The following is a 121,148-nucleotide window of genomic DNA, read 5'->3' as shown; positions in this document are numbered from 1 at the left end:
CTAGATATTTCCGAGTCAGCCTTTCAATTAATTCAAACAAAATTGTAAAAACCATTGCTTTTCACAAACTAACTGAACTGTCGGCCAATTTTTTTTTTTTTTTTTTTTCATTAAAATTCTAGTACGATATGTGGTCATTAGAAAAATTGGGCTAAAATTGAATTTGCTTATTTTCATAAAATAATAGCCCCCTCTACAATGAATAAATTAAATAATAAATATTATTTAAAAAGTAATGATTGCCAACTAATAAGTTCACATTTTTTTTTCATTTTTATAAAGCAAATAAAATGGTCAAATTACATATTCTTTTTGCTGACAAAGAAAAATTGAATTATATTTTAATTTTTGTTCAGTTTTGATTTAAATTAAAAACATATTTTTTAAGAAGGGGAGATTGAGGACTGTTGTAACACTTTTTTCAATTATTTGTATTAAGTTTGACTCAGAGACATCAAAATTTGGGAAAACATACCAACATATGTCTGCTATAGTTTAAATATATGTAGAGATTATACCAGTCAGTCACAGTTCCCACCCCTCTTCAAAGCTCAGCCCTAGCCATATAGTACTAATAATATTATATAAAAATATAATAAAATGTCTTTTAAACTTATGAGTTATATTTAGGGGTGGTATTTTTGTAGATGAAAAACTTAATATTAATATATATTAAAAGCGTGGTGGAAGTCAAACATCAGTCGTACACGCGTTATGGTAACCTTGTATTTCTACTTAAAAAGGTTGAAGACATAATCGTCAGGGTAATATCGTTGCCTAGTAAAATCGTGGTAACATTGTTGTGGGTAATATCATTGAGAAGCAACAGTATTGTACAATGTGTAAGGTATAACCTTGTCAAGGTTAATAGAAATACAAAGTTATACCATATCGCGTGTAGGACTGATATTTGGCTTCCATCACGCTTTTAATATTGGCGTCATAGACTATGAGTGGTTGCGTGATCTGTCAAAATCTGCCTGTCTTGCCCAGCAGTCTGTACAATACATTACATTGAAAATTCTAGCAAGCCCGATTACATGATGGTCTAACCTTGTATTTCTATTACCCTTCATAAATACTAAGATTAATTCGCTCATCTTCTTCCTAATTCCCTTTTTAATTCGTAATTAATATAAGTTCTCCTTTTCTCTGCTAGTGTAATAATTCGATTTTTGGTATTTCTAATTTTTTTGGTTATTTACGAATCGACAACCCATACCTTAAAAAAACTTTGACACACAGGGAATCGATATTTCTTTATGAAAAAAATCAACTTATTTGCGATATTGCAATATTTTATTGTTTTTATAGATTTAATGCTTATAATGTTAAGTAAATCTTGTGATCTTAAATCTCATGTAGAATTTATTCTCAAAATGGTAATTTTGAGAATTTATCTCTCAACCAAAAGGAATTGTTTAGTTAAAACATTGGTTGTAAATCAGTAAATAATGGAACTAAGCTACTACTGAATAACACCATTATATATGAAAAAAAACTGTAAACAAATTAAACTTCTCATATTGGCTATAAAGCATCTTCAACCATTAAATTATTATGTATAAACCTTTTTAAATTTAATATTTGTTGTCATAAATAAAAATAAGCAGAATTTATCCTTTACCAAAACCAATGGTTCAACAAAAACATTGGTTACATTATTAATAATAATAATCAAAAAAACTCAAACACAATAAAATTATGTTACCTTTCAGTAATTAGTGAATTTAGACTAAACAATTGGAAGACTTATATGAATATAGGAATATAACAATAGAAACTATTAAATGTTAAATTTTATCATATAATTATTCAATGAATACTTAACTTAAAGGAAGAGAAAGCGTGAGAGAGGAGATACAGTATGGGGTATGCTGATGTTTTTATTTTATTGATAGGTATATTATTGTAAATAAGAGTAGATTGTAGTGAATTTATTCAATATTAATAACAATATTGTACAATAAAATTAGAAAAGTAAACTTTTTATAAAGGTTGAAGAACATAGTCAATATTCCTAATATGTAGAATAATTCACCATTATATTCCTCATTAAGACAATAAGCAAATATAAACTTAAATCAATGAGGGATATAAGTAAATACAAATTTGCATTAAACTATTATTTACAATTGATATATAAGAAAATAATTTTAATTGTTAATGTCATATTAATATGCTTTATAAATGTCAATCAACAGAATCTATTATTTAGGGTCTATGAATACTGAAATGATCGTTAATGTATACAGTTTTATTACATCGTAAGCATTTAATGTAATCAGTAATTTATTTTTTGAATATTGATGTGGAGATCCTAAATCCTCACAATCGAGGGAAACTTAAACATAATGACAAGTAATTCATAAAATGACTTCCGACCCACTAACTTTTAAAATTTGTTTAAAGAAATTCATATTTTCCGATATAACTCTATTAAAGTTAAAAGATCACCGATAATTTAGTAGCATATTTATCACGTAAGAGTTCCCATGAACTATTTATGCACCACATGTGCATAAATGTGATGCCACATGTGATATGTGGGGTCATAAATTAGGGTGTACTGTTAATGTATTTTTTAGAGCTATAGTTATATATTACAAGAGGCATCAAAATCTGCGTATTTTTACACAAATTATGAAAATTAAAAAAAAAAAAAAAAAAAATTGTGCATCATTTGGAGGTCTCTACCGCTCTTCAAAGTTTTGTAAAAATTACGTCTTCACAGATTTAAACCGTATATCTCAAACAATACAAAAATAAATTTTGAGAGTTATTTTATGATTAAAACAAGAATGGGCACTCTATGGGAACAATCTTAGGTATGTCGTGGACCCTGTTATTGAAAGAAATGTTTTTTTTTGCACACCCAGAAAACCTACTTGTCAGTATGTTGTTTGATGAGCTGGACCACATTCGGGAGCTGGTATTGCGAAGAATAATAAAAGCTGAAATTAGCACTAAAAAAAGAATATTTAAACCACCAAAAGTAAACTTTTATGCAAGAGACTACACTGAGATTATTGTGTGGCACGAATGTCAAGTTACAACACCATCGGTTCTTCGACATTTTTCTAATGAGGACCTTTGATGGCCAAAAATAAGAAATTGTTGATTTCCCTTGTCACACGCAATCAGTAGAAAGATGTATTATACTGGTAACAGATGCTTCACAATGTGTAACTAGAGATTGCTTTATAAGAAATAAATTGCAATTTCGAACAGAAATCCCAAATTTTGGACACAAAAATAAGTTTAAATTCTGGGTTTTGTCATGGATAATAATCTCGAATTTAGTTACTTTTGGGGTTTTAGTAGTTTACTAAACCAGTTAGAACGTCGCTCTCTCTAGAACTAGGTACTGGGAAAGGATAATCATTATTAATATGGGATTGACCATGACATTGTATATTTAGTGTATTGATTATTAGAGTGTTATAATATAATATAATTTTGTAAATTAGATAACAATCAGCTGTCATCATTATTGGATCGTTCTAAACATAACACATATATTATTTTTCTATATTTTGGATCATTGATTTTTATATAAAATACCTTTCAATATTCAATAATTTTAGGCAATCAGTTTAATTATGGAAAAATGTAAATTTTTACAAACATTGGAAGACCGATAGAGTCCTCCAAATGATGCAAAATTTTAGTATCATTGATTTTAATTATAAAAGTTATGGATCGATTTTGATCAAACTTGTTACTAAGATTATATATGGTCACAGTAAGAGGCCATTACATTGTGAGAGGTAAATGTTAAAGTCCAAAGTCACACTAAAAAAGGACCATAGGCGGCGGTTTAGCGCTCTACCAAGTGCCCATTCTTGTTTTAATCATAAAATAACTCTCCAAATTCATTTTTGCATTATTTTAGACATACTGTTTAAATCTGTGAAAACGTATTTTTTATAAAACTTTGAAGAGAGGTAGAGCCCTCCAAATGATGGACATTTTTTTTATATTACTATTTTCATAATTTGAGTAAAATTACGCAAATTAGGGTGTCCTGTAATATACATATGTAGGGAATAGGAGAGTTGAATATGTTTTGCGGCTTTGCTAATAAATATATCAAGAAAAGAGGAATACATTAAATTCATGCTCCAGGATGAAGTGTCTAGAATTACAGAAATAATATAGCCTTATAAATGCACTCAGTGCCATAGATATGAGTTGTTTGTTTGTCATGTACATTAATGACATTTAAGGATTCAAATCAATGAAAGAGTTTTCTTAGAATATTAGGAGACAAAATGGAGTAGACTTTGGAAGGAGCATCAAAAGAAGAGATGTCGTTGAAGGATGATAAGTCTCTTTTTCCCCACTTTACCTTTCATTCCAGTATTACTACTCTTGATTAAACATATCCTCAGATATTAGAGAAGTATACAGCCATTCCATACAAGATATAGAGGGACGGATGGGCATTTGAACCAGGCAATGTATGATGAAATAACAGATTTGGACGTTAAAGGACATTTGCACAATGAATGACACTTCCATTAAATGAGACGATATTCATCAAGTAAGGCGCAAGAACCTTTTCTAAAGGGATAAGATCTCTGAATATGATGGATATCCCAATGTCATGAACACATAGAAGTTGCATGGAACTATGAGTTGACTCATATCCATATATTCGGATGTTCCGAGAAAAAGATCCATCCAAAATATCCTTATTGCCTTATAACTTATAATAATTAATTCGATGACTAGAGTTTATCACAATAAATGTTTTTTTTAAAAAAGAGCTAAGCCTAAATCATTTAATTTCTTCCTCCTTCACCCCGATGAAGTAGTTTGTTTGGAGGAGGTTTCTAATTCTTCCTACCACTTTCATAAAAAGTTTAATAGCATCTGAGAAAGGTTTTAAATTAAAAATAAATAAATATTTAGACCCTTACAGACTTGTGAATACCTAATAATTTATCGTTCTAGTAATGTTACAGAAGCTATATTTACCAATACAGAATTGAGGATCGACGACGGAGTCATTCTTTCTTATAACCTTGTTTGTTTGTTTCTCCCCCTTATCATAGCTGCTCTTCTTCCAAACTAAAGCTTTATACCAAAACATTCTTCCGACTCTCAGGGTTGCCAAGTTAATTTTTTTAAACATTCCTTCTTATTCCATTTTGAATCGAAGATAATGAATAAGAAAAAAACTTGTATACATATATTTTAAAGATAATTTACGCATGTTAGAAAAGTTTTTGAATAAAAAATATATTTTCTGGCTTCGTATGAAGATAATGGAAGAAAAGGACACACTTTTCCAAGCCTGTTCGGCGGGTTGAAATACTTTTTCAAAATTATTCAGCAATCCTGTTAATCCAAATTGAAATTTTAGGTTAATGAAAGATCAAAATTTCAAAAAAAAAGTTAGAAATGGACCAGTCTAATCTATACCTATTTATAAATTGCCCCTGAAAGCTTAAAACTAATGTTTTTAATTATTTCATGATTAACTACAAGTTTAGATATCGTGATTCTTGGGTCTTAATATATTTGTTAAATGGGAAAGGGTATTTATGACTATCGATCACTTATATTTCAAATTCAATCTATTGAAAAAAGATTACAGTCAAATTTATCTATAAAAATAATATTTTTTAGATCCATATAATAAAATTAGCTTAATTATTTCAAAGATATTATTAATAATAATGTAGGTTTGTACTTTAATTTGACATACAAAGATAGAATCACATAAAATAAATCTTATTAAATAATTTAAAATTATATAAATATGCATAATATAACATATATAGAATTGAGAATCTACATACAATAAATTATTCAGTCGTTAAAGAGTCTTTAATGAGGATCTTCGACAAAATCCAAGAGAGGCTCATTTAATGAAGCTCCTGAATTTACCTTGACGAAAATGATGAGGATGATAATAGATTCAAAAGATGATCAGGTGTACAATAGCCCCATAATGAACTTTTACGGCACCAATAAAAGGCATAGCCTCTTTTTTCACACGCGTCAATACATTGCTCAGTATAAGGAGTCACACTGGAATCATTTGTACAGTAATCAGCCCATGACCATGTACCAATATTTGAAGTCTTCATCTTTGTACACCATGTATAAGAATATCCTCCATGTGGTTTACACTCATCAATACAGGCTTCTCCAAATACGGTAAAGGCCTTAGCTTGACGACTTCCAGAATTACTTTCATCCAATACGTTGGTATCAGGTCGGGGGCCTAACACTATTGTTCCGTTTGGATAAAATGACACTTTAGGAGAGCAGTAACCGTATGAACCTTTACTGTCTCGACACCAATAGTAATCATAACCTCTCTTATCACATTCATCAATACATTTTGTGTTCTTGGTAGTTAGATCTGTAAAATTTAACAAAAGAATACAAATGAATGGGCGATAATGCAATAATTGTTAGTCAAAACTTGACTCCTAATATTTTCATAATTGATATACAAGTTTCAGTCTTATTTGTTATCAACATGTGTAAATCAAATCTTTAAATTGAAAAAGGTGTGAATAGATAAATATGCATATATTATTTAAAAAAAAGTAAGTCTGATTTGAAGGCATTCATGTGATAAAAAATCCTATTACTTTCAAAACCCCAAAAAACGTTAATTTTGTTACAGATTAACTATGTTTGAAGTATAAATATACAGATGAAGGAAAAATAAACGTAGATAACTAATATTTGTGTAAAACTTTACTCACCACTCTTAACTGAACAATAATCGGAATCACTCCAAGTACCAATTGATGAAGGCTTCTTCTTTTTACACCAATTGTACGAATATCCATATTTTGCACACTTATTAGAGCATTCTTCCCCATAAGCAGTGTACGTCTAACAATAAATAATTATAATTAATAACGATTAACTTTTAGAAGATAAAATAAATTATGTAGCTGAAACATGGTGTTTTATTGCCGAAATTTCAACACGTCACAGAGCAAGTTCAGTCCACCAGTGCATTTCATATGGCCCGCAAAAAAGATTTTATAACAAAAACATTGCGAAAAACATTTCAAAAATTCATAGCTATTTTCAAAAAAATAAAAATTTATGAAAAAATTTAAAATCCACAACCATACACAAGAAATAAAAATTTTTTGGAAAAAAATTTCAAAAATTAAATTTTTTGGAAAAAAAATAAAAACTATTATTAACAAAAAATTGAATCTTTTGGAAAAAAGTTTAAAAATCATGAGCAATTCATAAAAAATTTAATTTTTTGGAAAAAAATTGAATTTCAAGTATTTAATTTTTTGAAAAAAAAATTCAAAATCCACAGTTACACAACTTTTTTTTTTTTTTGAGAAATCAATTTATCTACATGTGCTAGGTAATGTTCTCCTTTCTTCGCAAAGTTTCCTTTCTTCAAGATGGATGGATGAAAAATAAATATCATACTAAGTTCATTCAAATCACTAAGATCAGATAATGAGGATTGCTAAAAATCAGTCTGGATGCCACTTTTAACAATATGTTTCAAAATTCAAATCAAATTACAGTCATTTGAGATATTGTAATTTGTATGAATAACAATATTCCAGAGTCAATGACTTTTATCATGTTTATGTTATTTAGAGTACAATTAAAATTAAAGCCCACTTTTCATTAACTCATTAACAATGAAACATTGGCTGTAAGTTTTATTATTAGTGTGCCCCGCGATATGATCTCTTCATTCCGTTTCAGCAAACACCCAAAAACTGTTGATAACCCCTGCTGTATGTTGGAGTATTCTACTCAAATTCTACCACTTCAACTTACCACTCCTTCTTTCCAAATTTTTGACCTTTGTATGAGACTTTCAGGAGTACAAAATCCAAAACTGGTATCACTTTTACGACACCAATTAAACTGATAACCTCGTTTTTCACATTTTTCAGCACACTTTTCTCCATTATGGGTTACTCCCAAGTCTCTTGTACAATAACCTTTTAAGCTGAATGGGCCCGTTTGACTCGGGATTTCCTTTGTACACCATGTATAGTTATGTCCTCTAGTTTCACATCTATCACTGCAAGGCTCTCCATAAACTGTATAAGCAGGAGCAGTGGAAGGTAAGTCTTGATAATCTAAATCACGATCGAAAGGAGATGCTAAAGGCTCATCCTCCTAATAATATTGTTTAATTAATTATCATCTCTTTATATATTATAAAAATATAATTTTACTTTATTAATGAAGTTCCATTCAATTGTTTTCGATATAAGAAATTCTGGTGTGCAGTGACCATTTACATTAGATTCTGCCGTAGGGCAAGAATAGTAGGATTGCACTCTCTTTTCACATGGACCTTTACATAATCTTCCTAAGTGTGTTACTTTTGAATTCGATGAGCAAGGTTTCCACAGAGATGAGTTCATTATCTTACAAGACGTGAAGTCATCATTCTTATACTTTTTACAGGGATTGAAACATGGGTCTCCATATGATGTGTACGCTGGAGCATAAATAATATCCTGTAAATCTTTTTCGTCTTCTGCTTGGAAAAACGTTGAAGAATCATTTACTTTCACACGTTTTACACCACTAATTGGTTTCTTAATACGATTAAACATGTTTAACTAAATATATAATGGAAATAATTAATTTAAAAAATATTAGCTTACAAAGTCGCTACCCGCCCATAATATGTCATACCTTAGTTCTATCTATCAAAAAATTAGGGGTACAATATCCAAAAGATAAATCTTCGAGAGAGCAAGAATAAAATGCATTGTTCCTCATTGCACATTCGTCTTGACATTTTTTTCCATTATAAGCCAAGCTTATATCAGAAGAGCAATATCCCTTATTGAGCCAAGGACCAGTTAAACTAGGAAATCGCTTAGAACATGAGGTATAATTATCTCCTCTATATTCACATGAATTTTGACAAGGCTCACCAAAAGCAGTAAAAGACGGAGCTATAAGATAAGATACTCCATTCTGAAATAAAGGATAAACAGTTCTATTACATCACAATAGAAAAATTAATCAAAATTACGTTTAATCCATTAGCATAAGCCCATTCATTGGCTCTCAAAACAAGGAATCCAGGAGTACAGTATCCATTTTCTTCTGAAGTTGGACATGAAAAGAAATCATTTCCTCGTTTTTCACAAGGTCCTTCACAAGTTTGTCCATCAAAAGTAATTCCAGAGCTAATTGTACATGGCATTCGCTCGTTAGAATTCATCTTAGTACACATGGTTGATAACTCATTTGACTTCTGACTACATGCATCTTGGCAAGGTTCTCCATATGCAGTGTAAGCCATAGCGCTTGGAATATCAGTATATGATCTGGCTTCATCTATATTAAAAGGAAAGTAGGAAACAGGGCTTTCCGGATTTTTCTATTTGAAAATATATCAAATATAAAGTGTTATTGTTTAAATAATACTTATTTAAATAACTAACTTTATTGTTCTTATTGACAAAGTCCCATTCATTGACTTTCAAAATCATGAATCCAGGCGTACAATAGCCAATTCCATTACGTTCCTTTGTGTCACACGTGAAGAAAGAGTTTCCTTTTTTCTCACAAGGACCTTCACAAATCTGACCATTATGAGTTATTCCTGAACTAATTGAACAAGGGCCTCGTTGATTAGAATCTAATTTAGTACATGAAGTTGTACTCTCTCCATCACTTTTACTGCATGCATCTTGACAAGGTTCTCCAAAAGCAGTGTATGCTGGAGCTAGAGAAACATTCTCATAATCTTTTGCGTCATCGATATTGAATGGATGGAACGAAATGGAAGAGAAATTTGGCCATGAAATAGGTGAATCAATACCTGATGTTGTATTCTCCTAAATAATATTTAAAAAAGTTATTTGAAAAGTTGAAATTGGTTAAACATAACAAAATATAATTACATTTAATCTATTAGCATAAGCCCATTCATTGGCTCTCAAAACAAGGAATCCAGGAGTACAGTATCCATTTTCTTCTGAAGTTGGACATGAAAAAAAAATCATTTTCTCGTTTTTCACAAGGTCCTTTACAAATTTGCCCATTAGAAGTAATCCTAGAGCTAATGGTACATGGCTTTCGCTCGTTAGAATTCATTTTGGTACACATTGCTGATAGTTCATTTGACCGTTGTCTGCAGGCATCTTGACATGGTTCTCCGTATGCAGTGTAAGCCATAGCACTTGGAATATTGTTATAGGATCTGGCTTCATCGATATTAAAAGGGAAGTAGGGAACAGGGCTCTCTGGATTATTCTATAGGAAGATATATAATTAGTATATTATTAATTGTTGAAATGTTGTTAACTTAAATAACTTACATTATTGTTTTTATTAGCAAAGTCCCATTGATTGGCTTTCAAAACAAGGAATCCAGGTGTACAATACCCAATTCCATTACCTTCCTTTGTGTCACATGTGAAGAAAGAGTTTCCTTTTTTCTCACAAGTACCTTCACAAGTCTGACCATTATGAGTTATTCCGGAACTAATTGTACAAGGACCTCGTTGATCAGAATCTAATTTAGTACATGAAGTTGTATTCTCTCCATCTTTTTTACTGCATGTATCTTGACAAGATTCTCCAAAAGCAGTGTATCCAGGAGCAAGTGGTACGTTTTTATAATCTTCGGCCTCATCCAAATTGAAGGGATGAAACGAAATGGAAGATAAATTTGGCCATGAAATTGGTGAATCAGTACCTGATGTTTTATTCTCCTAAATAATAGTTAAAAAAAGTTATTTGAAAAGTTGAAATTGATTAAACATAACAAAATATAATTACATTTAATCCATTAGCATAAGCCCATTCATTGGCTCTCAAAACAAGGAATCCAGGAGTACAGTATCCATTTTCTTCTGAAGTTGGACATGAAAAGAAATCATTTTCTCGTTTTTCACAAGGTCCTTTACAAATTTGCCCATTAGAAGTAATCCTAGAGCTAATGGTACATGGCTTTCGCTCGTTAGAATTCATTTTGGTACACATTGCCGATAGTTCATTTGACCGTTGTCTGCAGGCATCTTGACATGGTTCTCCGTATGCAGTGTAAGCCATAGCACTTGGAATATTGTTATAGGATCTGGCTTCATCGATATTAAAAGGAAAGTAGGAAACGGGGCTCTCCAAATCAATCTAAAGGAAAATATATAATTAGTATATTATTACTGTTTGAAATGGTATAATTTATTCTATGATTTATGACTATGGATGAATAATTTTTTTTCTTATTTTTAGAATATACTTAGTGAGTAATACCTCTTTATAAAAAGCATGGTCTAAGAGACATCATAGTTTTCCTTTTAATTATAAATATATATTTACTATTATTTTTATTGTAATAATGTTATTACATCAAAAAACAACAACAGCATAAGTTTGCAAGTTATACCAAACTTAATATTCTATACCGTATGATCCATTGAAATCTGAACACTTACTAATTCAATAATTAATGAAGATTGAATTATTGAAATTAATTCATATTTCGATATATTAAAGCAAAAACAATTAGTCACAAAAAAAAAAAATAACCCCGAGCTCTTGACTTGCTACAAGTCAAGAGAATAACACTTGAATATGATGTTCGAATTTCCTTTCGCATGTCCCTGAGCATTTGGACGTCTCAAGGACCACTGTCTACGTCATCAGCCATTCTGAAACATTGGAGACTAAGAAATACTCTGTCAAAAAGACCAAACGGGACCCAGATGAGTTAAAGAAAACAGCCCAGCCAATCTACTCAAGTCCATGTAGGCCCATGCAATAAATCTCACTTTTTCACACCAGACTATCCAGAGCTATCAAAAAGTGGATGGAAAGAGACTTGTGAGGGTGTAGAGACCACTTTTGACACCAGCAATAAAAGAACCCCATCTTCCGATGCAAGAATCTATTGAATGAGTCTTTTGAACTCTTTTTAGACACTTTTGGCCACTTACAGCCCTGATACCAGCCCTCTCGACTAAACCTTTTGGGTGAATATTGAGGGGAAGGTCTTCAGTGCCTTTCATCCAAATATCAAGGCCCTCAAAGCCAACTCTCAGCAATTGATAGTATCATTTTGGTTGAAATTATATGATTAATTAATAAATTATATCTTGTTGAATTTTAAAATTCAAAGTGTTCAGATTCTAATGTACCACTAGGTACATAAATACCTGCAATACTTATTTTGCAGTGTATTGTAGCATTCTTTTTGTAAAAGCATTTTTTTCTTTGTTTCCTTAGTCTTGTACTTTCTACCATCTCTCCGTTGCTACACAATCTTACATTAACTGGAACAAGTAAATTTAGTGTTGGGCAAAATAATCAATGACCACAATATTTTTGATTCATACTGTGGTTGCATTTCTAAATACAACAAGGAATTCTTCTTTGAATATTAAGAAGTTGAATTTCCCATTGAACGGCATTATAAAATATCTGTTGTTAATATATTATTGGATTGACCAGTTGTGATAAAATAATTCTTTTAAGCCGAAGAAATTACAAACTGTAAAATTTGCTTATACAAGTTGCAATTTGTTGTACAACTTGTACATAACATATATAAGAATGTATGAGAATCATTCACTGGGTGCACTGTATATAGCGCTCCCTGATGTATATTATAAACATATTTTGATCTAAAAAATGACAATGTAGTCGTATTTATGGAATATTGTAGGGCTGTTTAAGTAGCAAAGAACGTGTGTACAGAGTGCACTATATATATTGCCCCCTGATGTATATTATGTGCATACAATTTTATCTAAGAAATAATAGTGTAGTCCTATTAATTTAATATTGCAGGGCTGTGTATGTAGCATCGAAATGTAGCTCTGTCTTTTTTGTTAGTTAGCGCTCAAAATACTTAAACTACTCATCATATTAATTTTTTATACTCAAACTTTTATTATTATTCTTTCTTTCTTGAAGACAAAACACATCATATGAATTGACATAAGTATTGAGTAGTTACGTATGAGTGTGCTCATGAAAAACAGAGAGTGACCTAAAAACTTCTTATGGAGTTATATTCCGTTTTATTAAAACAAAATTTGTCTTTTAGCAGACGCCTAATTACTCCACTAGTTGCTTATAATTTTGATTGTATTAGGTTCCTCAGATGGGCATAATTATTTAGAAGTTAATTTTTATGATTCATTTAACTCGACTAGAGATGCACCGAATAATCGTCAACTAGTCGGTAATTGGCCTAAGTGGACACTTTGCCTAAAAATAAATTAATTGTTTGAATTGTTAGGATTAACATAGAATAAGTTGCTTCTGAAAATGTTTCAAAAGGTGGACCATTTTTTAAGTAAAACTTCATTTAAAAGCAATTAATGTACTCTTATTTGCAACCATGGCATATCAATAGTTGGGCAAAACGCAGAGAAAAATAACAGTTTGAGATAACAAAAGGGAAAACGGTAAATGCTATCGTTATTTTTTGTTCATTCATAAATAGATTGTTGTGGTGTTAACATCTTGTATTGGATGATGACTTCCCCCGTACATTTGGTGTTGGTTTAAAAAAATGGGCAATAAAATAATAGTAGATATGTAAAAATAATTTTACTATAAATCCCTGACATAAGATCATTTTAAATGTTGGCGCATCTCCTCTCCATAGCAGTAATACATTTTATCTCTCAAAAATCATGAAACAGGTAACTAATGTTCAAAAGAGTCATAGTTCAGTAGACTTATAAGTCTCATTCCCGCCTTCTCCTCGCCCTCTGCAAAATGCTATCACAATGTACATGTAACAATTTATTTATGTCATTCAATAATTCTTTTCAACATATAGAATGTAAAGTTGCAAGGCTAGGCTAGTGCAGCAAGTAAGATTTTTTAGAGTTATTAGCATTACTGTCATTTATTGGTCTTGTTTTAACTGTATTTAGTATATAGTAAAACATTAAAAAATAATCAGTCAATTAATAAGTACTCAGCCAAAATAAGTATCGGTACATCCCTACACTAGATTAACAAAAAAAAACACAGCTTCACAATAGGAAAAAAGTATATAAAAAGAACATAAACAAAATGAGTTTACTGTAGAGATTATAGGGTTTAAATTTTGTCATTTTTATAAATATTGATATTTATCTTTTTTTTTAAATGATGGACCTTATAAATGATGAAAAGATCCAATTTTACAATATCTTTTTTTTATCTCGTAAATCAAAGATAATTCATGATTATAAAGATGATTTTTACTGATAAAAAATGATTGAAAATTTGTGGTCTCAATTTGGGGATCATGGTAGCTAATGGGTGAATTCACTTACTTTATTGTTTTTATTAGCAAAGTCCCATTGATTAGCTTTCAAAACAAGGAATCCAGGTGTACAATATCCAATTCCATTACTTTCCATTGTGTCACATGTGAAGAAAGAGTTTCCTTTTTTCTCACAAGCACCTTCACAAGTCTGACCATTATGAGTTATTCCGGAACTAATTGTACAAGGACCTCGTTGATCAGAATCTAATTTAGTACATGAAGTTGTACTCTCTCCATCTTTTTTACTGCATGCATCTTGACAAGGTTCTCCAAAAGCAGTGTAACCTGGAGCAAGGGAAACGTTCTCATAATCTTTGGCCTCATCCAAATTGAACGGATGAAAGGAAATGGAAGAGAAATTTGGCCATGAAATTGGTGAATCAGTACCTGATGTTATATCCTCCTAAATAATATTTATAATAAAAAAAAAAAAACATAAAAAAAATAATAATAATTACGTTTAATCCATTAGCATAAGCCCATTCATTTGCTCTTAAAATAAGGAATCCAGGAGTACAGTATCCATTTTCCTCAGAAGTTGGACATGTGAAGTAATCATTTCCTCGTTTTTCACATGGTCCTTTACAAGTTTGTCCATCAGAAGTAATTCCAGAGCTAATAGTACATGGCTTTCGCTCGTTAGAATCAATCTTGGTACACATGGTTGATAGTTCATTTGACTTTTGACTACATACATCTTGACATGGTTCTCCATATGCAGTGTAAGCCATAGCACTTGGAATATCATTATATGATCTGGCTTCATCTATATTAAAAGGAAAGTAGGAAACAGGCCTCTCCGAATTCTATGATAAAATATATTATTAATTGTGGAAGTGTTGTTTACTTAAATGACTTACTTTGTTGTTCTTATTACCAAAATCCCATTCATTGGCTTTCAAAACCAGGAACCCAGGTGTACAATACCCAATTCCATTACCTTCTTTTGTGTCACATGCGAAGAAAGAGTTTCCTTTTTTCTCACAAGGACCTTCACAAGTCTGACCATTATGAGTTATTCCGGAACTAATTGTACAAGGACCTCGTTGATCAGAATCTAATTTAGTACATGAAGTTGTACTTTCACCATCTTTTTTACTGCATGTATCTTGACAAGGTTCTCCGAAAGCAGTATATGCTGGAGCAGAAGGGATATTCTCATAATCTTTGGCCTCGTCATAATTGAAGGGATGGAACGAAATGGAAGAGAAATTTGCTTGAATGGGAGAACCTGTTGATGAATAAGATTCATCTTCTTTTATCTTAGAAGTGATTGTTATTGATTCTTGATCATCCTAAAATTAATAATGATTAATTTATATTAATATTTTAAACATAGTTTCTTAATGTTAGAACTAAATTACTTTGCACATTGAAATGGAGTATGATTTAGAATTCAAAATGTATGAATATGACATTACATGAGCAATTTAATCTCCTCCAAAGATTGCAAATAATTTAAACATAATTATAGAATCTTAATTTGCAACATAACTATAAAAAAACAGTTAATCGCGATCTTCATCAATAAAATGACATTTTCGACTCGACTAAATTATTAATAACTTGAAATATTTACATAATCATGGGACTGAATCATAAATTCTTGACTTAAGACTATATGGGGAAATTTTTTTACGTATCATGTAGGTACATTATTTTAAGAATATAACTAAATATCTTGTCCCTTCCTTATTAAACATGTTATCGATAGTAAAAACAATAACATACAAAAAAGGGCAGTAAAAATTATCTCCAAATTGTAGTTAGATATAAATTGAAATATACTCTTGTAAAAATGCAAAAAGTAAAATATTTAGTTACATTACTAATTCATCTTTTCTTTAAGTAATTATTCTTTATATACCATTTTACAAGATTATATATTGTATTACAAATGAGCAGGCTGGATATTTCATGCTTTTTTGAAGAATACATACGTTAGAGAAACTCCATTGATTCGATTTCAAATTTAAGAAAGTTGGAGTACAATAACCATTTTCAAATTGTACTTCATTTGGACACGAAAAATAAGCATTATCTCCTTTTTTACATGATCCTTGACAAGAATATCCAGCACTGGTAATACCAGAGTTAATTGTACAAGGACCCCGTTGATTAGAATCTAATTTAGTGCATGAAGTTGTACTTTCTCCGTTTTTCTTACTGCATGAATCTTGACAAGGTTCTCCATAAGCAGTGTATGCTGGAGCAAGGGGGACATTCTCATAATCTTTAGCCTCATCCAAATTGAAGGGATAGAAGGAAATGGAAGAGAAATTTGGCCATAAAATCGGCGAATTTGTGCTTGATGTTGTATCCTCCTAAATCATATTTAGAATTAAAGAAACGTTATAAGAAATGTTGAAATTAATAGAACATAACAAAAAATAATTACATTTAATCCATTAGCATAAGCCCATTCATTTGCTCTCAAAACAAGGAATTCAGGAGTACAGTATCCATTTTCTTCTGAAGTTGGACATGTAAAGAAATCATTTCCTTGTTTTTCACAAGGTCCTTTACATGTTTGTCCATCAGAAGTAATTCCAGAACTAATGGTACATGGTTTTCGCTCTTTAGAATTAATCTTGGTACACATGGTTGATAGTTCATTTGACCGTTGTCTACAGTCATCTTGACATGGTTCTCCATATGCAGTGTAAGCCATAGCACTTGGAATATCTTTATATGATCGGGCATCATCGATATTTAAAGGAAAGTAGGAAACAGGGGTCTCGGGATCATTCTATAGTACAATATACTATTAACTGTTTAATGGCTGTTTACTTAAATAACTTACTTTATTGTTCTTATTAGCAAAGTCCCATTCATTGGCTTTCAAAACCAGGAACCCAGGTGTACAATACCCAATTCCATTACCTTCTTTTGTGTCACATGTGAAGAAAGAGTTTCCTTTTTTCTCACAAGGACCTTCACAAGTCTGACCATTATGAGTTATTCCAGAACTAATTGTACAAGGACCTCGTTGATTAGAATCCAATTTAGTACATGAAGTTGTACTCTCTCCACCTTTTTTACTGCATGAATCTTGACAAGGTTCTCCGAAAGCAGTATATGCTGGAGCAAGGGGGATATTCTCATAATCTTTAGCCTCATCCAAATTGAATGGATTGAACGAAATGGTAGATACATTTGGCAATAAAATCGGAGAATCTGTGCCTGTTGGTGTATCCTCCTAATTAATATTTAGAAAAAAAAAAAACGTTGCCAGAAATGTTGAAATTGATTGAAGATAACAAAAGTACCTTTAACCCATTAGCATAAGCCCATTCATTAGCTCTCAAGACTAGGAATCCAGGAGTACAGTATCCATTTTTTTCTGAAGTTGGGCATGTGAAATAATCATTTTTACTTTTTTCACAAGGTCCTATACAAGTTTGTCCCTTAGAAGTAATTCCAGAGCTATTGGAACATGGCTTTCGTTCGTTGGAATTCATCTTGGTACACATGCTCATTAGTTCATTTGATCGTTGTCTACAGGAATCTTGACATGGTTCTCCATATGTGGTATAAGCCACAGCACTTGGAATATCGTTATATGATCTTGCATCATCGATATTAAATGGGAAGTAGGGAACAGGGGTCTTTGTATCATTCTATAGTACAAAATGTTATTAACTTTTTAATTATTATTTACTTAAATAACTTACTTTGTTGTTCTTATTAGCAAAATCCCATTCATTGGCTTTCAAAACCAGGAACCCAGGTGTACAATACCCAATTCCATTACCTTCCTTTGTGTCACATGTGAAGAAAGAGTTTCCTTTTTTCTCACAAGTACCTTCACAAGTCTGACCATTATGAGTTATTCCTGAACTAATTGTACAAGGACCTCGTTGATCAGAATCTAGTTTAGTACATGAAGTTGTACTATCTCCATCTTTTTTACTGCATGCATCTTGACAAGGTTCTCCAAAAGCAGTGTAACCTGGAGCAAGGGAAACGTTCTCATAATCTTTGGCCTCATCCAAATTGAACGGATAGAACGAAATAGAAGATACATTTGGCAATAAAATCGGAGAATCTGTGCCTGTTGTTGTATCCTCCTAATTAATATTTAGAAAAAAAAAAACAACGTTGCCAGAAATGTTGAAATTGATTGAAGATAAGAAAAAATACCTTTAACCCATTAGCATAAGCCCATTCATTTGCTCTCAAGACTAGGAATCCAGGAGTACAATATCCATTTTTCTCTGAAGTTGGGCATGAAAAGAAATCATTTCCACTTTTTTCACAAGGTCCTATACAAGTTTGCCCCTTAGAAGTAATTCCAGAGCTATTGGAACATGGCTTTCGTTCGTTGGAGTTTATATTTGTACACATGCTCATTAGTTCATTTGATCGTTGTCTACAGGCATCTTGACATGGTTCTCCAAATGTAGTATAAGCCATAGCACTTGGAATTTTGTCATATTCTTGATTTTTTCCTGAATAAATGTTGGGATTAATCGTCGTTGTTTTTGCAAGGTTTGTTTCTTCAAATTTCCATAATGAGTCTGTTGTAGTTTCGGTTTTGCTTTCTGTTTTATATTCCTTTAATATTTTTATGTTAAATTTGTAGTATAATTCGATTATTTTTCTATATAATTTTTTTTACTTAAATGTTTTTGATACTAATTTTACTTACAATTAATCCATCCCAATTTTTAGATATCTCTATTAATTGGTCTGGAGTGCAATACCCAAATTTATTATTCTTTTGTGTACACCAATAAAATTCATAGCCTCTTTTTCTGCACTCTCTTTGGCATGGTTCTCCTGTATGAGTAACGCCGATTTCTTCGGTACAATAGCCAATTTGGCTCCATTCACCTGTAGGGCTTGGATTCTTTTTTGTGCATGATGCAAAATTTAATCCTCTATATTTGCAAGTATTAATACATGGTTCCCCATAAACAGTAAATCCAGGAGCAACTGTGATTTCTGAAGCATTTTTATTTATTTTTTCAACGGAAACCTTTTCTTCTAGTCCGAAGTTATTAACGAAATTCCATTCTTTAGCCTTGGAAATCAAAAATCGAGGAGTGCAGTATCCAATCTCTTTGTTGTTTGTTGGACACGAAAAGTATGATTTTCCGCCTTTTACACAGGGCCCGTTACAAGATTGGCTGGTATGGGTTATCCCTGAATTAATACTGCAAGGCTTTCTTTCGTTTGTTTCTAATACTGTACAAGATGTGAATTTTTCTGTTGGCTCTTGTATACATGCATTTAGACATGTCTCTCCATAAGCAGTATACGCCTGAGCAAAGGGTATACTTTTGTACTCCTCTGCTTCTTCGACATTGAATGGGAAAAAAGATACAGAAGGAATATTGGATTTATTTTTGGATGGATCTAAAACTTGTATCGTTGTTGATTCTTCATCCTGAAATTATGAAAATATGACCTAACTTTCCTGCATTATATAATCAAATACCTTTATTGAATTCACAAAAAACCATTCATTGGCTTTTAAAATCAAAAATCCTGGCGTGCAATATCCATCATTGCTTCCCCTTGCAGTTGGACAGGAAAAGTATGAATTTGTACCTTTTTGACAAGGTCCTTTACAAATTCGACCATTGTGAGTTAGTCCTGAATTTACAGTACATGGACTCCTTTCTTGTGAATTTAATTTTGTACAAGTGGTTGAGTTTTCATTTAAATGTTGTATACATGCATCTTGACAAGGGTCACCAAAGACAGTATATGCTTGAGCAAATGGAGTATCTTCATATTCTTTTGCATCAACAGGATTAAAAGGATAATATTGAATACCATCAATTGGTTCTTGAGTTGTTTTCACAAGAGAGAGTTCATTAAACTAATTATTTAAAAGCGAATATTATTTATAATAATTGTCCTTCCATTATTTATAATGTTACCTGCGATGCAGTTTCGATAAGGTGATCAGGAGTACAAAATTGATTACGACCACATTTCCAAATTTCATCGGATTCTAATTTACACGTTTCTTTACAAGGCAATCCATCATGACCAACTCCAGACACAGGAGTACAATATCCAATATTTAATAACGGCTGAGTTTGACTGCTGAATCTCTTTCTGCATGTAAAGGTTTTCCTCCTACAATAAATCATGCATAAGTTTTAATTTCATTACCTTAATCAACTATACTATTATAAAACTTACTCATTATCTAGCATACAAGGTGTTTGACATGGATCACCACCAACTGTAAATGCAGGAGATGGGGGAATTTGAAAAGATTCATTACCGAAGGGTTTAACATTCATATCAACTGATAGTCCATTCTTCCCAGGAATAAAAGTAACATTTGAGAAAATAGAAAGAAAATTGTTATTTTCATTTTTCGGAGCCACAGTAGTAGGATAATCTGTAGTTGTATCCCTAAAATCATTTGCATTGTCAGGGACATTTGAAGACACTTCAATATTGGGAACTGAAGTTATGGTAGTCGTATCATAATTAGAGAAATCAAGAATGGATTCAGTACCTTCCTCAATATTATTTGCCAATGTTGATACATCAATTTCTCCGCTTTTTCCATGTGAGACGATAAAAACATTGGGTGAAGTTGTTGTTCCAGCGAAATCTATAGGAACAGTGGCTGAGTTTTTTTCTGTGGGATTGGAAATGAAGGTTTTGTTGCCAACCTCATTTTGAAAATTCGTTGATGAGGTATCTCTATCTTTTTCAATTGGAACAAATTCTGTTGTATCATCAAAAGGTAATGGAGAGAATGTGGTGGAAGTAATTGCCGTTAATATTTCATCAAATGCATTATTTTGATTATTTCTACCCTCAGAGTTAGTTTCTAATTCTCCTTCCTTTGAGGCTGTTCGATCTTTTGAGTTGGAATCAAATGTTCTCTCTGTTGTTCTACTTAATGGATCCGCAGTATTTTTTGTAAATCCAATTTCTTCAGCATTCTGTTCTGAAGTTGGTGTTGGTGTATTTCTTATAAAAGTCTCTTCCGATATTGAGCCAAAATCGATGTCGTCTCTAATAGGTTTATCTGTGCTGATGGAATCACGGGAGTTTTCATATTGTTTTTGGCCATCAAATTTCCCTACAGGCTCTTTCTTTCCTGGAGTAGTTTTTGATTCCGTGAAAGTATAGGAAACGGTTGTTGTCCCTTGATTTACACTTATTCCATCAACCAGTAAAATTTTCTCATCAAGGCGTTTTGTAGAGGACTCTATTATTTGGTCATCCCCATTATTAACAAATATGGGAATATTCAAGTCATTCTTGTTATTTCCCTCCTCTTCAGAGGAAGGAAATTCATCTGAAAATGCTACTGGAGTGGTCGAATCAGTTTCAGTTTGTTCTTTAGGATCAAACACAGGGACTTTAGGATCGATAACGGTTTCAGAGTCTTCTTTATTAATTTCATCTTTCCATTTAAAGGTCACTTGGGAAAATAATGAGTTCGGAGTAGTTCCTTGAGAACTGAAATCGCCTTCTTTGTTTGCTTGTGCATTTTTTTGCTCATTAAAAGTGAAACCCGTATCAAAGCCCCGTGGATTTCCCTGATATTCAGGACGATTTGAGCCAATGTTTGGATTATTATTCTTGTTCTTATTCTCCATTTGAGAGGAAAATTCTTTCTCTGGTGGAAATAAACTCAAATTACCATCGTCATATTGAGGAGAAGTTGTTGTGGTGGATATATACCTCACTGTTGGTGGCGATAATCTGGCACCAAAAACACTTTCATCTGGCGTCGATTGATTCCATTCAAACGGATCATACGATTCAGTTGTATAATCATTTTCTGGGGTTAGCGGACTTAACTCTGAAAAATCTTTGGAGCCCGTAGTAAGGATAGTTTTGGTATCTTTTTTCCTATCATTAGATTCTGAATGAGTATTTGGATCTTTGTTGAATCTTCCGTTGTTTGTATCAAGGTCTCGACTATTAGACCAAATTAATGTATTGGAAGTGTCCTGAGATTGCCAGTTTTCATCGAATTCTGAGCTAGGATAAGCCTTATGAGTGGTTGGATTTGGTGGACTAAGTGTCACCCCAGTGGTTGATAATGACTTATCTCCAAGTATACTTAAATTTATTCCTGAATGTGCTTGAGAATATGTAGAACTAGGTGTTACTGTATTATGTTTTTCATTGACAAAAAAGACAGATGTTGGAACTGTAGTTGGTCGATGTCGTGTCACTGTTTTGATTATTCTCCATATTGTTGGAACAGTTGATCTATTTCTAACTTCTCCATCATTATTATAGTAATATCCGTCTCCAAGGGGGGTTCTCCTTCCAACGTTTGGGAATGGAATCCCTCGTGGTACTGGCCGAACTGGAGTAAATGTATTTGTACTAGAGATAGGATATTGCTCAGGGAATTGAGTATTTCCATAAAAAGGGGATTGTGTTTGTGGATAATTTTGATTTGTATTTCCTCTACTTTGATCGGAAGTGTAGGTAGTTAAACTTATTGGCGCAGAAGTTTTTGGGTCGTAGTAAAAGTTTGAAGGGGCTTGAGTGGTCATTTTGTCACTTGACACTTTGGTAATACCTCTAAAGTCTACAGAAGATGTGGGATGCCTTCCTTCTCCTGAGATATCATGCTCTGGAAACAAGGGATAATAGTTTCCTCCTTTTAAGTTCATCTTACTATCAATGTTAATCACTGTTCCATTGACCTGATTATACTCTCCATCAAGAAATACCTACCAATAATGTGTTATAATGATTCAAGCAATAATTTCATATCAGTACAAATGTTAATGAAATAATTTTCTCACCTTGCCCTTTCCTGATGTGGATTTTTGCCTATTAATAGAGTCTGAAAATGAAGAAGAAAAAAAGAAACATTTATCATTCATATTCTTTCAATATTTTGCATGAGGAATACTTGATGCCTTTGCAATAGGACTGAGAGGACTACAGTGCGATTGACGGTAAGTGTAGCAGTACCAGGCCATTCCATTTTTATCATAAACTGTTATGTTCTTTTTCCAAGATGCCCAGTAAATTATTTCTGGTGGAGTGGTTGGAGAAAGTTCTGAATTTTGTCTATCTTGTTCCTTAATATATAGTGCCGCCTCATCTTCATTAGAGCCTGTTATTGAAAATGATACTATTTATGATAACGTGTAATATAATATTATTCTAACACTAAAATCTTAAAAATAGTATACAAGGCACTAAATTTAATTCATCCATGGACAATCATTTGTATATCAAGCGAATAGGGGATCTCATTCCTCCAACAAAAAGAAGAAAATAAATTAATTATATATAAATAATAATCCATTTGTATCTTGTAATCATGATTACATAATAATTAAAGGTTGAGTTGAGTACCTATGTGCTATATTATATAGCCCATAGGTACTCAACTCAACCCTTAATTATATTATATACCTATATATGACCAAAAAGGAAATCCTCCCACTCTCTAATATATAAGTAATAAGCTTAATGTGCTCCTAATTTACACAAGCAGTCGAGTATAAATAATATTACATAGATATATATTTATGCATACAACTCACATGTATATAATATACCTATAATACAGATGATATTTGTATGAAAAATAGAGCACATTAAATGGTAATCTCATTTGTGAATTTTCAATCAGTTGTTTGGAGTAAATATGTAATTCTAATCATACATATGTGGTACAAGTTGGAATGACTTGGAATCATCCTTATGTATTCATATGAGATTAAGCGGATTACATAAATACGGATATATTATATGTTAGACACATTTAATAGGCAACGGTATTGGTAAATTTAGCACTACATTCATATGATGGGTAGAGTGGAGGAAGTTGGGTTTCTTCGATTTCTCGTAAGCTTCTACAACTTGTGTTCCAGCAGTTTTGAGTAATAAATACTGTTGGTTACTGGGAATTATCCCAGGAATTTAGAGAAACTTCTTTTATGAATTCCCGATAATTTTTTGGCAATTCCCGGCAAATTTATCGAATTTAGAATTGTAGTTATCCTGAATATTTGACTAATAAAGAAGATAATGTTAATCTTTTCGTTAATAAAACAAAAGTGGTCAATCTTGAAATTGAGTTGGTGAGAAACCTTTTTGCAAGAGAAAATGAGTATTGTACTCAAGAAGTAATGGAAACTGTCAACCTCAACTTTAAAAGGCCAAACTTATCGAATAATGTTTAAGGAATTCTGAAATAAGAAATCTGCTGCTAAAGTAAATGATGATTAATTTTGCACTGATAAAGTAGTGAAAAAAGCTATGGCTTTGTATCATCAAAATGGGTGCTTAAATGAAGCTAAAGTCCTCGTACAAGAGGTATTCTTAAATATTCCACCAACTTCTACCAAAAAACAGAATGCAGTTTTTCAAGTTTTGGAATTTTTTCTCCTAGGCTTTGCAATCCACTAGGCGATGATATTCTTCATACATTCTCCATTATTACATACAAATGTAAATTTAAAGCATCTAAAAACTTAAATATAAAACTCATTTGTATTGATAATTTTTCCGATAATTCCCGATAATTTTTAAGCATGACTGATATTATTGATTCCCAGGAATCCCAGAAAGATGGATAATTATTCATCACTAGTAATAAATACCTTTAATGGTGCATTAACAACAACTATTTGAGAGTAACAAGAGCACTCAACCCAGAACTGTGACTAAGGTCAATTTTAGGTAGGAAATTCCCCCAGGTAAGTAGCGCCGGATCTATAGGGCTCAAGGAGTCATTCCCTCCACTTTTGGGGGTTGTCTAAAAAAAATTGACTTATGAATTTGTCTTTTGTAAAACTAAAACTTTTATCTCTTCCAAAAAAAAATTGAACTCTAAAATTAATTTTTTTGGGCCTCTTCATAAAAAAAGTTATTGTTCTAATTTCGAATTTATGAAAAACAAAAACATTATATCAAAAAAGTCTAAGACCCCACTTCCAATGAAAGACTTCAGTCTTGGCCCTGCCCCCCAATAAAATCACGTGACCCCTTCCCTGATGCCGTCACCATGATATAATTTCCCTACCCCCCTGTACTAGTAATTTCTTCATTTTTTTTATAAAATTCAAATTTATGTAATTTCTTTTTATTTTATGAAAGTACTAGCGGTAGTACTCGGCAATGTTTGGAGTAAATATGTAGAAGTCGACTAAGAGACAAATTTTACTTTAATAAGCTTAAATAGAAGATAACTTCCCATTAAATAGTTAGTGTAGCTCACTGTTTTTCATGAGCACACTCACTAGTATTATTGTCTGGATCCTTATTTAGAAATGAAGACTACAGTCCCCTCCAGTTCCGTCTCAGTCCAGTCCAATTCATTCCTGTATATCAGTCCTAAAATAGATAAAGTTTGGTCCTTAACAACGTCACTCAACTTTATTTCTTTTTTAAAATTAATTGTAGTACTGACAGTCCGAACGATCGGTCTCCAGGACTGATAAGACTGATCCTAAGATTTGGCTAAGGCTAGTTGGTGCAAAAATAACATCAGCACAAAAATAATCGTAGCAAAAATAGAGGGAAGCAAATCACGGAAACCTTTCATTTTGATGTTTCTGTAAATATAAATGATATTAAGATTTTCCAATGTTTTATCTTTAGATCAATGATAGTTTCCGTAAATTGCAGCTATAACCATTGTAGGCTGCTTTGGTGCTCGTTTTCACAAAGTTATACAGGTATACATTTTGTAGAATAATTTGCAAGATCATTCAGATGTAATGTTACTCTTTGCCTTCCTAAATACTCACACTCAAACAAAGATGAACGCATTTAAAATGTATATATTTAATTGATAATAATGAACTTATAATTGCTCAACATAGGAATGCTAATCTGCAATTAATTTTCCTGGACCATTTGTTCAACTAATTATGATGTTTATTGTGGGTATCTTTATATGTATTTCAACCTCCCACTTATTTCTCATCGGAAATATTTTGTATACTACAAGAGGAAGAACCCATAATTATTTCTAACTACTACCTAATACTATAAAGAATTTCGTCAAGAGACTTCCTAATAAATATATATAAACTTTGTTTCGAAATAAAGTATAAATACATATAAGTTTCTATTTATTAAAAATAAAAGTTTTAATGATTGACGTAAGAGACGCCAACTCATGAAGGCTGATGAAAACTATGATAAAATGTCTTATATTCATAGTCTACCAACCATTTATGAATACTGTACACTCTACGTATGTACGAGAAGTTACCTGCAAGGGAAATCCATTTATCTATTCAAATAATGGTTTGCAACATTCTAGGTACATAAAGAGGAAGAGTGTGCATAATATGTGAATACAATAATACTTGGTTGCCTTTAAGGAGTGGCTTAAACCAATATGATGTCATAGTTCATAAGCCATATTATAAATAAATGAATCTTTTAAAAATATTGAGCATGACTTTATTTATTTGCTCAAATTCCAGAGAACTATTTGTAGCTTTATGGAGGAACTTAATAATATGCGTCACAGATGTATGTGTATTTATCAATAAATAAGTCTATATTTTACATTCACAAATTTTAAGTATAGGGATTTCGGTATTGAAGCCCAAAATTTTAGTATTGAAAAACAATTATAGTAAGTAGGCTCATTGCATGCGTATCGAGTTGTGACCAAATAAGAGATGAATAGTTTTAAATGAAGGATTTACAGTACTTGGAATGATGCTAATGCAATAATTGAATATGCCCAACAGTTATATTACTCATAAATACATAATAACCATATAATTGTTATACATCACAATTAAATGATAGTACCAGTTAATAGTTGGTAATTAAAAATGACCACTGTTGTAATTAAATCATGTATTTTGACAAATAAATTGCAACTTGTACAATTTACTTATACATGTTGCAACTCGTTTAGACATACCAACTTGTACAGAACAAGTATATCATATAAAGGCGTTATAGGTCGGATAAGAGGTATCCATTAATACATAAGATTTCTGTAAGAAAAATTTGGAACATTCCAGAAGGGGTTTCTACCTTAAAGGGGATCAAATGTTATTAATACTTGCTGGCCATGAGGTAAACTCAGTTCCAAGTTAGTCCACCAACATTCAAATGTATTTTTTACTTTTTTCAGCTGTGGATTTATCTATTACTCTCTCCCAAATTATAATTTTAATGGGTTTAACTCAAATTAGTTCTTGTTAAGCTGCTATCCCTCTCCCCCTACTAAATAAATAATGGTCCAACTGTTAGGAATAATCGGCTAACTACAACTGGTTTTGGGTCCTTTTTCTTTCAATTTTTGAAGGAAAGGTTGTGAAATACAATAAAAAGTACATCATGTATTTTAACCGGTTCATTGTAAATTAATCTGGTAGTTACTGAAAAAAGGAAAAGAAGATAGCACTAATCTTGAAACAGTTTATAAACGTTTTAATGGTTATAAAGGAGACCCATGAGTAATTTAGAATTTTGTATATTAGCAGAATAAATATTATAATAAGATCACAATTTTAATGAATTGACATATTGTAAAACAATTATGGAAATGAATATTTAATCATACATTTCGCACTTATATTTATGATTATATTGGTTATGGATTAACTTTCAAGGGGCCTTTAATGTATGATTCTTGCTGATTATTTTATTAAAGCATTGGTTTAATGTAATTATGTACTTACAATCAAAAGATTTTTGCTATTAGTTACTTTATTTTCAATTTCAAATCATTTAACAAATTATGTTATTTATTATCTAACAAGTAATTTAGTCGACTACAATATTATTTGCTTTCGACAAACTTATTCTTTCGCTAATGGCCTTTCAAAGTAAAAAATGAAGCTTTTAGACCTATATTCGTGAATAACGAACTGTTATATGTATTATGCAATGGAAAATTCAGTTATATATGAAAATCATTATAATAACTTTACACACAAGTTAATAGGGGAATAATTATTCGTTCAAGTATGATAGTTCACAATCCTCATTAGAGATAAATATAAATTTGCAAAATATGCTCTAATCTATAAAATAAAACAGTAAATTACCAATGTGAATTAAATTTTGCATTTTAAATAGAGAATTATGTATGCATTTGTAGAATGAATTGGATTGGATAATTGAATTTTAATGCTCAACTATCCATTAAATCCGTGAGCATTGTGAATTTAGGAGATCGGAAGGAATTGTCATCCATCTATATATGAGGTAAATTTCCTTCATACTTTGCTAAATGTCTCACAATCATTGTATCCAATTCAGACTTAATCATCGAGATTGGCGCACATTTAAATAAAGAGTTTTCATACTCAAGTTCTCTTCCAATATGTTTTGTTTGAACATTAAGAAATATTTAAACAAGCGTACCTACAATACATATCCATGTTTTAAAATCAAGAAATGCACATATGTATTATCAGATGGAGGAGTTTACTTTTAAGACTTATTCTCCAACGAGTTTTTCTTTTCAAACGAAATACTCACCATCAAATTAAGTAAAGGATGTTTCAAATTTAATTAACATTCATAGTTCATAAGTAATATAAAAAATTTGTTACGGTTTGTAATTGGAGCATACATTTTTGGGTCAGTTCATATGCATAGCACATATGTGTGTATAATAATATTGTAATAAGAACTATTTTATGGTTCCAAAAGAAAAATAGTATATGAAGGGGAGTCAAATTGCAAATCCTTACTTTTCTTATTCCAAAGGCTTATTTCATTTTCAAAATGGTCTAATTTATGTACATTGTACATACATATACGAGTAGATATTTTGCAGTCCATAAAATAAGTTCCGTGCAAAATAGGGGCTAGAGGAGCCATGGCCCTCTCACTTTTTCGAATTTACAATGACACATAGGAGCAAAAAAATGTCAGATCTGATGTCCCCTCCACTTTCAAAAACGGTGCACGGAGCCTGTACGTGTATTTAAGAAATAAATGTACACATAAAAACATATTGTACAAAGATATGCATGATACAGTACATCGAATAAAAGAATTAAGATCTTATCAAATGGAGACTCTGGATATAAGAGACATATATATATGTATAGATATCGTATATGTGAATGCTAAATTTTGTTTCAGAGGAAATGGCCTCTTCTAAGGAGGGATTGTGTATATATCTATTGGAAACAATTTATACGGAGCACACATAGTATAATACCATTATATGCGTGTAGAATAACAATGGTTACTTGCCTGAACCTTCTGTTGTGGATGACACTCTTAACACACTCACAACACAAATAAGTAAACAATATGATAAATAGATCATTTCATCTGAATAGGTTTAAAGGCAGTTCAATACTGAGATTATTAACTGAAAAATATACAATGTGAATTCTATGATGAACACACGGCCGTTGTTTGAATAACCAATCTTCATCCGCTTACTTTCGCAGGCCCAACTCAACTCTTCTTCTTATTCTTCATCACCTACATAATATTCACTGTTCCTCCTTAATATATGTATATTCCGTCTTGTAAATTTCTTTAGTCCACATAGGTGTTGACCAAGATTTGAAGATGATGCTGACCCTTATTTGAATGAAGCGTTATATAACTTCTCATTTTCTCTTATTACACAATTTTTTGGGTTATGCAAGGGCCAAACCCAATTGTTATTTCTAGTTTGCTTTTACCATGGCTAAATGTATACTTCAACGTTTTGAGTACCCAAGCTATAAAATGTCTTATGATGTAATAATAAATATTGACTTATTACGTTGCTTTTATGATTTCTGGATCTCTGTTTCAAAAATGATCTACTACGCAGAAGTTCCGTCATTGAACATGGGTTATAACACATTGTAATGATTACCAGCGTTATTATCTAAATAAAAGTAATTCAATGGTCTAATTGCCAAATTACTTCAAGGCTTAAAATTATTTTGTGTATAAAATTATACAAATTAACTATATTTGAATCTCAAATGCCATTCTCTGAGTTTTCCGAGTATACATTAGTTTTTACATTTATATTTTCTATATAAACTTTGTCTAATTATAATTGGCATGAATTGACGGACTTCCATTATAAAACCATTACGTTAAAAAGATGACAATTTGCTTCAATTCTCATTTGCAAAGTGATTCATGAAATCACTGTTCAAGTTCTGAGTCATCATTTTTGCTCTGTACTTCAATATAATATGTTATGTGTTTTTTTATTGACAAAAATATTTATAACAATACTAACTAATTATATCTTACAACAGAGAATAAAAATTTAAATCAGCAATAATTTCCATTTGAATATCATTTTTTTTTTGCTGAGGAAGTGAAGGAAATATTTGGAAAATAAAGTACAAAGTTACAACCTTAATCAAAGTTTGTGACCCCAGGACATCTTAAACTTGAGTAGATAATTTATTCATACCTCAGCTCTTTTCTTATACCCTAAAGAAGTTAATTTGTGCTAGTAACTATGTTTATTTTCTAAACCTTGTTGCCAAGAGCAACAAGAAAATCACCACTTCTTTACATTTCTGAAAAAAAAATTAATTATAAGGATTTGCTCCTGGCTTATAAGATTTTTGTCTTGTCTTTCAAAAAACGAGATTAGTTTCTTAATATTATCTATCATAATAAGTAAAATCATTCAATCTATGGCAATCATATAACATTAAAGTAAAGATTGTTATGATAAGTTTATTAATAATAAAGAAATGCAAATATGCAAAGAAATAGACTCTTAACTTAAAATATCTCCAAAAATTAAGAACTACTCCGATACTTGGGCGTGAAGGATAAAAAAAAATTGAGGTCCTATTCCAATTGCTAATCTTTAAGTCCTAGGGTCCATTCAACACTATCTATGTGTGATTAATTTAAATTTAAATTGTTTTCATATGTTCTTACACCAAATGAATACAAATAACAAACAACTATGATGAAATATATTCATCTGAAATCCTTATGATTAAACTCATTTTACTCTTTTGAAACCCTTATTCATAGAATTGATATAAATATACATCATATGACATACATATGGATATATCGTTGTCACTTTTATTGTATCACACAGCCTTTCATCAGAAAAGAAAGGGGAAAAAGGTTTCAAATCAGTTGGTAGTTAGTTGATATATTTTTGTGTTAGTGAGGTAAGGTCGATATATATGTTAACATCTAGTTATGAGTTATGTTTTATTAAATCTATTCCGCTTTAAATGAAATCTTTCATCCAAAATGTACGAGTATTAAATACATATAATTGGATGATGATGGGATATGAATGAGTTCAAGTATTAACAACAACAACTAAGAAACAGTCCAAACAAATTGTCATATTCTAAAGATTACCCTTGACTTGTTAAATTCATTAACCTTTACAACATATTGTGTTGTGCCGGTTCTTATTTAGGACTGAAAACTACAGTCCGGTCTATTTCAATCTCGGCCTGGTACAGTTTAGTCCTGAAACTTATAAAATTCGGTCCTTGATGACGTCACTCAACTTTTTTTTTGTAGGTTCTATTACTGAGAGTCCAAAGGACCGACAGTCTTAAGAAAAGGTCCCAATGGACTTAATCGAATAAATAAGGACTAACCAAACGCTAACTACATATGCCCCATGAGCCCTCCCCCCCACACTCACTTTATTTATTTTTCTACAGATATTTAGCTTGCACATTTTCTCATCACTTGATTTATTATATATTATCATCACGTTTATCAGAGATCCATGTATCTAACTTAAGATAATTACATTGCCACAGTTTTTTCTAAAACTAACTCCCTGTCATTTTAATAAATAAACCTATACCTAAAAAGGACAAAAAAACTTTATTTGATAAACATTTATAGAAAAATCACGCATACATTACTTTTAAGACCATTGGTATGAATACATTTATAAAATATTTACGGAATATTTAGAATGTAGTTTTTAAAATTTTGTAGTTTTTTATATATTTTTTTAAAATTTTGTAGTTAAATATATATATAAATAAAAATAGTAGCTAAGATTGTCAGGTGTGTGCTAAACCCCTTTTGCCTTTGCTTCCATTCAGCGACGCAGCAATGTATTTTCGATAGGTGATGGTGAGGTTAAATTATATAATGGTGACGTTACCAGGGACATCCTCAGATTTTTTTTTAAAAGAAGGTTGGACCGTTGGGATTGTTGACAATTTTGACATAATTTTTTTTATAAATGGCAAATTTGTAAAAATATTTATTAGTTTTCTTAATAAACAGAATAATTTTATCTTAGATTTTAGTGTTTGCTTTTATAAGATAAGACTAAATTTGAAGGAATAATATATTTTTCATAAAAAAAAGTCAAATTGATATTTTTTTCTCGAAAATTATGATATTTAAACTTTTTAGAGAAAATCATTTTCTTAATATGGAGATAGTTATAAAAAAAAATACACAAAAAAACGGGGGGGGGATAATAGCCCCTTGGCCCCTATGGTTCTGGCGGCACTGGTTCCATTACATATGTAATGTATATATATAAATTTTGTGTAAATATTGTAGTGTCCTTTTCTAGCAATCGTGGAAAAGGCTACTACAAAGTTTACTTATATTTTTTAGTTTGGATTAATATAAGATCAATATTTGATAAGCATTCCTTCTCAGGATACAATTTAGTGGGAGTCAAATGAGAACACCGCTGTGATCACTGGGATAACTATTAGGCCTACCTTAAGTTGTTGTTTTGGAGTTTAGGGTTGATAATAAGAATCACGTAGTACGTTTGCACACTGCCTTATTAATAACAACTATCATTCACATCATCATACATAATACACCCCGTTGGTGATACTACAATATATAATATTGTACTACACTAAAAGATGGATCGAAATCCAAAATTGGGTCACGGATCTCTTATAAGCAGTTCGTAGAAATCTGATCAAAATGTTAGTACAATATCCAACCCCTGTATTGGATATTTCAAAGTGATTAAAAAATATAAGATTTATCCAGATCCTACGGTAAAAAATATACTCGTGGCTTACCGCTGATGGCTAGTGTTGGATTGCTCTAAAAAGACTGCCGTCTACTACAACAGCTGAAATGAAGTATTTACTATGTCATTTTAGCTGTTCAACATAACGTCTTTCAATGAGACAAGATACCTGAACCTTAGATTAGGGACTGTGTGCCTAGAAATTATGATAGTAGGTTCCAGCTATCATTCACTATTTTCTTCAATCCTAGCTAGGCACGTCGTTACCTTTATTGTATCACCCAACCTTTCCTCCAAAAATTAACAGATAAAAGGCCTGAAATCATCTGGTAGTTAGCCAAATATGTCAATCATACCAACCGCCTTTTATCTCTTATAAATTCCCAACTATAACAGTCATATTATTTCTTCACCGTTTTTAAAATAAATTACATATTATTAAAATCTACGTAGTATCTTATTCGATACTCTCTTATAATATTGCTTAGCCATATTTGATTAAAAGAGCAGTTATTATATTATTTTTTAAGGAGAAATAGCCAAAATTTCTTCATAGAAATGGCCAATATTATATAAATTACGAGGGGTCCCCAAGAAATTGTATTCCTGTTCTTTTGGAAACGGAGCATATGTATAAAATAACTTATTACTTTGTGTACTTATGAAAAATAATAAATTATAAAATAGCCATGACGCATCGAGAGATAAGAGGGAATCGACAGCTGAAAAAAATACATGGTGTATTTTTTGTTTTAGCGAAGTAACGTCGTGTAGGATTGAATAATATAAAACATAGCTAGGACCATATGACTGTTGAATGATAAAAAAGATGGGACCGAAAAAAAAATACTCAAAGGGGAAATAAAAACTGATTAAGAAATCAATCCTAAGACCGATCCAACACTAGCAATGGCTATGATTCTTTAATGGTATAAGGCTTCGGATTGATTTTTTTTAATGTGATTCTTCAGTTTTTATTACAATGGTATTTGTACATCCAAAGTATTGTAAAATATAAGCTAATAACATAAATTTGAAATCATTTTGAGGATTTTTTTTTGCCCAAATCACTTTAAAAATTAATGTTTTAATTAAACTTTACGTAAAACATATCGAGCAATGATTCAGGGATATTAGATTGTAAAATAGTAAGGTACTCTCATGCAAATTAGGATTTTGTGTATATATTTATATAGATATTGCGTATCAATGCATTGGTAAATGACTCAACATCTCTTTTGAGTGACATTGAAACTGTAAATACTGTATTATATTATCTAAGACTATTTTAATTAAGTAAATCTAATTACGAGATTATTGAGAGTTGATTTACTTACCGTTATTATTTGTTGACATTGTACAAAGATTTTAACCTGGACCTTCTAAATAGTATATTGATTCCTATAAAATGGATCAAAGCAACTTCAATGCACAGAATTATTTTTAATACCTAAATCCTTCATGGATAATACAAGGCCACTGTACCCCATCCCCGCACTATAAAATTTTAAAAGGGAATGTTATTATCACAAGTTCCCCCCAATTAAAATATTTATCTAAAATAATTGAAGCTATATAGTCACTGATGACATGGCCAAGCCTCCATTTCTTTACCTGCAATATTTTCAAAACTCCACTTAGTCTTTTATAGTTGAATTATTCATGATACGAATTATATTATATCTTTACGAATGTGTTCAATCTTGGTTTGAATTAGATACAATTGCAGTCTGTTACAAAAATATTAATATTTCATTTGACTATTTTTGTAATAAATAAATGTTCATCATAAATTTGAATGCTTTTAGGTGCAGTTAAAGGCCAAGGCCTGCCACAAACGCCACTCTATCAATAAAGCTCTGAAGCCCTCTATCGATTAAAATCGGGAAATCAAAAATAATAACCTGATTAATAGGTTTTTTGCTGCATTTGGGTCAAGGCAAATTTACCCTACGGCAACATCGTTTTTCAGCAAGATGGCCCCCGCTGACACTGCGAAAAGTACTCAGACCTTTTTAGCTAACAACATCGCTTACTAAGACAAGAAAATTTGGCTTCCACGTAATAAATCAAAGATCCCTATAGAAAGAGGTGTACAGTCAGGTGCATTCTCGCTTTTCCTTATTGCCATCAATTCTCTATCAGAGTGAGAGAGAAGGGTCTCTGTCAATTCACACAACAGCTTTGACTCCTTGTCTAGAAAGGATTTTTCCTCCGAAAAAAAACTCAATATCATTGGAGTTTGTGAATCTTTTTCTGGATTTTTTGAAAATTATATATAACTTGTAACATTTAAAAAAATATTGTAATTCTAAACTTGAAGGAGATCCTTGTCCAGAGTAAGAGAAAGCAAATTTAGATTCGGATATATTCTTTTTAGAGATGATTAATATTCGTAATTATATCTATACTTTCCTCTTATAGTAATTATCATGCCTAAAGAAAGGAAAAAAAAAAAAAAACTAAATTTAGGGATTAGAAAAGAAAAAAACTGTTATTTTTTTCATTTTGTTAATTATTTAATAGGTCGTCGTGGTGTTAACTTCTCCCTCTGAAATAAGCATTCTTCCCCACCTTTTCTGTCATTTTTCTTAGTGGATAATCAAATAAATATTAATGAATTTTAATATAATGATCATATTTTCACTACTCTAATCCTATTTTAAATGTTGAAAGTTCTCCTCTTTATAGAAGTAATTCATTTTCTCCCCACAAAATCAAATAACAGGAAGCTAATATTAATAAGAGTCTTAAGCCAGTTAGTAGCATATTTCTCGCACCTTTGCTAGTAATAGTTAACCTGGTCAATAGGTTTATATCGATTCTTTGCATTTTTCAACCTTACTTCTCATAAGAGAAAGAAACACCCGAAGTCGACTGATAACTAGGTAATCTATTATAATATGTTCTATTTAAAATGCATTGGGTTAGTTTGGTTCTAGCCCTAAATACCAGAAAAAAGAAAAAAAAGACCAGATCGACTTAGATTACTTTTCATTTTTTCTTGATCTAGTCCTTTTTCTACTCTACGAGAATATAAAGGGACTTAAATTGAAATCGAAAATGAATTCAGTCCTAAGACCAATTTGACAAGAGTAGACCCATCTATGATTCCAAAATCTAGTCAAAATTCAAGATTTTACTCATACCTGTATATTCAATGTACATCTATATGTATGGAGATGGACACACATGCGATCGATCATGTAATGGGTTCTAAGAGAATTGGCAAGGTTTTTTTTTTTTTTTTGCAAAACGGATATTTCGTTGAAGGACAATTGGGGAAATGATATTTAATATATCATTTATATAAACGATTGTATATTTTAATTCAATTTAAAATAAAATTATGATAAATAGGTATTGTTTAAATACTATATATGTATTTCAAATAGCTAAAGTAGTTTATATAGCTAGGAAAATGTAATAATTAATAATAAATATATATGATATAAAATATTTTTCTGCAAAAGAACACTAATGGTCTTTGAATTGCATATATATTTAGCATATACCCTTATCTGGGAACGACCGAGTATCGAAACTCAGCACATTGAGACAAGATAATAATTTCTTTCAAACGGGTTGTCCATTGAGCTACGTCGTTCCATAGAAATAGGTAATCATTCAATGTTTACATTTAAATACGTCATATTTAAAAGTTATGACATTGTGTTTGTTTTTTTATATGGATCGAACTTCTTTTTTTTTAGAATTTCTTTTTAACATTTTTTCAACTACAGAACGATACTACAAAAAACTCATTTGGGCACAGCAAAATTCCCATTCCTGCACAGTTAAAGCAACTTAACCGGCGTTATATTACTAATACAAAAATATAAATGTTTCTGCTCCCCCCTCTAATCAGTGTTCTGAACGTTGATTGGTTGAAATATAATTAATTCTTTTAAAGCTATGAACACTTTTCGATAATGATTGAATAATCATTCCTTAGTTGGAAAGAATTGACTGATTACCAGCTGGTATCCCCCCCCCCTTCTTTTCGTATGAAAGGTTTCGTGACGAAGTAAAGGTAATGCCGTACTTAATCATCATCAGTGATGTAAGTAGCTTGTAGTTGTTTATGTTAAAACAAAAAAGGAACCGAAAATTAACATGACGTTTGATTAGATCAGCTAGATGCATTTTTGACGACGGAGGAGGGAGAGAAGGAAAAAAGCAAGTTCATAGACACTAATTACTCCGATGTCAATCCTCAATTCTACTTTGAGTCTAACAAGGACTTGCAATTATAATTCCGCAACAGATCCTCAAGGTTACTCTCCGTCTTTTATGGGCACACACGAATATTTATTTGAATGTAATAGACAAGGAAGTTCAATCCTCACTATTTAAATAATAGCAACAACAGCAAAAGAAAAAGAAATTCACTCTTCAATTTGCCAACTCCAAAAGAACGGTTGAGCCAAAACACACATCCGATTTTCATCCCTACTCATCGTTCTCTGCTTACTCCCTTCATTGAAAACTTATGAAAAAAGAGAGGCTCTGTTAAAAGTTCTTAGCAAATTCCAGGAGGAGTTAAAGTGAAAAAGGAAAATAATTTGAATTGAAATATTGGTACTGATCTGTCAAGAAAAAAACAACAACAAAAAAACCTAAGAACCAGCCTTAAATAAAAATTCTGCCTGTGTAGTAGGGGTTAGATGATTACAAATTCTAAGCCAAAGCCATTTCAACTTTCAATGCTGCATCTGTCAATTAAAATGGTTATTTGACCATGGAAAGATACCTTTGTGTGGATAGTCTAGATACAACTTTTAAAAAAACCAGACAACTTAATATCCATTTTTACATTCTATTCATAAAACTCAATATATCAAGTACGCGCATAGATGAACCAAAGAAAAAAAACAACCTTTTATTCTACTTTATCTTTTTGAGAAATGATTATCCCCTTTCCATACATTTTATTCAAAAATTTGAATATATGCACTTGAAATTTAAAGTGTACTCTGAACAACCTTTTAGTCATTCCTTGAGTTCTAGAGACTTGGAATAATCATACATAATTCTTATTCCCACATGAGGGGAATATAAAAGTAGTGATTGGTTGAAAACAAGGAAAAAGAGTTAACGTTATTCCTTCTAGAAGTAAAGAAAAACAAGTGAGTTGCATGCATGATTATTCCATGTCTTTAGAATTCCGTGAGTCATCTAAAGGATATTTAATAGGTATCATAATTTCCTGATTAGTTTAGAGATGAGGAAGATCATAATTTGTTCCAAATATATTGTACATAGATGCAGAAAGGAAGAGGCGTATAATTAATTACTCTCGTAATTATATTTGGAAATATGTTTGAATTTACGTATGTACCTATTCTTAGACCTTAATCCTTTGAATGTTTGCAATACTATTTAATTAATTATTCTAAAATTTGAATTCTAAATATTTTATGAGAATTATGCCAAATTAAATATGAGAAAAGTAAATTGTATTATTTATTTCAGGAAGTTTAAAAAGGGATCCAAACGTAGTGTTGCGCTGGTTACAATTTTTTTGTTTTTTTTGTTGGTTAGATCATTATTTGTTCAAATCTGAAAAGATTATTAGTTATTTCCTTTGGGCCGTCTCTTGCAGAATACATTATTCAGTTTATGTTTTGATCAAATGTTGAATCAAGATTATTTTTTTTTTTTTTTTTTTTTATTAGTTATTTAAGGTTTTGTTGGTATTTTTTACGTAAGAGAGTGTAATTTTGCTTAAATTGTTTTTCAAAACTATTCTTTTAAAAAAGAATAATTCAGCTCCTAGTTTTTACATTCAAGTACAGAGCAACGTATGTAAAATGTAATTTTCTGCATTTTAATTTATAATATAAGTAAACAAAAAAATATCTTTCAATATCCATATCCAATTCGAATAGTACTTGACGCAATAATCAAGAATCTTTTCGTATCAAATCTGGTTTTTTGGAGAGTTTTCCATTTGAATTTTGTGAGTATTTTTACACCTTTTAGAGGCTTAAAACATCTTTTAAAAATGAAAGAAATCAATAATTTAAATGTTATAAAGATACCATATTGTAAGGTTTTTTGTTTGAAAAGAAATAACACCTCGTGTTACCATTTGTTTTTATGCCAAATGAATTTATCTCAAGCTTAAGTAATTAGAATTTTATTTACAAAGAAGCATTTCGTACTAGAAAGTCTAGTTCAGCAGCAATATCCATTTGAATATATATATTTGAAGCAGAAATTTATGGATACACTGGATAAGTTTGTCTGCACGTCATACTTTCTCTTCTATCTCGAAATTAGAGACCGCGGAAGGGGAAAGTAAAACTATCTCTTAAGAATAAGAAAATAATAGGAGAAACCATACAATCAATAATATAAATTTATTTTAACTTATACAATTTTATGGGGCATAGTATGGGTTACATTTAAGTGTTTTAATTTTTTTTATAGTTGAAAATGAAGAGTTATGAACCGAAAACTAAAATACACAAATTTGACCCTATTCTACCCTACTGAACTTAGTATAACCTAAATGCAAAACGAAATTGTTGAGAACTCTAGATTACAGTACTAAAAGTATACATCTACTTAATTATGGCAAACAAATGTTCAATCTGATCTTGCTGCAATTAAGGACATGTTTACTCGTATATCTCAAGATTTCATGAGATGCCTAAGAGAAATGGAAATGAGACATAACGGACCAATCCGACACCCGGAATCAATAACTATCATTCCTCCATCTCACCTTATACATTTCAATTAATCTATGAAATATGTTTTCAGCACGTGAGAGATTAGTTGCGGACATGCTGCTTGTAGATCAAACCCCATATTTGGAGCAGCTGTTCATTATATCCAAATTTTTGTTACGTACTTCCATAAATTCTACCATCACTAGAAAACGTCCTCACTTTCAAATCCATAAATTCTGCCGTCACTAGAAAACGTCCTCACTTCCAAATCTATCAATTCTATTATCATGAGTCTACTTTAATTTACCTGGGGACTAAATTCCACATTCATTTGCTCTTATTTTGCGTTTATGTATGAAGAATTCCATCAAGACATATATATTCTCGCCTCAAGAATGATGGGATAATAATAAGGGGTTGAGAAAAAGAAAAAAAAATAGTATGATGTGATGAACCAGTTAGTACTTTAGTCTCTAGAGTGCTCACTGGGTGTGCTTTTATTAAACACGCTCGTTGCTAAACGGCATTACATTTCAAATTTAGTATTTTTTATTTTACGTAACAAAAACAATGATCCAATTATGTATACACGCTCGATGCTACATGATTATTGTCAGTGATATTGTATGAACACGACTATATTGTTATTCCATTTTTATTGATTGACAATCTGTAATCCCAACTGTACAAATTATATTCAAATCTGATGACATACTGCAAAGTTTACTAATCAACATATTTGATTTTAATTGACATTGAAATAACATTCCTTTTCCCCAAGGTACTGTTCATGGTGACAGACTGAAGATTTTAATCTACTACTGCCCTAGTATGACATACTGCCAATAGAAATCCCTTTTGTCATCTCTATATATTTATTTGACTATGGTCTAAATAATTAATGATGGAAAAATTAATTTTCATAATATTTGATAATACTATGATTTTACAGTCATTTTGTTTCTTTTCATAAATGCATCGTAGTGTGCAATTTGATATTGAATATGGCCCCATTTATATGAATACATTGCTTTAAATATATTCAAATGTATTCTCTTCCATTTCTTAGTTAATTATTTTTGAATGTTTGATTTCTTGGAATTTGATATTTAGTTTGTATAATTTTGACCAACCATAAAAATGTAGATACAGCGTTATAGAACGTAAATATCACGAGTGGATTTAATCTGCTGACGATAATTAAATACATATATTTATTGAAAAGGAAAAAAAAACACATATCCTTATATTATATGTAAATTTTAGCCAATTGACCTCCAAACTCTTCCTCATTGCTTCGTACGATGTAATTATTTATAATTTTTTTCAAAATTGATTGCAAACAACATGGATTAGTAGACGGGTTTGCTTGTATTATGCTAGATGTACTCCATAGGTTATTTTAAAGTTTACACTTAAATAAATGTTCCCAGCTCAAGTTTTGTTTTGAATTTTTAAAAGTGAGGTTGCGTTATATTTTAATAATCCTTTGCAATTATTTTATTTATAAATATTGGTTGTATCTTCAAAGACGGCACAATTAAAGCCAAAAAAGTTATTCTCCTGGAAATACACGCGCCAGAAGACCACAACTAAGATTGGCAATGATCTCAGGATCAGTATTACGGCCGTGTATAGCACTAATAAGTGATTTGAAACCCAATAAACAGTCGCCAGAAAGTCTGGGTAAGGTTGGAAACCAAAAATAAGAAAAAAAGCCATGATAATGGGTGTCTAAAACTGTCTTGGTAGAAATTCAGTGAGGATGATTCGCGGTATGACCAAGAAGATGATTGTGAACGAAGTTACGCTCCGAAGGATAATTAAAGATGACTCGGGAACAAGATCAAGACCAAGGAGGAAGAAACTTCTCATTACGACATCCACATAGACGAATAGGTTGTCTAGAGGCAAGCTTCTTTTGAATGTGTCCAAGGGCATGTAGCCTCCCAACTCCTCCGATCTTAATCATTTGGAGTATTCGATCTAGTCAAAGGTCGAAGGAGATGCATGCAACAAGCCTCACGGGCCTGTGATATCTTTGGAGTCCACCATCAAGGCGGCATGGGCTGACATGTCAGAAGACTACATCTGTAAAATTTGTGCCGCCTTCAGAAAGAGGGTGGAGGCCGACATTCAGGCTGAGGGAGGCCATATTGAATAAAAATATAGATTTAAGTTATGATTCACTGGAAATAAACTTAATTTAGTTATCACTGTCTACATGAATTAGTTTTTAATAAAGTTTCATAAACAATCTTCAGTCTAAACTTAAGTATGAAACATATATTCCTATTAATAGTATTTTATATTTTTTTTTTTCTGTAACAACAACTATTTATACTACCATGAACAATTACAGTATAACTCGATCAATTGTGACCGATTTAGTCGATATCTCTCTCCTTCTTCTCCGATAATTTATTCTTTACTTCGAGAAGCGTCACTTATCTACACTTAGCGATGTTATTTCCTTATTAGTAAGAGGTTGAGATAATTTTTTTAATGTTCCTTTAATTGGTTAGATGGAGGTGCACTGATGACGTATAAGTAAACATTGTAGTATTACAATTACTCCATCTAATCTAGGCATCTTTTCGTCAAATCCATATACATACATAAAGTATTTCTTTCTCTAGGAATAACCTGGGATCGAACACACATTGAGTTCAAGAAAATAACTTCTCCTCAGAGCGTTGTCCATGAACTACGGCGATTCCAAGAGATAATTGAAGTTCAAAAATCTGTTGATATAGAAAGAGAAAATATAACGGGTTTGCAAACTTATACAGAGTACCCGATTAGATTACGTATTAATTATAATTAAAAATTAAGAAACACTTTGAGGCTAAATATTTTTAAAGGCAATGTCACCCGTGCCCTGCGATCCAGAGTAGGATGATGACTTCATGTTTGTCCAAATATTGAATTATCTTGGGTATACACATACATGTAAATCCGGTGTGTGTTTCAGCTTGACGGGTAATTTGTAATTGGTAGTATGAAGAATTAATTTTATTTTCATTAGCAGTTGTCATTATTATTTAATTCCTAAGTAGCGAACATCCTTTCCTAAACAGATTCAATTATATTCAAAACTTGTTTGAATGTTCGTGTGTGCTCATAGAAGACGGAGCGTAACCCTGAGGATTTGTTTCGGAGACATAATTCTAAGTCCTTGTTGGACTTAGAGTAGAATGTGGGATCGACGTCGGAGTTATTCTAACTAATGTCCTTTTTTCCTTCCTTTCTTATCACAGCTGATTGTAGCTGATCTAATGAAACGTCATGAGCATTATTCTTTCTCTCCTCCTAACCATTCTTCAAATTGTCAGGGTTAACATTTTGATTTTCGGTTTCTTTTTTTTAAACATGCCCATTCCACACTGGATGTTCACCTTTGGGTATACAATATACATATAACTAAACGACAATAGTAACTAAATATTTCTATAGTTCTACAATTACATTAACGAGGATTGGTCGATATATAGGTATTAATTATAATTCATTAGTATAAACTACCATTTATTAGATATAGTAAAAATAAATTCATTATTTTTAAGGGATTTTTTTTTCCATGAATGTTTATGTCCTTGTCAATCAAAAAAGTGCATACATGACGGTCGGACTCGACAATTTCCATTATTTTATCCACATTTTCGACAATTGGCCTTTAAGAGTTTGTTGCATCTTTGACATCAAAATTACCCAACAGAATCGACGATACCAAAATTGCACGTGACATACTATTAAAAAATATGTACCATAAACACTATTCACATTTTCCACCGCCTGGTTTGTGTTTCAGCCTTTATCGAAGAAAAACTGTAGAATGTGGGGTATTTTCTCTTTGTTGGTACCCATCTTTGACGACCACTCAAATTATACTAAGTCAAACAATCACAGAACTGTTAAGATTTTTTAAAGTATGAAACCTTATCTTTCTAACAACATCCGGCGTCAACTGATCATACTTATACAACGCAAGATGCATATTACCAAAGCTATCTGCGGGGAAAATAAGTTAATTATTTTTAATACAACTAGTATTATATTAAAGTACTTTTTGAAGTTGTCTTAGGATATATCCTATAGTTGTTAGTATGGAACATTATATATCTATGTATACATCATTGTATATAGATATACCAAGGTATAATTATTTTGATCCATGACACTCCTCTAAAAAGTAGGAATGTTTGTAGACTATCAATTACAAATTTGACATCCAATTTTGCGATATTTGGTCAAATATAAAAAAATGTTAAAACAATGTAATTGATAAAAAGGTCAATTAATAAAGTATTGCTTCATATACCAAGTTAACTATATATACGGATATGCGACTTAAAAAAAACCCAAAACAACTATAAATATGTGAGAAGAAAGGCCTTTTTAAGGTGTGACAATAAAAAGCGTTTTTTTTTTGGTTTTTTTGTAGTTCTTGATATATTTACAAAAAAAGTTTTTACGAAATACATGTACCTTAGAAATGCATAAAGTAATTACAGTGATCTACAAAAAGAATAAAAAATCTCCCATATAATTTAAAAATAGTTTTAAGGTAGATACATTTAAGGTACTAAATTTAAATATGATTTTATATTTTCTTTATTACGTCACATTTTGTGAGTTATATTTATATATTAGCAGTTGTGTTCGACATTATCCGGAGTAATTCACCGTCGACTGAAAGACAAACTTTGCTTTTATAATATAGAAGATAACTCCCTTACAAATCCTCATTGTTGTTATATGAAATGCTCTCTCCTCAAGAATGAAAGAACAATAATAAGAGTTTGAGAAAAAAAAGAAGATGAAATGAGCCATGGGATACTTTAGTCTCTAGAGCGCTTACTCACTGTGCTTTACCTAAACACGCTCGTTGTTAAATTTCACATTTGAAATTCATTATTTAAAAAAAAAAAAGAAAAAAAAGTGTGCCCTCTTTTTAAACGCTCGATGCTGCATGCAAAACTACTGCGCTAGATTTACTCAGCATGACTAGATTGTTTTTCCATTTCTTAGATACAAAACATGTATATTATATATATCAGGGAGCACTATATACAGTGCGCCTTATACACACACTCGAGGCAACATGCAAAACGCTTGCAATATTTCATTAATGCGACTACATTGTTATTTCTTGATCAAAAATATGTATTAGATATACCTCAGAGAGCACTATCCTCATGAATTTAAAGAAAAACTTATCCGACTAATGAATAATGTATCATTAAGGGCAGATTATATGGTTTATTTTTGTAAATTTATTTTTAATTCAGCCGCCAAATAAACTGGAAAATCATTTTGTTTTCTTTGAACGTCCTAAATCATGAAAGGAAGTTGGTCTGAAAAGTTTTGACCTAACAAAGATCTACATCCTTGTTCCAGCAATGCTCCCATCTTTGTAATCCGGCCAATTAGTACTGGGCATTTTTTTCTGCAAAATAATTGTTCACTAGACACTTTTTGTTTTTGGTCAAATGACTCCTAGTTAGATTGACTTGGCACGACCAAAATGGCTGAACTTTGGTAAGTAACTGTCAAAACATACTACATAGATGTAACTAGCATCTATTGACGAGTGCTGCCATCTTCACGTTGAGGTCGGAAACTTTTCAAACCCCCATTGTATGTATATCTAAGTACACGAAACAGTTATTTGCGATACTAAATATTTTTTAAATCGGATTAAAATAAATACAAAAGTCTAAGCTTTTCATGGAACGACCTTTTATACGAGTATATAACATATTTGTACATCAATACACAATAGAAAACATTCCCATTTTTACAACTCTAACAATGGCCTCTACATCTCACAAAAAATGATTCAAATATATTTTGCTGCATTTGTGCCAGCTTTACTTCGAAGACTCAACTGTGCAAACATTAGAGTCTTTGTAAAAGCGTGTATTTGCATACTTCAAAGTACCACTTGGAGATCAAGACAAGCATTGGGCTCCTCACAAAGATTGCTAAACCTGTGTTGATACTTTGAGATAATGTCTCAAGGAAAAAATGCAAAACTAAAGTTTGGAGGGAACCAAACCATCATTTAGATGACTACTATTTCTGCCTTGTCTATGTAAAAGGTTTCAATAAGATTAGCAAGAAATATTTTTCAATAACCAAAGTATTCATTCAGCAATTTGACAAGATACCCATAGTGAAGAAATACCTCTTCCAATATTTATTGAACTTCCAAAAAATGATGAAACAGATACTCACCTGGTCCCAGTGATGAAGAAGTCATAAAATATTTTTTCCAACCATCTGATGAAAATTGTGACTAGCCAACTCTTTGTAATAATTCTTTTGTGAATGATTTGGTTAGAGATATTTATCGACCAAAAAGTGTCTGCCGAACTTTTTTCTTCAATATAATCAAATGCCGAAACCCGGTACAAATGTCTCATGTGATTTTGACAGGGAAACAGAACCGGTTAATTACTTCCACTCATATGGTCAACTAGTCTATTGTACTCATTTAGAAAGGTTACTTCTATTTATGGGACTGCCAGCCTATGATTCAAGGGATTCGAGACTATTTATTGATATTTTCAAAATATTCTTTAAATGTGTTCTGTTACACAATATAAATAAATACGTTTTTCTACTAATAGGATATTCTTAAGAAAGGATACAGGCTCTACCGTCTAAAATGCATAACTTTTGAAAATTACAAAAAATGTTATATTTTAACAAAACTATCATCAAATTTGGATAATTTAATTCATAAATTAAATCAAGGTAAACCCTATTTATATTCTCAATCAATATAGCCGCGTTTTCTCTTAATGATCAGTTCCTGCGTGGTTCGGAGCTTTGCACAGCAGCTCTTTACAAAGCTCAGCTCTAGTTTGGCTCATACACTGATGATGGAGGTCTTCAGTTGGTCCTTTGTTGTATATCTTACTACCAAAAGCTCCCCCTGAGGTCTCCAAAAATACCAATATCCAGGGGTGAAGGTTAGGCTATGAGGAGGCCAAGATTCTTGATTTTCAAGCTTGTTGAGGAGGATTTTGCAGTGGTTCACACGCTTTACTCGATCCACAGACTTCAAACCCTAAACAGCGAGTTTTGCGATTTATCAGCACACCATAAATATATGTATTTAATATGTAAAATATAGTTTGATACATTGAAACCCCTTATTTTAGTTCGAGGTCATATACGTGGCATTGTAGACCTTTCAATGTGTGTCTCTATCTATGTATATGTAAAAATAAATAACTAGATAATAATAGGGACTATTTATTTATGGGACAAAAGATTTGTCCTGAGGTTATTGCGTCAAACATGGGAACATTTTGTTAGACAAAAAATTTATTTACTACATATTATATGCATGTAATTTTAAATGTTTTTTTTAATCATGAAGATATTAATGAATTCGTGGGTAGCATTTGATGCTAATTTAAATGAACAAATTAGATAACAGGGATCCTTTCAATTTATGAACCCTATGTCTTTGCAAATTCTTTAATCCAAAGTGACACAAAAAATTACACTACCAAAGAGGAAAAAAAAAAGGATTATCTCAAAGTAAATAATGAGATTAACCCTACGTACATGTGCCAGGGGTTATTAGTGCACTGTTTTTGGACATGCTATTGCTATTCATGTATGAGGTACATATAATAAGTATATAAGTAATATCTACATATGCATATAGGTATTTACCTTCTTATTCAAGGTTTATTGATATGAAGAAATAAAGAAACCCTTTCTCGCTTTTTATATTGTTATACAACATGATTTGATGGATTATTATTTTAATTAGCCTTAATTAATTTTACTTCATATTAAATGCTACTCCTGATTGATAAGAGTAACAAAAGATAATAATATATTCTTCAAGGCAAATACATAGGCATCTATGGGCTATGAATGTTATGTATTGGCATTCATAATCTACGTTTTTTAATAGGTTTTTCTATTTTTTAAATTTACTTTATAAGTAGAAATTATTTATATCTAATAATATGGATATTTAGCTATTGTAAGTAAAATATGTCTGAGACATAGTGCATTTTTTTAATTACAGCATGCTTTGAAGTTCAAGTCTTGCATCGCCCACCAGCTTATCCCCACATGTATTACTTAAGACGTAGAATGACCATTAAAACCTTCAATCGCACTAGGTTTGGTCTTTATAGACTTTTTTTTTTTTAATTTGATTTTTATAATAGGTATAGTTACGATTCAGAAACATATTTCGGAATGAAATAACTGTATCGATGAAACTTAAATCTAATAAAAATTGATAAAAAACATTCCAACATTCGTGATATAATATATTTATTAAAATATTTCGAATACAGTTTCTAAAAAATGTGTCTAATCATACAAAAATCAAGTAAAATGAAGGACAATTTAGAAGCATATATATACATTTTTCAATTGCTTTATAATATAACTAAAACTAAATAATAAACTTCCAAATAAGATCCTTCAATTTACTTGATTTTTGTATGATTAGACACATTTTGTATGAACTGTATTGAAGAATACTTCATCAATAATTTGTTTTTCGAATGTTGAAATGTTTTTTATCAACTTTTTATAAAATTGAAATGATACTCAATCAAATTTGATTTAAAAAAAAGGCTGTAAAGGCCAAACCTACTCCAATTGAAAATTTTAATGATCATTTTCGGGTTGTATGGCTACATGTGAGTTTCAGCTGGGACGCAAAAATGCGGTTGTATAGTCTTATGAATATCATTTGATATTGATTGTTAAACTAACCTAAGAATTGTTATATCCAGATGGTATACATAAAACAACTGTAAATTTAATTTTGACGCACTTTAGATTAACGAAACATTTTTCTACGTATCTCTGAAAAAGAGATAACTAGACACTTGATATTTTGACATATCGTACAAACAACATAAACTTCATAACCTTAATAACGGGCTTTAACCGGCCATTAAGTCACCAACATACTTTAGTAATAGCTTTTGACTCAAGTTTGCTCAATTCCTCTGTTATTTCTTCCTTGATAACATTTAAATTTGGTGCAGGGTTACCCGAGCACCTGACCTTTTCATCAACAAAAATTCTGCATGATTTCAGCAGTGTGAGCATTGCTTAGGTTTTCTCTTCCCATAAGACGTCGTTTTATTCGATGTACATCCGACCAGTATACGTTTAATTCCTTATCAATTTTACAAACTTTGGCATTGATACGCAGCATGCCGGATATCTGATTGCAAATTTCGTTTAGCACCTCCAAAACTTTATTTTATAAACGCAAAACAATAGATGAATAATTATCATTAATGGAACTTTTGTATTGTGATCCATCATACCTCTAAAAAGTGATTTAAAAAAGTGTTCTATAATTAAATTTACACACGCATCATAGATTTTTTACTCACAATGCTTCAAATCTATTCATAAAACTTTCCTAATCATTTTTTTTAGGAAAATATAATTTGGAATTTTGATGAAAGTATAATACAACTTTTTTTCAGAATACATAAATTAAGTTATGAAATTTTTATATGTATGGTGTTTTCTATGTAGTAGGTATTTTTTACAATACTCAGTCTTACTTAATATAATAATAGTAATGAAAATCGTGTGTATTTTTGGTGAAGTGAAAAAACAGACATAGAAAGTCAACATGGTAACCCAGGCAATTTGAATAATCTTTTGAAGGAGAGCAGTTTAGCTGTCATGAAGTTTCATAACATCAGCTATGTGAAAAGGGAGGAGAATAAAATCACAATCAGGCTTTGAATATAATTGAATTTATTGAGAAAAGAAGTTCACTACTCAGGAATTAAATAATAATGTCAACTGCTCAGGAAAAGAAAATTCATTCTTCAGACTACCAGTTTAAAAAAAAAAAAAATTGGCCAGCTAAAAAATACAAACGATTTACATCACACTATATTACACCTTGGCTTCGTATGACGAGTATACTCGTCACGATAAATGTTAAAAAAAGACTACCCACGAGATATTTCGTTTTATCATTATTACATATTATAATGTAAAAGTTATTTATGAATTAGCCTTTACTATTAAATAAAAAGATTGATTTTGCAGTAGATGGGACTCATTTGATATATTGCTTGGATTTATAATCTTGCTTTTGAAGGCATTAAGTCATAAAACACTTTTGAAAGTCATGCTGTAGTACATATGTACAATGTACTTATATAATATTTAATTAGCAAATAACCAGTAAAGTACACTGGTACTGTAAAAGTAAACTTGTATTATATGAAATAATATTAACGGGCCTCGGTTATTTGAACATTTACAGATCTTAAAAATTATCCAATGCATTTTTTGGATCCTAAGAAGCTTATCGTATTGCTTAAATGGATCCTCATATGCTCAGATAAGTTGGTCCAAATTGATAAATTGAAAATCAGGCATTTTAAAATGGATTTTTGATACATTGTGACGTTATGTTTCAACCTTGATAATTCTCAATAAAAGGTCTTATGTATAAAATATATGTATAAAGAAACTTTGGCTATCATATGGAAATAAAAATGTATAGCCACGCTTTTAGTAAAACAATATTTATAAATATTATCATACAGTATCGAATAAAATGCTATATATTTTGGATTTTAATATTATGAAATTTATATATGTAATTCACTTTTAAAAATAATATGATAATGATAGTCTAGTGTACTTAAAAGATAAATAGCAGTTGGTATGATTTACAAATTTGGCTTGCGCATAAATAAATAAATATAATAGGATATATTTGATGGCAGTTTTGTAATATGAAGTTGAGACCTTTTGTTGTTGAATATACAGTAAGGATACTAGAAATTTCAGCTGCTATAAATATAAAATGGGTATGGATGTTCTTGGTTTGAAGAACATGTTTGGGCTATTCAACCTTAACCTTACTCAAAGTTTTTTAAATCATCTGAGCTAACTGAGTTGATTATATGGTTGGCCAAAACAATATCCCAAAAGTAGGAAACAATATTAACTCCTTATTAGAATTATTAACTTGTTAATACTTGGCGGGTCTTTTCTTATTCCACTCTTCTCTTTCTCCGTATTGACTATCTGGCCTTGCTTCTCACTAACTTTTCATGGTCTAATTACAATTTTTATATTAACTAAATGACTTTAATCTGAATTGCATTTAACATATTGTATTAGTAATGAGTAAATAATTAATATTCATATAATCATTTTCGTGCTGTTAATTGTGCTTATGCAACCAAATTCAGGGAGTACAATAGTATAATAATTAATAGCTGAGCCTCTCCTTTCAACTACATTGTTTGCTACACCCTTTTTTTTAACCAGCTGAAATTTATTTGAAGATATTTTCCAACTTCTCGCCTCTATATATTTCTTTCTCTATGGGCTATATTTTAATGAATCTTTTTAAGTGAAAGGAAAATTCGGTTGTTTTTATTTCTAAAAATCAGTCCATTTGTTTAACTATATTAGACCCCCCCATCACCATTACACTGTACCGAAATAACAAAAGTTAGGAACTTGGTATTGCGGGATATTTTTTTTTATTTTGCATTTTATTCCTCTAAACAAGGAAGTTATCATCAAATGAGTAAAAAAATGGTCCTAAAAGAACGTATTTTGATTTGAAAATCTATGAAATGTCGAAAAAAAATAAAATTCGATGGAGTCTCTCTAAAATTATCAATTTGAATCAAGATACAGTATTTTTGTTTTATTCAATATCTTTAATGAAACATATATTTTTCAACAATATTTTAAAATCTTTTTCTAACTTGCCTCATTGTATGAGCATTTTAGTTCGAAATCTGATGCGAATAAATAAATATTTTCTTTTGGTAATGCGTATAACGCGCATTTATTTTGTAACTTTTCTTTTCATTTTTAATAATCAAATCTAATTTTTTTGACACCAAGTGTGAAATATATTATTATTAAATATACTTTCATTGTTTCTTTATGGGAAAAAGAACACCCTATTATGTTAATTTATAATTTCGTACAACAAAAACGGCGTAGGAAACTCTTTTAAATCGACTTTTTATTTATAATCCCATAATTTTTAGGGTTACGGTTCAGTCTAGTCACCATATTTTGGTTCTAAAAAAAAAGAACACTTTGCTTACGGGGGCGGTGTTAATATTTTGGAATTATTAAATTTATGAATAAAGAAGGATTATTAATTGTTGTTTATGTGTTTTTTTTAAGAAAAAGTTTTTTTAGTGAAGACATTTTGAATCTTGCTTATACAAAAAAATATAACCTGGATTTTCGTTTTTCGCTAATAATAAAAATAATTTTTTATTTAAGTCAATTATTAGCATGTGTTGTTTGTCCTTCATAAAATCAGCCATTTAATGAATAAAGACTAAAGTCCCCGTACAAGATGTATAAAGCCGTGGAAAAGAATAAAGAGTACACTTGGCCACTCTTTATGTATTTGTAAATAACAAAAAATATGTTATTCATATTTTTCCCGTCGATAAATACTATGTTACATATATATATAAGTATTTTTCTTTTATAGAATCAAGCAACAAAACGTTTTAAAACATGCAATCCCATTGAAATCATTTTTTACAGCATCATGCAAAAATAAAGTCTTCTCATAAGTACATAGACAGAGGCGTCCACAAGGAGGAGTTGCTCGGGGGTTGTAGCTCCACCCCAAATTAAGTAATTTTTGCATTTTTCAAAAAATTGAATATTTGAAATTTTTTATCCAAAAAATTTAATTATTTGTGAATAGTTGTGAAATTTTTGTTCATAAAATTTAATTTCTTAAGAATAGTTATGGATTTTTAAAGTTTATAAAAAAAATTAATTTTTAGATTATTTTTCAAAAACCAATAACCCCCCCCTCCTCCCCCAATATAAGCCTGTGGACACCCCTAATAGAATATGTCAAGTATAAAAGAAGCTGCTCAAATAAGAATACAAATCATTTACAATTAATTATAAGCACTCAAGTGAATTTAATCATCATTCCTAAGAAAAATAACGCCTTAGAGATACAAATGATTTTGTTAACAATATACATACATACGTAGATATCAAATATATTATTCAACTAAGATTGACTCCTTAGATAAAGAAATTTTGTACACATATAATATAATTGTATTACGCAATAAGAAGTGGTGCAAAGTTTAAAAAATAACATTCTTTACTTACAAATGTACACATAACAACAACAGCAAAAAACACGTTTTTTTCTGTTTTTTTTTTGATAAAAACAAATCTAGACGAAGAAGAAAATTAAGGCAGGTAGATACAGCTATATGTAGATACATATCAAACAAACGCAATTTCTTATGAATTTGTCAAGAAGTACATCATATGATAGATAATCTCTGGAAATTGTCGGGATTTCTATTTGCATACGCAATGTAACTTCTTGGGGAAAAAACCACTTAGAGGAGGGGTCGGCAACCTTTTGGTGAGTAGAGGCCAAACAGCTATTTAGTGTCATGAAAGAGGGCCAAACAGCTATCACTGCAGAGTCATGGTTGTTTAGTAGGACTATATTTAGATGATTGTCCATGATAAGATAGCGGGCCAGTCAAAATTCACTCGCGGGCAGGGGGCAGAGAATGTTTGTTCGTCTATGGAAGGCAGAACAACTATGCTTGTGTCTGGTATTGGGCCTTGTGGAGGATGAAAGGGAACTATGGTCGTTGACAAGAGGGAAGGTATGTGCCTGCGTCAGAGACCACATCATCCAGTCGAATTTTGGATTTTTTTGCAAAAAATCTGCATATGTCGTATGCAGCAACTCTGGATATAAAATACTAATTACCTCTTCCTACCCAGGCACGTGCAATAGTTGTAATCCACAACAACAACCTTTTTGAAACTTTTTAAGTTTAAAGTAGGAGTTGAGTAGCTAAAACCAGGGCTGCGGAGTCGATACATAAAATGCTTGACTCCAACTACCACTCCAGTATTTTGAATGTCACCGACTCCAACTCCAACACGCATTATTATTTTTAAATAATATTTTTTCATAGCCAATATAAATACTACTGAGTCGACATACTTTAAATATATATTTAATTTTTAGCTATAGCTAGTTATTAATTATACATAGTAAATAATTGTACATTGAATAGAGAAAATATTTGGAATATAAGATATTTAACTAAATGCACAATACATGAAATGGATCAAAATCAATCTATTGCTAATATATTCATAAGTTTCCGAAAATAATTTATGCATTCGTCACCGAGGAACAACAATACACAAAATATCTTACTGCAATGTTATACTTTACTCTGATGACATTGACTATTCACAAGTCTAATTAATGAACTAGCACGGCTAGTGGCTATGCTCTACCCAATATAATAATTTAGACTTTAGAAGTGCTACGGAATTGTGATTGCATTTACTTTGGGGCACGTTTGAAATTTGTGAAGTAAACTTATAAATTATTTAACTTAATAAATTAATAGTACTTCGTACTTATAATTTATCACCGTTTAGAAAATAACTTTACGACTGCTCAATATTAGCCTTAAATTAAAAATAAGTTTTGTTTACATCAATTATCAATTATAATAATTTTTGTAGCCGGTACAAATTTTCCAATTCCTGACTCCACCAAAAATGGTACTCTGCAGCCTTAGCTAGAACGCGTAATACTCAAGTATTATACGCTCAATCCATTGAATTTTAGACGCATTGAATAATCAGGCATACAGCTTATCTTGGTTTTCTTTATTTCCTCTCTTGAAAGGCGGAAGTAAAAATGACGTTGACTCGTTTTTTCCTTTTTTCAACCAATCACAGTTCAGTGATTATTCCAGGTCTCCAAAGTTACATGGCTCTCGCTATCATTAATTCTTTTCTTCTTTTTTCCCTTCGTTACCTCAAAAACACAAAAATATACCGGGTATATTTTTGTCAGCTGTCGATGTGGTCTGCTTCTTTTCTTTTAAGCAGTGCTCTGAACGTTGATTGATTTAATTTTAATTAGCTCCTTTTAAACTTTGAACAATTCTCAACAATCATTGAACAATAGTTCCATAGTCGGGAAAAATCGGATATTTACCAACTGATTTTGTGTCTATTTTCTGTGTATAGGTTGCAAGATACAATAAAGAGAATGGAATGTTTTATTTTCTTCAATTCTAGCTGGTGAACAAAATTAAATTATAGTTAGGACCGTAAGACTGAAGGTCTAATCGGTCCTCAGGACCGATATATGGTGGAAAAAATCAGTCTAATTAGAAAAAAGAAGAAAAAATTAGGAGTGGATCCCTAGTACTTATCCAACACTATGGGTTCTCTCCCAAGATTCCTTAGGGGTTTATGCCTGCAGGAAATCAGGCATCTAACTATTTCATAATTTAAGCTTAGTTAATTAGCACAAATATATATCCATGACGAGTTGACTTTTAGCTTGCGGGTCGGGTTATGTTTGGAAATTAAAATATAGCCCCCCGCTCCACAAAAGGTTAGCTCTTTCATCTCTAACTATCTAAGTGTTTCAATTGCGTGTCAGATCGGGTTACATAATTTAAAAAGCGAGATCCTTAAATACCTTAAATAGTGCTTGCGCACTATAAGTGATAATGATAATTTACAATATATGGGTAGGAGTGGCTTAAAATCTATTATTTCTTCTTAAAATATAAAAAGAAATGTTTAAATTTCTCAGCATGCACTATTTGCTACAGGATCTCACTTAACAACAATTTCCTTAGACATAAGGAACTCTAATACCCAAATATAAACAGAAGTACATATAGTGTGAAATTATTACATAATGTTTTTCTTCTAAAAAAAAAAATAACCAATGTTTTTGGTTTCTTAGTCAATGATTTCATTATAAGTTTTAATAATAGTTTTAAACCCTATTGGGCCTCATTTATCCTCTAACTGAACCTGGAACCTTTTTACATAGACATTTTATACTTATACAATAACAATTAACTGCCCAAGGCTCCACTTATTGTATGTAGAAACAATTCCCCCAATTTTTCTGTACGAAAATACAATATTATTTTCATAGATGAAAAGATCGTATAATAATATATGGACATCCAATTTTAAATGAATTCAGTATAAATTCTACAGTGGGTATTAATCACATCTGAGAGATTTTATAAGGCCTTAAACGATTGTAAAATAGCTGTATGGAATTTCATTACATGTTAAATGTTGAATAATTGTTGAATGTTGTGTCTCTAATAAATCTTTTAAATATATATATTTAGCTTTTCATTGAATGAACTATAGCAGGTCCGCTAAAAGTTTCATAGGGCAAACATAGTCAAACACATTTATTTGACAAAAATTCGATTTATTTATTCGATGATAGCGGTCATACAATTTTCTGATGTAATTTTTATTGTACGATTTTCTCATTAGTCTCAAAATAGGCTTCAGTTTTGGGAATTACCTATTCATTAACTCTGATTTTTTTTTCAACGAGAATATTTTGAGGTCTACAAACAGAAAGATTGTCACTGGGGCCCAGATTGGGGAAATACGGTGCAATTTGCAGCATCATTCATGCAACTTTAATATTGTTTTCTGGGATTTGTTACATGGTGCATTGTTTGAATGAAACAACAATTTTTTCTTCTTCTAATGGAGCCAGGTTTTTTTTTTGTGATTTCATCCTTCAAACACTTCAACAATGTAATGTAATAATCGTTTTTGATGGTCTGGCCCTTTTTTGAAGTAATCAATTAATATTATACCATGCACGCGTATCCAGGAATAGATATTCTTTTTTATTCATTTTTGTAACAATAACAAAAATTGCTTCACTCACAATCAATCGTACAACAGCGCCAACAAACTTGTATACCTATCGTTTAAAAGTTGATACTAACTAAAAAGTCATATGATTTAATTCTTGATGCCCTATCTATGTGTCATTCTACATAATATTATAAATAATTAAATTGAGGATTTCTCCATCGTAGTTGTATATCTGGAGTACTTCCTATGTACTAGTATACAGTGTACATTAATTTAGTTGTAATTAGCAAGTGCAGTTTACAATATCATTGCAAATATTTCTATTTTGGAACAAAGGTAGAGACTACATGTCACAAGGATTGATTGTTTATCTTGATGTCTCATTACATTAAAAAGACCCCTTAATATGCAACCCATGCGAGAAAAAAAATCAAAGATGCAAAATTTCCACTGTGATTGAAATTTTTGCATCTTTGATTTTTTCTCAATTCATATCCAGCATATAAATGTATAGATATAAACGTATAAATACTTTTAAAACATGTTAAAAAAAAGTTAGGCATGCCTATTGTTTAAAAATCATTGAGTTATGTAACGTAGAAGTGGTATTTCATATAATAAAAATAAAAATTTTCTTTGTAAAAAGTATTTTAATGGCTAGCCCCTCTCTATTCATCAAAAACAATAATGTGATATTAAAATATATTATACATATTATATAAATAAATACAATGTACAAACGTAGTGAAACCATTAAATAAATCAAGATGCAAAAAGATTTTTGTATCTTGAAGGAAGAAAATATATTAATGATAGCTTATAAATACATGGGTAAGTAGTCTCTGCTGGTACTTTAATGCAATCATTTTCAGGATTTTTATTTTTGGCATACGCCAGTATATTGCAAAACCAAGGTATAATTATGTTCCACGAATTTTTGTCACTTTCTATCAACAAATTTATAAGGACTTGCATCGCTTTCCGTAACAGGATTACTGCCATAGTCACAGCTTATGATAATAATTCGTAATTATTGTTATTATTATTATTTTTTTTTTTTGGTAATATGAGTATTATTAGTTATATGATGGAATTATGTAAAAAATTGTAAACTATGTATTGTGTAAGTTTCTAGTTTTCACCTGTACATACTTGAAACATCTACTTAAATATGTAGGTATGAGCACATGTGTGTATATCCATCATTTTGAATGATTCTTCATTTCAAAGTATAAAAATCCTCAAATTTACTGGACCAAAAAATATCAAATATTTTGGTTTAATACCTTACAACCATAAGGAGCATATAAATGTATTTCCCATGCCAATCTCTACACTCAAGAACACAACATTATATTCACAATACACATATGGATGTAGATTGGATTATTTTTACATCCGATCTATGTTTATAAGAAGAATACAAGGTATAATATGGTTAATCTCGTGATAAAATCTGTTGAATTAGAAAATTATTATAAAATAACCATCATTTAGAACGTAATGAATTTGAGAACTATAAGTAAGTATATAGTTTTCATATTAACATTTTTCTTCAATAAAAGTAATTTAATATCGATTTTTTTCATGTCCTGCAATATCAAATTCTCCAAATTAAGATAAATTTCAGTATAATCTGTATATTAGGGCAATTTGTTTTTCAATTTTTTTTCGAATTTACATTACGGCAACTGTGGAAAAATTGTCAAATTATAAGAAAATAACCTATGCAAAATTTCTTTTTTCTAAGATGTCATCTTTAGGTCGCTCATTTCGATCAAATTATGAAAAACTATTTACTTAGTAAACATGGATACGAAGAAGACATTTTTAGTTATTTGTATAAAATATTTTTGATAGACATTTTTTTAGATAATTAAAAGTAAAAAAAAAAAAAAAAAAAAAAACTGACATATTCACATTTAAACAACAAACAAAGTAATTACATTCCTCTTTTGTTTAAACCATGTCATTTTAGAGACTTTAAAAAATGAAACAGGATTTTAAATCCACCTGAGGGGAATTTAAAGGGAGTGATTGGTTGAAAAAAGTGGGAATAAACTCAACGTCAGGTCTTAGTCTATTCCTTCAAGAGGGGAAATAAAAAAAAAGGACAATGTTTGTATGTGTCTAGAATTCCACACCTTAAGCAAAACAAGAATTCCATAATATTATAGACAAACTTCTTCGAAAAATCCGGATCGAACAGGCTTCAAGAGAAATGAACATACGTTGAATACAAAATAAAGTCGTACTGGCAAAAAAACTTTAAAAATATGAAGATCTGAATGAAAGACTTAAACGAATTTTCAAGAATGATGAAATCAAGCATATATTAGAATATTTAAATTATATTGTTCAAAAATGCTATGTATACAGCTTTAGAAAATATTGAATCTAATATAGATGTAGATGTTTAATATAGGTTAAGTAAATAATTCTGAGCGTTTTTTGTTAGATGTCTTTAGTGAGGAATATCTCACGCATTATACATTGTAAAAAAAAAAAAAGGAAGCTTAAAGTATAATAAAAGGTTGTGCGTACACTTAAAAAAGTTGATTTACAGTTTTTTTGTTTGGTGAAGTCAGTTGCATGTGTTACAGCGTTCCAAAATAGAAGTAAAAGAGATAAAATTCGATACATTCTTCATAGTCACTACGACCAAGGTGAAAAGGCGGCCAATTTTTGGTGTCCTGTTTATTGACCCTATAGAGTATCGAATGCAATAGCAAAGGGGTGATTCCAACGATTTTGATTTGGCAATATGGAAGTGGAAGATGAGGCACACCTTGAAACTCAATTTTCGAAACTGTCGATAAAATAATGGAAATCGTCGAGTTGTATCGGCATATGTGAGCACTTATTCCATTGCCCAGGAACGGAAGTTTACCCAGAAAACCATTTGTATCACGAAATATAACACTTTTTTGTTTTTGAGTAAATAGGATAATAATTTATTTTTAAAGACATGAAGTGAATAATGCATACAAAATTCCTACTAATAATATTTTAAAGTCTAAGCTTGCAAAAATTCTAAATAGGTTTTTTTTAACATAACTGATTACTTTTATTTCTTATTCATTCAAATAATTTAGAAGTAGTTTTTGCCAAGAACGATTTATATTTACTGGTATCCTTGGACTAAAGTAACTTTTTTTTTTGCGTAAAACATATTTTGCTTACTCATTCAAAAGGTAAGTATGAACATGAAAACAATTAAATTTTACAAAGTTGTAACAGATCAGGTTTTTTTCTGCATATTTCCTTCATAATCAAAACACTTTAGAATGCATTATATCCTTTTTATGATTATTGAACTTTTCATTGAGAGGAATCAATTCATGATTAAATTATAAATAGTGATAAATGAGGAAGTTCTTAATAAATAGGCATATTAAGAGAAATGCTTCGTCGGTAAACTTGAAATAATTATGTATGGGGTGCGGATTTTAAATCCAGAAAAATTAAGGATGATGTATATAACAAAGCATTTCCAAAAATTAATTCACAAATATTTTTCTCTAACATGATGGAGTCCATTATGATGAAGTCAATCACACTAACAAACCACACCCAGCTTCAACCCCAGCATCCAACCTGCCCCTTAACCTGGTACATACTTTGAAAAGGAACTCATTGATCATGTTGAACACTTCCTCGAGAATGAAAGCCACAAGGTGTCAAGAGTAATATGTTAACGTTTATTGGACTCTTTCCCAAAGACGACCCACACATTCTAGTCGAAGGGTTTCAGATTCTGCGAGTAATGAGGCCTCATTTCCTTCGTCCAGATGCATAAAGCTCTTTAAAATGTTAGGTTTTCCAAATTAAATCTGGTTTAAGTTTACTAATTTTGACAAACTCAACCAATTTGAAATTCTAGTATGACATTGGATATGTTAAGATCAATTTAAGCTCATTTGCATATATTGACGTTTTGGGCGTGCACTCGGCAAGGAAGTAATCAATAATGGCCACACAGTGTTATAGTTTGGAAGATATCTCAAGGTTTTTTTTTAATGTTGTCAGCTAAATCTGATGAAAAAACCTTTCATAAACAAAGATCTCATGGTTGCCAATATATTGAGGACTAAACGTGTTCAAGATTCAAAATAATCAGATGTACAATCAATAACTACGGGTAAATCTACACCTTCTTCAATTATTACAACTGTCATATCAAATATAATATGTCAAAAATTGATATATGGCTTGTACAAGTTATAAATAGTACAAGTTTGAACAAAAAAATGATATGAAGAATTTCGGATGAAAAATTTACAGTATTTGTGATGAGAATATGTGCGTTTGTAGGGATATATACATATCCAAATCCAAAAATTAAATTTTTTTGGAAACCAATTTGAAAAATTAAATTGATTAATTTTTTTTTTTCAAAAACAACTCTATTCACAAAAAATTACAAAAATTAAATTTCAAATAATATATACTCTGGAGAAAAATTTCAAAAATCTTATGTGATTTCACTAAAAATTAAATTTTTTTCCTAAAAAGTTTGCAAAATTTCCAATTTTTTAGAAATAAACTTAAAAAATTAAATTAAAAAATATTCAATTTATTGGAAAAGCCCATATCTATTTACTGAAAATTAAATTTTTGGGAAAAAAATTTGAAAAATTAAATTAGATTTCAATTATTAAATTTTTCGAAAAAAAATCAAAAATTAAATTTTCTAGTAAAAAAGCAATTTCATGGTGTAATTTTTGACTTTTTTATTTAAAATTATTAATTGAGAAGCATTTTGTGAAACATTGTAAGGTTAAAATGTTCACAGTTATATTAATTTTAAATATATATTAATAAAGCAAAGTGCATCTGTATATATGTATGAATTTCTGTCCAGTGTTCAATCATTTTGGAAGCTTTGAGTGTGTCATATATAAAAAAAAAGAAGTTAAAAATCAGTTTATACAAGTGTGTGCGTCTAAAAATGAACACTCCTTTAAATTTTACGCCATGCACATACTCGTAATTTTATTGAGTTGAAACCTATTTATACTTCGAGGCAAGGGTCTTGACTAGTTATAAACAAAACTCCAGCAAAATCTAAATAGCAACAGTGAAACAACAGTCGATAATATGGAGAGACGTCAAGTCGCAATTTTGGAACTTTCCGCGAGGGGAAAAACTCCCACTGAAATTGCCAAGGTTCTGAACTGCAGCCGTACCACAATTACAGCATGGTAGCCAAAGGGACTCCTGAGGCGACCACAAGATCTAAGTCAAGGCCTCGAAGTTTGGACAAAATGGTTGCTGCCGTGAAAAAGTATGTCGAGGACAAGAGAGGTGAGGTCACCTTCAGCGGCCTCTCCAGGGAGTTCAACGTCAGCAGAAGGACCATGGACCGGCTAGTTAAGTAATATTTTGGCCTTAAGGTCTACAAGGGAACTCCTCGTCAAGCCCTCAAGCCGTAAAATTTAAAGGACTGTTCAGTTTTAGACCCGCACACCTATTTATTACAAAACTTTTAAAATATATAATTGAATGCTTACTTCATTGGAAGAAATTAACACACCGTCGTCGTTTTTCCTTCTCTGATTTTTATATAAGTTTTTTTGTTTATTTTTTTTTCATTAAAAACATTCTAAATATATTTTAAAATTTTTGTAAAATATAAACTGATGATATGTAAAAATAAATTAAATCTTGCAGGTTTTTAGGTCAACTCATACTTTATTATATAATCCCTTTCCTTTTTTTATATGACATCACACTAATTACTTTTTGTAGACAACTATATTTACGTAATATTCAAAAATACATTTGTGAAGCAATCCAAAAAATATATATCTAATTGCATAAATGGAAATCCCCATTGGTCATGAGGGACTCATTTAACTCTTAACTAATTATCCCTATGGCATTAATCAATATCATTATATTCTTTTTTAGTAAAAAAGATATTTATCTAAATTTGAAGTAATTTTACTAATTTGACTACTAAACATTTATCTAAAGCATGACACATTTTCTTAAAGCAATTATTTTATAGTACATGTGTGCAACAAATGTCCTGTTTTAATGCATCAATACAAAAAAATAATCATTATATCATGAAGCTATTGTCACAGATATGTATAAACCAATAACCCCATAGCCATTCATGGAGCCAAAAATTCCCTTTGATTACAACATGCATACAATTAATTATAATCTTTTCTCAAGAGTTCATCCTTTTGAACGAAGGTCTTTGAAGGTACCTATATATAATTGGCACTCCTTGTCATTGATCATTTCTTAAACGTTGGCCATTGTTCTTGGCATATATCCTGGTCTATGTATACATGTATGAGTGATAGTCTTTGTACAAATATAAGACTGAGTAGTTCAATTTTTGTAAGGAAAAATGTGAAAAGGAATGAAATATCTATAAAGCAAACACATGACTTAATAAACATACATTTGTTTTGTCTTTGACTACTGATAATCTTGATTGTCTTACTTATATACTAGTGATGAGAAACGGTTCGAGATTTTGACCGAGATTTCGGTTTAAACTTAAATCTAATCGTTTTCAAATCGTAGATTCATCTTTTTCGTCGCATTTTGTGGACTAATTTTCTCACATTTAGAGGAGTTGCACACATATCCAATACTTTGACACTCAAATGACATCATCAACAATTCACTTATAAAGTCGATTTAGCCCGAATTTTAAGTGAGATCGATCAGAAACGAGTTTTTTTATGTGGCCGATCTAAACCAAATTTCTATGAAGGATCAAAGTAATTCTTGGCAATAAAAAATGTTAGATGTATCGGACCGATCTAGGATTTCCAGACCATGAATGAACACTAATATATACCTAAGTACTATTTATACTAGGTCCCGCACCTATAATTTTATCGGTTCGATCTTTACTTGTTTTTTCTGGACCGATTTTTTCGATCTCATATATTGTGAGCGGTAGAGGGATATATATGCTTTGTGAAGCAACGGTAAAGGTTTTTAACCTATATGGTATACTTGCCGTAGTCTTTAATAACCCATGGATAGGGGTTCCTTTTGAAGTATTGAGAGTGGGCTTAAATGATTTTTGAAGGGCGGCAGTGGGACTTAACCTACTTGTTGGCCGTTCCGTTGTCGTAATCAACCCATAGGCCCAGTGTTTATTTTCCAGCTTTTGGAAAGGGTGAAAATGGCTTAGTGAAGTGGTGGAGGTAGTTTATAAACTGTATGGTGTACCTGCCGTCGTCTTAAACAACCAATGGGCTTGGGGTTCAATTTGAAGTATTCTTTGTGAAGTGGGGGGTATTTTTAATCTGCTTGGTGGCACCAAGCAGGTTAAAACACCTTAGTGCTATTGCACAAAACAATCTTTGTGTCGAGATAATTCGATTTTGTTGGTAAATGACGGGAAATTTTCCAACGGCAACTTTTCAGACCCCCAATTTTTCACACAAGCTCTTTTCTCCAAGAAATTTTCGCCAATTTTGATTTTCCACAGGAAATTTTATCCAAGGTAATTTTCCTAGAGCCTTATAAATATCTGGATAACCTAAAAAATCTAAAAAGTACACGATAAAATGTTCTTGGACTAATACTCATGGATACTAATTTATCCAACAGTTCTAGGACAATTGACCAAAACATTTTTGCCAAAGGACAACTTGCTGAACCGACCTTTCGCCGGAGAACTATTTGGGACAGTTGGCTGAAAAATGATGTTAAATTTATTGATATCTGCGATTGTATATTTTAATTCCATTTAAAAATGACAGTATAATAAATAGATATTGTTGAAATGTCATATACAAGGTTGTGCCCGGTTCAAATTCAGGGGTTCTATAGGTCCCGGTCTCGGTTCTTTCGTTTCAACAGATTCGGTCTTGATCTCCGTTCAGCTTTATCGGGTTTGGTTTTGGTTCTTTTTAATACATGATCAGTTTGGTAAGAGGCACTTAAAACAAGGTGCGTCACTAAAAAAATGGGGTCCAGGAAATGATATGTCATACCAACAAGGCCGCAGCTAGTAACCCCAAGTTCCAATAAGGGCCCTGAAAACTCGTATGAAGGGGCTTCAGTTTAAAATATATTAGTGTAGGGGGAGCTGGGCATAGTGAAGTTTGGGAGACCCGTATAGACCATTATAGTTATGATTTTATAGGCCACTGACAAGCTTAGACGCAGACGTGGGTCCATAATCTATTGCACCCCTTCCCTGTTGTATTTACTCTATCTTGTGCCTAAAACACCTTTTTCATAAGAAGCCCTTATCTATTTGGAACTCAGATACAATTGGATCACCCTGGCAACGTAAAAAATCAGAAAATTGACTTATTGATTAAACCTAATTTATTTTTTATAATATATGTTGTATTTTCTTTATATATTCTATATAGGAATAAAAGAACAAGAACCGAGACCGATAAGCAATATATTGCGGTCTCCATTCCGGTCTCGGTTGAAATTTATCAGTTTTGTTTCTAACGATTCAAGAACCGGAACCGCTAGATTCGGTAGAGCCGCAAGACCGCTAAGGGAACAACCTTGGTCATATAGTTAAATTAATAAATGTTCTTGAACAGAAAAATATTTTTATAGTCATTAATTATCATTTTATAAACACAACACTGAAGTATGTCGTTTGAATTTAGTTCAAATCTACCGCCGACACATTTTTAAGCTCCTAGGACCCCTTCTAATAAGCTATAATATATGCCAACCCACAGGATTTGTAAACGAGCTTCTATGTCTCAAGCAGACGTAATTCTTCCGCCAACGCTTCCGTGAACATCAAGAAACCCTCATAATGTCCTAAAATACATATCAGCCCTCCAGTTGTACGTATGACGTGCTGGAACAAAAGACAGTTTTATCTGTACCAAATTGTTATTTTGGACTGATCTAGACATATTTTTTCTATAAGACCAAAACTTTTTTAAAGGACCGAATTAGGTCGGTACAACAAAGATCACAACAGTCTTAAACCGGTCTAAGATTTCCAAATCGAAATACAACACTACAAGGTACCCATATAACGATCCCAAATATGCTTAGTGCTTACTTATTGGTCAACTATTTCTCCTCTTTTATTTAACTACGTACTATCTAATAGTCATATATGAAAAATGAAAATTTTGTTTGAAATACCAAAGTATGTGAACGATTAGACAGAAAATTTTTTTGTCATTAATTGTAGATTTCTGCAAATGATGAATCATTATTTTTATTCAAGTATTTCAAATGTGGGTTTTCCCCTTTGTCATTTGAGTGATGTAGGGTTCATTCTACGTGTCATGTAATATATCATACATTTTTTTTTTGTATACAATGGTTTCCTTAAAGACTTTTGTTTGCATGTGCAATCCCATTTTATAATAGCATTCATTTGTTTCAATATTCTTTAAAAAAGTACATCCAAACAAAATGCCGTTCATTCCATAAATGCATTCGTCTCTCATGGAATTTGTCATTAAAGCTCCTTGACAAAAGCATTGTAATGTATGAACAATATAAATTCTAATTATTCATGACTATTAATATAAGCTATTATTTATTGATAAACAATCTCAGAGTATCCATAATATATATACATCGATTCATTAGATCCATATCAACTCTTTAATAGGATTTTTACTCATCGACTAAACTCATGATCAGTAGAGTGTAAACCTCCCCCATAGTCATTTTCCTAAATAAGAGCTTTTTCTATATGAAGCATCTTTATTAAACTTAATCAAGTTAAATCAAAATCGATGAGTAATTTTTGTCGTAATCCTTGTTTCCAACAGACAAAGAAACAGCAGGGATTTTTATTAAATCACCGTTGAATTTCGTTAGTGGAAGTAATTACTTCGTATTAAAATGCCGCTTTATATTAATAAAATTTCCTCGAGTTTTGACATTTTGATTAACTAAAAGCTTAATCAAAAATATTGTTTCTGTAATTGCATTTTAAAATATTGTTTCAAGCCCTTGATAAAAAGATGCATTTCAGAATAGCTGTAATTTTTCATTTAACAAAAACATTTGTTCTAAAAAGTGAATTAATTATATTGATGACGATGATGAAATAACTTTTGTTGTTGTTGATTTAGAGATATCTAAAAACAAAAGCATTCATTGGATTAAAAGTATAACAAAGTATTTAGTTATAAATCCCTAAATGGACAGCTCAATATAAAAAATAAATGCATTTTCCTTCATACACATGATTAATATGGTATCGAATGTTCTTCCCCAGTTTAAAATCATTTTTGTAGCCAATGTATATGCATCATACTTGTATTCAAGGCTTGATTCCTGAGAAAGGGGAGGGGTTCATGTCAAAAAGTTTAAGAAACACGGCATTGATGACAAGATCTTAAATCAGAACACGATTTGTAAAAATGATTACTTTTGGTCTGTGAAAATAAAATAATATTATCTCTTCATAGTTTACCCATATTCCCTTTGACATAATTAGAACATCCGGTGGCAATGAATTATGTTCAAGTACATAGTATGTAGTAGATAGTATTAATAATTGCTAAACGTACAACTACCATAGTAGCCACTCCTCCCTCTCAACACACATAGGCCTCTAAGTAAACAATTGCGTGTTTTTCTTTATGAAGAACTTTAGCATTCCATCAATTGTTTTAAAAAAATGCATGTGTAATAAAGGATATTCCATCATACATCACTATATAATATCTAAATCAGGTGTGTTCAAAAAGTAACTTACTTTTCAAATTTTCCGGGCAACGTATATTTGCTATGCAATATTTTTTTTTAATATTAGTACATTCGAAAAAGACTTATATTTACTGTTATAAGCTATATAATTCGCTTAGTTTGTTTGTGAGAGGCATAATGGTATTTTGTGTGTTCGGCGATTTTTTTCTATACGTCCCTTTTCAATATGCTTGGGCGTCCAGAGCGAGACTCGTCATCGCCATCTTCCCGACCATCTTGGAAGAGTTTGTACCACTTAAAAACATTTTTTGTTTTACTCAGAACAGTTTCACCGTATGTGTTTTCAAGTGCTTTAGAGCACTTAATTTCATTTTTACACAAAATTTCTTTCAAATTCTTAGATCCATTTTTTTTCAATAACAAAAAATCGTCCAACACACAAAATAGTTCTAACTATCCTTTCACAGACAAGCTAAACATATTATATAGCTTTAAACAATAGATATATTTTCTTTTTCGAATATACTAACACAGAGAGTTGCAATCCCCTGCCTGCCAGTGAATTTTGACCATGGACAATCATCTAAATATATGCATACTAATCCAAAATGACAGTTGAGAGCCTTCAGAACTTTCCTACTTTGCATCTGGAGAATTCAGATAAGAAAAGTCAAGTATAGATTCAGTCATGGGGCTTCATTTATTTTTATTTCTTTATTTATCATAATTTAAAAGATCTCTCTTTTAAATTGGGTTTATATTTCATTTCTTTAATTTAAGTCCTGTGGTTAAAAATAAGGGTATTGTTTAAACAAATATATATTGAAACCTTGTTTTCCATAAACACACAGAAAATCAATTGTATATTCAAGAACATGGTTTTCCCCCATGACTGCAGCGATAGCTGTTCGTTCCCTACTGCCCGCAAAATTTGAAAAGTCACCTTACTGTTTGAACACATCTTGTATGTACATACATATTATAGAGGAGAAAGAGGGCCCAGTTGATACGCACCTAAGTTGACACTTAGTAGAAACTTGAAAGTTTCTACAAGTTATGTTTCAGCCTATATATGTTTGGCGATAAAATAAAAAAAAGCTGGGATTTTTGATGAAATAGAAAACGCATTATAAGTTTTTTACTTCAATGCAAAAAACAAAAAAGATTTTTTAAAGAGTCAAATAAAATATTAAACCCCTGAAAAACTGTCCAACAAGATATTAATATGAATTATATTTGTTTAAATTTTATATGAACATATTATATACATGCGGTATTTGAACTTAAAATCGAATTTTGATATCAGTAATATAATTGATTTCAGTTGTAATGCTTGTTCTTAACTGGCTAATCCCTTTCTTCTTTTTGTTAATCCTGCAACGTAAATACTTATACACTCTTCTTTAAAAATAATTGTCACGTCATGACGTCTCAGTATCTGTTATGATCAGTGTTACCAAATAACTGATTTTTATACGGTTCAGTTAACCTTAAAAACCCGGGCTCCTAAGGACTTCATCACTTTTTTGAATGAATATAAATTATAGTACTCATATCAACGTATACGTTTATTATACTGTCGCAATATTAGAAAAAGTATCCCAGCTTGCTTTTATATTATCGCCATACATAAGTGAATACCCACCTATTATTTTGCAGTAACCGTGGCTCCGAAAATTATGTGGTCAAAGTACCATTGTCCCATGTTTTGATGAATTTTTTATAGTAATACACTGTGGCGTAAATAGCCCCCTTTTCGGAAGGGGGAGGCTTTAGCCCTCCCCATATTTTTTACCATATCTCATATTATATATTTTAATAAGTATATTTTTATGATTATCACACATGTAATATAAAATGGCCGAAGAGATAAGTCTGAAATAAAGTAAGTAAACGTATAAAAGAACCAAGCATGTTCCTACGATATTTTTTGGGACGTCCAAAGTAATTAAGAACATGTTTTTGACCGAAATCAAACCTCATTTTTTTCTCTCCATCTATATCTTTGTCTCTTTTATTCTACCATCATTCTTTGTTTCTACACTTTCTATTCAGCGCTACAACGCGGGCACCCTCTATTAGCATATACATAAAATGAACCTATTTTATTAGTAGTTATAAATTTAATAGTGTTGATAGTTTTTGGGGCTATGCCCCCCTCCCACCCCCTAAATGATTAAAGCTAGCAACACATGATTATTCATTTATAACAAATAAAAGATTATTTGTTGAAATTACAAGAAAATTTGTCAAAAAAGTTTTTGTCTCAAATTTGGTATTTATAAGTAAAAATTATGTCAAAAAAAAATTGCCAATAAGAATCCAACGTCATAATGTCCTTCTCGTAGAAGTGCTTGTTCCTATCGATCAAAAACTTGAACAAATAATTGGAACAGGTGGTAGTCACTTCGTTCTAATTCCGGACTGTAGGGTGTATGCATAAAAACTTCTTATCCGAGCCCCCAGAGCTTCGGGTACGTCATCAAAGTTATCTGCGGTCTGGTGTTGTGATGATAAAACATGATTATTATTGTATTCACCAATTATTTTTTAATCCGGACTTCTGGAAATGGTTCAAAACGATTTTATTCGATGTTCAGCTCCTGAGGGATGCTATGACTGCTAACATGATGGTTAAATCTCGATGTTTTTCATGATTTTATCAAAATTTGCGACGACAAGTCTGCCAGTGTAATGTGCATCATTCAATTACATTACACCAGAACGAAATTGCACAAACCACTGTTGTGCAACACAATACGAACCGAAAGAGTATTGGCGCCGTATATAATCACAAATTTTCTTAGTTGTTTTTAGTTATTAAAAATGTAAAATATGGCGAAATTCTTTCTTTGAGGCCTCCATAATTGACGCACAATAATTCAAGACTGAACCGATCAAGCGCAATATTATCGAACAAGCATTTGTACTATACATTTACATCTTTTCAGCGCGTTATTGTATGATCCAATGTTACCATTATACTAAGTTAATAAAAGGCGGGAAATCCAAAATTACTTTTATCCCAACCTATTATATTTTGTTTAATTATATACTTTAACTTTATTGTCCAATATTGATGCCATTATTGTCCCACCTTGCCCCAAAGCTAAGTAATATGTGTAAACTAACCACCCAAAAAATGAACTGGTATATAATTTGTATAGAATAATGAAACTGGTTGAATAGGTCATGTTGTTTAAGAATTAATAACAAATGTTTACAAAATTTCACTTAAAAAATTGCAAAAATTATTATAACTGATGAAGTAAAGCTTCTAAATAAAAGTAACAACAAGTTCAACTCCTTTTAAAAGCTGCCATATATCATACTATTCGCCTCTTTTATTCCCACGTAAAACCAATTACATAGAATTCTATATGACTCATTAAAAATAAATAAAATGTCAAGAATTAACCCACCACATCTTCCTAAGAAAAACGTGTATGTGAGTTTAGATATTTCGTTCGTCTTAAATTTATATGTAGTTTTATAGAGATATGCATTTTGTTCAATGTATTTGAAGAATAGCAAAATTTCGTAAGCCCTTCTCCCAACACTCCAAATCATAGATAATATTCCAAAGAATCCTTTAGATGACTACATTAGAAAACTATGAATATTGGTGTCTGTTGGCAGGTTGCCGAAAACCACTTTGCCGATTGGACACATTGCAGAATAACCACTTTGCTGAAAGAAATAATAAATATATATATTTGATGATGATTGATATTGCCAAAATATGTAATTTTGATTCCCATTCTTGTTACACAAATTTTAAAAGAGGAACTGTTTAATTATTTGTAACGTTTGCCAATGATTAATTAATAATTACTTTATTTATTACTGAAAATGTTTCAACAAATGGTTCAAACTTCTATTACAACAAAAGTTATGACAACAGACTAATACAAGGTTAATCAAGATACAAGGTTAGACCATCATGTAATCTGGCTGACTAGAATTTTTAATTTGATGTATCCTGGGCAAGACAGGCAGATTTTGACAAAACACGAAACCCATTATAGCCTATGACGTTACTATTGCTAGTATTGTCAATTGGATGTATTGTACATACTCCTGGGTAAAAAAAAACAGATTGTGTCTAAACACGCTAGCCCTCATACACTATGACGTCAATATTGAAAAGCATGGTAGATTTCAAACATCGGTCGTGCTCGCGTTAACGTATAATTTTGTATTTCAATTAACTTTGTTCAAAGAATAAAATAAAATATTAGAAAACGAAAAATGTTTGAAGAAGAGAAAGGATCAATAAATCTGGAAAACCTGGTAAGGTTCTGATCGACACTCCTCTATCCCGAGGAAGTCTCATTAAATATATTTATTATTTTTGTTCGGCAAAGTGGTTTTCGGCAAGGTATCATATAACCGAATCTTAGACAACAGGGGTGTACTCGATCCTCAAATTTCTAATTTTTTTCCAAGTGAAGGACCTGAAAAAAGGGGTTAATGACAATATTGACACATGACATTTCAAAATGTCTATCGAACCCATCATATCTAAAACAGGTACAATTATGCTTCTTATCACACAAAACACAATAAACATTATTTATAATTTGAGGGGGGAGCTTAGTCTAAAAATGGTCAACACTTTAATATAATTACTTACATATTTATGGGTTTATTTTATTTACGCTAATATATATATATATAATATCTGTGATAAAAAATTAGGCCGGGGGGACTTCAGAAACTTCTTCTTTTTCTAGCCACTATTTATTATTGATCTTGGTCCCCATGATACAGATAAATTGAGATAATTGAGTTTTTTCTTTTGTTCCATGAACTAAATTTTAATCAACTTTAAAGGACTTTATTTTTTTGATATCAAATTAATATTATTGTAAATTTATTCAGCTTAATTGATTATGTTTTACAATAAAGCTTTAATTTTAAGTATATCAAGCAAATACTTTCAGGTTGCTTTTGCACTTTTTTGAATTTTGTAACCGGTTCCGACCCAGAAGAATAAATCATTAAGTAGCAAGTGATAAAAAAGCTAATTTTCGGTGGATTAAACGGAGTTAAAAGAAACTTTTATTATGATTTTAATAAATGTAGGAATTTCCGTAGGTGTAAACCCCCGAGAAATCCCGGGAAAACGTTATTCGGGTACTAATACACATACGTATTCTCAATGGTAGACAATAAAGACATACTGTACATAAAAGATTTGAAATGTTTTTCCCCTCTGCATTTACTTTATTCTAAGTAATAACTGCAATTTTATAGGTAATCCTCCTAGTGTTTTACTGACGCGTGTATAACACAGTTAATTAAGACTCACTAAATGATCGTATCACCCCCTACATTCTAAACCAACTGTAATGAAACCTATAAACTTATAATGGAATTGTTATTTTTATGTTCCCTGCATACATTTGCAATAAAACGCATATCTAATTCATATATAAATATATGAACTCACATCTAATCAATGTAAATTATAAAAAAATAAAAAAGAACATGCATTCGTAAATCTCTTGTAGGATTATTATTGTTGAATCATCATTAAAGAGAAGTAAGTAGTCAATGAAATCATTTCTTATCTACATAGAATGTACTACAAATGTAAATAGTGTTGTTACGGTCTTTATTTATTCGGTCCATTTGTAACAGAAGAAATATCTTTGAGTGACGTCATCAAAGACACCCCTTTTTTAGTTTCGAGTACTGATATGCAGGACTGAACTGGACGGTACTCAGGGCGTTTACTGAGGGTGGGCTGGAGCGGCTGGAGCCTTCCTCCAAAAAAAAAAAAAAAAAAAAAAAGAACTCTTACTTTTTAATAGAAAATTTAATTTAATTTTCCAAATTTTTTTCAACGAAATTTAATTTTCATTAAATAGCTATAGATCTTTACAAAATTTCTCAAAAAAATTTATCTATTTACAAAAAATTTTTTTTTTTTGTAAATATGTATTGATTTCTTAATTTTTCTTTCAGAATATTTAATCTTTAAAGAATATCTATGGATTTTTGAAATTTATTTCCAATTAATGTAATGTTGTGACTTTTTCAAAAAAATTCCAAGAACCAAGCCTCCCCGAAAAAAGATACAATTCTGCAGACGCCTCTGGTCCTGCAGTCTTTATTCCTATAAAACAATGAAGATGTATTAAAATCAGTACTTGAATTGAAGGAGGATCAGGGAGGATGTTCCCTGGACGACAGAATGGTTTAAAAAAATCATCCCCTCTCATTGAAAATGGTCTAAAATCATGATTATTGATATTGTATATATTCATTTATAGGCTTTATGTATAATCTCATTGGTTAAAAGTACATTTTAATCAACTAAATTTTCAAAATGATATAGGGGGAGAAACCCCCAAATCCCCAATAATCATAATCAATCGATGACCATCCTTATTGCTTTGATTTTACAACTGGACCACTGATTACAATTTTATTAATAAGTCCAGTCCAGTCCTTAAGATGGCCAATCCTTTAGACTCTCAGTACTAATACGATCAAAAAAATGAATAAATAAGTTTGAGTGACGTCATCAAGGACCGTTTTAGTTTCTAGGACTGATACGCAGGGCTGTACTGGATCGGACCGAGACTGAAGTGTCTCTTGAGTCTTCTAGTAAGGATTTACACAACACTACAAATGTACATAATATCATAATAATAAAAAAGAATCTCACATAACATACTAATATCTAATCTTCAATGTACTACATATTTGATTCGAGTATAAAATCCAAATGTTATTGTTATTATTAAATTGGAGGATATTTGAAATGAACATCGTTCATTTACATATTATGTAAATATGAATTAATAGTACGTATTAATTGCAAAAACAATATCTATAATTATAATCTTTTAACATAAAACTGAATCAAGTTTTAATTGTATAGGGGATCGGAGAACCTTAGGTGAAACTTCGAAGTCTGTCAATCTATAATCCTTTCATTTTGACAACGATTACTTTAGGTGCAATTTGCTGTGACTGAAAATAATTCATGAGAATAATTTCTTCATAAAAATGGCCTATAATTAATTCGTTGAAGAGGACAAATGTAATTCATACTCAATTCTGAAAAATCATTTAAGGTTGGTTTTATGATGAGTTGTCACATAATATGTGCTCCTTAAAACACTTTTTACTAGTGATGGGACGATTAGTCAGAATTGGGAAAACAATGCTTAATTTGCGGTTCGGATTCTTAATTTATTATTGGTATTGAACTATTTATTACTTTTCTAAGTAATGAAAAACAAAAAACTATATATATTTATTGATGAAGGAATTTTTTTTTTTACTGGAAAATTTGATTTTTGAAATTTTTAAGCAAACAAATTTAATTTTTGTTTAATAACTATGTATTTTTGAATTTTTTCTACGAGAAATGTAATGTTTGATTTTTTTTTTCCAAAAAATTTATATTACAAATTTAATTTATGAAATGTTCTTCCAAAAAGCTTATTTTTTGAAAGAAAAGCTGGGGATTTTTCAAATTTTTTCCCAAAAAATTATATTTGATTTTCTTTAATTTGATTTTTTTGTAAACAGCTGTAGATTTTTCAAATTTTTCACTAACAAATTTAATCTTTTCTGAAGAATTGTAGATTTTTAAATGTTTTTTTTTTGGAAAATTTTAATTTTTGGAAAATAACAATTTTTCTCCAAAAAGTTATTTTGCCAAAAATTTTATTTGAAATTTAATTTTCAATTTTTTCCATAAAAACTCCAAAAACCAATGCTCCCCCACACACACATAAAATATAATTCTATTCACCCCTTGATAGCAAATTGTTATTTTTTTACTATTATTTAACAGATTAAATAATTTGTAACGGGATTTTTTTTGCTAGAATCCTATTGGAATTGGAATTAGTAATTTTGTTTGGAATCGTCCATCACTACTTTTTTACACAATAAAACATGGAAAAACGGATTTTTCACAAGTATGGACATCAAATTAAATATAATATTTACCCAAATTAGTAACTGATACCGAAAAAACGGTGTGTTTAACTCTACCTAAGTTGTTTAAATTATTCCCAGTCTTTCCTGCATAATTTTACGACTTCTTATTAAAGTTGTACCCTAAAAAGTACATATATTATGCACATACTTCAAAGGGAGATCATGATAAAGGAATGCAATTAACTAAAGGTCCTGTTCTCTGCATCAAGTCAGTGATTAAAAGTTTCGTCAGAAAATGTATGGGGAATGTCCATCAGAATAGTTTCTTACTCAGTCCAATGTTTAATCATCCCCAATACACTGGAAGGCAAAGACAGTGAGTCACCGTTGGTGGAATGTATTTTCAAGTGGGTGAGCCTATTTACACAATGTAGATAACATCGAGGGATTTTTTTTTAGGGGGCCCCTGTTGGGCCTTCTGTCAATTTTGACTGAATATTTTTTTGTCAATTCTATAAAAGGTAAATAATTTTTTTTAACAGACAAAAACATTTTTTTTTTAAATTTTAGAGTTAAAATTTTTCTGAAGAAGACTAAATTTGAACAAATAGCAATTTGAAACGGATTTTTCTTCCCGAAACGGTAATAAATGGTAGGTAATCCAATGTAAACGGATTTTATAGCATAACTTATTTTCAAATTTATTTTATAGTAGACGCATACTTCGTCTTAAAAGGAAAAATTATGAATAATTTCAAGTAGCTGAGACTGGGATTCGAGTGCTCCAGAGGATAATCAACTGGTGTAGATTGAATTGAAAATAACAAGTTCTCAATATGGGAAGTTGACAAATTATACTTTGCAGGGACTGCAAAGTGGAATGAAGTTAATAAACTTAGGGGAATCATTTGATCAAAAAATGATCATGATGACTTTGACGGGGATGAATAAAAGGGGTTTATAGATATTTTTAAAGATGTAGCCATGTCAGAAGATTGATCCATTTACTAATTCAAGATGCTTGGATCTTCTAATTCATCATGGTTCTTCTCTCACAGCAGATTATTGATAACTCCTCCCCTTAGCAAAAAGTTAAATATGGACAACTGATATGCTGTCTCTAAGGAATAAGAACAACCATACTAATTTTGCAATAAAAGAAACCTTTATTTTTCAGAAGTTGCTTCCCCAAGAAATTGAGATGGATTTGGAAACTATATCAATGCGTTGAGGAGTTAAAATATTTTTTTTTTCAATCTAAAGTTTTTTTTAGAAACAAAGAAATTTTGTTGTTGCTATAACTATAAAAATTCTCCAAAAGTATGAATGGAGAGGGGCCATGCCCCCCCTGGACTCAATGGTTCCGGCGTCAATTCATTGAGTAATACTATTTATTTAAATACATATTATATGAATGCATCCTACTTTTTAAAATACATCATTGAATGGATGGATGTGACTTTACTTTGACACAAGCTATGTCTGCCTATATTTGGCAATGCATAAATTAAATTACTTAAATAATAAATGGATATTGTTAGGTATAGTTATTTCGTAGTCTTTTGTGCATAGATTTGTTAGATTCATACCTTTGTCATACACTTGAGAGAGATGAAGTAAACAAAGTGAATTGATAAACTTTACCCTTTCATTTGCATATGTATATATATGAATGAAATATTTATAGTAAAATCAACTTCAAAGTTCAAATAATTTGTTGCAATATATCAATCAACAACCGTCTCTTTGCATTCGAAATACATATTCGTGTAGGGCTTTGTATGTAGATAAATTGGGAATTCATTCTCGGCAAATTATATTATTTTTATCATTTACTGTCATTGATCAAATCTATTGAAAATTTGTGACGTTTTACTAGTGATATTGTTCTTTGATTCATTAAATGAGACCTTTTCCAGCTTCAATGATCTTTGTGACCCTTGGCCTGCATCCTACTGTAGCCTTGATTACATTATCAGCTGGGATGATTCTCCAGTTCTTGGTGATACAAGTCTTACGGGGTACTTCTATAGGATCATTGACTGACCTTTTCTTGAAAGATGTACAACAGATTATAATCGATAATATTTGAAATATGAATTATTGCTGGGTTAGATTTGAGCCTTCAAGAAAAACGGCACCCTCTCAGATAGTACCACATTGTTCAGGCCAAACTTCTCATCTATCTAGAATAGCAAATCTTCGTTCAGGATCTTCAGGTACTCAGCTTGTAGATCTTATTTCCAGCTTGAATGAAATGTGGTGGCATGATGGAAACATTTCTACCCACAACTTCAAAAACCATGGCTCCGGTCGGATTCTTGGACATCAAAACTGGTGGGACTTCAGTCGGATCACAGGTGATGACACAGGCATTTTGATATTAATTTATGAGTCAAGCACAAAATTTTATGATTGAAGTTCACTTTGGAGACTCCAATGTGCTTCAAATATTTCATAAGTTTAGAATAACGATAGGCTAGTATGGGGTTTGCCTTCCTCGTAAACAAAGTTTCATATGAAAGAAATAATTTAGCCACCCATAGCAAAACAATTTTTAGCGCAAAATTCAAGGTGTAAGCTGAGATATGCAAAGCAAAAATTCTCTATTTTGCTGTTCTCTGTAGTAGATACAGGGTGCGACAATATAACGTGCTCTTTTTAAGAGGACATAAAAAATAAGTTTAATAAACCAAAAAACTTGTTTTTTAATTCATAATGATAGTATACAATTAAAGTTTTTTTAAAAATAATTTTAAAAATCAAATCAGTTAGGGTACGTCCCACATTGTTGAATAAACCGAACTTTGGTATTTTAATAATTGGTATTTTTTATTTTCATTGGGAGCTTTTCAAGGGGTAATATTTTTTTTTTTTTACAAAAAGATACAAAATTAAACTAGCAACTTGTCCAATTTTATAGTTGAAGATGTTTAATTTATTAAACAATTAGTCATTGCCGATTTTGCCAAGGTCATATAAATATTGGTTTTTTCAAAATAAATCCAATTTTAATTATTAATTTTAACAAACTGAAGTAATTTAGATTTCTTGCATAATATTGGATCTGATACGACCAATTTTGGCTTTATAGAGTTTTTTTTTCTTTTATTTTGCATATAAAATAATTTTTCAAATTTCAAATTTTGAAAATGAGTTGAAGAAATCATTTTTTTAATATTAAATATTGAAACAGTAAACGCATAATCCTCACTACTCTAACGCATGACAGCAACTTAATGTATTTCCAAAAATACTTTAGAATCTTGTTTCTAGAATAAAGCCACGTTCAATCCACGACTACTTCTACAACCTCATTGCCACATATTATAATAAAGGAAGTTAACCTACCACACCCTGTATAAAAACATGTATTTTTACAATTTTATTGCAAGAATTCCCAACCTTTTATTTAATTCTACATATATACATTTGAAATTGATTTCATCGTAAAGTAGACAAATACATACTTATTGAGCATCTCTCATCAGATAAGGAGATAATTTACCTGGTAGAAAAAAATAAATATTTTTTTTACTAATTGGATACCTTATTTATAAAAAGTTAGAACAACAGGAAACATCCTTCTAGTACTTATCTTGAAATGAAGGTGTAGATCTCTTTTTGAAAGCTTTATAGAGATAATATATAATTTTTTTCATATAAAGGTAACTTCTACTTCTAGAAGGGATGTGACTCAAACGAAATAATTTTAATCAGTCCTAATTTATTTGGCGAAGTCCTATCTTATGACTGGCCCTATCAGTCCATGGGACGGGTACTTAAGACGGGCAGTCCTTAAAACTGTTGGTGATAAAACTTATTTAAAAAAAAAGAATCCAGTTGAGTGACATAATCAAGGAGCACCGTTTTTAAGTTTCCAGGACTGATATGCAGGACTGAACTCGACGGGAATACAGTGTTTAGTCCTAAATAAGAAATAATAAAATACTAATTATAATACCCATGTTTATCGTTGAAATAAGTTATAAAAAATTGTTACATAAATAGTAATAATATATTTACTAACCAGCTATCCCGATGTGCTCTATATGTATCACTCAACCTTGCATTAAAATATAGTGTAAGAAAAAAATGCCCAAAAAAAAGTGACCTAATTAGTCAATTCTCCACAACGGTTGAAGCATTCATAATTTAAAATATATATATTCGATATTATTTTACTAACATGATAACTTTAGCAATAGTTTTTGAGTCACTTTTGGGCTATTCTGATACTCATTCTCTTAATATTCTTCTGAGTGTGCTTGACTGATTGAAATTGAATAAGTTGATCTTTAACTGTGAATAATTTGTCAAAGTATTACTTGCTACATTACAACTTTCTTGTTCGCTAGGGGCGCTGCTACTTTTGGTTGATTTAATAAGGTTAATTCTGCAAAGGGAAATTAAATTGGATACGTCACTAGGAGAAATGATAAAGTAATGTAGTGGGTACTATATATAAAAATTTTCGCGTAGCCAAGGATATATCCTCAAGCTAATAGGGGTGTTCCGTTACCTTGTTTATGGCTTGACCCAAATATACTTAAGTATAGCTAAACTTAACATAGGTAGTTAATAGTATTGAAACTTGGTCAAAGACAAACTTTTTTTCGATTAAGTTTTAAGTGATTTTTTCAATAACAAGTTCAAAACGTCCAACATTTATATATAATATATTTTTATGGGGAACTTTTTTTGGAATTATTTCGAAAAAAATTCCAAAAATTAATTTTTGGAAAAAAAAAAATTTAAATTTTTCTGAAATTTTTTTCAAAACTCCATACTTATGCACAAAAATTTCAAAATCTATAGTTATTCACAAAAAATTAAATTTTTAGGAAAAATATATCAAAGATTAAATTTTTTGCTCTGCTGCATAATTTGCCGGATGGCTTTATTGTTTTAAGAAAATAAATTTCTGTGAAAAAAAGTTTTTACCACTATTTTATCGTAATTTTTTTAAATCCTGACTAAAAAAACAATCTAGTAAAAAGCAAAAATTACTCTATTGGAATGGGGGACCTACAGGCCCTTCTGCCCACCACCTGTGCACACCCCTAAAGTTCTACCAATATTTCGGACATTATGCCAAAATTTAATCCTTTTCGACTCGTGGACAGGTTTTTTCGGTCACATTAAATACATTTGTTTTTTTTCGTTCTGAATCTATGGACTCATTTTCTCCGCTATCTTGATTTATGAGTTTATGCAACATCTTAAACTTGATATCCGTTATTCTTCCGATGTTCACAATTTTGAAACAGATACAACGTCATCAACACAATCATTTTCGATATAATCGGTCCAGAGCAAATTGTAAATAAGGGGATTTTTTTTTTTTTGTAAAACCGACCAAACCGAATATTTCTTTGTCACCAATCCATGCCAAACTTCTTTTAGTACAAAATTAGTTCGGTTCAGCAAAAATTATAACGCTCTCAGACCGGTCGAAGATTCGTAGAACAAAACCCAATTCTAGCACGATGGTACCTCCCTAACACAAAAATAACCAGTATATTTTGTTGTCAACTCGCAATTCCCTCATCGCTCTTAATACGTCATGACTATTTCATGATGCATTCTTTTTGATAAATAAAGGAAGTAATAAGTTATTCTCTACTTATACTCCGTTTCCAAAAGGACAGTAATATAATTTTGAATGGATTGTTGTATATATATTGGCATTTAATATTTCTTTGAATACATTTTGGCTGTCTAATATAAATTCAAATAAATAGCAACACTTTTAATAAAATATTACTTAGCAATAATATAATAAAGAATCGAATAAAATACTATGTAAAATTTTAATATTATAAAATATATAATTTTATAAAGTTATGGAGAAAAAATATGACAATGATAGTCTAGAATTACTTATGAGTAGTTGGTATGATTGACTACCAACTGATTTCGGGCCTTTCCAATTTTTTTTTTGAGAAAAGGTTGTGTGATACAATAAAATTAACAACCATGCAAACGATTTTGTTAATTCTGTCTATTTCTTTTGAAAGTTGTTGTTGCAAGCAGACAAAAAAGGCTCATTGTGCAACAAATCTACGTTTAAAATAATAAGTAAAAGTAAGATCAGTAGATAAATTGACAACTGACAAGAAAATGCATGCTAAATTACTAGTATAATGCCGCATATTATCTTCAAATTAAATTAGGGAATGCTAAAGTATTTTAGAGAATATAAAGAAACCACTCGAGGAATTTTGAGTTATACTCGTTACTTGCTTGAACTCTCATTACTTGCTGGAATACTCGTTACTTGTTTCAATATTCATTACTCTCATGGGTATTAAACTTACAATTTTTGCCTAAATGATATTTTTGAGGTGGTAAAGATAAAAAATCATTGATTTAGGAGTATCACAGTCCCTCCAGCCCACCCCCTGTGGACGCCTTTGACACTACCCAACACGTTTTACACGCTAACAAATTTGTCAGCCTAAAAATCATATTTTATATCGGATTATTCAAAATTTGTCATTAAAAAAAATGTTTTCCCCATCTCTAATTATTAATAATAAAATTCACATTCTTAACCGGTCGAATGAAGCAGCTTTCTTTCTCTTTTGAATGCAAAACTTTTTTAATGCGAATAAAAAAATACGTTTTGTGGATTAACATGGGGTAATATTCTTAAAAAAAAATGGCGAGAAGCATCATTTTTGACGAGTTACGAGAGTAAATACTTGCATTTTAAACACGCGAGCTGAGTTTTTGGGAAGGTGACTATCTATAACGTGTGTCAATAAGAAACATACAACGCAGTCTGGTTGACGTTAGCTGACGAATTTTTTAATGACATCACAATGGAACCAAGTAGAGTGTTACTCACTACTGATAAGTCTTAATTATAGATAAATACTAAAAGCCGAAGGTGAATAAATAAATTGTGAACTGCGTGCAAATACATTTAATTCATAGTAATTTGGATGGATCTTTCATACGAATGATTTGGATATATTAATCTGTATCCACTCATCCTTTCCGTTCCTAGGAATTTTTATTTTTACATTTGGATATCTGACCCTCTCTTTAACTTCATGTTCAAGGGATTTTGCCCCTTAGACTTTGTGCCTCACTCGGTGGATATCATCTCCTTTAATAGAAGAATCCTGCATTGTGCAAATACACTTGACATTAAGGTCTATGATAGTGACTTCTGACCTAGGCAATGATTCACGAGGTCAGAAGTAAGAAGAGGCATAGAGGCCTATGCTCAAGGGTAAATAAATTTCTCCAGATCTTTTACTAGATCATCGTTTACTTCTACATATAATAAATATGGAGTTCCTAAAAATGACAGAATAATCCACTGAAAGATCAAGTGAGCATCAGGGAGAGTTCTCATTCTCCATCTACTGCTCCTTAATTGAAGTTCTTGAGTCCTTTTCTCTTTAAGTCAACTCTGCTTCGTCTCATAGTCTAAGAAAACTATTTCATTAATTACTGTCCTTCATGCATATAAATCATAAATATATGATCTATAAGTCTATAACCAGGACTTTAAGCCTCACCCCTGATAGGGATTTATTTATTACTTCTGAGTCCCTTTTATGATTGGGAAACAAGTGGAAGATTATACTAGACTTTAAAGATAAGGTGTCTCTCTTTTCTTGATAGTTTATTCTATTCTGTATTTGCATATAAATAGTTATTGCGAACTATTAAGCTATTATATGCTAAAAAATATAAGGTACTTGTTAACTTTTGTACATTTTATTGGAATATTTGAATGTCATTGCAATTTCCAAAGAGATTGACTCAGGAATCACAAGGTAAAATAGTATTATTCAAGGCATCATATTCGGTTATTTTAGTAAGATATTGAACTCTATATTTATTATATTCAAGATAAATGACAAATTAAGATCTTATTCTTAATTTATGCTTTTCAATTGAACATTTCATATTTAGGGCATAATATCCGCTTATTCTTAATTTATTATTGATTCCTTCGTTATACTGATTGTAATATTTATTTAAAAATGTACGCTCTATTCTATATTTTTTTATTCAAAACAATTTTTAATCTTTTTTTAAAATTAACTTTTGTACAGTAATTGTCGGAGGGTAAAAATTTACACTAATAGAATTGTTTGATAAGAAAATAAAATTCTATGATTAAAAAAATGTATTAATAATATCAGTTTTATAAATTTGAATTTCCTTATCAATTGACTATGTTTTGACGTCATCAAAATAGCCAGTACAATTGTAAACAAAAGCAAATAAATCTCTTATCAGTACACCTTTTATATACTCACCTTGGTTTTTGCTGTCTTATATGTTTACTTCATAAAACTCGAGTACCAATTTAGGAGTTTTGCTCGTGACACATCACTATATAATTATATGAATTATGTTCGTATATTTGAAGTAGGCAACTAATATATTATATATATGTATAAAAGAGTATTGATCTAATGATAAAACTCTTTCACATCAGATATATATATATATATATAACAACAAATATTCTGTTAGAATAATAATTTATTCTCTTCATTCTCCTCTAATAATATGCACTTAATTAGATACTTGATATCTCAGGTGTACTATTTACTTTTAATGCTTTTTGTATTCTACCATTAATGAAGGTATTATTATTTAACATGACTTTAAATAATACAAAATATGCATCCAGGATGACTAAAATTATAAAAAACGATCGGCATTAGGAAGAAGTACCTATACCTATACGTAAGACCTTTATTGTCTTGCCGGATGCACTTATCTCACTCTTGGATCGGCTTTTTCTTTGAAGGTTTAATACAATCATGACTAATACATATGCATATACTTATATAATAGGTAACTGCTCTGTTTAAATAATTTCAAAGGAATCAAAGGTCAATCGATTACATAATTAAAATCAATTTAACACACATTCAAAAACGATACCTTGCATCCGGCGAAATGAATGTAGGCTAGAGTAATTGATTGTTTTATTCCATCATGTATGTAATTTGATCAGATACACTCCAATTAATCATTCATGAATCAAAATTGTCAAACTTTAAAACTACATATATGTATACTAAGCGGTAAATTAAAATTTCAACACTAGTCCTATAAATAGATGTGTGTCTGAGCTCTCTTAACTATTTATGTAGTCGCCTTTTGCAGCAATGATGGCGTACAGGTTGCAAAAGACCTTGCACTTGACTGTGGAGGTATTTCTCTGTCGTGGTGGCCCAGTGCTGGCTGACAGTGGTTTTGAGGATGTCAGAATTTTTATGACGGAAACTGGAGGTATTCCCCTCGACATACCCCACAGGTGTAGTGGAGGGACTGGTAATCAGGGCTGTAAAGGGCCAAAAGTGTCAAAAAATAATTCAAAAGAACTTAAAAAACTCATTCAAACGAGTCCTACAACAGAGGAGATGGGGTTGACTCATTGCTGCTGTCAAAAGTGGCTTCTCCACCACTTCTTTCGTAGCTTTCTGGACGGAAACTACGAAATATCCTGCATAGCCCTCAGGGACTTGAGGGGATTGGCCTGGCCTGTTTTAATAAACTCATCCAGGTCCAGTTATACCTTTTTGACAGGGCCCTTCATCCTCTCCAACGTTTCGGACTTGGTGATGGTGTAGGTGGTGGTCCTGAAGATACCCAACTACAAGAGTGTGCGAATGAAAATTCGCCGATTACATTCAAGGGTCATTTTCTTGACTTGTACATACGCTAGAGAGCTCATTTTTTTTTGTAACTAATTATTTATGCGTTAATATATCGAAAGATGAATCAATTTCAATCACTCAACCACTTGGTATATATACAGGGTGTGGATTCTAAATCCGGATAGTTTAACTTATATCCCAAAAAAGTTCAGCAATTCACAAATCTTTTTCTCTGACATGTGTGATCCATAGTGAAGTTAAACTCTCAAACCAAGCACATCCAGCTTAAACTACAGCTCCAATCTGGCCCTGAACCTGCCACATATATTGATGATGAAAAACTCCTTGTCCATGTTGGATACTGTAGCGAGAATGGAAGCCTACAAGGAGTTAATTGTGTTATAAGAACATTTATTGCACTCTCTCTCCAACACCCCCAGAATTAGTAGTTCAAGGAGTTCAGATCTGGCTTGCGTAGGAGTCCATAAAAAAGATGTAAAACATGTTGGCTTTTCCCGAATAAATCCGGTCCCAATTACCCGATTTGGACAAACTGCAGCAATTCAAACACGAGGTCTGTTAACATCAATGTAAGCTCTGTAGATTCATTATCTATTGATTTATTTTGGGCTCTTGGGCGTGTACCCAGTAGGGAGGCACATAATAATGGCCTTGCGGCGTTCGTATTCGGAAGTTATCTCTATAATTTTGTATTTTTTCTTATACAGTTTTGTCAGCTTAATCTGATGAGCACACTTTAAAAACATATACACATACAAACTTTATAAACATAGATTTCAGGGTTCCCAATATATTGAGGTTTAAACTTGTTTCGGATTTAAAATCATCACCCTATATGTACATGTATATATGAAATATCACTGACGAATGCAAAAAAATTATCTAACTGTTCTTTAAGAGTCATGTTTAGAGGGTTTGCTAAGCTGCCTACACGTCTTGAAATGTTTTTTTTTTTTTCAAAATGAATCACACGATGACGTAATGAGCAAACGTATAAAAATATTCATTTTGTACATTATAGATAATATATATTCACAAAAAAAAACAAAAAAAAAACTATGTCAGCAATACATTAAATATATTTTCCTCTTTAAAAAGTACAAAATTACCGAATTTATCTAATCTTATTTGATATTTTTTTAACTTTTGATTTAACACACTTAATGCAGTTTTTTTTTAAAGATATCCATTGTGGAGAGATAAAAAAATTAAATAATATTGATGGCAAATGTTTTGAAAATAGATATATACAAGCCAATAGGCTTTGATGTACACATGTAAATTTTCAACAATATCAACGAAATTTTTTTCTTCTGTGAGGTTTAATATACAAAATATTCCTAAAACAACCCATCTTTATTCATTAAAATTATACTATATCTCCTCTTTAGAGTGAAAACTGATTATTTAAAACAACAGTCGGTAACTGTAAAACCCTAATAGAAACCTGCGACTTTAATATGTTTTAGTAAACTATTAATCAGTCTAAACTTATTAGTTGTTAGTTGATAATGAGGACTTTAGTTATGGCTAAATAACTATAATTGTCAGACAATGAAGAGTTTTATTTTTTCTCACACATTTGAACAATGAGGCTATGTTAAATACAAATGATTTTCACGGAATAACGATTATTACAGGAAGTGCAAGGATAATTGGTTTGGAGCAGTCTTATGTTGTATTTTTTGAACTATTTTTTTTTTTTTTTGGAAGGGGGGGATTTCATCAAATGCCTAGCTATAATGTATGACTGTAACATACATACATAACTAGAATGGGCCCTCTGTAGAGCGTAAACCTCCCCCCATGGACATTTTTCCTAAATTGGATTTTTTGTCATTTGAAGGGTCCTTATTAAACCTACACAATGACACCAATTTGAGCTCTTAACCTCATTTTTAATTAACATACTTATTACCTTGACATATCAAAATTTAATGGCCTATTACCTTGATTAATTATATATAATCTTTGTTCTAGGTTTGATCAAAATCAATCTGTAACGTTTGCCTTAATCCTGATGACTAACAAACAAGTAAACAGAGACAAAAACATAACATTAGTTCAACTTGGTTGCGGATGTAAATAAATCTTATCTTATTGAAATTATTTTGCTACTTTGATCTTAGTTTTTGATCTTGAAAGAAAAGTTTGAAAAATAACATTGAGTCACTTGATGGCCCAATGTAAGAGCGCTTTTTTTTCTTGGATAAATAAAAATAGTAAGATATACAAATCCTTCAGTGTTTCGCACTTTTCAATTTTACTATGTTTGATGAATAGTTATTGAGTACCTTTTTTAAAGGTATCAAGACCATAATGACAATACCTTGAATTATGCTTATTTAGCCATTATAAATGCATCCTTTGCATTGAAGGATGTGCATATTGCGTGAATGCAATGTCCCTTATTATTCCACCTGCTTTGTTCCCTTAATTACATAAATACGCCGAACCATTGTTTTATAAAATTGTTGCGTTTTTTTTGGGGGGGGGGGGGAAAAAAAAAATTACATAACTGTCAACTCCTAATATTTTTTTAAAGGAAAAGCTGTCTATCAAATGAATTTATGCATGAATCCTTGAAATCATTTCCTTACATCATATCTACATTGTACATATGGATATAAATCAGTCATTCATTACAGATTTGTTTGTAGCTCATTGATGAATTATCATGAAATGAATGATTTAATCTCTGTATATTCATTAAGGCATTACTTGAGAGTTAGAGGTGGGGGCTATTGGATTAGAAGAAATAATTCTTCCATACTAATGATACACATTCATTAAAACTATGTAGAAATATATGTACTTTGTAGAATACAGAGCCGTTCAAAAGTTTAAGACAATTTTTAAAAGTTTATATGAGTTATACATTATATGAGTTCTTCATTAACACAATTTGATTCATTTTTCACTTCTCCAAAGAGCCTGTAGTCTCTTTCTTTCATTTACGTTTAATTCAAAAGATTAGAGCTTATTATCATGTCTCAAGAAGAGGAAAGGCAAAATATTAAAACATTAGGGCGTCTGTAGGATTATATATATACATTTTTTTTTTTTTGGGAATGGTTAGTTTTTGATTTTTTTTTCCAAAAAAGAACAAAAATCCATAGCTATTCACAAAAATTATATATATATATATTTTTTTAATTTAAAAATCCATAGCTACTTACAAAAAAATTAACTATTTTCTCTACTGCTTAGCCCCTCCAGCCCACACCCTGCAGACACCCCTGAACAACGTTTGCTTCTAAAATTTTCCCAAAAGCAGTGGTTGCAGTTAAATATGGCTCTCGTAGGCCAAAGAGATCTGCAGGGGATCAGAAGTTGTCTTTCAACAGAATAAAAGTCCACCCACACGACAATAGTTGCGATACAATTTTAAAATTCTGGGACAAAAACTCTTTGTCTCCCCAATAGTATCTCTTGGCAAGTAGTATCCGACAACTATATTTTGAGGCCTTAAATGACTCTATCAATGAGGAGTGGGGTTCCATGTAAGAGACTTACATCTAAAGAGCCTGAAGCAAATTCCACCACCACCTGGAATTCATTATTGCTGCCTACAGTACTCATATTCAAGATTAAATATCCTTATAAATTATATTAATAAAAAGTTTTTGGATATTAAATGTATGCAAAATTATACATAATTGTTTCAATCGTTCATTTGAGTATCAAATTTTTTTCACTACACACATCTCTGGCGGGAACTGGCCCAAGTTTCACCCATTTACAGAGCTGTCCAACTAGTTCCGAGTCTGGGCTCAAGTAGGGGTAATTATGGTAACATGAGACGCCTTTTAAAAGCCTCCAATATATATTTTTAATTTATTATAGTCCTGTAGCTAGAATTTTCATAGTAGATGTACTTTCATAACGTGCATTAAAAATTATTCATACTTATCTCTAACACACAAAAATATTTAGAGACCTTTTTTTGAAAACCTGTAATTGGCCCACATTACCTTATGCTCAGAGTAAAACAGGCAACAAAAGTTGCATCCGTATAAGTGGAACTAAATTGATTTACTTTGCTACTAATTTGGTTATAACGCATAAAGAGTATTATATGATTAATAAAATGTCTTAAATGACACATATATTATGTGCAACAAGTTTTTGGTAGGCTTCATATAACCTATACACCCTACTTTGCAAAGTTTGATAAATTTATGCCGAGGTTCAAAATTGTGCCAGGTCTGGATGCAACTCTCCTAGAAATTGAGGATTTGGAAGCCTCATGAAAATATCAAAAACATCCACAAAGCTTTGGCTAATATTAGCCCACAGAGCCATTTGAATATATTTTATTGTGCTACTAAAAAAAAATCATCTTAGAAACTAATGGTTATTATCACATATTTTTTTAATTTACATATGTATATTCTATTTCTACTATTTTAAATTTGTTTGCAAAACAAATGTGATCCACTAATAAAGTGTAATTTAAGAAAAATAAAAATATGTGGGGAAAAAAGGTAGAAATAATAAATACTTTCTTTCTTTAATGGGAAGATTGAATACTAATTGGCTGAACCATGATGTCTTTTACTATCGAATGCCAAAAACAAAGTCACTCCAGAATGATTAGGAAAGTGTATAGATCTTTAGGTATATTGAAACACTAAGATCTTACTTTAATTCAATTTATTGAATGGATAGAATATTTATTGTTAAAAAAGGTATGTTCTTTATATAAAATCACATTGGTATTAACATCAAATTTATCATTAAAACATTTAGTCCTTCTTTTTTTAATTCTACCTTTAAAAATATAATTTCCTTGAGAATATTCATTTTAAATAGGTTTTAAAAATTGTTTTGAGGTTAAAATATAAATATAAAATGGTTTGATAATAAAATATAATGAATTGGCATAGGTGTTGAATATGAGAATGATGTGCCTTTTAACGGGAGTAAAGAAAAACTTTTTCCTTTTCTTCTTCGCACCTTCATATGCCGGTAAGAAGATGAAGGGAGTCATAATATTCTTGTCACTACAAGTGTATATCATAGTATCTCATTTTACCCAGGGGTCCATATAACCATAGTTAACCTTACTTCATCTCTGAGAGGATGAAATATTAAGAGCAAATATACATTAAATATTTAATTTTGATTGCAACAAAGTTTTCTTTAAAAAGCAACAACGGAATTTCTGAGATGGACCTTGTACAATAGATACCAATGTGGTATGTGAAAAATATTAAGGCGTAAATTTATCACAAAATATCTGTTTTAAAGAGAGCTATTCAAATACAACTCTGAGCCCATAGGCTAGATGACTGTAATTCTGAGTTCATATAGATTTGAGTTTGAGTCCATATGGTTCTGATTTTTCAGGGTTTTTAGGCCAAGTCAAGCTTGAGTCTATAGAAAAATGAATCGGCTCTAAGTCTCGGGACTCAAATACCCTGATCTAGCTTATGCAACATCTTGTGTACTAAATTTGCCGTCCCTTGAGAAGTTTTTTAAAATTTTAATATGAATAATTTTCAATTAAAAAAAAAAACCTTTTATTTTTCCCATTGTGTGCAGAAATTTCTCAATTTGTGGCCCCAAAATATTCATTACAAGAATAGGTGGGACAGTCTCCATGGCTTGGTAATACATTTGTGTATAAGGCTAAGTATTATTTATATTGTGTACTGAGTAGGAACTCAAAACTTTCTGTAACATTTAAGATATATTTTATCGCCATTATCTTTAATTATAAGGTTTCATTACGTAACCAAACGACAGCTTCAACAAAAATAAACAAGTTTTGTTTTTATCCCATGTCTCTAAGTGTAGAATTGTCGGAGCAACAACAAAAAAGGCAATTCGTGTGCGATCTCCTCTGCCCTTGTGTTAGTAACGAGAAGGTTGCAGAGACCGTTGGTATCTCCATCCGGGCTGCCTACAGCATCAAGAAGTATATTACAGTCCCATAGAGGTAAAAGAATCAAAACTTCTGCACTTCAAAACTTGGTGCAGGTGGATAGCCACCTGCACCAGCCATGTGAGGAAGGTAATGAAGACCAAGTTCCCTGCAATGGTCATGGTGTTCGGGGTGGTCAGCAGTGAAGGTCATGTTATGCCTCCCCACATGTTTGAAACGGGTATAAAGGTCAATACAGAGGTCTACCTGGATGTTATGGAGAAGGTGGTTCTGCCCTGGATCCAAGGGGTGGCTGTAGACAGGCCCAGGGTGTGGCAACAGGACTCAGCACCCTGCCATGTGTCAAAATCTCCATGCAGTGGTTAACCGAGAACTGTTATGATTTCGTAACCAAGGATTTGTGGCCTCCTAACTCTCCCGACCTTAATCCTTTGGATTATTTTGTCTGGGGATATGTCTCTCGACATAGCCCCAGACATCCCCATTGCACCAAGGCCAGCCTGATGGACTCCATCAAGGAGGTATTCGGCAACATGGACAATGAGATGGTCAGAAGAGCCTCTGGCCCGTTCAGAGGCCGTATTGAGCCCGTTATTGATGCCATCGGTGATTATATCGAATGAATGGCTACTGTATACCTATATGCTCGTCATAGTTTTGATTTTCAATAAAAAAGTTAAAAAATGTATATTTTGTGTTGTTTTTGTAGAAAAATATTTTGGCGACAATTTGATCCCCGCCCCCTGTATGTATGTATAAATACTAAAATTATTTGACTTCATTTTTTTTTTTTCCATAAACTTCCCTTCATTTGAAAGATAATAACTGATCAATCACTATAAAATAATAGTAAATACAATTATATCCGCATTACATCGCTCAACCTTTCCTCCTAAAAATATTAATAAATAAAATTATAATTCAATAAATGAACTATCACAAAGACTAATAAGCCACATGTTATCCCAATATAACTCTATGATATTTTTTAGCTGTTGGACTATAAAAAATACGAAAAGACTAATAGTTGACAAGAATGGACTAACTACCAATTAATATTATTGGGCTTTTTTTCTTGAGTACACTTTATAAGTTTTCCCGCACTTCATACTAGATCGAAAGTCTGAAAAAATCCTTGCATTTGAAACTGTCAGCTCCTTATTGTAAGATAATTCATGAATCTGGTTATCATCTCTTTTTTTTTTTTGTTGTTATTGTTTAGAATCACTTAATGATTTAAAAAATGTCTGGTTGACAGTCATAGTTTCTTTTTTTCATTTCAGAAGGGAACATTTCTCTACCCAGTGGATTTCAAGTTCTTCTAATCAAGCCCAAAACAAATTTCGTGAGAGTGAAAATAGATCCCCTTTGGTATAAAGATGAATCATTAGGAAAGAAAATCTGAGCTTCAAAGCTTTTTTCATCGTCTTGAACACTTAGTTAAGAAAGATGGAATTTTTACAGAGACTTCGCAAATTCCAAACATTTTGTCTCTTTTGAAAAGCATTGAACTAGAAAAAGAAGAATTTCTTATTAAAGATGCATTGAATAACTTAGAAGAATAACTCAAAGTGGACGTTCTTTCTGATGAGAATAAAATAAAGTTTGAATTTGCAATGGAACAATGCAATTTGGCTCTCAGAGCCAAAAACTACTCGACAGGTTTATTAGGTTTATCCGCAGTTCTCAAGACAAATTCTTCTGCATGCTACCGAACTCTAGTCAATGAGCTATTTTTGAGTTTCTCATCTTACAGAACGTTTGAACGATGGAAGCAGCCTTTAAAACCTGTAACTAGAGTTCATCCACATACGAAGGCTTACTTGAAGCGTAGAGTACAATACCTTAATTGTTGAGAGCGTCTAGTGATCCTCCTTCTCGATAAAGCTTATAGCGCTCAAAGAGTAGAGATTTCAAACTATAATTAGTTTTGTTAGGTATTTCAAGTTGTTTTGGAAAATTGACCCAAATAAGTCCATGCAATATTGGTCTTTATCAAAATATATGATACAAAAATAAAAGTGGAATTTTTTATACTCCATATTTTTTGTAAGAAATTGATTTTGTGTTAGAGCACACCAAATCCTCTTGTATGAGTATAAAACCTTATTTAAATTTCTTGGAGGAAATATACTTTAGAAATATGAAGTTTTGGATTTCACATGCCTATATATTTAGTAATAGGAGTATATTTTGTTTATGGATATGAAGGGAGAAGAAGAGTAGACCTCAAAAGGAGTAATTACCATAAAATTGCCTTAAAAGAAAGCAGAGCTAATCGCTGGATGCGAAAGGGCTTAAAATAAGAAATATGAAAATTATTTTTGTTTTTTGAGTTGAAAAAGAAGGGAGAAGAGAGGGAGAAAGAGCGGGAAAGCTTTCTTACAAAAGTATTTTAACTCATAAATACAAGGTGTAGACACAAACATTCAAAATTATTTTATAATCATTTCTCTTCTTTCATAATATCTACACGCCGTGGAGGAAATAAGGGCTTGTTTTAGGTATACACAAAACTATATTAGTAACTTAATAAAAATCCCTAGCATCCAAATTAGTTCTTGAGGGAGAGAGTCAGGATTAAATTCTGTAATTACATTTCGTCCTTACTCCACTTCCGTTAAAATTTATATTTTATTTTTTGTCAACTGTAATTATTTCTTATTCTTTTATCCATATCATTGCTCTGAAAGTTGTTTGGTTGAATTTGAATTAGCTTTTTGTTTAGCTGTAAACAATTCATAATAATTATTTAATGATAATTTCCTAGTTGGGAAAAATTGTCAAACTATCAACAGATTTTGAAAAAAAAATTATGTTGCTTTTTAATCGGAAAAATTGAAAGATATAAAAAGCTAACGATGTGCTGATATCGATCATTTCATTTATAAATTATTCCATATTTAAAAACTAGTTATGAATGATATTTTAAAAAAATTGAAAAAGTATACATATTTTGTCAATTAATCATATCTTATTTTTAACCACCATGGTCCTATTTATAACTGGTAACATGTAATCTATATTCAATATTAATAAAGCAAAGTTTGTCTGTATAAATGAGGGTTTAAATGGAAAAAAAATCATATTTTTGACCTAAAAAAGTCATATTAATGTAATCTCACAGGTGTTTTGCATGTAGTGCTCCCTGATGTCTATAAGGTGTGTTTAAAAAGGAAGGTGACTTGGTATTTTTTTAGGAAAAAATATTGATGTATTCGTTCCATTTTCTTGTGGTCCCCTTCAAAGTAATCCCCCTCATATACAATACACTTGTGCCAACTCTTTTTTCAATCCTCGAAGCACTTCTCGGATTAGCCTTGAACTCTTTCAGCGTTTCAGCGATGTAGTCTTTATCTCATCAATCATTGCAACTCTCCGTCCTTTCATAGGTCTCTTCAGTTTGGAGAATAAGAAAAAGTGACATTACCCTTTTGATTAGGATCACCATTGATGTCTGTCAACAGCTCCTGCGACGATTCTTTTGGTCAAAATTAAGCAGTTTTGGAACAAACTTATGCCCAAACTTATCGCTTATGCCCAAAAACGTTTGAGCCAACTGATGTGTCAATATCCTCAGCAAATTTTCTGATTATGATTTTCTTAATCGCTTCAACGTTTTTATCATTTGTTGAAGTGTTTGGGAGTCCAGAGCGAGGTTCATCATCGGCATCTTCCCGGGTATCTTGGAAGAGATTGTACTACTTGTAAATATTTTAATTACTCAGAACATGTTCACTCTATGCCACAGTCAACATTTCAATTGTTTTGGAGCACTTAATTTCATTTTTTATACGTAATTTGATGCAAATTCTTTTATCCATGTTTTTTAATAGCAAAAAATCGCGAAACACACAATACACTTCTAACCGTTGTACCTCTTGAAAACAAACAAAACATATTATATAGCTGAAACAGTGAATACATGTTCGTGGCGAGTGTACTAACATAAAAAAATCGAGCATACCAAATGTACGTTGTCCCTAAAATTTGAAGAGTTACCTTTCTTATTAAACACCTCGTATATCATTTACATATTTTTGATATAAGAAATATCAATATAGTCATATTGAGGAAATATCGCAGACGTTTTGCATGAAGCATCGAGTGTTTGTACCTAAGGCTCAGCCAGGTAGCAGTCTAGAGACTACAGTACTACCTGCCCCTTAAGCCATAACTTCATATTAGGTTTTTTTTATTTTCTCAAGTTCTTTCATTCTTGAGGAGATAAAAAAACGGTGAGTAACACTGAGGATTTCTTTAGATATCTTCTATATTTGTATATTCAAAGTTTTTTTGCACATCGACACCTAATAACTCCGAGCAAGCCCGGGTATTACGGTTAGTTTAAGACAAAGCCAATCTGACAAAATCTAAATCATAATTTATCTATTAAAAATAAAAAACAATAGATGATATGCATAGGTTTATTTTCAGACACACCATGATTATAATAATTGATTTATATTCAAAGTTATATTTTGCTAAATGACATTTAAAAAAAGCTGAAATATGGCAGTTTTATTATTAGAATTCAAAATCAAATCAACTCTCTTAAATATATGAAAACAGCAGATCTAAATAGAAGTTGGAATTATGATTTAACTCTTTTTTTCTATAATTCTGATATTTTGATATTTTAGTGATTTCTTTAGACAGCTCAATTAGAAATAACATTTTTGATTCGAGTATTACATTATTTAATATAAATCATTTTATGGTTGTATGCTGATAAAAAACATCTATTTTATCGTCTATGTTCTTTTTAGATCTCCATTTTTCTCTCCCTTGATACCCAGCCTTTTCTTGTACGCTTACCTAATTTACTTGCCAAGCCGTACTTCCTATAGCTTATGTTCTGAAACTTTTTTCTATCAAATATTTCATCTCTACACTAAAGTAGTTTGTTCTGTCTTATCGATTATAGAAAATATAGTATGGCTTCATTATGACCTAAAATGTTGTTGGTTTAAATAATTTGGTATTGACGGTATTATAATTAATCAATCACTTGATCGTACATAGTGAGAATAAATTACTTATGTATTCTGCCAACCACATACAATTGGAATAAAGGCTTCAGAATCGTAAAGTTCCTGAAACCAACGTACTATAAGCAATCTCCTTAGAGCATTTTCCTATCTTTGCTTCATGTCATTTAAAATAGCTGAAATAGCTTCTTATTTTATTATTGATACACATGAATGTCAAATTAAGTTCGCTAAGTTTTCGCTAATAATATAGTTTTCCAACAAATTATTTAGAGGTTAGAAAGTCTTGCATAAGACCAAAGCTTACAATCACTACCTTTAAATTTAATTTACTAATTGTTTTTGATTCATAGGGATCGCATTTACACTGTTCATAATTTAATAACCAGTTAATGAGCCAGTTTCCCGGGATTTATTTGGCTTTAAGACATACAGGGAATTCCAATTTAATTATCTAATAATATAATTTATCTTCCCTGGATTGGATTTGTATTTTTTTTTAGTTTGTTGAAGGATAAATTGAAGACTTGGCTCAATGGTTTTCAATAAATAGACTCCTTAACAGAACCTGGTTTCCTATTATTACCTCATCAATCTTGATATAAACGATATATATATATTTATATATGAAATTATAATAATATATTAAAATTATTTGATACTTTATTAACTTTAATATTCAGTAAATAAATAACACTTCACTTTTACTTTTTCATACTTTCGGTAGATTAATTGCAATTTGGAATTTTAAAAACTGACATTGCCTTGAAATAATGGAGAAATCACGTTTAAAATAATACTAATGAAGCCAATTATGCCTTTAAGACAAAATAGGTTTTGTGACGACAAACATTTCTTGCATCTAGACAGCAATTGTCACAAAAATGAAATTTAATTTGATATTAATAACTATTTTAGAAAGGTTGAGGGATTCTATAGAGCTCACAGGTTTTTTTATGTTCCTTCAATTGGTCAGATGGAGTTGTAGTGATTACGTATAAGTAAACATTATAGTATTACATTTACTCCATCTTACCTTGGAATCCTCTTTGAAGTAGTATATCTCCTTCTCTAGGAACGTACGTTTGCAGGGTGCAAACCTACGTACATTGAGATCAGGAGAATAATTTCTCCCTCCGTGCGTTGTCAATTAAGCTACGTTTTCCTATTGCTCACAATTTAAATAATATGTCAGTAACTATCGTGGTAAATGTGCTTGAAAACAACAAGGATTTTGAATAACAAGATTGTTTTGAATTATTACATCTTCCCTCATCGTACAATACTACGATCTACTCATGTTATAATGTGTTTTTTTGTCTATGAAGGTATAAAAATACATAAAAACTTGATCCTCAGATATATAAAAAAATAATTTCCATTGATTACGTTAACTAGTTTTTCAACATATTACTTGAATATTAATAGGAAAAGAGAGTGAATTTTTTTTTATACGGCTCTGATATGAATGATTCTTAGAAATGCATGTTTAATACCAGAATAAACCTGTAATTATCAAGGATGTAACGTAAATATAGTTTATACATTGTCTACTTTTTTTTCTTTTTTTTGTAAATTAATGCCTAAATTATGCTTAACGCATGATAAAAGTTTATTAGTGTTGATACTCGATCCAAGACTTAATTTTTGTGGGTTTTTGCAATTTTTAGTATTAGAATAGTCTCCGTATGGCATACTACGCAGATTTACTGTAGCACGGATTTGTGCTCTTTTATATGGGGACCCACTGTATCTAAATATCAAGATGGTTTTAAGACAAATATGTTTGAAAACTTTATTTCATACATATTGAATAAATTATTGTGACTGTATACTTTGTTTCTAGACCATGGAATATATATACTGGAATTAATTTTTTTTATTATCTACGCAATAATATGTATATTAATTGTAGACACTTATAATGATTGAACCGTTTACATACACACTGCAATATCTTATATATGAAGTAATAAAAACTACATTCTGTGAAAGATTATTTTTACTCATTTTGACATTATTTATTTTTCATTATTTCCTGTAAGTAAACTATCATGTTTTCTTCCTTTTCTATCTCTGACCCTAGTAAGTTCACAAACAATGTTAATTTATTTTTTATTTGAAATAGTACCCGTAGTTAATTAATTTTTTTGAGAAAAAAAATTAAATTTCAAATATTAACTTTTTTGGAAAAAATTTCAAAAATCCACAGTTGTTTACAAAATATTTCAGAAATTAAATTTTTTGGAAAAAAAATCAAAAATCCATATTTTTGCATCTATTATTGTAGTAAAAGCTTGAATATTAAGCTCCTTAATTTGGGAGCCTACAGCCCCTTTAGCGCACCCCCTGCTGACACCTTTAATTCGGATAAAATACAAATTTTAATTTAATAAAATTGAAGATAAGCCCCCAAGAAATCCTTAATGTTATTCTCTTTTTTTCATGAGCACACTCACACGTAACTACTCAATTATACTTATATCAATTCATATGACGTGTTCCCTCCTCAAGAATGAAAGAATTTGAGAAACAAAAAAATATTATGATAGGATGACTGATTAGTCCTTTTAATCATTAGGGCTCTTACTTATAAGAACAAACAAAATTCAATTTAACATACCAAGGTTTATAATTAATTCAAATCTTAATATATACCAACAAACGCGACAAGTACACCATGCATACAGCACACGCTTGCAAAATTTCATTTACACGACTATAGTGTTATTTCATAGATCAATTATATGTACATGATTTACATCAGGGTTCACTGTATACAGTGCACCCTTTATACACGTTATAAGCTAAATGCTATAATATTTGATTGAGACAACTACATTGTTATTTCTTTGATTAAAATATGTTTATGATATACATCATGGAGCATTATATACAGCGCAAACGGTGACTCATTTTTGAATATTTATCAATTCAGACGGACAAAAAGACATCCTTTGCATTATAAAAATAAATAATATAAACGCTGTTTTAACGCTATATTTATATTTTTCAATTTTTCTCTATAGTTTTATTTCTGTATTTGAAATCCCAGTGATGTCATCTATAATGCTAATATATTTCAGTGAGTTGCTGACTTGTTCTAATAATATTGTTACTATTTCTGAAACACAGAATCATCATTTTTTTTTCAGAAAAATTACTATTAAAGCGCTCATTCGTTAATTTCTTTTCGTTCATTTGTCAATTTTTTTAAAGGAAACTGCAACCACGTGATCCATTTCCCCCCAAAATCTAGTTTTCCACAAAACAACGAAACCCATACGAAATGTCCGTTTTGGGCCACAAAAAATGACATAACTTAATCAAGAATAGGGCACTTGCACCTGGATGACTACCCACTGTTCTTTTACCCTCGAGAGAGCATCCCCTATCATTTCACACCCCGAGCCATTTAACTGCCGAACACTTTTCCTCTCACCCTTTTTATCATAATTATTGAGAAGTACAGCTAGTAAATGACAGAGGACCAAAGTAATAAATGATTGTTATGGTTGTTGTGAGTGGTTGTTGGGCAACACAAAGTTTTGAGTTCGAATATAAAGAAATTACTATTTATGAGACACAAAAATGATCAATAAATATTTTCATGGAAATGCAAAATAATTCGTCGTCTCCAGGGCCGGAGAGCCCCATTTCGTTACAAAGGCTTAGGCAAAATATATGTATAAAGAGGCCTACAATCCAATTAATCATTTGGCGTACCCAATTTGTTCTTCCATTCGTAGAATTTAACTTGGTTGAATTCATGAAGGTTGTATATTTAGTTTTAGAGTAGTTTAAGACATCCTCACCCGACAAATTGGAATTTTCGTAGTATTTTATGACACATGTTGATGAAGCTGTCGACGTTTTGCCATTTGGCTTTAGTTTTGGTGTTGGAGTAATAAATCACGGCGTTACCACAGTAACACAATTATACCACCTGATGCATTTTATTGTCAGCTGCCAATTCACACATCTCGCTTGATACTCCATAGCTATTCCATAATTTATTCTTTTACAGAAATACACGAAGTAATATGTTATTATATAATTATGCTCCGTTTCTAAAAGGACAGGAACACCATTTCATGTTGATCCTTCGTCGTACTCGTATATATATTTGTATATTGGCCATCTTATTGTTTCTATAAACTAATTTTGCCTATCATATACAAATTTGAGACGCTTTTCTTATAATATTACGAATAAAATACTATTTATTATAAAATATATATTTGTATATAAATCATTTTAAAAATTGTGAATAAATTTATGACAATGATAGTCTGGAGACCTTAAGAGCTAAATAGTAGGGTGCAATTGACTTGTCTGGTTATCTATTGGATGATTTGCGCTTTTCCCCCCTCCCCTTTTTGGAGGAAAGGTTGCGTGACAAAATGAAGGTAACGATGTGAGATCTCTATCAAAAGAAGAAAAAAAGAGGAAGCAAAGATATGTACGCAGATCAAAGATTTTTCCGTTAATCGTTCGATTTTTTAGCCGTTCAGGCGTTCAAAAATCAATGGAAAAGCTTTTGCTACATTTCCAAGCTTGCTCAAACCTTGAATTTCCGTGAAATCAATGATAGGGAAATATATGAAATATTTTCCCCGTAAAAATTAATGCATAATTACATTAATATGTAGGTACTATGCATGTTCGTATGAAGATAGAAAATCAATTATAAACGCTCAATTTGTTAAAGTAATTCAAATGTATGTTTAAAAGGATTAACATGGTCAGTATATGGTTGGTTTTATACTGAATAGTTTTATCTAGTGAAATGTTTTATATTTTTAAATTATGATTATTTAAAAGCTTTTGTTCAATGGTGCTCATCGAAAACAAATAAAATAATACTGCCATGCTTTTATTTCTAAATTATGTATTCCCCTCAAGGACAATAATTATATTCTGTGGGTTATTGCATAAAATTCCTACTATCACGACATTATCCAACTTAATGAAAAAATTATTTTCTATTGACCTGTATAATTCTCTGCTCGTTGATCTACTGAACTGGAGTTAAATATTGTTAAGTTGGGGATATTTCAACTAGACATGGGATGATGTCGAGGTATCTTCTTATCTGATATCATTCTGAAATTATTTTTCCATCCAATATTCCGTTCCAAACCCATATTTTACAAATAATTAAATGTTCTAGTTTTCTTGAAAGCATTTATTGTATTTTTTAACAATAAGTTTGTTTCGGCTGCCAACAGATTCATAGCCTAAGGATACAATATTTCCACAAAATCAAAACTTAATATTTCTTAGTAGCTTATCAGTGACCAAATTTTGATTATGCTCCTGAATCAGACTGGTGGTTTTGGTGCTGTAATAATCTAAAAAAATATAGATTATTCACATTTTTTTAGCAAAGATATTCCATGGGAGGGGGGGGGGTCAACCCTCTTGCTACGGCTATATTTGAGCTATGATGTACATCAATTTGTTACCTGTATAGTATTGTTAGCAAGATGCCCAGTTAAAGAAAAAGAGAACGATTTTATTTGAAGACAAACTTTACAACCCTTGATAATGAACATACCTTATCCTGGAGATGTACCTAATGGGTATTGTAATGACCAGGCAGGCAAACTTAGCGTCTTACTCCATTTTAAGAAGTACATAAGTCATAACAGATGTATTAATTCATTCATATTACAGTTAGTATTCTGTATGGTAATTATTTCTTAGCTACAAAAACTGAACCACAATTTATTTTGCATTCCCTCTTTTTTCTGATTGCATCATATAAAATATCATAGCAAATATCGAGATTTCTAAGAATTTTCTCCAAAAGCGATAGAATGCAGGAATTGGATATTTTGCCTAATGTAATTGCTTTACGATTTCGATCCAATATATCAGCCCACGACCAATCTCAACTATTTAATAAAGAAAATCTAGTAGCTTGAAACTACCGTTTCACTTTAGGTATACCATACTTCTCTTCTTATTGTAAGAAAAAGTTGGGACTTCAGAAGAGTCCGCAGGATAATATATATATTTTTGGAATTTTGAAAAAAAAATTCAATAATTAAATTTTTTCGAGAAAAATTTATAAAATATATAATTTGAAAAAAATTTCAAAAATTTAATGTTTAGTAAAATATTGCAAAAAACCACAGACATTTACTAATAAATATTAAAGTTTTATGTAATTTTTTTTTAAAATTACAAAAATCAAATTTTTTGTTAAAAAATTAGAGAAAAATTTATAAAATAAATGATTTGAAAAAAATTTCAAATCTTAAATGTTTCGTAAAATATTGCAAAAATCCACAGACATTTACTAATAAATATCAGATATTAAAGTTTTAAGTAATTTTTTTTTTAAATTACAAAAAATTTCAAAATTTTTATTTTTTATTAAAAAATTTGAGAAAAATTTATAAAATTAAAGATTTGAAAAAAATTTCAAGTCTTAAAATGTTTAGTAAAGTATTGCAAAAATCCAAAGGTATTTACTAAAAAATATCAAATATTAAAGTTTTAAGGAAATTTTTTTAAAAATTACAAAAAATTTCAGAAATTAATTTGTTTTGTCTGCTGCATAATTTTCCCAAATATCCTTTTTTTTAAGAAAATAATTTTTTTTTTCTCTATTTTTGGTAAAAAATAATTTTCATCCTCAGCAAAAATAATTCTAGTAAAAAGCAAAAATCCTCGAGATAAGGGAGGGGGGGCTACAACCCCTCCAGATCACCCCATGCGATTGGTTTTATTTTAACACCAAACTCCAGTCCAGTCCGAGATTTCGATTCCAAAAGTTAGGAAATGGTTTCTTAATGGCGTCATTAATAATTTTACAATACTTTTTATCAAATTGTATTGTAGTAAGTTTACTATTGAACTCAATTATTGCATAATCGTTTACCTTAAGTGAGGGATTAAAAAAAAATCAAAAATTGTGTCTTTTTTAACTTATTGCATTTTAAAATATTTTTATTCCATTAAATTATTATTAACTTCAGTTTTTGAAAAAAATGGCATAGAGTGTCTGTGGCTTTAAAAAGGATTTATATATTTTCTTTTCACATTAACCGGTTAATACCATATTTATTATCCTTGTAATTTGGGGTTCTAAATGCTTGTAAAAAAAAATATACGTATCAAAAACTAAATAACATTAGTCAACATTTTTTGGTCTTGGAATGAGAGAGTGTCCTGATTCATTTACCATGAGAAACATGGAAATGACATTTATAAACCAAAATGTCTGAATTTGTAGTCTACAGTGAGCATAATTTCCTATAATGTCAAAAACTTTGAAAGCTCAATAAATATAAAAAAATATTTTTTCAAGAAGTAAATCTTAAATAACTTTTAAAATATTATTTTTTTAACGTGTTCATTTTTATTATCTGAAGCTGTATGCCTTTACTTTACGAAAATCTATCATTTGTATCATTGTGATAAAAAATGAGAAATTGATTAAATTTCAGAAGAAAATTCATATTTTTGTCATATTTTTTAAATCTAACAATACATTTTCTCCCATACAAAAATAATTAAAATATGTTCTTAATCTGGAATCAAGTACCTACAAACTACAAAAGTTTTATATTTTCTTAATTAATTGTATTTTTTTTATTGCGAAACATTATATTAAATCATGGGAATGTTGAAAAAAAATATTTCAAAAATAAAATTGATCGAACATAAAAGTAGAAATTTTGAGTTTTTAAGGTCATTTTCAGGTTCTTGAGCGTTAAAATAATAGTACAGAGAGCGGGGATCAGATTGTCGCCTACTTTAAACCTTGATAACTTGAAGACGACATTATCAAATAAAAAACCGGTTACCAAATAGGAAAGCTATTCTCGTCAGCTGACGATACGTAGTTCAGTTAGCATCATGCCGTCCTCATATGAGGAGATAAAGAGCTATAAGTGGAACGAGGAGCTTTCGAGGTCCGCCGTAGTCATGGCATTGGTTAATAATGGAGGTGAAATCTCCAATTCAACGATTGCTTCAACCTTAGGAGTGAATTTACGGACTGTTCAGTGTATCCGTAAGAAGCTAAAGGACACCTAGGATGTTGATGCCACCATAAAGAGGGCACCCAAGGAGGAGGGCGCCGACAGGAATGTCAGGGACACCGACTTTGTCAAGGTGAAGAAGATGGTTGAGGATGACATGAAGGTGAAGAAGATGACCATTTTGAGGATGACCCTTACCAGGTCCATGAGCAGCCCATGCTGTGGCTGATGAAAAGAATTTATGTCAAGATCAGAAGGTCAACAAGCAGAACAACAGGTGGATAGCCACCTGCACCAGCCATGTGAGGAAGGTAATGAAGACCAAGTTCCCTGCAATGGTCATGGTGTTCGGGGTGGTCAGCAGTGAAGGTCATGTTATGCCTCCCACATGTTTGAAACGGGTATAAAGGTCAATACAGAGGTCTACCTGGATTTTATGGAGAAGGTGGTTCTGCCCTGGATCCAAGGGGTGGCTGCAGACAGGCCCTGGGTGTGGCAACAGGACTCAGCACCCTGCCATGTGTCAAAATCTCCATGCAGTGGTTAACCGAGAACTGTTATGATTTCGTAACCAAGGATTTGTGGCCTCCTAACTCTCCCAACCTTAATCCTTTGGATTATTTTGTCTGGGGCTATGTCTCTCGACATAGCCCCAGACATTGCACCAAGGCCAGCCTGATGGACTCCATCAAGGAGGTATTCGGCAACATGGACAATGAGATGGTCAGAAGAGCCTCTGGTCCGTTCAGAGGCCGTATTGAGCCGTTATTGATGCAAACTGCGATTATATCGAATGAATGGCTACTCTATACCTATATGCTCGTCATAGTTTTGATTTTCAATGAAAAAGTTAAAAAATGTATATTTTGTGTTGTTTTTTTTGTCTAGTGTAATCAATTATTTCAAATGAATCCGCTTTGAATGTAAACTGTATGGTGTTAGTCCTTAAAATATAGTCTTTTCTTGATGGGATGGAATTTTTTTTTGGGAACGACACAATCTCTATTTATTTATTCAATCATAGTGAATATACAGAATGGGGACCCAAAACTTGCAGTAGTAAATAATTGTGACTTTACTCCTGTTTATATATATTATTAGGAAACCAAACGATAGCTGAAACAAAAATATGCCCGTTTTGTTTTTATCCTATGTTTCTAAGTATAAAAATGTTGTAGAAACTGCTGAGACCGTTGGCATTTCAATCCAGACTACCTACAACGTCAGGAAGTTCATTACGGCCCCATACAGCCAAGAAGAACTAATAAATCTCCAGTAAAAATATGGTTGACTTATGGCCTGCCACCATGTGGACCTCCTCCAGTTCTGACCTTGGCCCTCAATGCTTTTCAGTTTGGGCTGTATTGGAGAATAATATATACCGCACCAATCAATTTTGATTCACTTCAAGCTGCCATCATAATCTGCGTGGTACACCATGGACAAGAGCTGTCAATCTGCTCGGCAGCGTGTTGAGGTTGTTTTTACTTGTGAAGTAGGACATATTGAATATAACATATAGTATTTAAACAACTCAAAAATTATGTTTGAGTTGTTTTTTCTTGATTCCAAAAAATCCCTGTAAGTTTTGATGCCCAATATGTAGAATAACATAATAGATTTATCTGTAAATTACATTTGACATACTTTAAATGATGTAAAAGTTTTATTAATAATGTATTTTATATTCAAAGTGCCGTTTTTCCTAAATAATAAATGAATAAAAAAATTTATTGCGCCTTTCTTCTATTTATATATTTCACTTTTTAAATCCTTAAATATATACGAGTATACCTACATATGTATGTTTTTATGCACAATTGGATAAAATTGATTCTTTGAAAAGTATTTTGGTGTCCTGGTAACGTCGTTTTGCTAAACATAAATGTTTGTAATGTAAATATGTATCATGGTGACATATGATGTATATATTTTACATAATATCTAAATTATATACTATATATAAGTTGACATACATATAATACCAAAATACCTAGAGACAAAGTATGTATATCAAAGACACTTTTTTCATGATAAAAAGATTGAAAAGCACGCCCAATTATATTACGCAGTAAGTATAAATCATACAAATAGGTATAAGAGAAGGCCTACATAATATTTCTCCCTCAATCTGACACTCAACCCAGGAATGAGGATAAATTAAATCCATCTTCCTTACAACAAGTCTGCCTGGGGTGGCAGAAAAAAATGATGATATATTTTAGGGCTGGTACGGTACGGGGTTTTATCACGGTTTGGTGTGGAATATATATAATCACATATTCAATATTTTGATATTAGCAAACTTATTAGAAATACAAGGTTAGACCATAATGTTATCCGCCTTGCTAGAATTTTCAAATTGATGTATCTTATCAATTGCTGGGCAAAACCGGCAGATTTTGACAAAACACGTAACCAATCATAGTCTATGACGTCACTATTACTAGTATTTTCAATTTAATGGATTCTACCGACTGCTGGGCAAGAAAGACAGATTTGGAGAAAACACACAACCACTCATACACTATGAACGTTAATATCAAAAAGCGTGGTGTAAGTCAACCATCAGTTGGACAAGCGTTATGGTATGACCTTGGATTTTTATTAACCTTTGATATTAGGAAATTGTTATTATTTTTTTTTGTTGACCTTCTTTACTTGATGCAAATATAACATATAAGTAAATAAACCGGAGCAATTGCGTTGGTTATTATTTTTTACAAATATATAATTGACTCAAGATTCAAATTTTTAACATACATATGTTGATGAGTAATCTATTAATCAAGTATACCAATCTTTCACCAACTAATAAATAGATTTAGATAGTGAGGTAAAATTTTAATCCAAAAGGATCCGTTTATATAAGACATAATGTTTTTATTTTTTTAATTTACAGAGTAGATCCATCATTCAAAACCTGAAGAAGTGAATTCGAAATGGCCGCACTAATAAAATAACTTTTATTGCAGAAATATTCGGTGATACCTACGAATCTGAGTCAAAAGAAGTAAAACATTATCCAAAAGAAATCAAAATAGAGATACTGACTTACAAAATGATAAAATCCATTTAAGTTGATGAAAACCCAGTGATTTGGCGGAGGGATAATTTAGATAAATTTATCAATACTCCCAAGAGCCTCACCATACTTTTTAACAACAGGTATTTAGTTGTTTTTCCTACACCTGGCGATAATGTGACTGCTAAATGGTCTTGGCTATTACTGGAAAATGTAGACAAGTTTATTTTTTTCAAAAAAATAAAATTAAATTCATTAATAATACTATTATATAACCTGTGTATATTTTAAATCAACCTTTGTTTTTATTTTTGGATAAGTAACGTATATTTAGGTATGATTAATATGTACAGAAAAGAAATTATTAAAGAACAAAACTTCGAAAGAACTTGAGAAGCTACATTAATTATTTTATTTTTTTAACTATTATACCTTACCATTGGCATACCGTGAAGTGTGTACCATGGGTTAAACGTGCCGTCCCAGCACTAATTGATTTTTTTATCTCTTTAGTATCTCAGGAGACGACAAAGTATGCGGAAGACTGTCCAATTGACTTAGCAGTTAATTTTGAGTGCTTTAGGGATATAATTTGGCCAATACAGCCATCAATATGAAAAGCTGATTTTTTTTGCTTTGGGTTTTAAAATAATATCTAAAATTAGACCAAACTCAATAGCTATATTTCGATTCTCACAATCAGAATATTTATATTTTATCTGCTTAACGAACCCAAGCTGCCAAATAAAAATCCTTCTATCACTTTCCTTTCTCTATTATACATAGAGTTGATATTTTTGTGAGGAAAAGGAAGGAGCGATACATATTGCACTTCTGAGTGAATACCCTTGTAAATATCAGCTCTCTGTTATATGTTTTTGAAAAAAGAAAAAAAGGAATTAGTCCTACAAAAAGGAGAGCCTTCTGCATTTAAAATAGCATTTAGTGTAGGAAATATATCATAGTTACATTTAAATTCATATAGATATATTTAAACAACTTACACCAAAGGTAGGCAAACATTCTTCTTTCAGCGGGAGATTATAACACCACAACGGGTTTTTCCATTTATAAGTCCTCTGACTTAGCTTTTTCATTACAAACATAACAACTTTATGTTATACATATATCTTCAGAGATTAAAAAAAATATGAAATTGTAGGATCACGCTCTTTTTGTAATTGCTACCTCAACAGAATTTTTTATTTATCAAAGCTGTCAAGATCCTTGTTGGACTTACGAGTAGAATTATCGATCGACTATATGTATTTCCTTGCTATATACGAAGTGGGATTGGTGTTTATTTATTTCCTCTCACGGCTGCTTGTAGCCTAAATAAAAAAATTATGACATCTTAGCTGATTTCATTCTGTAAAATATCAAGGTGAACATGTTTCTTTTCGCTTGTTTTTTTTTTGTTTTTTAACATACCAGCGTTTCATATTTTTGAAATCCGTGTATATCTACCTATATTTACTCCAAGGTAATCAATGATAACGTCTTCTAACGTTTAATGAAGTACATACATTGAATGAATGCCTATCAGTATTTATAAAATAAGCAAAAACAATGAAAATATCATAAATTAAGCTCAATATCATTAAAAAAGGGGACTCTTACGTCATACAAAACTGTATTTATCAGATGTTACCCCAATTAATAGGTAATAAAAATGTTATTTTTTTTTATTACCTCCCTGTTAGTAATTAGTTTAAAATTTTCATTATACATATTATATAATATGTATTTTCTGGATAATATTTTAAAAGAACAGTTCATATTTTCAGAAATATTTATGTATATATAGACGTATTGTAAACTCTATATTAACTTAGTAATATACCTCATTAAAATTAAAACTCTTTGAATTACGTTTTAATTTATGAATGTACTTTGTATCTAAGTCAGAGCTTAGAGTACTTTTAACATCTTTTTCATTGTATAGTTGCTATTATTTGATAAAATGTTATATTAGGTGTATATTTTATATCGTACAAAAAGAATAAGAAGCCCCAAGACAAGAATGAGTTCATAATTTGTACTTCATACACCAACAAAAAGAAATAAAGACAACAGATTGCTGTTATGGACTAATTAAGTTGTCAAATCGTTTCACACTCTTTGGGGCAAACACAAAATGACTATTTTATAGCTCATTTAGACATGTTATTCATTTATTATTATCTAGAATCAATTACTCAAAGATTCAGAAATATGGGTGGGTTTGTCTCTTTGTTCTACTTGTCCTTAAGATCCTATTGTATTTTTTAAATAAAATCATTTAATAAATAATATAATTAAGTCATTGCGTAATAAACAAATTACTAATATCAAATGGCGTAACCAACAAAGCCATTCTTCAAACGACGATTGACATACATATATAAATAATGTAGGCAAATAACAATAATAATGAAATAATTACTTTTTTTCATTCCCTAATACAACTTCTAATGATCCTAATTATTCATTTCCTTCTAAAGGGATTAAAAAGCGAGTTTATTATGATAACATCAAAATTGGCTGATCATGAAAGGTTTTGTGATTATATATAACAGCATCTTCCGAAAACATTTTACTTAAATACTATAATGTTTATAAAGACTTATTCTTCATATTTTACTGAACACTGTTCATTTTTTGTTCAATCTCCAAACCTATATATCATGATAATCATAAAAACCAAGTCTGACCACAAATTTCTGTCGGAAAAGTGAGGTCCCATTGTGGCCTCAAAAAACGTTGAATTTACGGTTTATTTCACCCCATAAAGTACATGGACAAAACTTGAATCAATGTATAGTACTATCTCAGGTGCCAAAAAATACCAAGACTGACAACAAATTTCCATCCAAAAAATTAACGACTGCACTATTATTGTCCTCAATTTTGACTCAAAACATTTGATTCAATATCGTACCAACATTTTATTAAAACACTAAAAAATAAGGCTTTGGAAATTATATCAGACTAGCAATGCCGTCAATGATGATGAGATCAAAAACTCAATACGGTACGGTTAAAAACTTTAAAAACTTTCAGTTGTTAAGAGGCTGTAAACAAGGAGATCCGATAGCAGCTTTGCTATTCATAATTGCAGTAGATACTCTTCTCAATCAAATAAATAATAACAAGTTATTGAAAAAGCCAACCTATGGATGGCCTTTCTGTATATGCCTACGCAGACGATACATCTATTATAATAAATGGAAACACTGTGTTGACAATAGCATCATTCATAGAACTCAATAGAGTTTTATCATCCTTTGGCACAACGTCAGGCCTACTAGTTAATGAAGAGAATTAGAGCATAATCACAAATAATCCGTAGATTGTAAATATATATCGACTAATAATCTAAAACAGGATCAGTGTACTCTGTGCATTCATTGGAAAAGACATCATGAGTTGCAACAAGAGATCAATTCTATTCAAAATATATTAGCGTACCAGTTTCATAAAGAAGCTTGGATTTTATAGATGGGATGGAATTGATCTATGGAACTCCTCAATGATTTCTAAATGCCTACATATCATACGTCTAACTGAATTCTAGGAAAATTTGTGCTGGGAGGTGGACAAAATTCTTCTTGGATTCCTTGATCTCAACAAAAAAAAGTAACATCATGAGGAAGAGAATAATGTCTCCGAAGATATGGGGAAGTCTAGGAATTATTAGTTTTCGAGACATATGGAAAGCTATCATAGCCGACTGGTGGGTGAAATGCTTAAAAAGAAAGGACTTATGGAACCACTGTGTCATAGATAATACCCTAAATGAAGAGAACTTTCATCAAGGCATGAAGACAAATTTTCAAAAACTAAGTGCAGTTGCTTATATAAATAAACTTATCGCTAATACCAAAGAGACGTTCAAATTGCAAGAACTGTCTTGTGGACTAAATGAACCTTTAGCTAATGCATTTTCAGAAGTGAATCCTTCGCTTCTGATAAATGGTCTGGAAGTTCTCAGAGACCTGGAGGGATTGCATACCAATCTTCTGGTTACATTGACTTTTAAAAGGCTTACGTGGTTACAGAGGAAAAACCATTTCAGACTACCTTGTTTAAATGATATCTCATTCAGAAGTAAGGTAAAAACAATTAGTTTCAATTCAATTCGAAGATTATGGTTGAGGTTGTCATTGGATCCGGCAATGTCGGTATTAAATCAGAGGAGCGTTGATGTCTCCGCTCTTTAGGCTTGTATGAGCTACGCAAATCAATTCCTTACTCCACCTGAGAAATGGTTCGCGTATTGAGTAGTGACAGGAACACTAGAGGTATCAAGGTATCTATCAAATAACCCTAATTACTATTTCTGCAATTCAGAAAGAGAGACAGCTTCACACCTTCTGTTGGAGTGCCCTGTTTTAAAATCTGTTTACTCTACTCTTGGAGAGCTGGTAATGGAACGCTTCGGAGACTCAGTGAGCAAAAGGATTTTTTCACACTAGCTTTCAATGACTAAATAGTTCATCGCGCAGTGATTGTGAAAATTCAATTCTGCATCCACGCCATGAAAGCATGCAGCTCCAAGCTGGACGGTGGCATGATAAATATTTTAAGAAACTATATTAGCATTTTAAATACAATTAAGCTTAGGTCTTGAAGATTTTAATGAATGTTTGTTTGTGTTATATTACTCTATTATATCATTCTGTAAAATGTTTCCAGTATTTCAAAATCTTTGCAATAAATTTTGGTAATGAAAAAAAATAAAAGTAAAAATACTCCCAACCTATCCTACTTTCTTGAGTATTGACACCTATAGCTCCGCCAGTAAAACGAAGAAGCACTGTTAGCTTTTATGCTTAAATAGCTTAAATGATGTGAGCTTCCAGCTATTTTTGGAAAAGTACAAACCAAATAAAGCTAAGGAACGAATCACATGTGTGCAGAAGTTGGATGACGGTTCTTTACCAACATCCCTACTTCAAAAAGATACATCACACTCGTTTAGTTGCAAGAAGGTGGCTTAGTGCAACAAGGTAGACCCAAGCAGAATTATCTTCCCAAGAGTATGGATGGACGGATGCAAATGGTTGCTAACCGTTGATGTGGTTCTGAGTGCGATTCTTCCCGATAAAACATTAAATGTTGCTCGGACAGAGGCAGATCTCTTTTTGTAGATGGTACAGAAGGTAAGTTACGGATTGCATGTTTGCCTAAAAAACTGTGTGGGTACAAATTTTATCGCAATTTTAAAACAGGTAAATTGATAAAATTGCTTCGAAAATGATAATAAAGAATTTCTATTTATTTTGTGTTTTTTCTTTAAATGCATGTTGACGAATATGACAATACTAGTGAGGAAAGTGATATCAGTGAAGAGGAAATTTTTAATACACACTATCCATGACAAATGTCTTTCTAATTTTCATTTAAATATGTATCTATGAAGTTTATAATACAATGTGTAACTGAAAATATGGTGAAATCGGGATTGTTATAATGTTCTCATAAAGCAATATCAACATTTTGTCCAAATTTTGTGGTGGGAGTTGTATTTTTTTTTTCTTGCTTTTCTTACTTAATTTCCCCATACAGAAATTTGTTTTCATCTGTTTTTATGATGCCAACCGCTGCAAGTTTTGTCCATGTACCTTATGGAGTGGAAAAAATGTAAATTTTATGGTTTTTTGGGGTTATTTGATGGGGTGTTACCTCGAGTTTCCGACAATTTTAATTTTTTTGTCACTCTTGGTTTTTATTTGTACCGATATAGTGCTAAATATTGGTGCAAGTTTTGTTCATGTGCCTTAGGTTTTTTGGGTCGACTTGGGGGAGGTGGAGGAGTCTGACCTTAAGTTTCTGACCGAATTTTTTTGTCATTCTTGGTTTTTATGATGTCTTGACATAGTACTATACATTAGTGCAAGTTTTGTGCATGAAGCTTATGGTTAAATTTTACCGTTCGGAGGCTATTTTCAGGGTGTCCAAAGGCTCTAATAAACAAAAAAATTCAATTTATCAAACCTTGTGTTCCTTATGGGTTGTAATCATCCGTGGCAGGCTCCTAGACCATAAGAAATATTTACAATGCACCATTTCATTTTGATATATATATATCGTTTTTTTTTTTTTTTTTGTTTTTTTTGTTTTTTTTATAAGTAGTACAATTTTTCTTATCAAAGTTTTTTCGCTGATTAGTTATTACCTTGTCGCACATTATCCCTTTTTTCTGTAACATAATTCATGATGAATACAGATTATATTTTCCAAGCGACAATGTTAGTTTTATTTCACATACAATGTTTACTCTTCATTCTTTTTGATATTATATTTATCAAGTATTCCACCTCATTTGCTGAATACTTGCAGCATCCAATAAATCCACATAAACGAATATTTGTATGTCCTGGAGAGGATGAGACAAAGAGATTAATAGAAGACAAATAGCTATAATGATAAGTATATTATAAGTCCGTTGTATAAATTTTAAAACATTCGAAATCAGCAAACAGTAAATAATATTAAATTTAATGAACACAAAACCGCCGTTGGAATGAATACCTTAGTACAAAATCAAATTTAAGTTTGTTTTACAAAATCTTAGATCTCTCAAGAACTTTCAAAGGGGCTATGCTTGAATATTATGTTGAATATATAAGGAATAGACATGAAGACATATTCTAACCTCAAAACGAAATAATAAATGAAAATGAGTATAAATACCATGAAGAATGTGGTAAATGTGACCCAAGTGAATGTATTATTTACAAAAATTGCCTAGGAAATATAAGAGGGACATGGACGTTAATTAGGAAATACAAACAAAAAGAATACTTGTTAAAAGCTACCTATATGGATCATATGACATCATAGAAGTGAAGTCAGAAAAATGGAAATGTGTATGGACCAAATGAAGACACGGTCGGGTTTTATGAAGAAATATACCATAATCTAAGTAAGCTTGAGAGAAAAATAGTCCTTCTAGGGGATCTCAACTTATTTTTTAATAAAGAATCTGATTCTGTAAACTATCATGGTGACTATAATCTAAGATTTAGGGATTTTCTAGAATATTTGATGGAAAATTTGACGATGATAGACGGAGTTAAATATTGGTACGGAGATAGATTTATGGCAACGTGGTCCCCAAAAGTAAAGGCAAACAGAATAGATCATATTATTTTGGATAATAACTTATCAAAAAGGATAAAAAAGATTGATATATGCAAAAATTGTCACTCCGACTACAGCGCTTTGACTATGGAATTGAATTTGAGTCATCAAAAGAAGAGATAGATTCTACCGAGGGAGGTTTTAGATAATAAGAAATTTGTTAAAAGAACCTTGATATTATGAAATAGAACAATAGAGAAGCTGATAAACTACGAGAGTAATGCTAATACGTATATTAAGGGTATGTTTACTAGTATTAAGAAGATTACAATCGAAATATATCGGGCGAACGATTGAAAAGGTATAAAAACATTAAAAACTTGGAAGCTCAATTGCAAACTACTAGAAATTACTACAAACAGAATCAAATATCACAAAAAATTTGGTACGCATATAAAAAAAGTTCATTCAAAAAATATCTGGAGTATTTGAAGGAAATACGTGGAGATTCACACTTCGTTGGAAAATACTGTGTCTAGAATTGAAAAAAAAGAAGAAAAACTACTCTAACCTATAAAAGTTGATATTGATGATGGCAACAAAGTTTATAGGAATATTTTTATGAGGAAAATCCTACAGAATGAAAAAAAAGAACTTCGAAAGTAACAATAGTATTTTTAGCTGTTGTGATTTTAAAATTTATATTCAGAAAAAAATAAAAGACTGCAAGTCCCCAAGGATTAGTGGAATTAAGGCTGCATTCTTCAAGGTTTTCTGTCATGACACAGTGGATATAGCATATCTTCTGGCGGGGAGAATAAGGAAAGCGGGAAACATGCCATCAGTTCTAAAAAAATGGAATAATATCTCTTATACCAAAACTGGGCAGCAATGCATCTAATCCAAAAAAATTGAGACCAATAACACTTTTGGAAATTCTTTATAAAATGATAAATGGAGCAATTGCCCGAAACATTATGCTCATTTTAACTACAACTATTTCCGAGGACAAGAAGGGATTTATGCCTGGAAGACATATTTATGATGTAATGTTAAACACATCATGAATAATCAAGAACATTAAACAAAGGGAGGCATCTGGGGCAATACTTGCCGTGGACTTCTGCAAAACCTTTGATACTCTAAAGACAAAAGATAATTTTAAGACAAGTCGACAAATATCTCGGTAATTATATCTAGAATATGGTCAGAGGATTTATTTCCAATTTGAAATCTTATTTATATATTGACGGTGTATACTCCAAGGCGATTAGAAGAGGCGCACGTCAGGGTGATCCAATATCACACTATCTATTTAATCTAACACTCATCCCTCTAATGGAAAAAATAAATTTGTGTGATTTTCTTAAAGTAGGACTTGGAAATAAAAGAAATTATGTGAATTTTATGCTGACGATAACTACATTTTTATAGAGCTTGCAAGTGAATTCAAAACTTATATATTACTTGTCTGGAGATTGGAAGGGGATGTTTAATATTGATAAGAGGTTGCAAACTATAAGAAGATTACTATTTCCAAAATACAATATAGAAAAACTGGAAGTGCACAAAAGAATGGAAAGATTTTGATTGAACTCTATTGAAACAATAATTTCTGGAGTCTTTGGGAAAATGCATTTGATAATTTGAAACGAAAATTTTTCATGGATGATGGACATTAGACAGGAGTGAGATTTTGGGTGTTTACTTTTCGGGTCAAATAATATTATACATTCCGACGAAATAAAAGAAGATTAGATATTTTGGAAGAAGCTTGTATTTGGGAAGGGATATTGGAGATGACAGTTATCCTATTTGCGTTAGAATGGAAGGCTGTTGAGTCACAGGAGGGGAATAAAGAAGGTGGAATCTGGGGAAAGCGCAGCTATAGAACATTTTCAATCAGGCTTACAATATAATTGAATTTATTTGGTTAAGGAAGTTCACTACTCAGGAATTAAATATTAATGATATTACCATTTCCAAAAAAACGGGACAGCTAACAAATACACAAGATTTACATCACTATAGATACGTTTATGTCTACCAACATAGAGGTATATCAACAATATACAGGGTTTACCCTAAATACTGTAAAATGAATAATCGCATATAACTTTTTATTTATAATATTATAAATAAAAAGTTTAACTGAATACTACGGACAATCTTAAAAATAAGTAAAAAAGATAACTCAAAATGGTATCTTTTGCTGGAATTGCAGACTGTTAGGTAAGGCATCGCAGCAGGTCTGGACCCCTCCATGGGAATGTGTCCCATTCTCAAATGAGGGAGGCTTTCAGAGCATCCAAAATTGGATTAAAATTGAATTGGATGCAGGCCCTGTCTTCCGAAATGGACCAGATTCCAGAAACCATCGGGTTCAAATCTGGACTAGATGGGGGCAAAAGTCACGGCTTCAAAAGCTAGGGTCATATTGGACGTATGAGAAACACCATTTTGTTTGAAAAGTCAAAGTCTCTTTTCGTAAGTGGAATTTTGTCCATAGAAAAATACATTTTCCCAGGAGGGGATTAACGTACTCTAAAGCTAATTTTGACACCAAATGGTACAAAGACTAGGGGTGTCATATTGGATCTCCGGAAGGCTCCCTATACCATCATTGACTAAGCTTTTTGTGTCCGATAGATTTATACCAAAAGATTTTGATAGTTCTATTTAGACTCAGCAGAAAAAAAAACTTTCTCATCATTGAAGATAATGCTGGGAGCCATGCCCAACTTCAAAAAACTGAGGAGTTTCTTACTTCGGCTGACTCTCTTCTTTGGTTGGGACCAAAAGAAACTGTCTCTTCAGATGACAATAAGGGAATATCTTCAGGTCCTTTTTCAAAGGCTGTTCATTGTTGTGTGACCCATGGTTATCTACATTGCCATTTCACAGAGACTCCTCTTCGGATTTCACCAAATAATCCCTAGTATGATTTTGATATTCTTTATAGTCCGTGCTGTTTGTGGTAGACCCCCTCAAGGACGATCTTTGACACTATTTGTCTCCTGGTATCTGTCTACGGTACGTTTTATGAAGGTTCTGTTAATCTTTATAACCTTAAATATCTGAATTCGTCTTCCCCAAACAGCCAAAACAATGGCCCTGGGGATCGTGACGTCCGACAGCAAGAAGATGCCTCCTTTCTTTTTTATGGGTGGGGAGAAAATCTGCCAGAAGGCCTACTACAAGGTGTTCACCATACTGCAATGGCTCAAGGCCACATACACAGGGGACAACTATGTGCGAATGCAAGAGGGGGCACCCTCACACACATCGGCTAAATGCCAGAAGTTCTACAGCGACAACATGGCTGATTTTTTGGTCCAAGGATATGTGGCCATTATCTTGAATGGATTTGAACCCGTTGGACATTGCTGTGTAGGGTACTTGGGGAGGGAGGCTAACTGGGCATCTCACCTGAACGTGGACTCTCTGAAGGCTGCCATTGTGATGGAGTGGAACAACTTGTCCGAGAAGTTCGTCATCAACTCCTGCAAGGATTTCCACCACCGTGTGGAAGCTGTAATTGCTTCTGAGGTGGCCATATTGAGTGAACATGTTCACTAAGGTCGTGTTCTACAGTTTTGTAAAAAACATTTCAAAATTATATATCAAAGAATAAAATTATTTACATTTTTCTACAATCAATCATTCAGTCCACGGTTTACTTCCGAACCCTGTACAGGGTATCTACGATAAATTGGAACTACTTTAAACTTCATCCAGATCCATAATTTGGATATTCGGGGTTAAATCATCCTAATATAAAAGGTTGTATGAACAATACACTATAACTTCCACCACAATTGGTTTGACAACAAACAATAGTCATCATGGAACAAGCAAGGAGAGAGGCCATCCTCGAATTGGCTCGCACAGGACACAAGCCCTCTGCTATCTACAAGCTTCTTAACTACCCCAAGACCACGGTGTACCGGGTCTTCAATGCCTGGGAGGTTGAGGGGAAGGTCTGCAACAAGGCCCACAGCATGAGAAGTGACCGAATCCGCACTCCCCGCTTCCTTGAAGGCCTCCGGAAGTCCATCAAGGCTTCGCCGGGGACTTCCTTGTCCAGGTTGGCCAAGAACCGTGGAGTGAGCCAACAGCTGGTCTCCAAGGCTGTGAATGAGGACTCTCGGTTACAGGTCATACCGAATGGCCAAACAACACATCCTCACGGCATCCATGAAGGCCACCTGTCTCACCAACGTAAATGTCTCCTCAATGACCCGAAGAGCCATTGAGAAAGAATCATTTTCTTCTCCGACGAGAAGAACTGGACTGTTGAAAGAAACTTCAACGTCCAGAATGGCTTACAAAGGAGAAAGAAGAGGTCCCTGCGGTCTTCACCACAAAGTTCCCGGCCTCTGTGAATACCCTGGGTGTCATAAGCAGCACCAGTGAGGTGATGCCTCCTTTCTTCTTCAATCCCAAGGAAAGGGTTAAAGCGGATAAGGTACTGCGAAGTCATGGAGGAGTTTGTCATCCCCTGGATGAAGGATACGGCCGCTGGGAGGGAGTTCATATTCCAACAAGAGTCTGCGCCCGCACACATCGCCATGAGGACCAATAACCTTTTCAACTCCCACGACATCACTTTCTGGGATCGCAACACCTGGCCCTCCAACTCACCCGACCTCAATCCGTGTGATTACTACTGGTAGGGGAAGTTGGAGAGGGAGGTGTGCAAGGTCAGCCACAAGAGCATCGCAGCCCTGAAGGGCTCCATTACGAGGGAGTGGAATGCTGTCGATTCCGAAGAAGTCATCAGGGCATGCAAATCCTTTAGGGGTAGGATGGAGAAGATGGTGACTGCTGAGGGAGGACATGTTGAATAAATTTATTGTTTAATATCATGTCTAACTTTTTCATATTAACAAATACATTCCAAATTCCATTTTTATCAAGCAGGTTGAATTTTAAGATAGATCCAATTTATCGTGGACACCCTGTATATATATATATATATATATCTACAATTATTGGAAATAAAGAAGTTTCAGAGAGAGAAAAAAAAAAGTGTATTGGAGCATAAAGAATTTGAAATTTAATATAACTAATGCTTTACATAGTTTATAGTTTTATGTATATTGTATATTATAGGAACATATCTTTGATATTAATAATAAATCAACTAGGAATAATGGTTTGTATTTAGTTTAATGAAGATTATAGGTAGGTAGGTAGGTTATACCAATGCATATATATTATACGTACGATACTTTCTCTTTATGGCCATTTTGCACCAATATCTACATATGTACCTATATATCAATATATGTATATAATATCTACAACATCTATGAACATTAGAACAATATAACTATGCTTATAATGTGAGTAAAAAATGATTGAGAAAAAGAATAAATGATTCTGTATACTTTGTAGGTATGTATTTTTATGGATATTTGATCATTTATTCGTTCAATAATATACTTACATAAATACATATATGTACCTACATATCTGTGCATGTAACTGCATGATACCTTGAAAATAAATTATTTACTTAGGTTTATTAAAATGAGAATTAATGTTCAAGGGGCGTCCACAGGGTGTGGGCTGGAGGCGTTGTACCCCCCCCATTAAGGCATTTGTATTTTTACTTTTCACTAGCAACTTTTTTGCTCAGGATGAAAAAAATTTACGCGAAAAATAGGGGTAATTTTTTTAATACGTAATATTGAAAGTATTGAAATAAATAGTTATTAATTTAAAAATAATAGAATTTGGCCCTCAGTCTATTTTAAAATGGCCTTTTTAGACCTCTAGTACCATCCTACATAAGATACTATGAGTCAAAAATGAACTTAATCGATTTTTTAGCAATTGGTTGATCATTAAACATTATATTTGCAGGCTTCCTGTTTTATCAAAAATAACATGTTTTTTGTTCATCTTCTATCACTTCAACTAGGGTTAAATTTTGCTAGGTTACGTTTGATTTAATAAAGAAACAGAAAATTACTTTAAAAAAAATAGTAGCATGAAAACTGGACAAAATAAATTCTACATTAATTATTCTTACCAATGCATGCAATAATAAATTAACATATATGCTCTAATTGTAACAACGTTTTTTGCCCCGGGTCCTATAGCTCATTGATCTACATATTAAATAAAAGAACAAACTTACTTTAAAAAACAACAACATATTTCGTTATAATCTAATGGAGGGATCCATTGACAATGAATTAATTATTATTCCCTCTGAAAAATATGAAAAACTGAGGCGTTGTTCATTCTTTAACAAAACCCTTTAAAACAATGAGGATTTGTGTATATTTACATAATTGCTCTTATTAGTCGAAATTGCTTAGTCTCAAATAAATTATATACGTATAAGGACATTTTTGAAATTAAAATTGAATTTAATTGAAAGTAAATATAATTGTATATAGATATCCAATTTTAAATCTTATTTAAAAGAGTCTAAACTTTACTATCAAATTAGGGTTTTTTACCTTAATTCGGCTTGATGAAGTTAAATATGGCTTAGTTTTAGTTGTTTTTTTTTCAGAATTTTTTTGTCATAATATATAAAGCATCCGGAATCATTAATATAATTTCCTTTGGCCTCAATAATCACCTCCAAGCCGGGGTGAAAAGTCATACAAACTTTACAATGATATATTACGTTAATTTATTAGACCCTGAGACCTTCCCTTTGTTCAGCATAGGATAGCTTCTTTTTTCACAATAAAAACTTTTATTTATTTTAAAATCAATTATGTTGTCATAATAGCTTATGTCATGTACCTTAGGGATAACAGGGCAAAAATATCTTAAGAGACCTTATTTAAAGTATATTAGTGACCTTAATATTGAATTAAGCCATTTGGAGATGCAGAAGGTTCTATTTTAAGTCTTATTGTATTTATCACTACTTGTATATTCCCTCATATGGGAATAAACATTCTGCATGATTATTCCACATGTCGTTGCCTTTATTGTATCATGCCCAATTTTCTCCAAAAAGAAACGGAAAAAAGCCCAAAATCATTTGGTAGTTAGTCAAAATAGTCAATCATCCCATCTCTGATGTACTCCCAGAATATAATGGTTATATTATTTCTGGACAATTTTTAAAATGAACGACATATCTACAGCCTGCGATCTTTATTTAACAACGAGCTTTGAGTATTTTTTGTTTTTATATTGTTGGGCCAAGTGTTTGGCCTCAAAGCTCACTGGACCTCAACCGTATGGGATTCTTTGTGTGAGACGCAGTTGAGTGACATTCTACATATACTCCTGAAATACTAAAGAGCTGATGTGCAGGATCTTGGAGGAATTCTGGAATTTTCCAAAGTGGACTGTCATTAAGACCAACTCCTGTCTCCTAGGTCGAGTGGAGGCCATTATTGACGTCAAATGCTTATATTGAGGATTCATATTTTATTAAGTTTTCATTTGGAATTAGTTTGATT

The 121,148-nt window shown here is 31.2% G+C and overlaps 1 protein-coding gene and 4 long non-coding RNA genes across 6 annotated transcripts; 2 read left to right on the top strand and 3 right to left on the bottom strand.

The window, feature by feature from the left end:
* Nucleotides 1-9,431: 9,431 nt before the first annotated feature.
* On the bottom strand, nucleotides 9,432-29,874 carry LOC121121955 (uncharacterized). Of its 2 annotated transcripts, XM_040716945.2 has the most exons (20): nucleotides 29,417-29,874; nucleotides 23,127-23,333; nucleotides 23,017-23,057; nucleotides 20,423-22,941; nucleotides 20,155-20,356; nucleotides 19,707-20,093; nucleotides 18,915-19,655; nucleotides 18,407-18,820; nucleotides 17,938-18,333; nucleotides 17,533-17,883; nucleotides 17,067-17,462; nucleotides 16,662-17,012; nucleotides 16,204-16,587; nucleotides 15,124-15,558; nucleotides 14,722-15,069; nucleotides 14,271-14,666; nucleotides 10,774-11,124; nucleotides 10,311-10,706; nucleotides 9,894-10,245; nucleotides 9,432-9,827 (listed from the first exon to the last, which is right to left on the bottom strand). In XM_040716945.2, exons 1-19 carry the CDS (start codon nucleotides 29,490-29,492, stop codon nucleotides 9,919-9,921), a joined length of 8,718 nt encoding a protein of 2,905 aa, XP_040572879.1. In that variant the 5' UTR covers nucleotides 29,493-29,874; the 3' UTR covers nucleotides 9,432-9,827; nucleotides 9,894-9,918. The 2 variants fall into 2 exon arrangements, with proteins under 2 accessions (XP_040572879.1, XP_071746071.1); XM_071889970.1 differs by lacking the exons at nucleotides 9,432-9,827; nucleotides 9,894-10,245; nucleotides 10,311-10,706; nucleotides 10,774-11,124 and adding an exon at nucleotides 12,124-12,266.
* LOC139905944 (uncharacterized) lies at nucleotides 11,045-11,318 on the top strand. Its single transcript, XR_011781103.1, has 2 exons — nucleotides 11,045-11,168; nucleotides 11,227-11,318. It is a non-coding gene; the product is annotated as an uncharacterized lncRNA (long non-coding RNA).
* Nucleotides 29,875-41,023: 11,149 nt separating the features above from the next.
* Nucleotides 41,024-44,135, bottom strand: LOC139906024 (uncharacterized). Its single transcript, XR_011781218.1, has 2 exons — nucleotides 43,346-44,135; nucleotides 41,024-43,218 (listed from the first exon to the last, which is right to left on the bottom strand). It is a non-coding gene; the product is annotated as an uncharacterized lncRNA (long non-coding RNA).
* A 14,951-nt stretch (nucleotides 44,136-59,086) lies between these two features.
* On the top strand, nucleotides 59,087-62,348 carry LOC139905943 (uncharacterized). The gene is made up of 2 exons (XR_011781102.1): nucleotides 59,087-60,665; nucleotides 61,551-62,348. It is a non-coding gene; the product is annotated as an uncharacterized lncRNA (long non-coding RNA).
* An 8,143-nt stretch (nucleotides 62,349-70,491) lies between these two features.
* On the bottom strand, nucleotides 70,492-96,887 carry LOC121121752 (uncharacterized). The gene is made up of 2 exons (XR_005865560.2): nucleotides 96,653-96,887; nucleotides 70,492-70,855 (listed from the first exon to the last, which is right to left on the bottom strand). It is a non-coding gene; the product is annotated as an uncharacterized lncRNA (long non-coding RNA).
* Nucleotides 96,888-121,148: the final 24,261 nt, after the last annotated feature.

This window comes from Lepeophtheirus salmonis, chromosome 7 (genome assembly GCF_016086655.4).
Source record: "Lepeophtheirus salmonis chromosome 7, UVic_Lsal_1.4, whole genome shotgun sequence".
Taxonomy (NCBI): Eukaryota; Metazoa; Arthropoda; class Copepoda; order Siphonostomatoida; family Caligidae; genus Lepeophtheirus; species Lepeophtheirus salmonis.
The sequence above is the reverse complement of the archived record's forward strand: the minus strand, read 5'-3'. Positions and strand labels throughout refer to the sequence as shown.

Coding starts and splice junctions, on each gene's coding strand:
- LOC121121955 (XM_040716945.2), bottom strand. CDS start 29,492: ATGATCTATTTATCATATTGTTTACTTATTTGTGTTGTGAGTGTGTTA. Junction 17,013..17,066: donor TTGCTAATAAGAACAATAAA/GTAAGTTATTTA, acceptor ATTGTACTATAG/AATGATCCCGAGACCCCTGT. Junction 16,588..16,661: donor CTTATGCTAATGGATTAAAT/GTAATTATTTTT, acceptor AATATGATTTAG/GAGGATACAACATCAAGCAC.